Genomic DNA, 124,289 nt, shown 5'->3' with positions numbered 1-124,289 from the left:
AGTAACGTCCACTCGCCACAGCGAAAATTCGCCTGGTGAAAGAGTACAAATGACCGCTAGCGTCTGTCTCTTTCACTAGCCAGGGGCGTTCTGCCAATGAGGAGAGCTGAGACGCTCGCCTCAGACGGCAGCCCCAGAGAGGTTTCCAGGGGCGGCAAAAAGCCATTCCCGCACCTTTAAGAGCCGAATTTCCGGATTTAAACCGGAAATTTGGCTGTACTATTGCGAGAGAGCGCAATTGTGCTCTCCGCACTAGTGTTACTGCCTCCCCTCCCGACAGGTAAGCCAGAAAGGGGGGCGGCATTGCAATAGCCGCCTATGACAGAATCGGCGCTGTCGCTAGCGAAGTTGCCAGCATTAGTCACTTTGCCCTTTAGTAAATCTGCCCCTTACCCACCAACATAAAGAAGATTCACTGCTTCAAACGTCTCTATTTCAGCATATAAACAAGCAGGTTTTTTTCTTATTTACGTTTACTCTCCTCCCGTTGACCCACTAGATGGGGGCTGGAACAGTGGGGCTCAGCCTAAAGGCCAGTTACAGTGAGAAAAGTGGAGAATGGCCACCGGTTCTAGAGATACCAGAAAGCTCAGCTCAGTTAGTGTGAGCTTTGGCATGCATATGTATTTCCACCTGGGTGAAGTTTAATAATAGTCAAATGAAGCCCCTGTATCCAGGCTGCTAATAAAGACTGCCTTAACTATAATGTCTCTGAATAGGTTTGATCTCTTAGGGCGCGTGTTCCCTGCAAGATGCCTTTCGACCATTACATTCAAGCAATGTCAAATATTCCCTGTCCTAACAGTCTGCAGAGTATGTTTCAGTTTAAAGTCTTGGCAAATGTATGTACAATAAATGCTGGTATTTCCGATTCACTCTGCTAAGTCATAATATATTAAGGAAAAAATAAGACACATTTTTATCATTACAGAAGAAATATGAAGAACCAAAGGAACACAACAAAAATGAATAGAATCTGCTCTCCTCTTAGTTTCTCGCGAATGCAGCTATAATAACTGGCCGACCGTAACAAGGCCACAAATTCTTCTCAACTATGTATATTCTCAAAAATATTCTCAAAGTTAAAAGGGAAGTGCAATGTAAATTAACTATTTAGTGTTTTGTTGCTATGTAGTCAAAAAATACAACTGAGTTATTTTATTTAAGGTTTTGAATTACTACCACTTTCCAAACTGCCTTCTGGTTGCTATGAACGTGAGATCAAATCATTTTTATGTATCTAGGTATTTTTTGAGTCTCACTCCTAGTTCCTCTTTCCCCAGAATTTATATAAAGGTGGACACCTGAGGCGGAGTTGTAGGTCAGATATCTCCCCCCACCTGTAGAGCCTATTGGGGTAATGTAATAAAAGTCGCAAAGAGCAAAACAATTTGCACAAACAAGGATAAAAATTTGCATGTAATACTCTTCCTTAAAGGGGACCTGTCACCCAAAAAACAAATATTCCAAATCCTATTTTATCAAGCTAGTCAAGCAAAATGAACTTTAATTACACTAAATAAATTATAATAATCTTGTTTCCTTCGGTCTGGGAACTCATAATTATAGCAAGCAGGCAGGAGCCATTTTGTACACACGTTTATTAAGACAAGTCTTGTATCATCTCAGAATGTTGTTTGTGCACCAGAATGGGGGACCCGATGTTCATCCACATGCCCTGGCTACACAATTAAATGGTTAAGAGAACTGGTGGAATGTGTGGCGAGCAGTGACATCTAGGAAGTGCTGAATGGGAAGTGAAAGTCATTGCTTTCCCTGCCTCTATGCCTAAGGCATAGAGGAGGGGCAGGCAATATTTGATTGACAGCTGAGATTTTAAAATAAGCTTACAACAGCTATGAATGCTTTAATAAAAAAAAAAGAATTTGGATTTCATGTTTAATTTGAAAAGGACTTTCATTATACAGCTTTTTATGCCTGGGTGACAGGTCCACTTTAAACTGTTATTGAATCGCAAGTTTTCATTGCGCATTGCTCACTTTTAAGAAGTGCTTGAAGGTGTCGCAATCTTTCGGAGCAAACATAACTTTTTCAGTAAGAAGTTTTATTACATTCACTGCTCACTGGCGCAAACTATAAAATTTGCAAACCTTGTTCCCCTGTTGGACGTGTTTGCGAAACAATTTGCTGGTTCGCAATAGCTATATTAAATTCGGCAGATTTATTTGCAAAAAGACTATTTTTCCCGTTACGGACTTTTATTACATTCCCCCATATATGTACTAATCTACTGGATGCTAAATCAGGTGGGGGGGGCAAGCGACAGGTCCAGTAGATGCCCAAATTGGGTCACTGATTGGATGGGGGGAGGTCACATACACACAAGTGATTATAAATTTATGTGAGCAGAATAAATAAAATAAATGTATTGAAGATGAGCCAACAATAGCAAACTGTATAAATTGCCATACACATGATGAAACATTTCTTGCTACATAAAACTTCACTCTATACAATGAGAAGAAGAAGCTTACTGACCTCCTTCTGCAGCACTCATCAACTAACCTAAGCCTCTAGAGGAATAATGAAGAGTCATTGATTTCATTATTGCAAAAGCATTAGCCTGCACTACAAACTTTATTTTAGTGTCACTCTCACCATCCTCATGGCAGGAATTTCTGGAAATGAAAGGGGAGTTGGATTAAGGTTCAGAATATGAGTAGAAATATCCCTGCCAGTGTGTTTGGCTTGAAGTATGTAAAACGGCTGCTCTAAGCATTATCCAAAGCGAGAGCGCTGGCAGGGATAAAATGATGCCAATGCTGGTAAATACAATAGTACTTTTGGACATTTTGTTGCAATTAGAATCAGATAACAGCTGAAAGGCTGCTGGTTCCTGACCCTGCTACTATTATTTTGGTCACTCCCTACCCACTTCATCAATGTTAATAAATACATCCATAAAGGTCCGTGTACATTGGAGATAAATATCTCTGGAGATGTTGCCCACAGCAACTAATCAGATTTTTGCTTTTGTTTTCTAATTTGTAGATGACGGCTTAAATCTAATTACTGATTGATTGCCATGGGCAACATCTCCAGAGATATTTATCACCAATGTTAGAAAACATGCCCCAAATGTCCTTCCACTTCCATCCAATTGCACTATATTCACATGATAATGCTGCAACTTGCACCTGCACCTGGTCGGATACCTGCAGAATACCCGCAAAGCTGTAGGGTTCCTCAGTAGAAACTCCCTGATTCGCTGACCATGTGGGCAGTCTGAGGGTAACCCACCTGGGTACCCGGCAAATGTACAAGACTGATCCCTCCCACCCTCCTTAGAGTTGTTTTTGTTTCTTTTAAATTTTTCCTGATGATTCGCCAGAAGTGACATCACTTCCGGTATCGTTGGTCCTGGGACAGATGGTAAATTTAACTTTATAGGGTCTGGGTAGCGGGTGTGAGTCAGTCTGAAATTTAGTCAGAAAATGATCACACAAAGCAAAAGTGTCCCCCAGCCACACTTAATCAGGATTCTTATGAAGTGTCCCGGTAAATGTTAAGGGGAGGATGACAGTTTTTCTGATGTACATTAGTGCTATATATTGTACACACACACAGACAAAACATTTAAACTATGGTTTTAACAGAATATATAATAAAAAAACAAGGACAGATCCTCTCTATGGTACTCTGAGAGTAAAGGTAGGACACAGCAAGTAGGAGCTGAAAATCGACAAGGACCTGTTAAAGCTGACAAACTTTAGTGTCACATGCCTCCTACCTACAAGTTTAACCTTAACCCATTTATTTTGCCGTAAACACAATGTTGCATGATTTTGCATCTCCCAACATCTGACTTTTTATAAATATGGCAAATCAGGTCGCACACCTAATCTTCCCATATATACCCCCAATTTACCCACTATTCATTAAATTAAGTTCTGGTTATTTTTTCGGTCTGCGATTTGGGTCTGTCCCATGGAAGACAGGTATCAGTATGGTACGATTTTATTTAAAAAAAATATATGCATGTTGGCAGTCACATCAGAATTCAGTCACCTGCATAATAGAAGTTGCTTCCTCCAGACACTTTACAAACATCCTCATAACATAACAGGACCTGAAATCCCAACACTATGTTATAATGTTTAGTATCAAACCTAATCCAGTTCTGTAGAGCCTAGGAAAGGGATTCTGGCAGATGCTTCTGAATCACATCAATATCCTCAGTCACAGTGAGAACATCTAGTCCAAGACTACAGGGCTTGTTTATTATGAGCCGCTGCTGGTGTGTACGGTGCAAAGTGCAAAGAACAAGAGCAAAGTGTCATGCTATTCATCCATTATACACCTGCCATGACCAGAATGGAGGCTGGAGAATTGTGCCTGTCTTGCTTGCTCCTGCCTGTGCTGAATAAAGAGGAGGTGACACATGAGAAGCATATGCATATTCCCTGGCAAAAGTTGGGAGTGCCAGTGCATGCTGGGTGATTTGGGGCCCTGTATTTAGCACCTACTTAGTGCAGGCTTTAACTACAGAACCCCCGTGCACTTTCAAGTGAATGCTGTGTTCTGTTTGTTTGGGACAAGTCAATATTGCAGCCTGCAGTAATGCAAGTCCTTTGGGTATAGGGGGCTCCTGTGCCAGTGCCATAATAAATAAGCCTTTATATTTTTCCATTTGCAATTGGAATTCAAGCCTAAGAGGGGAGTTTAACCCCCTGTTGGGGGGAACAATTACAATTGCAGATAAACATTTCCTATTGGCTGGGATTTAGATTCTGCTTCCTACTGGCAATATTACAAAAGATAAGATATATTCAATAACAACACGACACAAGTAAATGTCAGGTAAGGCACAAATTTGCTGACATAAAACAACACACTTAGGGGGTTATTTATTAAAGTCCGACAAAAAGCAAGAAAAATTTGAGTCTTTTTTTAATAAAAGTAAAACTCAAATTTTTCGAGGTTTATTATACCCCGAGGATGGGAAAACGTATGAATCCGAAAATCTAGCTTCTCATACCTACTGATGTTGTATAAGTCAATGGTAGAGGTCCCTAACCTATTTGAAAGTTTCTGTCATCTGCACTGGAATTAGCCCGAAAATCCGACTATTTCTGACTTTACGTGGAAAGATTTGAAGAATTTGAATGATTCGACTTTTCGCTGGATTTTTTTCGTGTGTCGCCGATCTGATTAAGTCGTCCTTTTAAAATAATAAATACGGTCTAATTGTGGATTCTAGTTTGGTCGGACTTTTTTTCTTTATATAGACAGAAAAATTCGGATTTTGATAAATAAGGCCCCTAGTGTAACCCTAGCATATAAGAATGTAACATGGCACATTGAAATTGATTTTAGAAGTTCCATCCTTTTGAGACATTAAAAAATCCCAGCGCTGTTTATTTTTAGACAGTTCTCTTGGGACAAATCACCTTGCTGATTAATGTCTAAAAAGCTGCAGTTACCTTGTCATTCCCCCACCTTGCCACTAACAATCTGACACAAGCACAAAGCATAGGGAAGGAGCAATATAAAGCTTAAGTCCACTTTAATAACAATTGCTGTACTTTGCCAATTGACATCAGCATACGCTTATAAAGAAAGCTCCGAATTACAGGAAGGCTGTCTCCCCTAGACTCCATTTTAAGCATTTAATTTATAATTTTTAAAAGTGATTCCCTTTAAAATCAGTACCTTGTACTTGATGAAAACGAAGCTATATGAATCCATATTGATGGCAAAGCAATGTTATTGGGTTTACTTTAGGTTTAAATTATTTTTTTTTGCAGACCTAAGGTATGGAGATCCAAATTACTGAAGATCCCTTATCCAAAAAGCCACAGTTCTCGAGCATTCTGGATATACATGTATATACAATATTGTGTTTTTTTGGCTTAGTCTCAGTTCCAGATTTTCAATGTAACATTCTGAGTGCACAAATTCCTAGCTAAAGTGTAACCAGTGCTTTTTTTTGCTTTATCTTATTAAAAATATTGGAAACAGTCATAAAATATAGAAGACACAAATAAAATAAAGTGCTACATTTATCAGTGGTACCACACAGTAGTAATGCACATTGAATGGGCCTATGGCACACAGGGCAGTTTACAGATGTTTATTGCGATGTGAAAAATCACCTGCAAGGGAGCCATCTAAATGCCCCAAATCTGCCCTGGTGCCACAGGCCTTACAGCAGCTACATAATTAAAGATAACAGTTGGTTTTAGTTATATGCCAGCAACAATACTGACAGCCGACATACCAGAACCAAAGTAGTGAAACATTACTGGGTGAACACAGTTCTTCAGAAGTTACACTTGAATGTCTCAGCTGCTTCCATTTTACTGATGTCTATATTGATGTTGTCTGGTTTTTCACGCGTGTATGTCACTGTCCGAGTGTACACATTGTGCAGCACACATTTATCCTAGAGAGGACAAAAAAATTTGAGTTAATTCATGTGTTCAGAAGTCTAACATACTATGGAAAATGATTACCACTCATATATGCAAGTTATTCTACATGGAAGATTTAGATTTTTTTTTAGTGGGCCTATATGGGATCCCATATCTAGGATCCAGAAATCATGGGGACATATCCCTATCTATTTTAAGCGAATAACTCTAATTTTAAAAAAACAAAATGATTTATTTTTCTCTTTAATAAAAGAACAATGTAGCTAAAATCAGTTCTCCTCTGTATATGTTAATCAGATCAGCTTCTGCTACATTGTTTCTGGAGTCAGACTCAGTAGTGCAAAAAAAAAAAAAAAAAGCACCAGCTACACAGATACTGCTATTAATAGCAATTGCGTTTACAAATAACTTAAAAACCAATAAACGACTGTAAATCATGGAGCAGAGTTCTACTTTGCAAGATACATCTGGATGATTTGGAGTGTTCTATGTGAACAAAACATTTTATCAAGTGTTTGTTTTCTGAGTTTCTGTAACATTTAAACACGTTCATAATCTACATTATACAATATGCTACGTTTGCAGACAAGGCAGTTGTGCCATAAAGAATTATATATATTATTTATTTTGTTCTAACTAAGAACGTACCAAGCTTACTTGCTGTGCTCTAACACCCCACTCATGGATCCCGAGAAAGTAACAAACATTGCATTCTATTGCGTTAGATGCAAGTTTATGTAGGCAAATAAGCGAACAATCATTTTACTGCATTACTATGAATAGATAGCACAGGTACTATGTAAAATACTTTGTTATTCTTTTTAATAATACATAGTCATTGTTTCTACCCGTTTAACAAGGGTAATATGCCCCGCAGTTTCGTTTATGCATGAAAAGTGCTGCATTGTTGATGTCATGAGAACTGTAAGTAACAGAATAAGGATGTAGCGCAGCACATACCTTCTTGTTTGTAGGTGCCCTATAACTGGACGCAGACCTGTCTCTGGCTTTATGGTGGTGTAGGATAACATGCCTCGTTAGAAGCACAGTCAGAATTCCCAGCAGAAATGTAACAATAGAAATGATGAAAAAAATGGTGAGGATCCGAGGATCTGAAAAGCATTCTGTGCGAAAAGAGAATATATTTTTTTAGCAGGCAGGAATTGCTGTGTTAGTAAAGGAGCAATTAAACAGAATTGTAAAGTATTGTGTTAATATGCTGCATATCTTTTACAAAGCACACGCTAGTACAAATATAATTGTGCAGGTCTCCCTGAACTAACTTGCCTGATATTTTGTGCACTAGAACGATGAACGTTGGATAAGGGAGGATAATTAAGGAAGGAAGTCATTTTACCAGATTGCCCAAATTACAATGCTAGACATATGTTTGATCTGCCTGTGGCTAATAAAGATGTCCCCACTGCCCACACATTTGTATATTAACTCTGGCAGCAACAATGATTGGCAACAACTAGGAACAGGTTTATGACAGGAGGGCAAACCATGATTCTGTCTTGCAGACCCACTGCAGAGTTTCCCATGATCGTGGTTTCTGTTAAAAGAAATAATTTTATGCTGTTACGGTATCACTGCGGAAACCATAACCACTCATAGACTATCACTGCTGAGACTCATATTACTGATGACATCATTTTAAACCACACCAACCACATACACTAATTTATGGATGTTCATTGGACTCTGCGATGGAGTGGCAGGGCTGTCCCATGTATTTATCTATAAATCTTTATTATAATCTGTATTTGTCTTTCTATATTTGTATTGTCATCCATCGCTGCATCTATGTATACACTCACATATATAACTATATAATACACAAAAGCCATGAATATCTTGTAAATCAAATCCTTATAAACTGTGAGTTCTGATGTCATCACTTATAAACGGTGAGTTCTGATGTCATTTCTGTCACATGACTCACTGAAACTTGTGTATTATAATAAATAAAGTACCCCCAGTTGTAAAATATGAGGATATTAGAAGTTACCTCGGAGTTCCATGACCTGTATACAAAAAACACTCGGCCTCGTGCTTTTATATGGTCATTGAACTCATTGGGAACTTATAATATCCTTATAGTTTGCAAGAGGGGGTACTTTATGCACTATATAATACACAAGAGCCGTGAATATCCTGTAAATTATATTGTTATAAACTGTGCTTAGTTATTTCATTGGTTATAATCAGTGATGTAATTTCTGTCACATGACTCACTGAAACTTGTGTATTATAATAAATAAAGTACCCCCTGATGCAAAATATGAGGATATTAGAAGTCACCTCTGAGTTCCATGACCTGTATAAAAATGCTTGTCCATGAGCCTTTTGTTTTTATATGGTCATGGAACTCCTTGGTAACTTATAATATCATTAAATTTTACAGTAGAGGGGGTACTTTATTCACTATATACACCAACACCTTTTTTAAAAATATGATTAAAGGGGTTCCAAAACTTTTTTCAGTTAAGTTGTTTTGAGATTGTTCCATAGAAATAAATACTTTTTTCAATTACTTTCCATTATTTATTTTTTACTGTGTTTCCAAAATATAAGTTTAAAGGTGAATGTTCATGTCTCTGGGGTTTGAGTCTGGCAGCTCAGTAATTCAGGCGCACTCTAAACTGTTACAATTTTGCAATATTTAGTGGATAAATTTTTTAGCAGAATCATTGGAGTATTAGCAACTATTGTATCAATTCTAACAGCTGCCTTTAATGAAACTCCTGGATTCTGCTCAGCAGGGACAAAGATAAAAAATGTATCCTTTAAATGTATCAATTTAGAACAGTCACAGCTGAATCTGGCTCTCTAACAGGCCTGCACTGCCTGCTCTTTTCCCCAGGATTGAGAGACACACAATCCCTTCCCTACTTAAGGAGAGAAAACACCTGTTCCTCTCTCAGGTGTTGGGCAAACCCGGACTGTCCATCTGGAATCGGATCCCGCCCAACACTCAACACTCTCGTAAACCGGGTCCTTTTCCGGCTATTACAGCTAGCCACAGACCCGTGAAAAAATGTACATTTACCTGGTTGCTTAAACACAGTATGACAGAAATCTGGATGATACATACACCCCTTCAACCAATTTCCCAGCATTTCCGTTAAAATATGAAAAAACATGTAAGGGCCGCACACCCCGAAAAAATAGACGAGACCTGGGTGCACATGCATTGAAAGTTCATAAAAGGTATAAAGTGATGGCACTCACAGGATTTTGCAGGTCAACAAATGAAGATAAAAAAGAAAAAGTTTATTGATCCAACGTTTCGGTCCCACACAAGGACCTGTATATATATATATATATATATATACATTGGTACTGCATACTAAATATAATGGTTAATGGTCATAATTCATTTTATAAATGTATTGGTTAAAACCACACGTATGCTCAATATTCTAGATAAAATTCAATCTAAAACAGAATAAGCTTAGATATGGGGGTGGAAATGTGACGACTAACCAAAGATATTTCATATAATGTTTATTTGTCTGATCTTTCCACAGTTAGAGCCTTTCTGCCCCACAGCCAACTCCCACTAAAGGGCTGCAGGTTATCTGTCAACAAGTGAGACTATTCACTTTGTCCAAATTCCCTGATGTCTTCAGCACAATAAAATCCTGTTGATTATCCAGACAGGCTGTGGACAGTGCCTGATACCATGAGACCTTGTGATAACCTTGAAATAGTTGAAATAATGAAATATTATGTTTTGGCGTGACTGCAACCTACCCCAACTTCTATCTATCAGTCAACATGACCTTGCTATTGGAACTGACCTTCCTCATCACTGAGGTGTGTACGTTATGTCTGGAATTCATCTGGACACCATCATGGTCTGGGATGCCTATCTGTGTATGTGCTTGAGACAAGGGCACGACTATTTGCCTTATTTATAGCAGCAAACCATGTTATAGGGATTACTAACAATCCCCAGGTTTCTGCAGGATAAATATTTTGTACAACTGAACACATTTGCAAAACAAGTAAAAGGGAGTTGCTCATCATATAGTGTGTAAGTGAAAGGGTAAGTACTCCTTGGGGCTCATTTATAAAGACTGGGCAAATTTAAACCTGGGCAGTAACCCTTAGCAGCCAATCAGTAATTAGCTTTTTATCCAGCTGCAGGATGAACAGTGAAAACCATCATCTGATGGTCTATGTGCCTTTTACTTATAATGGACACATTTATTTGATCCAATCAAACTTCGGATAAATTTGAGAAAAGGTCAGAACTGGTGGAATTATAATTCTGTCAAAGGTAATGTGCATGCCAGTTCCCATTCAATATAATGTTTCAGGCTTCAATGGGTCCTCATTGGGTCAAACTTGCCACCTTGAGCCCTGAGCATTACTTGTCATTCATCTTCCTGGGAACCCTCCCTATTCGTGATGTAAGTATCAGGTCCCACCCCTTTAGCTAAAAGTAAAAGGGTCAGTGGGCTTGGGTAGGTGTGGTTTCCCTAGGGGCGGGGTAGAGACATGTCATCGTTTTTGTGACCTGCACATCACTAGCCATTATGACTAGTTATATCCATTCAGAACAAGATATTATGTAAATGAATAAATCCTAATAACCTTGTTAACTTTAGTGAATATTCTAAATCAATCATGAAACTTTAAAACATAATAAATACATGTAATGCTGTATACAGAGACAAGCCAAGTAAAACAACAAACCAACAAAGGAAGAGTGGAAGGATAAGGCTATTCATACCTGAAGTCTGATCAATGTAATAAACCAGCAAATCACATGCAGTTTTATACAGATTCCCTTCAGATTCAGAAACATTGATGGAGCCTTGGAAGTGTTCACAATTCCTATAAAAGACACAATAATTGCAATTGTTTACTTGCGATAAGCTAAAGGATTTATATACAGTACCACTAACATGCATTGTAAGCAATCATATACCCTTAAATTATGGGCAGAAGGATCGAAAAGAGAATCCCAAATCAAAAACATTTGTTTAAGGCATATACATATAATATATGTGTGTGTGTGTGTGTATAAATATCCATAGATGATGGGAAGCTGAGGTGACTTGCTCTGATCGTATTTATGCAACTTTTTATGCATATCTAAGGATATGAGAGAGAAAAATGCAACGTGTTTCATTACCAACATCCTCTAACAACAATGAATATTGGTAAATCCCCATATATCCCTCAAATGAAAGCACAAGATTGTAAGATGACAGGTTCACTAACTTCAAAGACCCATATCATTATCAAATTACTGTGTTTACTTTGTCCAAAATTAGAACACATTTACTGTATTTTGTATCAACCAAGCACTGACCTCCCTACCTTATTATTAGCACATATTAAAGTCAGTGCTGACCCGAGTTTACTCACTCACGTGGATGAGACCCTAGTAGAGCCAGAAGCAATTAGGCCACCAAATATTTAACAAAACATGAAGGATATAAACCATTTATCCTGGTATAAATAGCATTGCAAAACAACATAATCAAAAGATAAAGAATAGTTAGACCTAAAACCCATGGGAGCAGCAAGTTAGATGGGTTTGGGCTATAAGTTAAAGATAACTGTGTAGGTCAAGGTCCCCATTAGTGATGTGCGGGCCAACCCGAGGCCAGCGAGACCCACGGGTTTACCTGCGGGTCGGGCGGGTTCGGGCCGATCCCTGGATGAAATGTGCGGGTCGCGGGTGGGTCGAGCTCTTCTCCTGCTCTCCCCGCCCGCGACCTAGTACTGCCGGCTTCCGGTGCCGGAATTTATACACTTCCGCCTGCCCCCATCTTTTCTGACGTCACTGCGGGGCGAGTCGGCGTGGGTCTATAAATAAAGGAGAGCAGCTGGCCGGGTGCGGGCGGGTTAGGGTCGGGTCGAGAAATTCTCAACCGCACATCACTAGTCCCCATCCTTTCTTATCCATGAGCCACATTCAAGTGTAAAAAGAGTTGGGAAGCATCACAAAAAGTCCATGGGGATAACAAATAAGGGCTGTAATGGGCAGCAGCGCGGCAAACATTTTTTTGAACACACCCATTTTATGGCCACATCCCCTAACTAACATGTCCATTTTACAAAATTTGTCAAGTTATGAAAGCTTAAACCCATTTCTGGGAGTTTTAGGGCCATGTTTTGTGTGTTATAACCAGGCCCGGATTTGTGGAAAGGCCACCAAGGGCGGCAGGATTTTAGGGGGTGGCATGCTGCCCAACCTCACCCACATTGGTTCAGAAACACTGGGGATGTGCAGGAGTTTTTTAGTTCTCCATTAAATTGTTATAAATGTATCTAAGTGCAGGTGCTGAGTGTTCTGGGCTCTCTGCCAAAAGGCCTCTAATTTAATTAAGTTTCAGCGACATTGTATATTGTAGGCTGAGGCTGAGTCAAAATCAAGACTGTTCTGCAGAAAACGGGACAGTTGGGAGGTATGGACACAGCATATGATACGAACTATGAGAATGACCTTTTCCAATTAGCTGCTAACCTCTGTAATTATTAATGGTGGGGTTAGGTTGGGTTTAAGTCAGAAACAGCTCCACACTGAGGATCAATATACATGGGGGCAGTAAATGTGTAGGTAGGGTTGGGTTCTATCATTTAACCCATGGTCTTCATTCTTATATTAATCATACAACTGTAGGAATCATATCAGGAGAGTGGGGAGAAGCACACAGAAATTACTCCTCCTGCCCCAGATTTTTATCTTATGCCCTGTTGAAAGAGCAGCTAGCCGGGGGGGGGGGCACAAGTACTTAGCAAATAAGCACTTAGGTGTGAGCTCTTGTGCTCTTGCACCCCCAGAGGTTATGAAAGACTCCCCTAATGTAAATCATTAAAGTATGTTCATTGCCTTGTAAACTCACTACAAGTAAATGATTGCTCCTGATTGGCTGGGAGCTTATGTATATCTACCAATAAATGAAGTGGCTTGTGGCCATCATTCTAATTTAGAATGTACCCTCCCTAGTGACAAAATAAAGAGGTTCTGCTACGTGCTAGGCACACAAACCATGAAAAGGTTGGCCTGGCACTACAAAGACATTTTTTACATGCTAGACTGAAGGGAGTAGTAATATAAACAGACTAAAGACTGTGACTTGCAGCACAGGCGGCCTTTTGTTTCAGCTGAGCCCTGGGTTTTTTTTGAGAAAACAGGATACACTATCTAAATGTTTTATGTTAAGGTTAATAGTTTTGGACAGTAAAAGGTAATAAGAGAAAAAACGGGCACTTTATGAAACATGTCTTAGGCCCATTTGAGAAATACACTTTTATGGAAAACTTACACAGTAAAGCAAAACAATATTTCTGGTCCTTCTTTTATATGTATTCCTCTAAAGCCTCTGGAGAACTAAAGCTTATTTAGCAAAAGGAACATTGTGTCAAAAATTCATATTAACATATTTTATAACAGAACACTTTTTTTTGTTCCCTGGGAAAACCACATAAATGATCATGTGCCATAAAACTTTGTGGCTGCTACATGTTTAGGCTCTACTATCTGGAATGCTTGTGTCATGGGGGTTAACGGATAACGGGTTTACATAAATGGGATCTCCATACCTTAATTTTATTAAAAAACACAGAAACATTACATAAACCCAAAAGGCTGATTTTGCCCTCAATATAGATTTATGCAGCTTAGCTACCTACAAGTACATGTATGGGACCTGTTATCAGAATGCTCGGGATCTAGGGTTTTCCGGTCTTTCTGTAATTTGGAACATTAAGGGGCACATTTACTTAGCTCGAGTGAAGGATTAGAATGAAAAATACTTCGACCATCGAATTGGCTACTTCGACCAGCGACTACGACTTCGAATCGAACGATTCGAACTAAAAATAGTTTGACTATTCGACCATTCGGTAGTCGAAGTACTGTCTCTTTAAAAAAAACTTCAACCACCTACTTCGCCACCTAAAACCTACCGAGCACCAATATTACCCCATAGGCTTTCTAAGTAATTTCTGATCGAAGGAAAATCGTTCGATTGATGGATTAAAATCCTTTGAATCTTTTGATCGAACAATTAATCGCTCGATCGAATGAAATGCGGTAAATCCTTCGGCTACGATATTCAAAGGATTTTACTTCGACCAATAGTAAATGTGCCCCTAAATATTAATTTAAACATTAAATAAACCCAATAGGATTGTTTTGCCTCCAGTAAGTATTAATTATATCTTAAATAGGATCAAGTGCAAGGTACTGTTTTATTATTACAGAAAAAAGAAAATGTAATTTTTAAATGTGACTAAAATGGAGTTTAAAGGAGATGGCCTTCCCATAATTTGGAGCTTGCTGGATAATGGGTTGCCGGATAATTAACGAGAAAAGGAAATCATAAAAAAAAACATGAGAACAGATTGCTTAAGGTGAAGATTTCTGAATAATGGGTTTTTGGATAACACAGCCCATTGAAATATCTACAGTCTGATCTTGGATAATTTTTAGTAGGCCTGAGAGCAGACGACAGGGGCCCCTTTAATTCTTCAAAACACTTATACTATATATTCCTGGAAGTGTGTAATTACTTCCTTTAAGATTAATATCATGCATATTGTTGCCTCTCATTCATGTTACCATAAGTCTGCTTCTTGTGATAGATTAGAATAAGAACTATAGGAGCATTGTAATTTCTATAAAGCTCTGCCAAGCTGTAGTGGGAGACTATTACTGTTATTATAATAGACCTTACTCTAACTTTTGTATTCACTCGTGCAAACAACTGACTTGATGTCACATTCTAGATGCTCACTAATGGGAAACCATCACATTTGCTTTGGTCTTATCCTTCTTTTTTTCCGTGGGGCAACCAAAAGTACCATGCTCTAATTGTGAGGCTGAAAGTGTGAATCAGTAGGTTGCACTAAAATGTGAAGCAGTTCTTGTTTGACTGTAACAAACAAACATCTAATTGTAATATGCCATACATTACTGTTAAAGGGGAAAATAATTTGTGCCTTTTAACTTTTAGTATGTTATAGAATGTCCTATTCCTAGCAACTTTGCTATTGATCTTTTAGCATTTTTGAGCTGTGTCTGCGAGGCTACAATTTTATTATTATTGTTACTTTTTCTTCCTTATCTTTCTATCCAGTCCTTTTTCTATACGTATTCCAGTCTCTCTTTCAAACCATTTCCTGGTTGCTAATGTAAACAAGACCCTAGTAACCAAACTGGAGGGATGCTGAACTAAATGCAAAATAACTGAAAAGTCATAAAAAAAATAAATAAAAGTAAAAAAAAGTAAAATCAATTGCAAATTGCCTTAGGCAGATACCAAGTTTATAAGTTAGTTTAAAGGTGAACCACCCCTTTAAAGGGTTGGCTCACCTTTAAGCTAACTTTTAGTATGTTATAGAATGGACAAATCTAAGCAACTAAGCAATTGGTCTTCATCATTTATTTTGTATAATTTTTAAATTATTTGCTTTCTTCTTCTGATTCTTTCCAGCTTTCACTGACCCCCATCTAAAAAACAAATGCTCTGTAAGGCTACACATTTATTGTTATTGCTACTTTGTATTACTCATTCTTTTCAGGCCCTTTCCTCTTCATATTCCATCAAATCAATGCATGGTTACTAGGGTAATTTGGACCCTAGCAACCAGATTGCTGAAATTCCAAACTGGTAAGCGGTTGAATACAAATCTCAATAACTCAACAACCACAAATAATATAAAAAGGAAAGCCAATTCCTCACTCTCTACATTATACTAGTTAATTTAAAAAAAGAACATCCCCTTTAAGAACGGCACCAAATAAGATGTGTTGCCCTGAGTAACTGGGTGTGACCATAAAAATGACAAGACAGATGGCAGTTCCATTAAAGGGAAGCCATAAGGGCTCTTACACACGGCCGTTTTTACCTGAGTTGTGCTTTCTTCCGTTCAGCCGCAGGGGAACGCAGGAGTAGACGCAGTCAATTATTTTGAAGGGGGCTATACCCACACAGATGCATGTATGTGCCGAACACAGGTGAAATGCAACATGCTGCATTTGGCGCTTACATGCATCTGTGTGAGTACAGACCCCTTCAAAATAATTGACTACTAATTAATCTTCCCCTGTGGCTGAATGGAAGAAAGTGCAAAGCAGGGGAGCGCAGGAGAAAACGCCCTTAGAGAAATTATTTGCAGTGAGTGTCTCTTGCATTAAGTCTTATCCTTCAGCCGTTTGTGTCACTTTCTCCAACACAAGATTTTTACTTATTTCTTTTCGGAAAGAATGCATGTCTCCAATCCCTCTACCAGTATCCCCTGGGTAAGATCACACATTGGGAGCAGGGGCAGATACCAAATGTATACGATGAATATAATGCAAGCCTCCTACCAGTTATCAGTGCAGTACTGACACAAAGGGCCAAAGCTTTTGGCATCAGTGCACTGGCATTTGCCACACTGGCACACCCCTCTGCCGCTGCACACATGGCCGTTTGGGTTCATACAGTGTTTTTTAAGTGAGGAAGCACAATGGCAGCGATCACTTTCCCAGCCGTTAAAGCATCTGCATTTCCCATCCTCACAATCTCCATTACCTGCAATAGAAAGAAATAGTAGGATTATAAAGAAACCCAGCAGCTCTGCAATGCAAATGTAAAAAAACACGGAACAAAAATATAGGGCATAAAAGGAAACACACTCAGAGCAGACCCATTGTATGTACCGCCGCAAACATTACTCATTTTTTCCTGGATTTATCTATCAGGGAAATAACTTTCATGTACATTTTCATCACTGCTTCATTCTACCAAAATAATCCACAACCACAAACAATGAAATTAGATTTATCTTAACTGACCGTGCAGTTGTTTTATTCCAATTTCATTTAGGCTTTCTACATTGAACAAAGGCCCTCACAAGCCTCTTGTTTTTCTAAATATAAATGCATTTGTATTGTCGACCTACAGCAACATTTTACAGAAGAGCACAGTTTCCAACATGGCAGCGTGTCTAATATGGCTTTTACTGAGCTATGAAAGCCAACAAGTTAATGGCATGCTTTCCCTGGATTTCATCAACAGATGGAGGGGCTGTAGCATGGGCATACTTGTTTAAGGATTCCGTCACCAGAATACTTATGTTTGAAAACAATGCATAATATACAGTATTTTAAAGGAGTGTGGTTTTGGGAGAAAATATTGTTTACTTAATTTATGAAAACGTGAATAACTGTATTTATTTACACTGGAAAATATATTCCACTCAAGGGACCATTACTACTTCCCTTCTGACCAATAACCGCAGCCATCAGCATGCTGTGACACCATGTGGAAACAGCTAGGGAATTTTAAAGGAGAACTAAACCCTAAAAATGAATATGGCTAAAAATGCCATATATTACAAATTGAACTTATAGCCTAAAGTTTCAGCTTCTCGAAAGCAGCAATGATCCAGGACTTCAAACTTTCACAGGGGTTATTCATCTTAGAAAGTGTCTAATCAGCCTTATATTGTGACATTTATATTCTATGTGTACTGTATATTTTAAGTCAGTCGCTAAGCTCAGTAATTGACAGCAGCACAGAGCATGTGCAGTGAATCAGCAGAAAAGAAGATGGGGATCTACCGGGGCATCTTTGGAGACACAGATCTTTACTGCTAAATGGCCGTGGTTGCCTTGGACTGGTACAGAAACCCAAAACATAATGTACAACATTTCTAGCCTACTTCTTTAGTTAAGCTTTAGTTCTCCTTTAAAGTATACCTATAGGATGAATGAATGCCCCATTGTGGTTCGGATCCCAAACAGTGGAAATGATCAGGAAGAATAATCTAATAAACCTGATTCCCTATCCAACTGCAGTCCCTTCACTTTTGGCAGACTCAGAGACTAGCGGAGAGCTATACCCTACTACAATTCCTTGTTGGAGCACAGGCTGCTCTTTTTATTTAACCTCTCTGTCTTACTCTCCTAGAGAGTACTATTAAATTATATAACCTGTCAATGGCTGGCCTCATTCACGGGGTCCTTGCTCCCCGACTTTCACTAGAGGTACAGATCCATGTGGGCAAAACAGCTTTACTGTGCTGTGTTGATCCCAGGCTCAATGGAACAGATGCAAATGGGACAGCAACCGATAGCCAAAGAGAAAGATCCACCCTAACCAGTCACTGTGTTAAAGTGGGCAAAAAAGTGGTCATAAGGCTATGGCCCAGTAATACAAATATGTCAATTAAGTAACTAGATACATGGGCATCTGCCTAGCAACTAGAGACATACTAAAAGTATGGGCCTCTACAGAAACATAAACAGTATAATACATTTTTGTTACTATAATAAATGTTGCCCTTAGAATGCAGATGAAGGTGTCTAAAATGTCCACTTATAAACTGACTTACATTCACATACTTCTGCATGGGGCAGTGATCACTGAACCTGTGGGCTGATTAACTCCATTTGAATATATCTTTTTTATAGTAATAAAGACTGTCCCTACCGTGAGAGGGTGCGGTTTTCACAGTTTTACAGTTTATCGTTAACTTTTGTCAGTTGTAATATTTGGTAATTTTTCCAAAGAAATAATGATGATCTGTCTGGTTTGTACAAGAACTACAAATCTTCAGTATTTCAGTCATTCTATTGCTTTTATTTATTCTATTGACTAAATTGATATTTACTTGTCCAAGAATATATATTTGCTCTTTATACACAGAGAACCAACCTGGTTATTGTGAGAATGGGCAAAGAAGCAATGGAAGACATGCAGCCTAAAGCCTTCTGAAAACAAAGGTATTCACATGCCTGATGTAAAGCAGAAAAACAAACGTGATTAGGGTTTCAAGAGCTAAAAAGAGCAGTATCTGTCCTTTCTCTTACTCTACTAGAGAGTACTATTAAATGATATAACCTTTAACTGGCTGGCCTCATTCACAGGGTGCTCCCTGACTTTCACTAGAGGTACAGATCCCTGTGGTATTTACCCAGCAGTTTTAGATGCATAGTTGGCCACAGGGACATTAAGGTGCCATTTGCATGTCTCTATAATCCCTATCATTTTTTATGTGAGTTAAAACATCTCATTTTTGGTTTAAGGACAGTGCTATATGTATAGCATGAGGCATGTGAATAATTGCTGTTTTCAAAAAGCAGCTCTTTGTACACATAATGGTGTCAAATTATGCAATGCAATAATAATAAACAATTGTTTACATTAACCGTTATATTCAGGGCAATCCTCTGTAATTCCCAAGCAAAGGACAATATATAAATATATAACATTTTTCCGGTTCTAGGGGTTCCCAGGGAAAGCATTCCATGAACGAGTTCAGGTCATTTCTGTTTTTAATGGCTCTCCTGCAGAGGAATGTCTGCTTAAAACAATAAACAGCAGAGATCCTCTGAACTCCAGCCCCTAGCTTTCATGGCTTATGCACCGTTGCATGCTGTGCATTATGTGCTGGCCACTGTGAAATAGGGGTTACAAGTAAAAAAAAAATGAGCACACAGTTAAATAATAGATTAACCTTTAGCTAGTGTTTATACTTCCCCAAGCTTGTCCTTCTAACTGTATAATCAGGCTAATAAAAAAATATATAGTTTACAAAGTGTATTTTGAAGGCAGTTAAAGCGATACTGACCTCTAACATGAGATATTTTTAAGTAGTTATAGCTGACAGGTTAGTATCAAATTTAGGTAAAGTGAGAAGAATTCTCATTACAAGTATAATGACTGGCAATTTGCTCGGCACAACCTATCACTTTCCTTAGCCCTGAGTATTTTCAGCTGAACAGCCCATCACCATCTTCCCATACCTACCCAGATATCCCCCATTCTCTTTAGAATTTATGAATGAGAATACATAACTGGGTGACAGGGACAGAACTAGGGTTTGTTCCTGGGATGGAACTGTGGGGGCACAACTGGTATGGGACTTAAAAAAAGGGTAACAGACGCACTGTAACAGTTGAATTGTTGCAAAAACTTTATACAACCCAAACCATACAAAGAAAGACCTTCACAGCCCTTTATCAAACCTCTATGGGCTAACTGGCATGGGATTGGCAGGGCCATGTAAAATATACATATAGATACTATATGTATGTAACATGCATGGAACCTTATTTTAAGTGGTTTTATACACAAGACTCAACTGAGAAACTGATTGGTCTATGAATCATTAGTAGTAGCCTGTACTGTTCTAATAACATGGAGAATGCCTTCACAGAATAAGCAGTATCATTAATATGTACAAATGTCTGCTTGAGAAAAAAAAGGCTATGTCCATACACACACTGTGTGGCATTAATTATGCTGAAGGCCAATTTTAGTATTTTATGTCTTTCTGCATTCTAGAGTTTGGTGATGCACTTGGACTGTAATACCTTGGATTGTTGAGGTGTGTGTGTGTGGGGGGGGGGGGGGGTTGGAGTGTAGCGTTCCCTGCAGTCCCAAATGATTGCATACTTACACCAAATGATTTGCTTGTAGTACAGAAGAATGTAATTATATTCAGGGCAGATTTTAATCTTATCCTCTCAAAGTTTCACCTTGAGACCAAAAGAGCAGTATTATGCTTAAGGATGATAGCTTCAAGCTACACTGCATGTTTAAGGGGTTGTTCACCATTACATTAACTTTTAGTATGATATAGAGAGTGATACTCTGAGACAATCTGCAATTGTTTTTAATTTTTTATTATTTGTGGTTTTTGAGTTATTGGGCATTTTATTTAGCAGTTCTCCATTTTGCAATTTCAGCAAAGAAGATGGCAAATAATTCAGACACGTTCTACAACCTGCTAAAATGAACTCAAAGGTGAACTACCCCTTCAAGACAGAGTTTGAAATTTGGCTTAATTCACTCTTATGGGGGAATTGTACTGCAAAATATAACGAGCCATGTCCTTTTATGTAGGCATGAGGATTTTGTTTGTAATAGTATTATTAATCTGTGTGCAACCAACTTCAAAGTAGACCTGGCCAGAATGAATGAATATTCACAATTTACAGGCCAATAGCAACAAGAACAGCCCAAAAGAAGTGAAAACAGCACACACAGCTTCACACATACATTGACATTGTAGATGACTGTTAAAGGGCATGTAAAGGCAAAAAAATAAAATCCCATTTTTACTTTCTTTAATGAAAAACAAACCTATCTCCAATGTACTTTCATTAAAAAATGTGTACTGTTTTTATAAGAAACCTGACTGTATGCAGTGAAATTCTCCCTTCATTTACTGCTGTGGATAGGAATTGTCAAACAGTCCCTAACTGCTGAGCAGGGAAACAATCATACTTATGAACAGCAGGGGGAGCCCCCGCCTTACTTCCCAGCCATGCAGAACTCAAGCAGCTTTGTTTATGACAATCCTTACGCAGCCCAGACCACACTGAGCATGTGCACAGTCTTTGTCTTGCAAAGACATGCCCTTTAACTAAGAGTTTATAAATCCATTTCCTGTGTTCATATTGAATATGGGCCACATAGAGTATGCAGGGCCAGATTCCCATAGCGGACACCCCTAGGCCCGCTGATTCACTGCCCCGTCCCCTCCCTTTGATTCACGCAGATTTTCATTGTCTGGATTGGAGCAATGGGGGATTGGCAAATGGTAAATTTAAAAAACTATTTTATCTCCTGCACATCCCCAGTGTTTCTGAACCAATGTGGATGTGGTTGGGCAGCATGCCGCCCCCTAAAATCCTGCCGCCCTAGGCCCAGGCCTTGGTGGCCTCTCCACAAATCCAGGCCTGACAGTATGCATGCAATTGAAAAGACATTTATACAGTTGGCAATAGCATTTTTATTTACATTTACATCCACTTCAGGCTGTGTTGCTAGTAATAAAAATACTATGCTTGAACTCACCAGAACACAGTTTCCCGTGATGGTATGGGCAAGAAAAGTTGTCCATTTCACAGTATTTCCCATATATTGCTCCCAGTTTGGTTTTTTGACAAAAGCATTTTCCGCATGAGCACACGCCTCGGCCGCTGCAGACTTGCTGAGATGGGGAAGCCCTGCAGCTTTCAGACGCAAAGTCTAACTCATCCGAGCTGCAGGTTTCTTCTTTACATGGAATGGTTTGACAGTCTGCAGAATCATCCGTCACACACTTTCCTTTGGCCTGTGATACGCTGTTACACGGACAGGTACAGTCTCTGTGCACCTTTATTATAGCAGTTTCATTGAAACCAAGGGGTCTAAGTACAATGTAGTCACGTCCATTACCTACATCACAAGTGTCCATTGTAAGGGTTACATTGAAAAACACCTAAATAAATCAGAAAAGGTTCATATGTTAATTTTACTCAGCGGCACACAGAATGCATTAAACTGTTTTTTGAAAAGAGATATTTAAGGAAACAAGTGTTAAGGGGCAAGTAAAGTCCCTACAAAAATGAAAGCAACATTAGAAAAATGCTAATATCTTGATGTTCAATGGCAGTGCTTGACTGCTGTCATTGTCAGTCACCAGAGAGATTTTCTCTCCTCTTCAGCTAGTTTAGACTTTAAATTAGACAGCCAAACTAGAGTACAGAAAAGTGTTTGGAGATCAGAGAACTTGATCTTCGGGAGGCCAGGTGAAGCACTGCTGTTGAAAATTGTGGTATTAGCACTGTAAAACTGCTGATATGAAAGAGAAAATAATAAAAAATCATGGCAATTGCAGAAGTATTCAGAAGAAATGCATTTTACATTCTTTGGTTTTACTTCACCTTTAAAATGACTTTAAATCAGACTTAGTAGATAAAATTTAATAGCTGGTTTGATACATGAACTGTACAGCAAACCAAGGACAGTACACATATCTCTTCCAAGAAGCATGTGCTGCACACAAAAGTAAGTCTTTCTTGGATATAGACAAAATACTTTATTTACAAAGATCTGGATGGGGTGAAAAGTGTACTAAATGCAGGTATTAAAGGGGTGGTTCACCTTTAACTTTTACTATGGTATAGAACGGCTGGAGGATTGGGGGACACTGACCCCATCTAAAAAACAAATGCTCTGTAAGGCTACAATTTTATTGTTATTGCTGCATTTTATTGTTTGTTGTCCTATACAGGCCTCTCCTATTCATATTCCAATCTCTCGTTAAAATCAATGAATGGTTGATAGGGTAATTTGGACCCTCGCAACCAGACTGCTTAAATTGCAAACTGGAGAGATGCTGAATAAAAATAAATAAATTATAATAAATGATAAATTTAAAGTTATTTAAATGTGAACAATCCCTTTAAAGGGGTGGTTTACCTTTTGCACTTTGCACCCTAGCACAACACTTTGTATGGATATTAAGTACAAGGCTGTTCTATAAATATAAATAACATAATTTTGCACCTTTTGCTGGATTCAGTGCAAGGTGCAAAGTACGGGCTACAAAAGCCCCACGAGTGCAACTAATCGCTAACAATATCAATATTATGGGCGAATTGGCTTCCCTTAGGACTCCAGCATTTGCGAGCCAGGGATTAATAAATGAGGCCTAATGTTTGGAGCAAGACGTGCCTGTGAAAAAAAAACCACCTAGAAAGTGACATATATTATAACATAAAAGCAGGCTGTTTTAACTTATTTTTGCCAAAATATAATAAATATCTTAAGATCAAAATAAAGAGTTGTTTGAGAAGGAGGGAGTTATGTTTTTATTACCATACAATATATAACTTGCCTTTTACAAACATTGGCTATTTTTCCCATGACCCTGTATATAAACATTTTCAGAAAGCATCTGCCCTTTTGAATTTCTAACTAGGAATTGATGCCTGAGGCCCAGAGCAATGACGTGACCTACCCGAGGTCACAAGGTGCTGACATAGGAACTGGGCCCTTGACTTAATCAATCAGAGCCCCAGATAAACGACCCAACCATCCTTGCTCATTCTTTAACTCTTTTGTTTCCCTGTTGAAAAAGAGGGTCCTATCACACAAATGCTTCACTTGATTTTTTAATGATTCCAGCAATTCATAACCTTAATCTAAACCTTGTTTATAACACCAAGAATCCTACCCCTGAGTTATTAGATTTTTTTGTGAGAACAGATTGTCACAGCCAAAGAAATGACCTCAGCTGTTCCTGTAAGCGTTCTGGCACCCATACATATAATTCAGCAATTGGTCGATACCCTACAGTTAGTGCCATGTAAACTCAAGGTGCCATGCCTGGTCTAGGATAGAGACTACAATGTCTCAAGCACTGAACAGCAAGAATTTTGGGCAGAAATATATTTGCCTCACCGATAACCCTTTTGCAATTTTTGTTCTACAACTCACTGCTATCCTTAGCTGCTGAGAGCTGTAGTTCACAACACGGCTGGGACATTGCTGGGTTCTGCTTTTCACGGCAGGAGCTTTTCCACCGTGCAAAGATTAATGACGTGACCTTTACAACTTTCCTAAGCGTTGGAACTGGGACACGGTTAAAAATCTGGCAAGAGCGCATAATGATGAAAAATTTAACTCAAAGTGGAAAATGCAGATGGAATAGTTTGACACGTTTAATCTACAGTTTGTGCAATCATTTCCCATAACAGATGTGCGGGTCAAGCAAAGGCTAAATGCACTGTGTTAAATTTTATAGGTGAGGCTAATTTTTAGAAGTTCATGCACTTAACTGTCAGCTATGATTTTTTTAAAAATATATATATATTTCCACTAAAATTATTAAAACCCAGGGAGCAATTTAAAACAATTTTGGTTGCTAAGGCTATCAAGTGCTTTGACTCGCAACAGCTATTGAGCCTCATCCTTCCCTTTATCACCTTTGCCTTCTGGCTGCATTGACACTTACGGATTAGCTGTGACTCCCTACAGAACAGTTCTACTTTTTCAGCCAAGCAGTTTAAAACTGTGTTCACACCTTGACGGAACTTAAAGGAAAACTATACCCCAAGAACAATGTAGGTCTCTATAAAAAGATATTGCATAAAACAGCTCATGTGTAAAACCCTGCTTCATGCAAAAAAACAATTTTCATTATATCATTTTTTAGTAGTATGTGCCATTGGGTAATCCTAAATAGAAAATTGTCATTTTAAAAAATAAGGGCCGTCCCCTGGGATCGTAGAATTCACGGTGCACACAAACAAACCATACTTGTTAGGTCACATGAGCCAATTAAAAGACAGAATTCTGTCTTTTGCTTCCACACTTCTTCCTGTTACAGTTAGAGTTCCATTAATTCTGGTCAGATGAGGCAGCATAGAGACCATCAGAAATGGTGGTTCAAGGCAAGAGATATAAATGGGCAATATTTAATTAAATATATATATATACCAGTTTGGTAAGTTCCTTTACTATGCCACTTAATAGGATATAAATTTTATGTTGCTTAAATATTCATTTTGGGAGTTTTCCTTTGAACCAGAATAAAAAGGACCATGGTCATCGGGATTGTATACATACCTAAGTTCAGCAGCCCTACAAAAATTAAGGTACAGTACAAGTATGGGACCTGTTACACAGAATGACCTGAGGTTTTCCAAAAAATTGTAATTTGGATCGCCATACCTTATGTCTGCTAAAAAATTATTTTGAAGTGAATTAAATCCAATAGGATTGTTTTGCCTGCAATACGTATTAGTTATATCTTAGTAGGGATCAAGTACAAGATAATGTTTTATTATTGCAAAGAAAAAAAAATATTCTTAGACTTATTTGATTAAAATTGCGTCTATGGGGGATGGTCTTCCCTTAATTTGAAGCTTTATGGATAACGGATCCTATGCCTGTATCAGCCTTTTTAAAACTGTCCCAGTCTGGTCTTTGTGCTGGTCAGTAGTCATCTACAACAATGCCCTTTCTTGATTTGTGTAGGCAACCCTGCTCATGGTAGGCATGTCTTGGGCTGGCACTGATGGTCAGGTGGCATGTGCAAACACCAACCAATGAATTCTGCATATGTTCAGTGATGTCATCAGTCCAGTCTTGAACATTTGGGGACATAATTATTATGCTGTGTAAAACGGTGTAGAAAGCTGTGTCAAGGTCTGTCATTTCACGCCATGCGAACACCAGATTTGCCGCTGTAACACAGCGGAGCCTGGCGATGTGTAGTGTATTATATATAATAGATATGCCCCTTGATGTTTATGATTTCCTGCATTGCCTCTTTTTTTGAGAGGTAAAGGTTAAAATACTTGGCCTGCCAATACCCATTAAGGCAAAATGCTGGTCCAGGTCATCGGCACGGCGGGTCAGTGAGGGTCTATAACAGGAACCAGGAAGTCGGGCTCGCGCAGGCGCGGATGGTGTGAGGTCGGATATCTGGCAGGTGCGGGTCATGAAAAACCCGACCTGCACATCACTAGTGGGGAAATGAGCCAGGAATAAAGCTGACTTCTACCCTGCAGTCTGGTGTGTCTGTGTGGATTATTCTAGTTCTCCAACACCCTTCACTGGGTTATCACACTGTACAGAGACACAGGCATTGTCAGGGGTACCTTCATCAGGAGTAAAATATTATGCAATAACAGGGGGTAGGGGGCAAAAGATTATATCAAAGTAGCAGTTATATTTGGCATCTGATCCTGATCCAAACGAAACACACAGCATTTTACAGTGGTTACAATGAATTTCTATTGTATCTTTAGTAAATAAACAGAAAGTAAGAACATGCGTCACGAAACGGATGTAGGTTGCTCATGTTTTTTCAGGCTCTGAATGCACTACTGTACACACATATCTGGTGGAAACTCAGTGCATGGATGGTAACAGCAGTTTAGCCCCAAGTGCAGGAATGTAGGTTGGAGATCCCCATGCTAAGATCAATGAGCACTATAAATCACCCACTGTAATGCTAGATTTCTAAAGCTTTGCCAGGGTGAGGCTGCTTATTATTGAAGGCCTTTGTGGTGATATAGTGGGACTTTTATATGCCCTATATTCAGCATGAAAACAAAACAAAAAAACTTGGCAGGAATACAAAGTATAAAAAAAGGCCCACTATCTGAATTTTCTATGCAGTTCTATGCGGAATGCCATTTGCTTTATGTTGGTTAATAATGGGCAGCCAGCCAAAGGGACTGCTGAAACAAAGGATTCCCTAGAGATGAAATATGACACACACATCGACATGAACCAGAAGGATTTTGTAACAAACACTGATATTCCCCTACTGGATATCATTTTAATGCCTATACTGGGTAAAAAAACCTCATCTTACATTTTAATGCTAAACCAGCAGTCCCTGTCTAGCCTTCCAGTTCCTCAAAGCCTAAAGCATGGCGGCTACTTTATTAATGAAATAAAACAGGGAATACACATTATCATGGGGTTGTAGGTATAACAGGAGCAATGTTTGCTATATCTTTAGAAGCTTATCACAACAAATCAATAGGTGTCAAGCAGACATCTGATGCTGTGGATTACTACATCTGGCCTAGTAGCTATAACTACATTGCCCCAAAGATTGCTTAGTCTTATTACTTCTTTTAAGAGTCTACACTGATAAAAATAATAGGGTACACATTTGTTTTCAGTAATCTCCAGTGAAAAGGTTAGTTTCATCTTTGAAATAATTGTAAGTATAACGTAGAGAGTGATATTCAGAGGCAATCTACATCATTTCTTCATAATTTATTATTTTCTAATTAATTCAATTTCATAGCAAACCTTAGGTGCCAGGATAAGACTGCACAAATGGAAACAGTACATCATAAAAACTCGGCTTGTAAGAGTAAAGATATGATGAACAGGACACATATTAAGGGGAGGTGGGTATGAACAAGAAATGGGTATCATTCTACACTTACCTTTTCATTGGCTTTAACATTTTGACATCCTTCTTTCCCCGAACGTCTAGTCCCATCGGGACATATAGCAGTTACATGAACATGAATCCCTTTAATAGGATTATCCACTTCAATTTTTACTTCTGATAGAAGCATCTGAAAGACCACAAACAAACTGAATTGTGCATTTTCCAAAACTTCATTTTTTTTTTGTTTGCCACAGAAATGACCCTCTAATTTGTATGAGTAAACTCGTTCCCTGATTCTCATATAAAGAACTCTCTGTACTATTTACCAGTTAGCTGGAAACAAATGACAGAATTCTAGTACATGCCATTCTCTTTCATTCTTTTCCAGAAAACAAAGGACTTCGATACAGAGTGTTACAAAGATTTTATTAGCCGAGATAATTATACTGCGTTACTGGTCGTGTGCCAAAAGCAATGCTAAATACAACCTTAATATTTAAATGATTTTACCAAAATGGTTTCAATACAAGGAATAAACAGGACAGGGTTCCTGCGAGTAAGTACTGTAGAAGAGTAAATGACACCCATAGGAGCACACTGGTATCACATTAAAATGTATATTTTTCTAACAAAAATACAGCAAGTAAAAATCACCCGTAAAGGCTTTTTACATTAACCTTTTTGGGTGCTGGTTGTAGTGACTGTGACTGACGCCACATATTCCCCTATTGGGGTTTTTCTACAGGGCTAGAACTCTGTCCTGTTGAATTTATGGTACTTATTGGGTTAAAGGAAACAGCATAGTCTGGTGATAGATCTCTCTGTACCAGCTATGATGAAACTTGCAGGAATATTACTTCTATGGCCACATTTATAAAAAAAATGAGCCATTGCTATGTTCCCTGCTGGTTTAAAAGTAGCTCATGACAGTACAGATGGGCCGTGTCTAGGATCATTTGAGAATGGAAAAAGGGTGAGCACTTAGCCTGAAAAAAAAGCTAAAATGTCACTTCAATCCACTACTTTATCAGCATGACAATGTAAAGAAACACAGGAACTGGTCCCAAAAAGAATATAAACTGAAACCTGACAAATATCTGCACCTGTGCAAGGTGGAGTTTACACATAGAGAGCAATATACTGTCCAAACCTCTCTAACAAACACACTATATCACAATCGGTTAGACAAGCACTCCAGCCTCTATGGCCGAAGTTAAGGCATATATACCTTTGTAAATAACTGACATAGTTGCCTCAATGCTACAATACACCACCAGCACCAGCACCAACCCTTTCATTATTTGACAACTCACATGGAATGGCAGAATATTGGCCTCATGCTTGGTTATTAAAAACAATGTGCCTCGTTTTAGGCATTCAAGAGGTGAATTCAGCAGCAATGCTGCCCTACTCAATTTGTCCTGCCAAACTTAGGGTTTGCAACCATTCCGACTTCTTACCAGTTAATACATACTAAAAAAAAGCCCAAATCCCACCCACTAAGCTGGAATGGTAAAAATTCCTGGCAAATAATAAAGGTCATCATAGCCATTGTTCATTAGACAAAAAAACGGCTTTATGCCCGATAAAATATCCATAAATCTGAGCTGTGTGTATACCAAACCATATTGAGAGATATTACCAAACCGTTTGGTTCAGTGAAGTGCCAGTAGATGTGATGGGTCCAAGATTACAACTTGTATTAAATTCCTATATAAGAAGCCAGTGTAATATTAAAATGGGCCACTTAAATATTACACAATTTGACACATTTCGGTTAGAGAAGGGTACCAGACATGGTTGCCTTTTATCCATCTCTTCTCTGTGCAGATAGAGCTGATTAGTGTAGACCTCCAAAGACAAATCTTTGCTTAAGAGGTAAATAAATCACCAGCCAAAAATGATAAATTAAAATAATAATAATAATAATGAAAATAATTGCAGTTTTCCTTAAAATAGCAATATCTAAAGCACATTGAACTTCCCCTCTCCTTAATGATACCTCCTCAGTGACAATACTAAGATAAAAATAACAGCATGATATTATTCTAGGTTACTCATTTGATGTTTATTTAAAGTCGAGCTGTCATCTAACACAAATCCTGGGATTCATCAAGCGGTAATCCCTGTATCACACGGCTGAAGCGAAATAATCTCAATAGCAATGTAAGACTTTTGTTTTAAAAATGCTTGGAGGAAGCTATTACATAAAAGGGTCGGATTCCATTGGTAAATAAACTATAGTAAACTTGCATAAGTAAGCTAGTATTTTTTTTCCTAGTATGATCACTGAAAGCAAAAATGTTTAGAGAATCTGGACAAGCGCCAGATATCAACGCAGTACAATGAAAATAGGAATCAGCGGTGCAAGTGCCAAATTCATCCACAAAAGAGTGTACAAAAATGTATAGGTGTAGAAGAGCCAGACCACATTTGTGGCCAGGCATATTAAACTTTTGCTTGTCCTAATTGTTATAATTCTGCTTATATCAGTGATGTCCAACCTGGGGGGTTCTCCAGGCTTATAAAACATTATACAGATGCTCAGTGCAACAGCTGGTTGGAAGGGTAGGATATCTCTGGCCTATTAAAATAGTATTACAATGTTTCCTTGTGTTGTCAGTACCGTAAAAAAGATGTGTTATTACACATGAAGTCATAATAGATGGGTAGCACTGACCTGATATGCATCAAACACCAAGTCTTTCATGTTTGATGCAAAGGGGTCCAACTGTCTTGCAGCTGTTCCAGGTAATAATGGTAACAGATCCTGTAAAATGAAGCCGTTGCAGTTTAGTAAAAAAACAGTAATATTCCCTACCCAGTGATCCATTATAAATGATGTAAACGTTACCTTATACCAATTAAACTGTGGTCCTTGCACAGCAAAAACTCCACTTATGTGGTTTTCTGTTAGCTTTTCTCCAAGAAGACCCAAGGATGGATACTCCTGCAGCAAGAGAAAAACACAAGTAAATGCATGAAAATGTCAGTCTTCGTAAGTGTAAGGGTTAACATGGATAATATACCATATTTCTTACAAACTGTTGTCTTCTTTTGTTATTATCCCAAAGATATAGTTAATATAACATTATTTCTACCTCTATAATACTTGGTAATAATATCATGGTGTAACTGTTGTGAGAGTGGGCCCTGGATATCAGGTTCTTTACTAGGACCTAGGAGCCACAGCATTTTGATTGGTCACCCAGCGCTACATATGGACAGAGCATCATACATAAGCTTGGCACTGCTGATAAATTCTGGCTAGCTTTAAAGTAACGATACCTGCGCATATGTGGTTGGGCAGTTTGGTACTACTGCCTACAGTTGTTGGTTGGGCAGTTTTGGTACTAATACTTCGGTACCTACTGTTTGAACAGACAATCCAACTCTATTAGATTGCACTTAGTCTGCAGAAGTTGAAAATGTAATCTCTCACTGCCCATTCTAGGAGCACGGATAGGCCTTTGGCAGATGTAGAAGTGAAATAACCTGCTTCTTATCCCTGTTCTAATTCAGCATATAACACAAGAAACATGAGCATTTGCACTCTATGAAAGATTTGTAGCAACAGAGCAACTCTTAATCTAATCAGGCAACACATAGCAACAAATAAACAGTTCACTTGTTATTGGTTTAGAGGTGTTAGAATTATCAAAACAAACACCCCATTAAATAGTTTGGGTTACTGGAGCTGGACAAAGATTGCCCAATTACTAAAAATACCCAAATGTGTCAAAATTGCTTTACTCCACCCAGTGGAGCCATCCATTTATTAAAATGAGTGATCCTATTCCTTACCATATCCGACGACCTGATGTAAACATTGTCTTTAAGGTGGCAACTGCCATCATTAGGAGTGACTATCCCTGCTAATTTGCTATCAAGTGCTAAGTGAGAGGTTTGGTCTGTCATCAAAATGAGCAAATGCATTGCTTCTTTGCGCCAGCCAATATCTGTCTGGAACAGGAAAAACAAGTCAATTAGAAAGCGGCATTTATTCCATTATGTCAGTTCCATGATAAAAATAAGCCATTTACTTAATCAACATAAAACCTAAACACCATACATTACATGGGGGGGGGGATTCCTATGTCAAATTCTGGGAAAATAAATTAACTTAGTTAATGCCTCATTAGTATACCAAGTTACCAGGCAAGAGGTGTTTATCGTGCAGTGATTTCTGTTTATTAGGGTGCTGTGTTTATTGGGGAACTGATATTGCTGGGGACTATAGCAAGTCCTTACATCCACCATTTGTGAAAGAGTGTCTTTCACAAAACAAGATGTGAGGAGAGTAGGATGATTTCATAAGAGGCGGAAGTCATAAGTGACTCCAATCAGAAGCCTATTTATTAAAGGTTGAATTGTAGTGATTTTTGAGGTTTTTGAAACCATGACTAAATTGACTTTCTTTAAAACCCCCAATCTCATAACATTTATTAAAAGTTACGAATTAGAAAAGTATTCATGTAAAATAATGCTGAACGATCCGTAAAAAATATGAATACCTCTAAAAATTTGAGTTTTTCTGACAATTTCTCGTGAATATCCAAAAACATCTAAATGTCCGAATTGATTAAAAAACTATCCAATAGGATCAGCGCAGTTCCCATTGACTTCTATAGGGCCTCGACAACTTTTACCTGTCAACGTTTTGTATTCGAGGTTTTTACACTTGGGGGTCTATTTATCAACAGTTTCATTTTCGTGGTTCACCGTCACTGCTTGACCAAAACCAATAAATAACACTGCTTACCTATTGGGGTATGATGCCCTCTATCTCCTATTGACCCACAAAAAGAGGGGCATTAATATCAATAATAAAATTGCTCACTGCCATTAAGACAAACAGCTCCAGTGAGATCCTCTTAATAAGGACAACTGTAAAGGAGAATTGACTTTGCAGGCAATTGGATGCCTTTCTTTTGCTTGGTAGTATGTTCATTTGCTAATCACAGATCAAAACCTGCCTTGTGATTGGCTGCAATATTAAAAGGCAACTATAAGGGAAATGTAATAGAATGTAAAGGTACAAAGCACGACAAAGTCTTCCTAGACCAGTATCAAACATTGCCCCTTTTATTACATTTCCCCATTATGAATTTAGCAGGCAAAATATACTAATAATAATGACTATTTTAGCCATTGAATAAAGAGGGGGTGATTTATCTTCTTCATAAACATTTTGTGAAAAGGAGAGACATTATATAAACTTCTCAAAAGAAACAAATTAATACAGTGTATATGGGGTGGGGATACATGTGGATGAGATAATTTATAGTAACTATTAGCAATCCCCCTTTCTATGATAACCATTCTTCAATCCCAACACACAGTTCATTTCGGTAGCATGTAATGGTGGGAGACAACTTATGGTTTAGTCACCATAAACTTACATTGCAAACAGCTGCCTGCAGCATTGCGTCAAATGCACCTTCAGGAGTATCAATATTCCCGGCAATTCTCTGCTTACCAACAATATTTTTGAATTTTGTTGTATTGTATGTTAAGGGCAGCACATTAATGTATCCATGGGGTGGCATGCAAACCAGATCAAGAGCGCTGCAATGGCAGAAAAAAAAGCAGAAAATTCATAAAGTTCAGTACGTCCATACTTAATATAGTTAAGAGATAGTAATATCACTTGCATGTGCAAACCTTCAGAAAGAAAAACAAATCTTGTCTAAAGTAGTGCTTTCAATATATTAGATATAATAGTTAGCCTTTGGTATCAATTCATGGTTTGCCTACATGGGATAGTTGGTTTAAAAGGAACAATTATATATATGGTTATCAAGAAACATATTTCTTCTATGGCTGTTGATATGCAGTATGGAACTTCACTTCTCTAGCATCTACAAAGAAAATCAGCATTTGCAGGTAATATGTGAAGGTTATTGAGGCTCAGACTCAAATGGGTCTGTCTGTGGTTGAATGTTTTATGAAGCAACCTTGTCCCTTCTCATAGGCACTCCCATTTGGCTGGAGCCACAATCCATTCCTCATATGAACAATTGAGACCTGTGGAACTGCAGCATGAGATTGTACCAGACAGGACTGCAAACAATGTGTGCATGAGCTATTAGCAAGCCTCAAATTTACATTTATGCTAGCTACCTTTAGTTTAGTAAAGCTTTGTAATACTGTATTTTATTTACTGAACATACTACACCGATCTAAAGCTTCTGCATCTCTATAACTGTAATGATCGAGGCCTTGAATCCTCGATTCTTACGTTTTTCGGAACGCGTGTGGAGAGTTCCCGATATTTTTCGTCCCACGGAGATCGTCGTTTGGTTGATCGGCCAGTTTAAAAGATTTCTGTTGGCTGCTGATAATTTCTCTGCATGTATTGCCGATCAGACAATTTTCAGTGGGTGATTGTCACCAGACATAACTTTCGTACGATTGCTGTCAGGGGCAGAACATCAGCTGATCTGTTCTTTTACTACTTTATTTGATCTGAATGGTTAGTGGCAGGTCGGGAGACGGGAAATCTGATCGTTCGATGATTCGAACGATCGGATCTTTGCATCTATGGCCAGCTTTAAGTGCACCAACAAAACAACTAATGTTGTTAGTAGCGTCACGTGACGTGTGCCGTGCGACGTGACGCCACAATGCACACTCTCGGGAGACTCACTGGTGCGCCTGCATCCAAGCCAGCCCAGGCCCCAGGGGGCAGATTTGTAAAACCGCTACTGCCTCCCCAGCCTCCCACATGAACCGGGCCCGATCTAGGGGGTCACACGGAACAGGGGGTTGTGACCCGAAAACCGAAAACTCATTAAGGTGAGGTAATGATTTTCCACCCAAACTCCTGCCCGATGTCGGGTATTCCGCGGGTACCCAACCCGATGCAGGACTCTAACATAGACTCCCCCCCTGCCAAGCTGCTACCCCGGGCAAATGCCCCTAACTCTTTACTTACCCCTCCGTGCAGATTCTGTCCAGTGGAGTTCACAAGCCCCATCTTCTTCTCTTCGGTATGAGACCGGCGTAGTGGCGTATGAGCAGTTGGAGCAACTGTGCATGCGCCAAATCTAATGAAAAATGCAGAAGCGCTGATCTCATTCCGAAGAATACTCAAGCGGCTGAAGATTAGTAAAGAGTTAGGGGCATTTGCCTGGGGTAGCAGCTAGGCTGGGAAGGAAGAAGGAGGGGGGGGGTCTATGTAGGGTAGGGTTTTTTTTATTAAGGGTTTATTTCTCCTTTAAGGAGAGTTCATATACTTGGGGAAAGGGGGGCTTTGTTGTCCACCCCTTTTATTGCACCATAGATGGGTGTTTGGTGGGGCTACTGTTTCAAAATATGTAAAACTGGCAAATGTACACTTTTTGAATTGCAAATAGAAAAAAATATATATAAGCATAAGCATGAAGTCTTCCTGCTTTATTGAAATCTATGCACCACGTGCTACAGAAAGCAGAAGGACCAGAATGTGGATGAGGGAGGTGTTGAATGACTCTGCCAACCTAAGGGAATGAGTTGGGGCAGACTATCATGGTTTCCCCTAACTTGAGTAATGAAGCTATATATATATATATATTTAGAAATTCAGATAATCCCTTATTCACAGAGCAGTGGGGCACTAGCTCAGAGTAAGTTAACGTTCCTGTCATTGGGCACTGATATAGCACAACTAACATGAGGTCTGTTATATGAGAGTCTTTTCCATTTAGCACATGAATGTAGAAAGCGGCAGTTATTTACGAAGGAATTACCAAGGATCCATTTTTAGAGTTCTTGATAATAACCCATTCCAGCCTAATCCCAAAATGTTATTGCAGGTTGTTTATCGCCTGCGTTAATCATTACATTTTTATTGTTCTGTGAGAAAAGAAAACTTGTGGTATTTTTAGGCTCCATTGCCAGGGCTGACAGATAAGGGGGAAATAAAGCAATAGTCCTGCATGTTATTTGTTTAACTGACCTCTTAAATGTCAGACTACCATTATGCACATGTGGCTTGGGATAATTGTGTTTTTTCCACTAAAGCATAATGACATAATTATTAATCCTGACAGGAAAATAAATCCAGTTTATGAGTGATAATCTGTTATTTATATTTCCCCAAACAGATGGTAAAAAAGAACATAAAACATCCCTTCTCTGTAAGTCTCCATTTGTTAAAGGGGAAATTCAACATTACATTAATGTTTAATATGGTATAAATGGACTAATTCTCCATTAAGTATTCTTTTTATATGTATGGGTTTGAATGATTAGTCTTTTAGATCTGCTTTTCTGATTATTTCCAGCAAATGAACATTCTGTCTGTGCCACTAACTTAAATAACCAAAAACAGATTTAAAGTAAGGCTTCTGATTTATTATCACTCATTTTTATTGCATGTTTCTCTTTTTTCAGGAATGCTACTATTCATCCTCATTTTTACTTCAATACTGCTCTCTGGTTACTAAGGTAGCATACCCCTAGTAACAAGAAAACAGATCGATTTCCAGGCTTGAGAGCTGTAGAACAGCAAATTTAAATAATTCAGCCCCCCCAAAAAAACTGAATTAAAACCATTTGAAAATTGTCTTAGAATTCTGCTATTTACATCATATTGAAAATTAATTTTAAAACAGACCTGTCACCCAGACATAAAAAGCTGTATAATAAAAGTCCTTTTCAAATTAAACATTAAATGCAAATAATTTTTTTTATAAAACCATTCATAGCAGTTGTAAACTCATTTAAAAATCGAATCAGGCAATTACTTTCACTTTCCATTCAGCACTTACTAGATGTCACTGCACTCCCCACATTCCCCCCGCTCTCTTCACCATTTAATTATGTAGCCAGTGCATGGGGATGGACATGAGGTCCCCCATTCTGATGTACAAAGAAGAATTTGAGATGATGCAAGGCTTGCCTTAATAACAGTGTCCACAAAATGGCCCCTGCCTGCTTGCTATCATTATGAATGCCAAAGCCTCAGGAAACAATATTCAAATTGTTTATATGGTGTAATTAAAGTTTATTTTGCTTGACTAACTTGATAAAATAGGATTTAGAATATTTTTTTTTGGTGACAAGTTCCCTTTAAGGTGAACAACCCCTGTGCAAATATGATTTGACATCTTACTTGCATTAGAAATGCTTTTTATGTAGGCAGGCAACATGGTAAGTAGCAATAATAATGAGAACTGAAAATATGTATACAAGTAGTGACAATCCCGATTTAAAGGGATTCAGTATATCTTGCCCCCCCCACCCCACGGTCCACTCCCAGCAATGCCTCTATTCCATCAAGGCCCCAGTCACACTTCCAGCTCTGGCTGCTTCTGAGAATTTTGGGTCCAAGTTTTATGCATTTTAATGGAGCTGGAAAAGAAAAATTGGGGTGCAAATGACTGACAACTAATGTTGTCCTCTTAATAAGAAAAAAATTCCAACCAGTCTAAAAGAAGCAGGGGTGGGACAGTGAGAAGCGGGTGATGACACAAAAGGGGTGGAGCAATGACATGTATGGTAATCGCCCATCTATTCAAAAGAAATTTGGCAACTGGGAGAGGGAGAGAAGTGGGTCCGCTTCTGATGATTGGGCTGTTACTGCAAGTAACCGGCTAAGTGGGGGGGGGGAGAATAAATCGGAATGACTTCCAAATAATGAGTGTAAAATTCAAATGCTTTAGCACATTATTTAAAAGAACAGACAATCTCTTATAAGTCAAGGACTATTTTCTGTTCAAGGGGAAATATGCCTAACTATAAATTATCTACCATGCAGAAGCAAGAGGCATTGCTTTCAGCTGAGCAAGTTGCCATTATGCTGTTGAAACATATTATTTTAAAGAACTATAGCAGCAGCAGTCTCTGTCTTCACAATAATGTTATAATTATGCAAGTAACTAACATGACTCTAGTGTTTGCTGAAGATTTACTGACTAAACCAGATTGGAGACATCTTATTCCTGATGCTTAGATTTCAGATTAAGAAGGTCCATTTATAGGTAGGCATAGTTCTCCTTGAAATATGGCTCAACAACTATATAATATATAAAATAACTATTTCTATTACAAGGGCAACAGCACAGTTATAAAACATATTTATACATACCTGCACTGATTTTTAATTTTCTGTGGATGAATACTTATATAGGGTGAGACTGGCTTATCCACAAATGATCCAAAACCGTATTTTATATCCTCCGAAAAATTTGCCATTTCCTGGGAAAGATCAAATCCTACGGAATTGAGCCTTGCTATACTTTTGTGCATTGACGCAGATATATCGACCAGATAATAAATATCCAATGGATACTTCTCTAGACGGTGCACTTTTAGCAGGAAGTTAACCTTTGCTCCTAATTTAGGGTAAAGAAAATGAAATAAAAGGTCAGTAGGTCTGCCAGGTAACATCATTCGAGCATTACAATTATGAACAAGTATTTTGATGGCACAGACTGGCAGTATTTAAGCAAGGATAGAACAACAAGTGACTGGACCCTCAGGTAAATATTTAGTCAGCACTAAAAATTAGGGGAACGTGATCAAAATTTCACCTACAAGTGACCTCAAGTCCTTTTTTTTGACTATTCATTATACCCCTGAGCATGGCTCTCCATCCATTGCTGAAATATACCATTCGATATCCTCAAATAGCCATTGGCAAAGCACACAATTCTGGTAGTTATTGTTATTTATATATAATACACAAGAGCCATAATTATCCTCCAAAATATATCTTTATAAACAGTACTTACAATGCAATGTATGTCTATGCAATTGTGGATAATCACTAGGCTAAGTTGCCACAAGCAGTTGCATGCAAAATAGCCTTGTAATTTCCATAAATATAATCATTTTGCACATTATAAGTAGCTATAATAAAATTAAAGCTTGCTGACACCCATAGGAATACCAAGGCAATGCAAAGAGGAAAATGGCACATTCATTTCACCCCTTGTGTTCCAGTACCACTCAGCTAAACACCTGAAAATTCAGCACCAAAAAGTCTTAACTTTTCATCACCTAAAGAGCCCAAGGTTTGTTTCACTTTAAAACCTAACATCAATAATCCTGAAAAAAAAATTCCATTATTTCATAGACTTGTTATTGTAGGATTTTTCAGTGGTTGCTTTTATGAGCTCATATTCTTAGGGCAATTTGTAGATTGATCTATAAAAGGGTAATTGGACAATGCATTTGAGACATAAAAGAATGAATGAGGGAATTTACAAGAGATTGGTCATGCTAAATAACCCACAGCCTGGATATATTTTACTTTAAAACAGAACTTTAGGGCTTAAGCACACGGGCAGATTTGGGGAGATTTAGTCGTCTGGCGACTAATCGTCTCTTCTTCGGGGCCACAAGCTCCCTGAACTGCCTTCCCCCTGCTAAAATCAAAAATCGCCGGCGGGAATGCACTCGCGGCGTTTCGATTTCCGAAGTCGCCCAAAGTTTCCTTGTGAGGCAACTTCAGGAAGTCTAGGCTTTTTTTGAGCCTAGCCAATGAGCAGCATGGCAGACTTAAAAACTCATAAAAAGAGTTTTCTTTTATTTTCTATTTACCAAATTCTTTCATAGCTGTAAGACAAAGTAGAAAAGAAAAGATAAGAAAACTGTTGAAAAATATAGCATTATAACATAAATATTTTTTAAATCGTTATATTTTCCTATTAAATTGTGTTCAGTGGTGTCATTGGTTATAATCAGTGCTTAGAGATGTATTTTGTGTTATATCACTGCATTAAAGGGGTTGTTCACCTTTGAGTTAACTTTTAGTATGATTTAGAGAGTGGTATTCTGAGACAATTTGCAATTGGTTTTCATTTTTTCATATGGTTTTTGAGTTATCTAGCTTTTTATTCAGCAGCTCTTCAGTTTTCAGTTTCAGCAGTCTGGTTGCTAGGGTCCAAATGACACTAGCAACTATGCAATGATTTGAATAAGAGACTGTAATATGAATAGGAGAGGGCCTGAATAATAAAAAATAGCAAACATACATTTGTAGCCTTACAGAGTATTTGTTTTTAGATGGGTTAGTGACCCCCATTTGAAAACTGTAAACAGAAGACCAAGGCAAATAATTAAAAAACTAAAAAAAATAAAATAATGAAGTTGCTTAGAAAGGTTGCTTAGAATTGGCTATTCTATAACATACTAAATGTTAACTTAAAAGTGAACCACCCCTTTAAACCTGTGTATAATTAAAAAAGAAGTAGCCTCTGCCTACATAATGACTCTTTATAAAAAATAATGAAAATATATAAAAATCTAGAAAAAATAACATAGGAAGTATGGCCAGCAGTTCATGTAAATAGCTGTTTAATGAGTCTTAAACCTAGTCAGAAATAAAAACATTACATTCATCACGCAACAGAAATCTAGTTAAAATGAGTTCATGTATAATTGCAAACTATCTGGGCTTTTTTTCTTGCTGTGAACAAAATAGTGCTGAATTCGCCATGAGTCATCTCAAAAATAATGTTCTATTCAAGTTTAACTTTTTCAATGGAAACAATTTCTGTGCTGAGCGGGGGCTGCAGGTAACGGCATGTTACTCTTGAATTATCTACACAGTAAATAAGAATGTAAAGAGCAAAAAGTGAGTTCCATTTTAATTAAAGATAACATATTGTAAAGTCTCTTTTGTAATATGTAAAAATACAATTTAGTCCAAAAACAAAGTGGAAAAACTGAACCAGAAAAAAAAGTGAAGTGAAGTTGGATGTAGAAGGGTGGGGATGTTATTCCTTAAATTTATTCCAAAATAATGCTTATTATCTAATAATAATAATTATCTAATTCTGCATCAAATTCATGATTCAGTTTGGATGAATCCTAGTGCTCTTTGCCGGATTTGGCCAAATCCATAGTGTTCAGCTGAACACAAACCCAGGTCACAAATTTAAAGGACTAAACATCTCAAGACAATTTCTGTTCACAGAGGATCACGTTTGAACACGCAATTCACCCAAAGGTGGTTCACCTTTAAGTTAACTTTTAGTCTGTTATAGATTGTTAATTCTAAGCAACTTTTCAATTGGCCTTTATCTTTTATTTGTTATAGTTTTTCAATTATTTGCCTTCTTCTTCTTCTGACAGCTATTGTTATTGCTACTTTTTATAACTCATCTTTCTATGCAGGCCCTCTCCTATTCTTATTCCAGTCTTTTATTCAAATCAGGGCCTGGTTGGTAGGGTATTTTCAACCCTAGCAACCAGATTGGTGGAACTGCAAACTGGACAGTTGCTGAATAAAAAGCTAAATAACTCAAAAACCACAAATTATAAAAAATGAAAAGGAAGTGCAAATTGTCTACATCATGCCAAAAGTTAATTTAAAGGTTACCAACCCCCTTACATTCAAAAATGATGGATTTGAAGCATTTCTGCTTTTTACATATATTTACCGAGGTTTCATTAATTCCATTAAGTATATGCTAGCATGATGCCAAGACCTTTACTAAATAACAGCAGAACTTTGGACTGGAAATTTGACAATTGACAATTTTAGAAATCTAAAAAAAAAAAAGCTGTTCATAAAATTTTATCCTGCAACTTACCTGGTCTAATGTGTACTGAAACTTCAGCTGGTGTGACTTGACTATTGCTGTCCCTGCTACTCAGAGGCTGAGCATGGGCTGTAGGATATTCTATTGAATCTTGTCTGCACCCTTTAGACTTTAAATTAGGAGCTGTGTCACATCTTTCATTTTCTGTGGAATCCGCCAGGAAATCCTGTTTAAAATAATTAATTATTTAATATGCTTATAAAAAGAACATAACAACTGTAGTGAGATGTATGTAATATACCAGTGCTGGTCTTGAATATTCCTAAATAACCAAATTCATCATAGTCTCCTTAGTACTCTCCTCTTATCACCATATGGCTTGCCTCATTTACACAAACAATCCAATAATTGCCATTGTTTAGGGAAAATTTCAAAGGAGACTTCTTTGGAGGAGTTGTGTCCTGTGCAGTGTGAACATTTGGGCAGACCTGGTAAAGAGGCTACACACGACACAACTCCATTGTGGAATTTCATCCACTATCTGGTTGCTAGGGTCCAATTTACCCTAGAAATTAGGCAGTGGTTTGAATGAGAGACTCACTCTTTGTACTCACTCTCTGGCAGGGATGCTCCGAGCCACAATTGAAATGCAACAAAAATGGCTTTTTTTGCCACTAATTTGTACACTATATTTTACGTTGGAAATTATTTTCCACTTCAATGTGTCCCATAGGCTTCAGTGTTATGCCGGGTCTACAGTGGTGTACAATAAAGGTTTTAAAGGTTTTGTCTTTAGCTTTTTTGTTTTGCTGGTTACTTTTACACACATTTATAAACATTTCCCTACAAGTTATAAAGAGTTCTGGTAATTGTGAATCAATTAAATTCATAAAGGAATATTCAATACCCTGAAGAAAAACACACACAAAGAAATTAAAAAAAAAAAAACACCAATATGGGGAGAGGTGCAGCTAGGAGCCCACTAAAGTGCTTGCAAATTCTACACCTGCTCAGTATTTGACCATCTACTGTTATGTGATCAAATAAACAGCTGTGGAAGTACAATAAGGGGCCTATGTGGATCAGACGCTTGCTTTTTTATGTTCTGTTTATGCAGTGTTCTGCTATAAATCCCTATTCAACAACAGGAGACACCTCAGGAACCACCTAAAAACTGTAGTGCCACTAGGGAATACAAACAGCTGCTGTAAAAAATACCTCTATCAGTTTGATGCAATTTCCCATTAATAGAATGATTATGCAGCATTTTTTTCTCCGTTGTATTACTTTATTCACCACATCTGGTGCAAAAGAGTCTTTATTACTTTTAATGAACTTAACTGGCTAGAATGTATAAAGTCTCCATGTATCCAGTCTGTTGAAAATACATTTCCTTAAATGGAAGGCCTGACAGCAACTGGTTGTGAAAGCCTTAGAGTCAAAAAAGGAAAACTATACTCCACAAACAATGTAGGTCTCTATAAAAAGATAAAACAGTTGATACAGTATGTAAAACCCTGCTTCATGTAAATAAAGCATTTTCATAATATACTTTTTTAGTAGTATGTGCCATTGGGTAATCCAAAATAGAAAATTCCCATTTTAAAAAATAAGGGCAGCCCCCTGGGATCCTACGATTCACCGTGCACACAAACAAACCATACATGTTAGGTCACATGAGCCAATAAACAGACAGAGTTCTGTATTTTGCTTCCACACTTCTTCCTGTTACAGTTAGAGTTGCAGTACTTCTGGTCAGGTGATCTCTGAGGCAGCACACAGACCATCACAAAATGGTGGGTGAAGTGAAAAGATGTGAAAGGACAATATTTACTTAAATATATATACCCATTTGGAAAGATTCTTTAATACGCCACTTAGTTTGATATAAACTATCTGTTCAAGTGTTCATTTTGGGGAGTATAGATTTCCTTTAAAGGTCAAGGAAAGCCAAATTTACCAGTGGCTCCAAATTTGTTAGGCATTCCCCCATGTAAACACCCACAGAGACTCTAACTGCTGACCCTGCACCAGCATTCCTCTTCTAGTTATTTTTCAGATTTTATTATTCTGTGCCTACACTGACCATGTGCTGTGCAGATAGAAGAAAATGGAAGAACAGCACCCTAATGAAAATTTCCCTGGGTCAAGGAAGAGGAGCAGCAAGGTCACATGTTAGCAAGCAGAGTCAATGGGGGTGTCTAGCAAATTGGTACCTTGTCTTTTATAGTAAAACTCTACTGTCACAATGTTAGAGAAATATAAAAAGGTTAGAGAAATACAGAATGCTTCATTTATTTAGGGCTATATTTCTAAAAGTGTGAATGTAAAATGAGGGAAATTTTAAAATTAAGGGATGCAAAATTGAGGTTTCACTGTAATGGGTAACATTTGTAGATTTTCGTGACTTCTTCCACTGCCTACGTACGAAACTATACTTTCGATGGAAATCATTTATTCAAACACTGCTTCGGTGCAAAGCGTGAGAAGAAGTCAAAGATATTTTACTGTTGAACGTTAGTCTGCTGAAGTCCACTGAAATAATGGGGTTTTGATGAAAGTGTAATATTTGTATTACTGATTGAATAACTATTTCCTTTCCTCTCCAAATCTGCAGAAAAAGTTAAATACTAGTTTTACCAGATCACTTGGAAATTCAGGGACACATCTAGAGAACACAGCTAGAATAGCTGCACTAATTGCAATTTAATTTAAACAGAATCAGTAAATCCCTGCAAACAGGTCCGGACTGAGAATTAAAATAGGCCCTGGCATTTCAGGTACACAGAGGCCCAAACAGCCCTCATCAGCCCACTAAATACTGACTTTCTATGGCACCTTATAGCAGTCCCTCTGGCATTTGCCATAACCCACAGATTGCCAGTCAGGGCCTGCCTGCAACATGCATTTATTAGAAGTGTCCCTGAATTTTTAAGTGATATGGCAAGCTTACAATAAACCCCCTTTTCAACATAAGCTCAATGGATTTCTTTCACTAAATGGGGAAAAAAAAGTCCCATTCCACCTTCCTGGTTTATATGAGCTGCTGAAAGGGTTTCACCTTTACGTTAACTTATAGTATGTTATAGAACGGCCAAAATTAAGCAAGTTCCCTGTTTTTTTAATTATTTGCCTTGTTCTTTTGACTCATTCCAGCTTTCAAATGGGGGTCACTGACCCCATCTAAAAAACAAATGCTACACATTTATTGTTATTGCTCCTTTTTATTATTCATCTTTCAGACCCTCTTCTATTCATATTCCAGTCTATCATTCAAATCAATGCCTGGTTGGTAGGGTATTTTGGACCCTAGCAACCAGGTTGGTGAAACTGCAAATTGGAGAGCTGCCGAATAAAAAGCTAAATAACTCAAAAAGCACAAATAATAAAAAATGAAAACCAATTGCAAATTGTCTCAGAATATCATTCTCTATGTCATGCTAAAAGTTAACTTAAAGGTGGAAAACCCCTTTAAAACAAATCACCAGTCCACTAAGGAGCCTCTGTATTAACAAACCCCCTCCCTGGTGAGCAGGCCCAGGATGAAAAGGTGTGTGTTTATAGCTAAAAAAAAAAAGCTTGACACTTTATTTATTTTTTTCCATTGCATCTGACCAGCACACTGGATTCATAAAAATTTCCAAAATCCCTTTTGTGACTTAAAATAAACTCTACTTATGTGAAAGTGAACATATACCCAGGCCGAAGCTAAAATAATCCAGGCAGGAAGTGATTACCCAGTGTACTATATTTAGCTCACATAGCCACTGTTAATTACATAACCTGGTAACTAAAATTAAAACTCTGCTAAGGCAGAGTGTCTGAAAAAAAGAGAACTGTTCCAAAACATTAGCTCACTGCTAGTGAATGGCAAGAGATTATAAAGGAATATTAAAATGAGAAGATAGCAGACAAAAAACACCCTTGAGGTTTCATATGACACAAAAAGAACATCACTTTTTCCACAAGACTCAGGAAATGACATGGAAATGAACTCAAGATAAAACGTAACAGTGTCATACTCACTTGCTAAAATAATCTCCTAGTAAGAGAATGCTGAGCAGGATATTCAGTCTGTCCTGTTCCTCGGAGAGTAAACATATTCATTTTGGTACACGCTAAATCTAGGCATGTACAGTCTATTGCCCTGTAACTGCTGTTGAACTCCATCTCTACCAGCATACCCAGCACTCTGCCAAGGATGTAATCCAGCAAAAACTAACCACTTGCCTGGTGTACAATTCCAGTTTGCTCTATGCTAGACAGGCAAGTGAAAGGTTAAATTTCATTGCTGGACTCTGGTCATGCCTCTGATCTACCCATACTATACACCCTCTCCAATTCCAATCTGTTTCTCCAATTTGATTTCCAAGTGATAAGTAATATGTATACTTTATTCGCGAAAAATTTGTCCAAATACCGAACCAAATCCGAATTTGAATATGCAAATTAGGGGTGGGAAGGGGAAAAATGTTTTGCTTCCTTGTTTTGTGACAAAAAGTCACCTGATTTCCCTCCCACCCCTAATTTGCATACGCATATGCAAATTAGGATTCGGTTCGACCGAATCTGAATCCTGCTGAAAAAGGACGAATCCTGGATTCGGTGCATCCCTACTTTATGTTTATTAAACTTTAAAGGGGTGGTTTACCTTTAGAACGTTATAGAATGGCTAATTCTAAGCAACTTTTCAAATGGCCTGAATTTTATTTGTGTAGCTTTTGAATTATTTGCCTTCTCGTCTTCTGACTCTTTCAAATGGGGGTGACTGATCCTATCTAAAAACAAATCAAACCAGATTGCTGAAGTTTGCAGTTTCAGCAATCTGGTTGCCAGGGTCCAAATTACCCTAGCAACCATGCATTGATTTGAATAAGAGACTGGAATATGAATAGGAGAGGGCCTGAATAGAAAGATGAGTAATACAAAGTAGCAATAAAATACACTTGTAGCATTTGTTTATAGATGGGGTCAGTGAACCCCATTTGAAGGCTGGAAAGAGTCAGAAGTAGAAGGCAAATGATGCAAGAACTATAAAAAAGAAAAAATGAAGGCTAATTGAAACATTGCTTAGTTATTCTATAACATACTATAAGTTAACTTAAAAGTGAACCACCCCTTTAAAATAAAATATTGGCCAAGAAGACGGCTGTCCTAAAAATGGAGTTGATTGGCTGGAAATATGTGCAAGTTGTCTCACCACAAACTAAACAGTGCATAGTAGAAACCCATCACAGTACAGGCACAGGATTTAGAATGTAAAGTGGGGGACATGCCATTTACAAGGGTATACATATATTATGTTTTAACATTAAGGGAAGGGTCCCATAGATGCAGTGGGGTGTTCTTAATTATATATGACCTGTGTGCACCCCACATCATATTAATCTTTAAAAACTACACAAATGTGAAGAAACAGGTTAGTGTAACCACCCTTGTGTCTGCTCCTCTAGTATTGCTATTAATACACACCTATTTAATCTGGATCAGAATAAAATCGGTCAGCCTGCTTACACTTCCCCATTCCCCTCCAGTGGACTCTTAGCTAATTGCTACTCCAGTATTACAATACAGGGTATCAGGTCCGGACTGAGAAATAAAATGGCATTTCAGGTACACAGAGGCCAAAACAGCCCCCACCAGCCCACTAAATACTGACTTTCTATGGCAACTTATAGCAGCCCCTCTGGCATTTGCCAGAAGCCACAGATTGTCAGTCCAGGCCTGGAGGACATACATGTCAGTACACCAGATTTAAGCAGGTGTTGGTAAAGAACAACTCCTTTCAAGGTTTTTAAGGCATGCTTAGAGTATGGTTCAGCAACTTATACAGGGCCACAAGACTGAAAATCTGCTCAAAGGGTTCTAAAGAAAATCATCAGACAAAGGGTAACAACATGTCAGAATTACAGCAAACAGCACATGGGAAAATCAAACAAGACGCTCACCTCTTGAGTACACCATCCGCATTCTGGCCCCTGGGCAAGGCATTTCACACATGTCGTTGCACTGGAAGAAGAACACCTGTTTTCCACTGTAAAAAAAGATATAAATATAATTTGTGCTGTTTACTCTCACTAGACTGAACACAGCTTTCTTATAGTGTGAGACAAATACAGCATTTACAGGCTCATACAGTAACAAAGGAAAATGTTTGTCCAGTCTGGTATAAGGCCTTTAGTACACAGGATGACTCTCAGCATCAAATTCTCCCCCAAACCACCCACCATCACCACTAACACTATTGTTAAGGGGGCTCATGTGCAAAAACCAGCCCATGTGATTTCACCTGACAACTGAGGGCAAAATGTGTGATGTTGTGTGGGTTTTTACTAGTTGTTATCTGCAATGAGACCTAAAGCTGTAGTGCCCCTATTAATAATTTAGCTCCGTACTTATACATTATTATATACACACCTTTATGGTCTTTACAAGGCTCACAGGGTTTTTCTGCATTACACTGAAGAGGTAACAAATAATAAAGGTGTCTGTAGTGTATATTCCCTAGAATATCATCTTTATATAGTCTCCTTTTTTAAAAAGCTTGTTTACCTTTAAATTAACTTTTCGTATGGTGTAGAGAGCAATAGTTTGAGACTATTTGCAATTGGTTTTTATATTTGGTTTTTGAGTTATTTAACTTTTTACTTAGCAACTCTCCAGTCTGCAATTTCAACAATCTGATCGCTAGGGTCCAATTTACCCTAGAAACCACTGATTTAAATAAGAGACTACAAAATGAATAGTTGAGGGCCTGAATAGAAAGATGAGTAATGAAAAGTATCAATAACAATACATATGTAGCCTTACAGATCATTTGATTTTTTGATGAAAGCAAAAAAGAATCAAAAGATGGTAAATAGTTCAAAAACTATAAAAAAAAGAGGAAAAAACAAAGGCCATTTGCTTAGAATTAGCCATTCAATTACATACTAAAGGCTGACTTAAAGGTGGACCACTAATGATGTGCGGGTCAGGGTTTTCCTGACCCGCACCCGACCCTAACCTGCTGCAGCCCGCGCCCGCCCGCTCTTCCAGGGTCCTTTTATAGACCCGCGCCGACCCGCCCACCGTTGACGTCACAATGATGTCACAAAAGGGGAGGGGCGAGCAAACGCAAGACTATAAAACCGGAACCCGGAAGTCGGATGCCGGCATTTGAAGGTGGCGGGCGGGGAGAGCAGGAGAAGAGATCAACCTGCAAGGAGCAGTGCGAGGTTGACCCAAACTCGCCCAAAACGCGGGTATCGGGTCGGCCTGCACATCACTATGGACCACCCCTTTAGCACAGGGCTAATGTCTGTTGTAATGAGCGTTTGAATACTCATAACACCAAGGGCAGGGCCATATTTATATTAAGGCAACCGAGGTGTACCGAGCCTGTGCCTAGGGCGGCAGGGTTTGGGGGGGGGGGGGCTGTAAATATTTTTTTTGAAATTAAAAAAAAAAAACAGCTCAGCCTCTTCCACGGATTTCCATTGGAACTACCTTCCCCATCAAACTATCTTCCACAATTTGAACTCATTTATCAATAAATTTTTTTTGAAAAATTCAGAGCGGAAATACGCTGCGGCAAATTTTATTGGACGAAAACTCAGATTTTATCAGATTATCCAGCGCAGATCACAATGTCAAGAAACAATGTCAAGGATATCTACCATTGACTTCTACATAATCTCAACAGGTTTGAGATGTATTGCAAAGTATTTTTAGCAGCTTTGGGGTATAATAAATCTCTAATAATTTTTTTACCTAAAAAACTCGACCAGAAAAAAATCGAGGTTTAATAATTGGGCCCCAAAAAATACATACAAAAATTTAAGGGGTAAAATGAACCCTATTTTTAATTATCGTTTATCTTCCATGTACTTTCCCTTATCCGGCGTGCATACTGTATCTTGCTGTATGTTTGTTAGCAACACTGCAAAACAATGAAACTGTGGTGGAAGGTTTAGTGTGTTTTAGCACACGTTTGACGTGGAAAAACAAATGGAAACCAGTCACCATATAATTTTTGGAATGTAGGAATTCACACCTTCTTTACAATTTGAAATATTGTTTCACTGAACAGATTTTCCACTTGAACCAGGCTCAGAAATATGACCTTTTTTGTTTATTTTCAAGCATGTCACAAATAGACAGCCAGACATTCCAGTTAACTCTTACACTGCTAAATTGGCAAAAACTAACACAGACTTTTAGCAAAACGGTCAGCTATACTTACCTGAAACATTTTAAAGGTTTAGTTCATCTTAAATGTTAGTATGATGTAGACTGTCGATATACTGAGGCAATTTGTAGTTAGTTTTCATTTTTGAATAGTTATTGAATAACTGAGCTTTTTTTTCAGAAACAGTTTGGAATTTCTGGTAGTTTGAGACCAATTTACCCTAGCATTCAGGTGATTGTTTTGAATGAGAGACTGGGAGGTGAATAAAGCCATACCGACACTTTCCTATAAAAATCATAGGAACGTGTCAGTATCAAGCATGTGCTGCACCCATAATAGTTCCCCTCAAAGCCGCCCCCAGCCCCGGGAACCTGCATTAACCCGACCCTCCAACACCGCTAAACGATTTTCTGTGCAGTTTCAGTGACGCTGGGCTGGGGGCGGTGCAATCATTCCATAGGCTAATTAAAAATGAAAACAGAACTTCAGTCTATGAAAGGATCGTTCCGCCCCCAGCCCAGTGTCACTGAAGCAACACAGAAGTTCTGAAGTGTCAGCGGGTTGAAAAGAAATCTAAAACTTTGTGACTTTCAGGCGCATGCGCAGTAGATCCTTACCGGTAAATCCCTCTACTGTGCATGCGACACCAAATGCTGGCGAATACAGGAAGAAGAGCGCACGGGTGAACATGGCTGCCGTGAATTCAACAGGAGAGGAACTGCACTGAGGGGTCAGTAACAAGTTAGGGGCATTTGCCCGGGGGGGGTAGGTCGGGGGGAGGAGGGAAAATACAGGGGGAGGGATTTTAGCGCCGAAGGGGTTGAACTCTCCTTTAAATATATTATTGGGTCTGAACTACATGTGATCAAATGAGCACATGTGAATGTAGCATCATGTAACTCCCAGAAGACCCACTTCTTCACCGAATGCATCACTTTCTTGGGTACCAGCTGATGTAACAAACTATGGCCTCATATTTCTGTGACCTGGCAAACTTTTACTGCTTTAGATGACCAACCAATTTGCTCAGAATAAGTGCATCACTGAGAGATATTTCCACATAAGTGAGTGAACCAAACTTTAATGTTTTTGTAGAACCACAGGCACTGAACATTTGGCAGCTTTTAAGCAAAAGGAAGTTCACATCTCCTGAAATCCATCATCATCTTGGGCATCAATGCCTTCTATATGCCCACAATTAAGACTGTGATCCATGTAAATCAACAAAGCCACTAAAGATTTATACATGGTTTTAATGAAAATTAGTCATTAGCATAAGTTATGTAAAATGTGTAGAAATTGAAACATGAATTGATAGAAAGGAACTTTACCAAACAACTTTTATGAGATCTAAGTAGCGTTTTATCAACATACAATATTTATATAATTTGAGCAGGTGTCATTCTTTACTTCTTGCACCTACATTCAACTGACTGTCACCTACTGGTACAGGCATGAGATTCCATTATCCAAAAAGCTCAGAATTACGGTAAGGCCAACTCCCATAGACTCTATTTGAACTAAATAATTCACATTATTAAAAAATAATATTTTTCACCTCTGTCCTTTGATGATCCTGCCATGCTCTGTGTTGCAGACAGCATGGCTCATAGAGTCAGACCATTGCCAGGTAATGAGATAGTATAATGGTGCCGCCTGGTTTTAATTTAAACATACTGCATTATCTCTTCTGTTATAGGCAGGTCATTATAAAAGAGCCCCAGCTGTAACTACGCTGCATAGAAATAGGCTGAATAAATACATATAGTTGAATGGCACATAATAGATATCTGTAGCAGTTTGTTCGGGCAGCTGGTAACAGAGACAAAGAATTACTTATGATTCTGAAACATTCCAGCAATAGAAAACTGCTTTGACGCCTAAATGAGGGGAAACTCACTGAGAGCTCCTGAACCTACTGTTCTTGATTATAAGGGATAGGAATACAAACCTAAATTGGAAAATGACTAGTCAGGTATTTGGATAGGAAATATGATGCCAGTGAACAGAAGAAACCTCTGTTTTTAACGGGGCAGAGTCCAAACACAATTAGTGCATAATGGTGAACTTTAGGTTAATGTTTGGGTGTGGAGGAGAGAAATGTGCACCTGAGGAAAGGGTGTTCCCTTTAATTCTTGTGCCTCTTTTTATTTTATTTTAAATAGAAGTATGGATTGGAAGCACTTAAAACTGTGCGCTGGTATGTAAATAGAGCCTTGCCAGCTGCAACTGTACTGAGTAAATCAGTGGGAATATGCAATAATTTAAAAACACATAAACCCAATGAGTGAACAAATGAAAATTATTTTTTATTTGGTAAAAGACTAACCTCAATGCAAGTAGCCCAGCACCCATGATGATCTCCCCAAAATGTATATAGTAGCTTACTAGATTTTCAAGGGAGCGTAAGAGAAATATCAAGCCACATGCAATAATTCGAAGTAATAAGGATAATAACAAGGTATAAATACAAAACATTTTGGAGGATGCAGCAAGCCTTTGGGTGCATAAGAAAGTACTCTAACTAAAAAGGCCTGGCCGATAGGCTTCTCTGAACTTTACTAGACTATTCAGGAAAAATTATAGTGATTTTGTCCTGTGACTCCCCACATAGACAATGGACATTTCTTATATTATGTGAGCACAGGGTTCACCATGCTGACACTTTAAAGGTGAGGCTTTGTACAGTGCAAAATGTAAAAAAATAACTACAAAAAAATTCCACCCCCCCCATACAACCACAGACATGATGCCACGTCAGGTTTAACCTATAGTCGGTGACATTTACCAGTTACAGCACCAGGCCCTTTCTGCTGACAGCTCAGAAACCACCCTTTCTGAAGTGGGAACTAAATCAATGGAAATATATAAATACTTTTTTTTCTTTAATGTGGCTAAACCAAAGTTTCACCTTTTGATAATATTTCACTCATTCACCCCAAATGTGACTTATCAAAGTGCAGTCAGCTCCTTCCAATTTGAACGCACAACTCTTGGTACTCGTAACATCAGAAAATAATTTATTGTAGTGGAAACTAAAGACGTTAGGCTACCCTTGCCCTTTATATAATAAGTATATTCTGTATATATTTTAGTGTTAATAGAATAGTAGTGATTTTGCAACAAGCTCCTTTTAGACCACTCCAGTCCAGTGTCTCCCTTCTTTACCATTCCTCAGAGTTGCCACTGTTTTTGGAAAAAAATACCGCCCTTCTAATACGACTATTTTTCTTCCCCATTGAAGGGGTATTTTACCTTTAAAGGAACAGTAACTTCAAAAAATTAAAGGAAAACTATACCCCCAAAATGAACACTTAAGCAACAGATAGTTCATATCATATTAAGTGGCATATTAAAGAATCTTACCAAACTGGAACATATATTTAAGTAAATATTTCCCTTTTACATCTCTTGCCTTGAGCCACCATTTCGTGATGGTCTCTGTGCTGTCTCAGAGATCACCTGACCAGAAATACTTCAACTCTAACTGTAACAGGAAGAAGTGTGGAGGCAAAAGACACAACTCTGTCTGTTAATTGGCTCATGTGACCTAACATGTATAGTTTGTTGGTATGTTTGTGAGTACAGTGAATACTACCAGGGGGCGGCCCTTATTTTTTAAAATGGCAATTTTCTATTTATGATTACCCAATGGCACATACTACTAGAAAAGTATATTACCGGTATTATGAAAATGGTTTATTTACATGAAGCAGGATTTTACATATGAGCTGTTTTATGCAATATCTTTCTATAGAGACCTACATTGTTTAGGGGGTATAGTTTTCCTTTAAAGGGATTTAAAGTAATGAAAATATCATGTACTGTTGCACTCACTGGTAAAACGGATCTGTTTGCTTAAGAAACACTACTATAGTTCATATAAACTAGCTTCTTTATAGCAATGGCAGAAATTGAAAAAAGGTCATATGGCACAGGTTAAATAGTGGATAACGGATAACACCATTATGTTCTACATAGCTTATCTGTTATCTGGTGTGGGACCTGAGCCTTTTCTCCTTTGAATGGCTGCCCCCATTGCTACACAGCAGCTTATTTATATAAACAATAGTAGTGTTTCTAAAGTAAATACAGCAGTTTTACCAGTACAGGGCAACATTGCATTATATTTTGTATTACTTAAAAACACCATTTGTTGTTGTTACTGTTCCTTTAAGATATACCTTTAGTATTTTATAGAATGGCTTATTATAAGCCACTTTTCAATTGGCTATGAAGATTTTCATTCATCCAGGTCATGGTACAGTATATCTAGTATAAGTAATTCTAAAACAACTGGACTTGCTGAGTAATCATTGAAGACGTTTCACTATTCGTCCGAGCAGCTTCTTCAGTTCAACTGAAGTTGAACTGAAGAAGCTGCTCGGATGAGTAGTGAAACATCTCTAATGATTACTCAGCAAGTCCAGTTATTTTAGAGTTACTCATACCTGTACTAGATTTTTTTCAATTGGAATTAATTTTTTCTTTTCCTTTTTTTTTAAATTAATTATTTGACTTCTTCTTCTGACTCTTCCCAGCTTTACTGACCCCATCTAAAAGCAAATGATCTGTAAGGCTAAAATTTATTGTTATTGCTGCTTTTTATTACTTAATTTTCTGTTCAAGCCATCTTCTATTCATATTCCATTTTGTTCAAATCAATGCATGGTTAGTAGGGTAATTTTAACCCTAGCAACCAGCTAAAATTGCAAACTGGTGAGCTGTTGCATATCATAAATAAAATATAAGCCATACTGTTTCTGGGCTGTACTTTCCTTTGACACTCTTATCAGAACAACCAGGCCCATTGTTTGAACGCTCAAGACCGCCTCTTCTGGTCTTGCTTGTCTACTCATTTGCAAAACACCAGTGTACAGTGATACCGGGGACATAATTCCTAATATACATGAAAGAATAAAGAAGGTATGTGGGAACTTTAAAGGCCCAAAGTCTAAGTTGCATAGGGCTGCTGCATTGGTGATGATGTCCTCTATTAATGCACACAAAGCAAGTATTGTAGTGTTTCTTTTTAATGTAATTTACTGAGCCTTTACCCCTTTTTCTTGTGCTATACAAATAAACATATACTTCACACCTCCTAACATTCCGCTTAAAAAAAAAAAGGGCCACACCTTGAAAAAACATAATGCTAAAAACCCAGAAGGAGACTGATGCTACTTGTGACCCCACAAGTTTTGGCATAGCTCTACACAAACACATTTTCCATACACTTATCTGATGGGCAGCATTCAGAGAAATTACACACAATTTACAAAAAGAAATGATCACCTAAAGCCACAATAATTAGTTACTATGGCACTTGGTCCGCACTTGTAGCCAAAGCTAAAAACCAGACAAGCTACAGGCACACTGAATTCTACTACATAATTTCTTATAGGGCTGGGTCTGTTTATGAACCTGGAAGTAATTACTGTTACCTTATAAGTCAATTAGGCTCAAAGAGCAATGTTTAATATGTATAGAGTTTTAAAATGTATGTAAAAAAAAAAATATAGATGAGTGTGGTACATGCGTTTAACAGATTTGAAACGGTCACATACAAAACAGTAAAAAACGCTGTAGACAGAGAGGGATACTACTGGGAGATGGTGGGTGGCTGATTAGTATCTGTAATAACTTATGTAAAAGAAATGATTATATTGCTACAAGCAGCATTAAACTTGTTACATAGGATCCATCCTTAAACATTGCTTTCAATTCAAGGCCTCTGCCATTCAGGAAGGCCAAATTGCAGATTTCACATGTACCCTCAGCGTACAGATTGCACTCTCAACAAATATTCACTGCTGTGCTATGGGCTCTGGGACTACAAAGAATCTGTGCTGACATTTAGGGGGTTATTTACTAAAATCTGAATTTATCTCATAATATAAATAAAAATAGCTTAACCAAAATTCCATGCCCGATTGTAGTCTATTTATTAAAAAAAAACATGGATTTAATTGGATCTTGGAAAAACTCAATAAAATCAAGCGAAAACCCAAACCCAAATCATACAACATTTTCCGGCTTTTTTCCCGAATTGCTAATTTTTTTTTTTTAGTTTTTGCCCGAAAACAATCGAAAGGTCGGATTTTTGGGCTAAACCCAGCTCAAGGATTTTTTTCCAAAAAAAGTTTTTGCTACAAAAAGCCTGGCCAGATAAATTCAAGGTTTAGTAAATAACCGGCTTAAACTTCTGAGGTCTGTCCAATTTCTCGCAAGCTGGTCCACATGGAGTAAACAGGAACCTGATCATTTAGAATCTATGGACAGGTCGCAGTTCCATGTAGTCGAAAGGTAATCAGAGTGTAAGAAACTCACCTGGTGGTCCTGTGGGGGGACGGCAGGGACGCCTGCCGCCCCCTTGGCGGGGACGCCCGCCGCGTCGTGCAGTTCCTGCTAGGCCACAGGCGCCGGATTCCGTGGGCGTGCGTTAGGCTGCAGGCGCCTAATCTCTAGGGCGCGCGCGGTGCGCCACTGTGGAATTTAAAGGCGCAGGCAATGGGGCGTATCCAGCACAGTATAAATAGCCCATTATGTCCTCAGCACCTTGCCCGTGATAAAACTTGTTTCTAGTGGTTCCTGAGCCTTGTGCATCCAATCTGTTCTGTATCTAGTCTGTTTGATTACCCGTGTTTGACCCAGCCTGTTCCTGACTATTCTGCATTCTGTATCTTGACCCTTGCCTGCCTACGACAACTCTTCCTGCTTAACCCCTTGATTGACAACCCGGTTTGACCCTAGCCTGCCAGACGATTCTTGATATTTGCCTGCCTCGACCCAGTCTGTCTGACGATTCTCTTGCCTGCTCCATTTGTACCGTGACCTTCGGCCCAAAAGACTCTGCTAACAGCCGTGCCCCCTTGCCAGCCAGAACATCTCGCCTTGCACCTCTCGTTAAGTCCAGGTGGCACCCAAGTAAGCTGAGGGCTCCTCCCGAAGCCCAACGGTGGTCACACTACTGGTGAAGCTGAGCCGAGACCAGGGTGCTTGCCACTTGTTCTGGTGTTGGGTGCCGGTCGTGACACAGAGTTAGAAAAGAACACAAATCATTACAGGCTGTATTTTATCTGAGACAACCTTTGCAGATACAGGTATGGGACCTGTTATCCAGACTGCTTGGAGCCTGGGGTTTTCAGGATGACGGATCTATCTGAAATTTGAATCTTCATACCTTAAGTCTACTAGAAAATCATGTAAACATTAAATAAACCCAATAGGCTGGTTGGGATCAAGTACAAGAAGGACATATTCCAACAGACTCCATTATAAGCAAATAATTCTAACTTTTAAAAATAATTTCCTTTTTCTCTGATCCTAACAAAGCTGCATTACTCCATACTGGAGGCAAAAAAATCCTATTTGGTTTATCTGATGTTTAAATGATTTCTAGCAAATCTAAGGTGATCCAAATTATGAAAGGATCCCTTATCCGGATTACCCCAAGTCTCATGCATTCTGGATAACAGATCCTATACCTGTACAAAGGTACTTAAGGTATTAAATGTATTTATTTCTAGACTACATCTGTCAGCAGGGAACACAGAAAAAAACATTGTTTGGCCTTCGGCTGAGGTCAGATTAGGCTGTTTGACCGCATGTGTAGAAATGTAAACGCCTTAAAGGGGACCCTTCACCCAAAAAAATTGTTCCAAATTCTATTTTATCACGTTAGTCAAGCAAAATAAACTTTAATTACGATATATAAATTATTTGAATCTTGTTTCCTTCGGGCTGGGAATTCATAATTATAGCAAGCAGGAAGGAGACATTTTGTGGACACTGTAATTAAGACAAGCCGTGCATCATCCCAAAATCATGTTTGTGCACCAGAATGGGGGACCAGATGTCCATCCCCATATACTAAATGGTGAAGAGAACGGGGGACCAGTGACATCTAGGAAGTGCTGAATGGAAAGTGAATGTAATTGCCAAGGCATAGAGGAGGGGCAGACAATATTTGATTAACAGCTGAGATTTGTAAATTAGATTACAACAGCTATGAAGGGATGCTTTGCAAACATAAGTTGTTTTTAAACAGTACAGGTATGGGCCCTGTTATCCAGAATACTCGGGACATGGGGTTTTCCAGATAAGGGATATTTCTGCAGTTTGGATCTTAATACCTAAAGTCTACTATAAACTCATGTAAACATTAAATAATCCCAATAGGCTGGTTTTACTTCCAATAAGGATTAATTATATCTTAGTTTGGGTCAAGTACAAGATACTGTTTTATTATTACAGAGAAAAAGGAAATCATTTTTAAACATCTGGATTATTTGGATAAAATTTAGTCCATGGAAGATGGGCTTTCTGTAATTCTGAGCTTTCTAGATAACAGGTTTCCAGATAACGGATCCCATACCCGTAAAACAATAAATTCCACCTGCTAAATGCTCCCTATAAGTTACTGGAGGGTTGCAATTTCTGTGGCATTCTTTGCTGTCTGTAACAGCTATTCAGTGTTACAAAATCTACTATTAAATTCCAAAGGGAGTTAAATTCTCTGCCATATAGCATATATTTCTCTTCCATTGAGTTTCAATGCAACTTGCATAAGAAGTGCATCTTCTGTGATTTGTTTTTGCAAATGAAATCCATCTTAGCTGACTTCAAGTTACATTACTCTACGTAATATGCAAATGTTTAACTGGTAGAGGGACTTAATGATGCAGAAAGCTATTAGCTCTGAAACATACATCTGCTGTGGTGAGAAATAAAAAAAAACCCAGTGAGTAAAAGTAAATTAGCATAAGGGGAATATTATCAAGAAAAACAAGTCATACAGACACAGTGCCCGGTTGCCTTATTATACCATATCTAGGCCTGCTGGGGCTATGGATATGCCCTGAGTGTAAGCCAGCAAAGTTGGAAGCAGAAGATAATTTGGGCCAATGCTTAAAGGGGTGGTTCACCTTTAAATTAGCTTTCAGTATGTTAGTAATGGCTAATACTAAGCAACTGTTCAACTGGCCTTCATTATTTTCTTTTTAATAGTTTAATAGTTTTTGAATTATTTGCCTTCTTCGTCTGACTCTTTCCAGCTTTCTGATGTTCATTGTTACTACTGGCCTAGGACATGCATTCTAGTCCTAAACATTACATATTGATAATGTGTTGATAATATATTGATAATGTCCTAAATATATTGATAATGGGTTGAGTTCAACTTTCCCTTGTTTGTTATAGTTTCTACAGGAGCAGTGGCCAGCTCCATATTGTAGCTTCCACCCTTTCCAACTATAGTCAGGTGATCCCAGTGGTGGCTAATAAAAGGGCAACCATATTTTGGAGTTTTAACCTTGAAAGAAGTAAGTAAGATGCATGTAAAACTTAGTCCCTTTGTAAAATGTAAAATTAAGCAATTTAATTCTTAATGAATCAGATGAAAGTTAAGTGTAGGACTGGCCACACAGGGGATGACTTTGACGTAGTTGGCCAGCTTAAATATATTGCAATATATGGACAAACAATCCCTGTTTTGTTTAAAGGGTAAGGGATTTTTTTAGTATCTTAAGGCCCAAAATGTCTCAATGTCCTAAATATATTGATAATGGGTTGAGTGCAGAGGACTCTTGTGTTTGTCTATATGTATTTTCTGGTCACAGCCTCATTGCACCCCCACTTAATTGTTTTAAAAAATAGTGGTGAGCACAACATTCCCTATATATATATATATATATATATATATATATATATATATATATATATATATATATATATATATATATATATATATATATATATATATATATATATATATATATATATATATATTATATATATATATATATATATATATATATATATATATATATATATATATCCCTCTGTAACCTCTATTAAAGTCAATTAATAATGCTTTAATAAAGATATCACATTATTAGTACTGTACTGAACTTGAACCATCAAACAAGCAGTTGCTACTGTACATATATTTTTGGGAATGAGGTGGGTGTCTATATTCTGGGAGTGCTACACCCTGTATAGTGATATCTGGCAGGGGCCCTTTTGCTGTGGTTAGAACATAATCTGTTCTCTGTATACTGATGATGGGTGTGTACATCTTTTTAAGTCAGAGTAATGTTTAAAGTATGCTTCTTCTATATGACAGGGGATGTTGTAACATTCGGCTATTTCAGGAAAACTTTCCATAAATTAATAAAATGTTAAAACCTTGAATAGAGCATATGTTCTTCCAGCTGGATTGGACAAGGTGTCTACAGCCTTGGCATCATTATAACAAATATTTTACAACCTGTGAGTGATTGATACATATTGCTCTCTGAAATATAAGATGGCAACTTCTTTTACTAGACAACTTTGCACAGAATAGAACTCAAATACTGTAACCTGAATAAAATTCAAATGAAACTTTTTTACTCCAATGTTTTGGAACTTCTTATAGTCCCATTGGAAAGGGCAAGTATGCCAGGCTCGGTTACGTGGATATCTGTGAAAAATATTTCCAAAACTGACTACATGCTATTGCACAATTCATACAATTTAACCAATCAGGCAGCAGAGACAAGAATTGAGCACAATTTAGCCACATTATCACAGGCATCCAAAATCCATCGATCCAATTATTGCAAAATAGGCCTTGGCATTTCAAGTACAGGTATGTGACCTGGGGTTTTCCAAATAATGGATCTTTCCATAATACTAAAAAATCATTTAGACATTAAATAAACTCAATAGGCTGATTTCGCTTCCAGTAAGGATTAATTATATCTTAGCTTGGATCAAGTACAAGGTATTGTGCTATTATTAGAGAGAAAAAGAAAATAATTTTAAAAAATTTGGATTATTTGTATTAAATGGAGTCTATGGGAGATGGCCTTCCTGTAACTCCGAGCTTTCTGGATAACGTGTTACCAGATAATGGAGTCCATAACTGTACACTAAAGCCTACCACATGCCCAATAGTGACTGTCTATAGCATCTTAGAGCAATAGAGCAATTGAAGGATTGTCAGGTCAGCTCTGGTTGCATCTGGCAGAAAACATGCTTTAAACTCCATTCTGCCAATTCATTAGCGTAAAGGTGGCCATAGGCGCACGGATAATATTGCACAAAACAAATTTTCATACAATATTTGGTACGTGTATGGCAGGAGATGAACCAACTGATATCAGCAGAAGACTTCGATATCGGTCGGCTCGTCGATAGGCCCAGGCGGAAAATTTTGATCGGGGGCGTCAGAAGGCACCTAAACATCGGCCACTTTTAGTGCTGAATCGCCAGATACAGGTTGAATTCTATTCTTTCTACCTCTATATCTGACGATTCAGCTCGTATGTATTGAAACAAAAAATTTTCTTGGAAAAATCTTTTCCAGGAAAGATCGTAATTGTTAAGTCTATGGCCACCTTAAGGTACACTCCTTACATTCACAAGCAACCTGTAAGATGCAGACTTGGCCAACAACAGTGAAGTAGGGTAGTCCCTAAATGACAAACAGTCATAGTTGCTGCAAACTAATAAACTCTGTAGGGAGTTAGGATGTTTACCAATGCTAATTTAGGGTAACCAAACAAAATTTCCCTTCTTTTTAAAATATATTTTTACTAATTGTTTACCTGAGAGTAGGGGACTGGCAAAACTTTCCCCATGTAGCACTTACATCACACCTGTTATCTTACATCCAATGTTCTACTTTCACTTCTACCTGAGATATATTGTACAAGGGATATTCTGCTCTAAAAGGGGATTTCACAAAATAAACTGGCAACATTATACACTGTACACTACAGAATAGTTTTTATCTCTAGTTCCCTTTTGAAGTTCAAAATGTTGTCTTGTTCTCCTCAAGCTCACAATGAAGTTACACACACAATAAAACACTGCAGCCAAAGTTCCAAGAACATTTAGGGCAGCAAACAAGTGTTCACCATACCATTTCACTTTAATCATGCTTTGAAGGGGAAGTCCTCCTAATTTGTTCCATAATAAAGGAAAATGTAATTCTAAGTAACTTTCAATACACATTAAATATTTTCAACAGTTTTACTGCAAACATAGTTCATAGTTGTTACTGAAAGCAGCATTTGTCTGTCCCCTTCTGTTCTCTGCACGACCAGTTGTGACTTTTGAAACAATGTAGCATTAAGGAATTCAGCCTTAGCTGGTTTTTGCAAGATTGTTTCAAGAAATTGTTTTGTTTCAGCAAAACAGAAATGGACAAACAATCACATTGACTAATAATCTTGAAAACAATTTTGAATTTATGTAAAGGTAAGGGGGTCTATTATCCAGAATGCTTAGGACATTGGGTCATCCTGAAGATTTTTTTCTGTAATTATCTGGCCAAATGAACAGAACAATTGAAAGGGGGTAGATGGCCTAACACACCTTGTCAGCCTGTGCACAGCGGCCTAAGTACTGTCTATTTTTAAGACAAATAAAATCAATAAAATAATAATTGTTTGTTTAAATTGAAGTTATATGGAAAACAGCAATACTATATTTCAGAGGCTTAACAAGTGCATCTGTATTGAATATGGCATTTAGTCACAACAGAGAGCTATACCATGTACCAGAAACAGAACTTTAACGCTGTTTTCTGTACATACAGTATATTTATATATTTTATATTTGATTGAGGCATTCTGCTTATCATGCCAGAAGCACTCTTTTGAACAACAAATATGAATGCATGGGATTTGGGTGCACATCGGGTTACGCTAATGTGAGATGTCTTTTTAAATAGGCAAAATGCCATTCTGCAAGAACCAACAGGGCAAGGACCTAGGCACGTATATACAGTAACTTAGCTGGGAATTATAGGTGCTCCTTAATATACAGAAATGCCAGACATTCCTGTTGACCCTTTAAAATAGAGAAAAAATTCTTCATTATTTTGGCTAACAATCCCTTCAGAATCTCTACATAAAAAATAAATTCTGTTCATTCTTAGAAAGAAGAGGCTGATATTTTAGAACATGACTGCCTTTTCACTGTGTAAGAATGGCTGGCTCTGAGCTTAGCCACAAAGCTATCCGACATAAATACAGTATATGATCTCAGCCTCACTGTACTCAGAATAAGTAACACATGTGTAGAGCTTCATGAGTGTTCCCGTGGAACAGAAATGCAGAAGGAGAGGTTGGAAAATCTGGAACTGGTAAACTGAGACAGAACAGGGGAAAAACACTCACATTTTAGGAGTTTACCAAATTAGATTTAAATCACTTTTACTATGCACATTGAGATGACAGATCAAGACCAATCCATCTGCATGCATGCAGTGCCATGTACAAATGACAATTATCCTGTGGCCAGGTGCATGAGCTGCTTGGACAGTACACGTGGAACTCTGTGCACCAGAACTGATGTCTTCCAGAAGCAGCACATTTTCCAACCCCTGCAGGTGTCCAGGACAGAGATATGGAGTACATTCCAATGCAGTCTTAAAGTGGCCATACACGGGCCGATAAAAGCTGCCGACAGACTGATCGAGATCTGGCGGAAAGTTATCAGTTATCTTCTCACTATCATAATGAACATAGCATATCACAAACAATTAACTCCCACTCATATAGACAATTGCCAAGGTGCAGATCAGGTAGTCCATTTCAGGTATCTGAGGCTGAAACCAACCTGTAGTCCCCAACCTTTTATATCTATGAGCAGCATTTAAATGTAAAAGAATCTGGAGAGCAACATAAGCATGCAAAAAGTTCCTGGGGGTGCCAAATATGGGCTGTGATTAACTAGTAGTAGCCCTATGCGGACTGGCAGCCTACAGGAGGCTCTGTTTGGCAGTACACATGGTTTTTATGCAAATAAAGTTTGCCTTCAAGCCTGGAATTCAAAAACAAACACCTGCTTTGAGGCCACTGGGAACAACAGCCAAGGGGTTAGTGAGCAACATGAGCCACTGGTTGGGGATCACTGCTGTAGTTCAACACACTACTAACATTTTTGAAGGGGAACTGTTGCTATTATAAAACAATTAGTTAAACTGTAGCACAGGGATCCCCAAACTATTTTTTTAACTGGTGAGCTACATTTATATGTAAAAAGAGTTGGGCTGCAATACAGGCATGAGAAAAACTCATAAGGAGTGCCAAATAAGGGCTATTTGACAGCACCATGTGGACTGGCAGCCTGCAGGGGATTATGTTTAGTAGTGCCTATGGTCTTTAAGACTCAAAAATATGCCTCCAAACCTGGAATTAGAAAGTGAGTACATTTTTGCTTTCGGCCCCTGGGAGCAGCATTAAATGGGTCAGCAAGCAACCAGGGCCGGATTTACATGGCAGGTGACCCTAGGCCCACTGGTATTCGTCGCCCCTGTCCCCTCCCCTTTATTCATGCAAATTTTCATCATCTGGACTGGAGCAATGGGGATTGGCACACGGGAAATGTAAAAAATGATTGTATATCCAGCGCATCCCCTGTGTTTTCGAACCAATGTGGTTGGGCAGCATGCCGTCCCCTTAAAGTCCTGCCGCCCTAGGCCCGGGCCTAGGTGGCCTATCCACAAATCCGGGCCTGCAAGCAACATGTTGCTCGCTAGCCACTGGTTGGGGATCACTGCTGTATTGGATGTTTAAGAAATCTATTTCCCAAGCAGCTCATATTCAGTCCCCTCAGACCGAGTCAGCAGTTAATTGTCCCGTGTATGGGGCCCACTGATGGGCCTGCCACAAGCCCAGACTGGTAATCTGTGGGTTCTGTAAGGTCACTATGTAGTGGGCTGGTGGAGGACTATTTGGGCCTCTGTGTACTTGGAATGCCAGGGCCTATTTTGACACCCAGTCCAGACCTGGCATGCCAGACCAATATCTGGCTGAAAACCTGGCAGATATCAATTACACATGTTTGAAAATCCCATACAACAAGAAGTGCATTGTCACATTGAGGTGATGCTTGCCCATAGGGTCTCCATAGGTCCTATTCTATGATCTGACCCTAGAGTCCATGTAATTGGATCACCTCGATTGGGTCCAGCATGTGGGTGGTCGATTTGGTCCCAAATCCACTTGTTTGCCAACCTCACCAAACGAGCAGATCTAGTTGTGTATGGACACAGCTTTACTAGATGATTCCTATAATGATTTCACTTGCAACTCAAGTAAACTCATTTGCAATTAACAAACAGCATGACTGAGCTGTTTGCAGAGACAAAAATCTTAGGCAGAGGATACACACTAATATTAATTTCTCAAAAACTGTTTGAAAAATTGGGATAATCAATTAAGCATCTATTAAAGATCTGCATGTCTGCACCCATAATTCCTTATGTGAGAGTTAAAAACTCTCATTGTAGGTTTTATGTGCTATGTTTGTAGCATGAGGCATGTAAATACATACAAATACCAATCGATACACAAGGTAAAGAGGGCCCTGTTCATTTCAGCTCAATAGCCCTTGAAATGTTCATATACTTCCACATAACCGCTGCAAATAAATTGTGACTTTAAACTAAAGTACTTACAGAGAAATGCCTTATGCATGTTTCAGATTCTGAACATATTTGAAATACTGAGTTCATCTTGGGTTTATTATACGCGAACATTCTGCAGAACTCTTATGGACCTACTAATGGGAGCAATGCTGATTACTGGCTTCCAAGTTAATGAAGTCATACAAGAATGATTCAGTCCAGTGATATCTAACCAGCAGGCACTTCCCTGGTTGATGAATACTTCAACTATTTTTTCTTTTCTTTCCAGTTACTGTCCTTTTTTAAATTATTACAAAGATGGAGTGCTCTACCTCAGGCAATGTATCCTTTCGGATCAGGTGCTTCTAGCAGTATTTGATCCAACATGCCACGGGTCAGAAAATCAATTGTAGAAATCCAATATACTGCAGCACACTGCAATTTGTATAAAATTCAAGAGTGTACTTTATTGGCTCAAATATGAGCAGACATGTGACAACGTTTTGGGCCTCGCAGGACCCTTTCTCTGGCTTGGAAGCGATTATAATCATTGGAGCTGCCTAACAATTTGGCACCCCCTGTGATTGCAACTCTAGTTTTGCTATAAATGAAATGACTCCAGCTTGGTGAGGGAAGGCAGTATAGTTTTTGGCTTAAACATACCTCCCAACATTTTGTAAATAGAAAGAGGGAAAAAAAGATTTGGAATGCGGCGAAACATGTTTTGACCACACCCATTTATGTGGCCATACCCCCTAATAACATGTTTATTTTACCAAATTTGTCAGGTTATGAAAGTTTGAACACATTTCTGTGGTTTTTATGTGTTATTACAGTTTTGCTAATGAAGGTGAATTGCCCTTTAAGCTGCAAGTCAAAGTTTCCCCAATTTGGGACTGCGGGTTGAGCTGTCAAAATCGAGATTGTCCCATGAAAAAAGGAACATTTGGGAGGTATACTTACAAGGCTAAATACCCCAATTAAACACTGGTTCAATGAATAGGGCTTTCTTGCTAGTTGTTTTGACTATGACATTTTATTTCTGAAATCAAAGTCAATGTCTACTTCCTGTTCATACAAGCACAGTCAAAACAAATCAGCTGTCCACTAAGAAACTTTCTGTATAATGAGTTTAAGCTTAGAAGTTTGATTAAAAAAAGAGGCCTTCTACGTGGACTGGTGATTTGTTTTGAGCCCACTGGGGCTGTAACCACACCCCTCATTGTGATATCAAGCCCCCCCCAGCCGCATCTCGTTTTACCACGTTCCTCAACTTACTCGTACCTTGGATCAGCAGTGCCATGGGGAGCGGACCTGGGTCCGTGGGGCCTGCAGCCGGATTTGTACTTGTGCTGCCTGAAGGCCGATGTCCTCTGTCATCCCCTCCTCTAGGATTGTGTGCACATCCTTTTTCCTACCGCTGGAGCACCCTAGTGATCCAGATGAGAGCAGACTTCACATGCAGCTGGGTGGCATATCGCCCCCAGGTTCTTTCCTGGTAGGGTTGCCACCTTTTCTGGGAAAAAATACCAGCCTTCCTATATATTTTTCTTTTTTCCCTATTAATAACATTGGGATCAGCCATCATTTTTACAGGCCAGGCCAGTAAAATACCGGCCAGGAGGCAACCCTATTTCCTGGTGTCCTAGTTAAGCCAGTCCAACCCTGAGCGTAACCCATGCATTAACAAAACCCCCTACCTGTATAATTAGATCACAGCCAGCATACTCATTAAAGCTACAGCACTGATTACAAATTCAGCCCCTAACCCAGTGGTGCCCAAACTTTTTGCAACAAAGGCCAGATTTGGTGAGGTAAAAATGTGTGAGGGCCTGACCATTCAGCCCGACATTTGAACCATTAACACTAAATTACAGGAATTGAGTAACCGTAGCAGTAATATTTGGGCACATTAGTGAAATGATCTGCCACTTGGTCTATACTGCTGCCTGTGTGCTGAAGGTGTTAGTAATAGACATGTACTGGAACGTAGTGATGCCATACTTCTTTCGTTTACTGTACTGGCACGTCAGTACGTCTATTGACACCTTCAGCCTTAAAGAAGTATGTAAAAACAGTGCGTCTTGTGTGCCAGTACGTGTCTATTGCTAACATCTTCAGCACACAGGCAGCAGTATGGACCAAGTGGCAGATCATTTCACTAATGTGCCTTAATATTAATTCTATGGGATTCCTGATCGCACTGTGCTGGGGGGGCTCATTATTATTAATTTCATGATGGAGGCTGAGGGCTGGTGTAAATTTGAAAACGGGGTGCAATTGGTCCCCGGGCCGCACTTTGGACATGCCTGCCCTAACCCATGACTTGTCGTAGTTCAGCCACACATGTTGCGGAACACTGATTCAGGATAGTGTTGCTGAACCTGGGACCTTCAGAAGCTGTAACATCTGGGAACTCCAATCTAGTTTATTTTTGGCATCACATAAACTGTAGAAATTCTATTCAAATACATTGACATTTAGCCAGTTTTACTATCTAGTTGATCTTTACCATAATCACATTCCATGAATAAGTGCACATATACAACAATTAATATAATTAATGCAGCAGGCATATTTTAGAGAGAATATATACTTTGAACTAGGGGTCCAGGACAGATGGCCTCTCTGGTTACATTCTAAAGTTTTAGGATTATAGTCTCACTGGACAACAATAACACCATCAATTGCCCCAGCAGACTCTGCAGAGGCAGTGATTCTGAAATTAGGGACAAAATCTGCATTTTGCATTTATCCTTTACCCTTTTATGCAGGGTATTATAATGACTGCAGTATTCTCTAAGCAGTCTATTCAGTACGATGAGATTAGATCTAACTAGATAAACAGAGCTAAAGATGTTGGGTAATGTAACAGCCACATTGTGACTTCACCTTCCCGCAGCAGGAAGTCATAGAGTAAATACTGAGGGATTATCGTTTTTTTGAACTGCAAAGATTCATGGAGAGAAAAGAGGAAGCGCAGGCTCATATCTACAGCACTCCAGTTGTTAATAGGGTAGTTGATCTTGACGTTAGCTTAAACTATATCCTAGACAGACATAATCTGAATAACTTTACTTTAAGAAGAATTAGTTGGATTCTGTTCGCAAACTCCGGTACAATATAGAAACAAATATTAAAAAATCTATGAAATACATGAAAATAAAATGTGAAAATAGATGAAAAACCCCAACATACTGCAAGTTATGCTATTCAACTACTTTCTGCATAAATATAAGAGTTAATGTAAACTTGAACTTTCACTGCATAAACTTGCAGCACCAGGGGCTATGCTGGCACCCCCACCACCGCCATATTCACTGAACTACCATTCCTGTAGTCAGGGAAAGCATCCCTAGGCTAAACCAAAGCTTTCTTTTGTTGCAGTTTCTAATGTGCAGCTTACACCTGGTCACACTGATGGGTCTACGGCACCCAAGGAGTGTAAATGTTCCACTGCCTGCAGAAATGTGCTCCTGATATCCTTTGTTCAAAAGTTGCATTGAGCAGCAGAGAAAGCTCTGTATACTACAGGACAGACAAACAGACAGTTTTAGGGATGTATGTATAGATTGAATTCCCCTGAATAACCCCGTGCGGTCTGTACAACCAGGCACCTACCCTGGATTTCTCTTTAATGAATTTTATTTTGAAACTGTGGATTCTTCCCCATGAATCACTGAGTGCATGGTTAGCTTGATTGTTTTTATTGCATCATATCCCCACTTGGATAAAACAATACAGCGGGAATGGGATGTGCTATTTAAACACAGTGCTTTAGGTTTATACATAGTAAGTGCTGCGCTGATTCCAGCAAGCTTGACACATGTATTATTTTGGCCAATTTTACATCAAATCAAAAGCTAATACTAGCAGACGCTCTCTCTCTCTATATATGTATAAAGGGTAGCGGTGGTATTACAGGAACCTTATGTTAGGGCACCCTGGGAAAGGGAGTACATAAATAAGGGGTAACAACAGCCGTAGGCTCTCTATGAGATACCTGTAGATGCAGTACACTGTACAACAACAGCTGCAGGCTGGGATCCTTGATCATAAGAGTGCAAATATCAGACAACTACAACTGTTAGTGTCTAATAAGTGTATGTTGTAGTTTGGGATGCACCGAATCCAGGATTCGGCCTTTTTCAGCAGGATTCGGATTCGGCCGAATCCTAGTGCCTGGCCGAACCGAATCCTAATTTGCACATGTAAATTAGGGGCGGGTAGGGAAATCGCTTGACTTTTCGTCACAAAAGGAGACATTTTTTCCACTTTTTCCTTTCCTGACCCTAATTTGCATATGCAAATTAGGATTCGGTTCGGTATTCGGCCGAATCTTTCAACAAGGCTTCGGCCAAATCCCAAATAGTGAATTCGGTGCATCCCTAGTTGTGGTCTGACCTATTTTAACCCAAAACAGAGCAATCTGAAAAAGTAACAAGCATGCCACAGTACAACGGACAGAGAAAAGTTGCCATTGATTCTAACCCACTAGACTTGATTTGATTTTTAGAGTGTGATGAAACGATCCATGCGAGACATTCATGCAGCTGATCACAGACTCCATCCACATACATATGGCTGAAGGTCTGCAGTGTGAATAATGCCTTACTGGAATATGATTGGAATAGTGCATTTTCCTACTGCCCACTAGCATTTTACCCATGATGACTAGTGGCATATGCATACAGATACAGATGTACCTGGCCAATGGAGGTAAGTGCAGGGGACTGGCTGGCAGTTGGCACCTGTTAGAGATGACAGTCACTCACCTGACTGGCAGAATCCCAGTAGGAGGAAGAGGAGCCAGAGGGCCCGCAGAATGCTGGCAGGATATCGAGGGGAAGCAGCAGAATGGGGAGCCGCTGCTGGGCTCATTATAGTCCGGGTTAAGCAGGGTTTTGGGGTGCAAAGCAGAATGTGTCCAATGGGAATGGGATCCCTGGCAGTTGCTGTCTCCAGAGTGAAGGTTTTCTCGGGACGATCCCACTTGCATAGCGACACCGATTGTAGAACGGGGAACCCGACCCGAGCCCCTACCCACATCTGCCTCTCACCAAGCGCTCCATGTGCAGTAGGTACCGAAGTGCTGCCAATGGAACGTGCCCAAGCCTGCGTCCATTCCCCGCCGACGATGCACGGATTCCCTAGTGCCGAGGTGGTCGGTGAGGCCGGAGCAGAATAATAATAATAAAGTCCTGTCCCGCGGATGTGACTCCCGACTGCAACTGGCGGAGCACACAGGTGGGCTTATAAGCGAGCGAGTGAGCTGAATGGCAAAGCCTCTGCGCATGCTCAGTGCAATCAAAGCACACTTAAAAAGAAAGCGCAGCGCTCAGTTGCCACATTTTGCCGGTGAGGTGACGAGTGGTACCGGCCTGGGAGCCCGACTGATAACAAAGAAACCTTTCTCCCGCACTGGCCGCTTCCCTCTATATCCCGGCAGCAGGAGGAGGAGGGGGAGGTGATGCACTGACTCGGTCCTGTGGCGGCTGCACACAAGTTCAAGCTCACGGTCCCGCTCAGTGCACAATGGCTGGTGCTCGTGACCCGCTCCGGGTTCGGGCGTTGCTAGGAGACCCGGACCCCACACTCTATAAATCCGTACGGATTTCTGTGTGAGCGTAGGCGGGACATTAGTGGAGCATGATGTCACTGGAGCAGTCTCCCACTCTTCTTTGTTTCCCTCTGGCTCGCTCTCACAGGCTCCCTTGTTCTGAGGAAACCCCTTCATTGCCACAGGGGGACTCGGGGCCAAACCAGCCGGGAACAAACATAATACTCCTTTCCCCGAAGCCCTCCAGTCCTTTCACTTTCCCTGGCCCAAATGATACAGTGAGGAATAAGGGAAAGGTGCAGGAGGGATGATGGGTTTGCCCAATAAATATGCAGGGCCCGTGGCCTCCTTTACTAACATAGGTACAGCAAGTTGCCAAAAACAAGTTCAAGCCACCTGCTCTGGTGAAGCCAAATGCTCACTGCTTGTATTGGATCCAGCCAACACAGGCTGAGGCAATGTATATATATAATGAATAAAGTACCCCCTCTTGTAAAATATAAGGATATTATAAGTTACTGAGGAGTTTCATGACAAGATATTCATGGTTTTTGTGTATTATATAAATATCACTGTGGCACAAACACACACACATCATCATTATGATCATAAAAACACTTCTAATAATAATTATAGAATATGCCAGGGTTGCCGGGTCTAATTTTCCAAACCAGCCAAAGGCAACTACAAAACCAGTGTGGCCCTCCTGCTTCAAAACATTTGGCATATTTCATGGCCGTTACCTATTTCTATGAGAACAAAGAATAGATGGAATAATAGATTATAGCATGTAAAGAAAAGAGACTAGCAGAATAGAGAGAGGAATTATAATAGCACTGAGAGTGGGCCCCTGGTCTAAGGTTTTTGGGTGGGCCCCTGGTGTCCCAGTCCGACACTGAAACCAGGCCAAAACTAGCCAAGAGGCACTTCAAAAGTAGCCCAAAAAATAGCACAAAAAAAAAAGTCTAAAAAAATAAATGGTTATATGTGTGAAAATACTGTATGCCTTTTTCAAATTTTCACCGTTATACAAATTTTTACATGAAGTAAAATGGGACAGATTCACCCGTCACCAGGGCCGTAACTACAGAGGGGGGCCCAGGAGCTATAGGCCTAATACATATACAATTTCAATAAATATTGGTAAACCAGCTCCACCTCTAGACATTTTGATGGCCAGCAGATTTTTGCCCCAAAATTGTCTGAAATTAAGGAAAGTCACCGAAAATGTGAGAATGGGACAGGAGAATGGGGTACAGAGCCCAAAATCTGGTAACTCCTGACTTCAGTCCCATTGCATGCTGGGTATTGTAGCTGTACATTAAAATTGGCAGTTGGCAAATTGTTAAAAAAAACTACATTACCCAACATGCATTGGGATACGCAGGCTTGGCACATTAGGGCAAGAAAAAACTTTGGCCAAAGTACAAACCAGCCAAAGGCCCAAAAAAGTAGCCCAGCTTTCAAAAATTCCTGGGCTTTAAATTAGTAGCCCAATTTAGCTGAAAAACCACCATCCTGGCAACTGTGAAATATACCAGTGTGCTAGCTCTATTTAGATTGACAGTCCTTTTTGAAAAGCAGCGATCATACTAAGGAGCAGCTGGTATTTAGATTTATTATTTAGCATTTTATTCAGTAGCTCTCCAGTTTGTATTTTTAACATCTGATGGCTAGGGTGCAAATTACCTTAGCAACTGTGCATTGATTTGAATAAGAGATTGGAATATGAATAGGAGAGGCCTGAACAGAAAGATGAGTAGTGATTTGCAGCCGTACAGAGCATTTGTTTTTTGATGGGGTCAGTGACCCCCATTTAAAAGCTGGATACTGTCAGAAGAAGGCAAATCATTAAAAAAAAAGATAAAAAATAAATAATGAAGGCCAATTGAAAAGTTGCTTAGAATTGGTCATTCTATAACACACTAAAAGTTAACTTAACGATGAACCATCCCTTTAAATTGCTTGCTACAGATCAAATACCTTAGCTTTCATGGATTTTATGCCTTCCTCTTTGATCTACACTGTGCAATATCTTCCTTTTCTGGCAGCACAAAGTAAAATCATAGAGGACTTAATTTTTATTTATATAATTATAGGTATAGGATCTATTATTAAGAATGCTTGGGGCCTGGGGTTTTCCAAATAAGGTTGCCCCCGTCCTGTATTTTGCCAAGCTGGGAAAATGCCAGCATATGCAGGCCCGGATTTGTGGTGAGGTTACAAAGACGCAAGTCTAGGGTGGCAAGATTTCAGGGGCGACATGCTGCCCAGCCGCATCCTAAGGAGCACTGGGGACGTGCAGCTCGTGGTGGGGGCGGGTCCACATGAAGTGGGCGGGCTTTAGGACCATGCTGACTAGGGGCGCCGCAAAGGGAAATCCTGTATTACCAATTTAACGGCAATGTACTTTCTAGTAAGTCTATAACAACTAGTCCCCCAGCCTGCTGCTGCTCACCTCCAATCTGACTGCGATACACCCACATCCCCTCTCCCAGCTGCACCCACTCCCCCTCTAGCCTGCCCAACCTATTAAGTTTTCTTCAGCGTAGCCACTGGGATAGGTGTTGCTGGGGGTGGGGACCTGAATTTGAAGCTGTGGTGGGCTCTGGACCCCCAGACTTAAAGTTATGAAATTATATCACCACCTTGATTAATATCTGTATTGTGCAAAGCACAGTCAATTCTATATATATATGATTGATAATAATGATCCTGTGTTTGTCATACCTTTCACCTATGACTAGGATATGTTGGCACATCCAGTATATTGATTGCAAAGCTGCTTCACCATTAAAAACACATGCTTCAATTTATGCTGAATTGACAACACAGAAATTACAGTTTGTTCATATTCTTGCACACTCTTGCATGCTCAAGTTACCCCTGTCTGCCATAGGCAATGCATTTACCATTCAAATAAATGTGAAGCAGCTGCAGACGAGTAAGGACATTTTGACAGCCTTTTTCTCCCTGAGAGGACTGGGACAGACAAAACACATCTTGGATAATTTACTCACACTTCAACACACCATTCACATCAGCTGCTGCTGGTGCAACCTTGTTCACAGCTGTTAAAAACCCGCAGAGTACAATTCTTCAAAAACGCAAATGGCACGTGGGCATAATTTATTCAGCAAAAGGAGGTAACAAATTTAATAGCATACCTACAGTATTCACATATTATGGTAGGTTAATACTCTAGCCAATTAAAAGTGCCAGCTGCCATGCTGTGTATCCATATTTATAATATTAAAAAGTCTTAAGTGTGCTTCATTTAGCAATAAATGGTCTAAACCTACAGACTATGTAAGTCCAGAAGGATCCATCACCTGTAAAATAGGATAAAACCACTCCTACATCTGAATACATTTTTCTTTTGTGACTGCTTTACATTGCAAAATACCTAGTCCTGTATCTTAATGCATTGTTAAAAAATTAATACCAGTCCAGGCTGCTTTCTCTAGAATTAGGTCTAGAATCTGTCCCTTGGCAATGTGGGTTCCAGCTCACCTTGTCTTAGAACTGTCCCCCCAAGTAATAGTACTAATATCTCCAGCAGATATCTTCTGCCCATTGGTAGGGCTGGCTTTGACCTGACTAGTCATGGGTCAGACTTACAGGTGGGGATTACACTGAATGCACGTGAAAGCATTGTTAACCTTGTATTGTCATGTGGTCTAAAGAAACTTTCTTAAGGGTTTGAATTTGGATAAGGAAGGAACATGGAGTTGGCAGAACTGTATCTTGCCAGTTCAGCTCAAATTCAGCCAAATCCAAGATTCAGTGAATCTTAATTGTAAGCCAGCACTAGGCAGGCAGGAAAGGAGGTAACTGTAGGTGCTGGGCTATGCCATCTATAACTAAAAAAACTCCTAACCCAGGCCTGTAGCTATTAAGTGGTTGTTCACCTTTGAGTTAACTCTTAGTATGTAGAGAGTGATATTCTGAGACAATTTGATTTTCATTTATTAGTATTTGTGGGTTTTTGTTATTTAGCTTTTTATTCTGCAGCTCTACAGTTTGGTTGGTTGCTATGGTCCAAATCACCCTAGCAACCATGCACTGATTTGAATGAGAGACTGGAATATGAATAGAAGAGGGCCTGATAAAAAGATGAGAAATAAAAAGTAGCAAAAACAAATTTGTAGCCTTACGAGCATTTGTTTTTTATATGGTGTTAGTGGCCCCCATTTGAAAGCTGTAATGTACATATACATACATATATGTGTCCAGTGTGTAGTAGTAGTAGTGATGACATTCCTTGAAATATAGTATTATTTCTATGGGTTATATGGAAAATATCTTTGCCAGCTGATGTGGTAGCAAACAGCACAATTGTTTGTGGTTATTTGACTTTTACAGTTGCACCCTAGTAAGGAAGTAAAGAGTGATGGTCCTAATTAGGAACCCAAGGAAATATAAGCATTTCCTAAAAATATCTTCAATAGGCAGTTAGTACTTTGAGGTTTGCAAGGGCACAAGACTTTAGTATCAGTTGAAGTGTAATAGGGTTAGTTGAAGCAAAGTCATACAGTCTAATTGTTCAGTTAAAGGTATTAAAATATCTAAAAGCTTTTAAAGGGAATATGTTGTAGTCTTAGATATGGTGGGAAATTATCAAACATGAATAAAATATGATAACCAGGTGGTATGGTTTTAAATATGAGAGCACAGTGGTATAATCAGTAGAGATGAAAGTTTAGATATCATGACTAGGTCAGGGAGAAAATGTAAGACTTTTTTTTAACATGTTAGGTTTAAGACAATGAAGGTTCATCCATAAGGCAACAGTAGACATTCTTCTACCTTTTATGAACTGCAAAAGAAAGGCCAGAGAAATCCTGTAGATCTGAGTAATGTCTCTGTTGAGGTGGTATTCTATTCATTTTCCTAAAGTAATATATATCTACTGTGTTGGAAAATTGCTCCATAAATCCAGTAACCTTTTTTAAAAAAATAATAACGCATGATATTGCTCTTGAGACTGTCACCCTCCATGACCTGTGCAAATGTTCTAACATGCAACCTTTTGACTGACATTTCATTTATTATAACTTAAATCCTCAATAATTTAAAAATTTTTCTATAGATGAGCCCATAGTTATTTTTTCTGCCCGTGGCACTGTATTTATTATGTAAGATATGCAATTAGATCAGGAATTCTTATATTATCTTTCTCTGTTATAAATACAAAGCAGATTCAAGATAACATATGAAAAATAGAGTTGCTCTTTATTGGCTGAAATCTATTGTATTTTCTGATTCTCTTAAGTAAACTGTTGCACTATGAGATGAAATGTTTCACTTTCAAGATATGCTGTATATAGATATTTTTATAACATATTGGTTTCTAAATTAGTAAATTTATTTTAAAGCGAAGAGTCAGTTAATGTTCAAGTATTCCATACCCATAAAAATTTCATTTTTTTCTAGTAACCCAGGAGGCAGGGCCAAATTATCATTTCCCTCTATGATAATCCCTTACAAATACTTATCCAAGTGTCCACAGTTCTCTCAGGGCGCTTTGGTGTTCTGGCCCTACCTCCTGAACCTGGATTAATATTAAATGTTATGAACAGTAATGCTACATTTGTCCTAAAGTTCCCTGAGCATCTAGGACTGCAAATTAGAATGAATCCCAAATTTCTAAGCAACTATTAGCCTGGGCCATGTCCAACTATGGGGACTTTCCCAAAGTTTGGAGACTTTTATCACATTTTGGAACATCTAGCTATCAGCTATCTAGCTATCTATTATCTATCTATCTATCTATCTATCTATCTATCTAAACTTATTTACTAAAGTATGAATTAATTGTTGGACACATGGAAATAAGACAGATAAAAATACAGCCGATGTGAACATAACATTTTATAACCTTGATCATTGAATAGTCAGAAATTCGACAAGATGTACTCTTCAACTTCCTGTATATTTTTATTGCATTGTAAATACTGTTTAAACTGTATGTTACACAAGAATGCACATATTCCCCTGTCATTTCAGATGTGGGAGGTCTAAGGGTTCTGGAAATAAGGAGAGAAGTTGTTATGTTTTGGGTACCGAGGATGAGGAGAGTATAACAGTGCTTTATTAGCAGATTCTCATGCAGCCATTACACAACAGTAAGCTTTCACTTTTAAGCTGACAGGAAGTATGCACAGATAAGTCTGAGAACAGTGACATCTACAGGCCATTTGTATAAACACCACAGAAGTATTGGTATCTTTTGTAAGTAAGTCGTTTTCAATTAGGCAGAAAGGACATTTTCGTTATTTTAAAGAATATATAGTGAATAAAGTGCCCCCTATTGTAATAAATAAGGATATCATAAGTTACAGAGGAGTTCCATGACCATATGAAAGCACAAGACCAAAGCTCTGAGGTGACTTCTAATATCATCATATTTTGCAAAAGGGGGTACTTTATTTATTATCATACACAAGTTTCAGTTCAGTGAGTCATGTGACAAAAAATACATCGCTTAGCTCCGATTATAGCTGATGACATCACTAAGCACTGTTTATATAGTGTAGGCCGAAGGCCGAGTGTTTTTATACAGGTCATGGAACTCCGAGGTAACTTCTAATATCCTCATATTTTGCAACTGGGGGTACAATATTTATTATAATACACACGTTTCGGTGAGTCATGTGACAAAAATGACATCAGAACTCACTGTTTATAACTGATGACATCAGAACTCACCATTTATAAGGATATAATTTACAAGATATTCATGGCTTTTGTGTATTATATAGTGAATAAAGTACCCCCTCTTGTAAAATATAAGGATATTATTAGTTACCGAGGAGTTTCATGACCATATAAAAGTACGAGGCCGAAGGCCGAGTATTTTTATACAGGTCATGGAACTCCGAGGTAACTTCTAATATCCTCATATTTTACAACTGGGGGTACTTTATTTATTATAATACACAAATTTTAGTAAGTCATGTGACAGAAATGACATCACTACTCACCGTTTATAACTGATGACATCACTACTCACCGTTTATAAGGATATAATTTACAGGATATTCATGGCTTTTGTGTATTATATATATATATATATATATATCTTGTGTGTGTATATACACACACAAGAGACATGAATATCCTGTAAATTATATCCTTATAATACACAAAAGCCATGAATATCCTGTAAATTATATCATTATAAACGGTGAGTTCTGATGTCATCAGTTATAAACGGTGAGTTCTGATGTCATTTCTGTCACATGACTCATTGAAATTTGTGTATTATAATAAATAAAGTACCCCCCAGTTGTAAAATATGAGGATATTAGAAGTTACCTCGGAGTTCCATGACCTGTATAAAAACACTCGGCCTTCGGCCTCGTGTTTTTATATGGTCATGAAACTCCTTGGTAACTTATAATATCCCTATATTTTACAAAAGGGGGTACTTTATTCACTATATCATCATCATAAATCTATGTGTGAAACTATGACACTGAATTTTCCTTTTTACTTTCCCTCTGTATTTGCCATGTACACAATTATTATTGCATTATTTGTTTTTATCAACAACTACTCTCAACTTCCCACAAGTATACTTCATTCATCTACTGAGCTCAATTAAACAAAGAAAATTAATGTTTCATCACTCCTTTATATTTCTGTTTAAATCATATTAACTAGTTTATGCTTGCAGTTTTTGTTTGTGATATTTTCATCACATCAAATCAAAAAACGTACTTTACCCAATTAAAAAAAAAGTAAGGAGAAAATTGGGTGTATTTTCCCCTCTGTATAATAAGAATTATTACAGCTCCCACATACTATAAATAACATTATTATTATCTTGGAAATGCTCTTGTTCTCTTGATTTAGGTTTTTCTTTTTTTTATTGTAACAAAGCACATTATAATATGTTATTTGGCTTACATTATTTAAGTAAACTTAAATAGCATTCATAAGAATAGAATATGGTCATGAGTTTTATAAAATTGCTATAGAAAAAATCCAACCCCTTGTACTTTTTGTAGGATCTGGCACACCACTACTCCAAAAACAGCTTAAGTTTTCTGGCAGGTCCTTTGCCGTTATATGGGTATTTTTACAGACCTGTTCTACAAACATCTCTGTGCTTGAGAAATTTTGTGGTCTTGTCTTGACTTCAGCAGTTTTTCTTCATTTCAATTTCTTGATAGTTCTGCTTGCCTTCTGCCTGCCTTCATCTTCTTTGTAAAAGTAAGTTATCTTAACTTTCAGATAATCAGTCAGCTTTTATTTTGTCCCAAATAATTTCAGTAAAAAAAATAACTGCACATTCAAATCTGCAGAAATGTGTCAGGGTAGACTTTATTATACTTTTAAAAGCAACAAAATATGTACAGTACTTTGACTAGGGATACACAAAGATTTTATCATGCCTGTGCAGAGAGGATCACAGCTGTGCACCCGAAGCTTCAACAAGCGGATTAGTGTAAGTGTGGCACTGTTATTGACTTTATTAATCCTTTTTAGAAAGGATACACTTACAGTAATTCTGGCTGAAGGGGCCTGTAATCAGGTAAAGAAGACGAGTGGGAAAGAAATGAAACGTTCCTGAATCAGATCAGATCTGAATCAGAGAGGACAAAACTACTAAACTATTTAAATGTATTTACTGATCTACAGTGAGACTTCCAGCTCCCCTCCAGGATGCGTTTTAGCTATTTACAATTGCAACATGCATTTCAATCCCAATTTCCCAGAAGAACAGTTGAACTGGTTGAAACAACCATGCTCTAAGACATGCCTACTTGACTGATAACTGGCTGAAAATCATAAAACAATATTTGGTTGAAAGTCATTTCATCCTGAGGTCATTGACCTAATATTGCCCATCCCAAGGTAGACATACTGTGAGAAAGTTCAGCTCATTTGGTGACCTCGACAAATGAGCAGATCTTTCAATGTATGACCATCTTTAGATAGGGCATACACTAGTCGAGAGACATTGCCAACCTGACAGATGACATGTGGAAGGATACTCTAAACCAGTGATCCCCAACCAGTAGCTCGCGAGCAACAAGTTGCTCACCAACCCCTTGGATGTTGCTCCCAGTGGCCTCAAAGCAGGTGCTAATTTTCATTTCCCAACTTGGAGGCAAGTTTTAATTGCATAAAAGGTGTACTGCCAAACAGACACACCTGTAGGCTACAAGTCCACATGAGGCTACCAAATAGCCAATCACAGACCTTATTTGGCACCAACAAGAACCTTTTTCATGCTTGTGTTGCTCCTCAACTCTTTTTACATTTGAATGTGGCTCACGGGTAAAAAAGGTTGGGGACCCCTGCTCTAAACCTTGTTCCTGAACTTAGCATTTCAGTTAGAAATATGTATATACAAATTAAATTCTTAAACAGAGCCTACCTCACTTGTCTAAGTTATATCCTGATGCCTCAGATCTTTGTCCTAAATGCAGTAGGCAGGGGCCTTTTTTAAGTGTTTTGGGACTGTCCCATCATACAGAAGTTCCATTATGTTGTTATGTAAAAGTTAAAACAATAAAAATCATAAAAAAAAAAGAATTGGATCTTTCAGATCCCTTTGGACTATCACTTTACCTCTGGCCAAGTATGCCCCTTCAGTTGCCATTTTCTCATGTCATAGAGGTCTCTTTATTTATGCTTGGCAGCTGAAAGATTGGGCAATTGGGCCTTTCCAGTGTTTGTCTACATGACCTGAAGCATAATGGTAATTGCTTAGTTACCCAACTGCCACACCTGTGGGGAAATACCTACTTTTAAAATGCTTTTGTTTTTCTCTCTTTTATTGTTGTAGTCACCTGTCAGTTCCCTTTTGCTCTGCAAACTCAAAAAACTCCAATCTGAAAACTAATAAACTAGCATCTCCTGACAACTTAAAGGGATACTGTTATGGGAAAAAAAAATTTTCAAAATAAATCAGTTAATAGTGCTGCTCCAGCAGAATTCTGCACTGAAATCCATTTCTCAAAACAGCAAACTGACTTTTTTATATTTTTATATTCAATTTTGAAATCTGACATGGGGCTAGACATTATGTCAATTTCCCAGCTGCCCCTGGTCATGTCATTTTTTTTCCCATGACAGTATTCCTTTAATAAGGGCAATACCTCTGGATTTGTTGAATTCTAATGGGGTGGTTCACCTTTAAGTTAAATATTAGTATGTAATAGAATTCTAATCAGAATTTCAATTGGCCTTCATTTTTTCTTTTTCTTATAGTTTTTGTGTTATTTGCCTTCTTCTTCTGACTCTTTCCAGTTTTCAAATGGGGATCACTGACCCCATCTAAAAAACAAAGGCTACACATTTATTGTTATTGCTACTTTGTACTTACTCATCTTTTTATTCAGGTCCTCTTTTTTTCATATTCAAATGAATGCATGATTGCTATAGTAATTTGGATCCTAGCAACCAGATTGCTGAATTTGCAAACAGAAGAGCTGCTGAATAAAAAGCTAAATAACTCAAAAACCACAAATACAAAATAAAAACCAATTGAAAATTCTCTCAGAAGATCACTCTCTACATCATGATAAAAGTTAATTTACAGGTGATCAACCCCTTTAATCCAAATGTATACTATTATTTCAAGTATTTACAGACTCAATATAGACTCTATGGGGTATATTTACAAAAGAGTGCATTTAGAGATCACCACAGTCCGCTAGCAGGAAATACCGCCTCTCTCCATTAATTTCTATGGGATATTTGACGGCAAATTTCTCAAAGGGTGAAAGTGAAAGTTCACTATTTAATAAATAAGCCTTTCAAATCCCTTAAAAATGAATGGAGAGAGGCAGTATTTCACGCTAGCGGACTGTGGAGATCTCTAACTTCACTCTTTGATAAATATACCCACTGGCTGTGCAAAAATACACAATGCATGTAGAAGAAATGATCACCCTGGGGGTACAACTCCCAGCTTCCCCATTCTGCATATGGGGAGTATTAGAAATTTCAAGAACGGCTAGATGGTAATAACTAGCCAGTGTTGTAACTAGATATTACTGGGCCCCATAGCAAATTATTTTTCAGGCCCGAAAATGCCTAGAGGTTGACCCGTTTTACAAAATTTTATTGAAATGGTATATGAATTAGGGCCCCCTATAACTCCTGTGTCCCCTGCAGCTGCAAGGTCTGCTTCGTCTATAGTTATGCCCCTGGATTCAACCCAATTCGTTCATTTTTGGAATTGAGCTATTTTATTCATTATCACGATATCTTCATAACTTGCATTCAGCCATTCCATTTTTTGATAAAATGGATATCACAGCTCAAAATGTACATCACTGGCAATCTGGTGCTGTTGTTCCAGTATCAAAATATAAAAAGGAACAACCCAAGAAACAGAAGAAAGTAATAAAATAAGATTAAAGTACAAAAGAAGTCAAATACTGTAGAAGGAAGTACTTTTTTTACTTAAAATTACTTGTTCTCATGTTACATGCATAAAATTAAAAAATCACATGACTAATAACATTGCCCTTTGTGCCTAATATTTATCTAGGAACCTACCAGAATTCTCAGAACCCCCTGATGTGCAAGGGAAGGGAACCAAGACCAATTACAAGGTTGGGGGGACCTGGGATTCTTTCAGCCACAATGTATAAGTGGTGGACACTCATGAATTATGAGGAATTATTAGGGGGACCATGCTGAACTGGCATGGTGTTTCTATTGAAGTTTTCATTATAGTCCCACTCCCAAGCAGGGTTTCATAAGTAACTGGGAAATAAAAACTAAAAAAACACTTGTCTCTCAGGCTGTTGGAAAGTACGGAGCTTTTGAAAACCTGCTGCTGCAGCCTTGAAAGGATAATTATGTGCTGAAGGGAAACTCCCTTCTGCTCTGCCCATGACTGTGCTTTTAGGTCTCATTAAAAAGATAATAAATGCAGGGAAGCAGGAAAAGGATCAAATACACAAAATAATGAGAGGTCATTTAATTTAAAGTGAAAGTAAACAAGTGTACAATGTCTATCTCTGTTCCTGGTCATATGTATATTAGTTCCAGTTTCTTTTATAGAAAAAGTAATTCCCCCAAATAAGATAAAACTAAGGTAAACAGCATATTGCCAGCACCAGGGAAGTTCTTTGTCACAATGAGAACAACTCAGGCTTGAAATGCAACAAGCATATACATTGCCTGAATAGAAGTGTTTAAAATGTGATTAGAAACGAAACAACTTTACAGTTTTAAGGGTCGACCTTCTGCGTAGGTATAAGGAAAAACAGGAACACTTTATTTATGCTAACTGTTCAGCAGTTATTGAGGTATAACCACCGGCACTCTCCAACAGCCCAAGCCCACAACTTTATGTAAATAATTAGACCCCACAAAGTCTGTTTTTTTGACCATAGTGTCCACAAATATAAAAGTAATTCTGCACATCTGTTACAGTAACTTTCACAACTTGTTCTACACTGGAGGTTTTTATACAAAAAGATAGATCTCAACTACTCGGAGAAAAGCATGATAGGTTTCAGTTGTGCTTTGCAAACATTAAGTCATTATTAGGGTCCTAGATGTTCACTATAAGCAATAACTATTCATTATAATCAAAGAGTCTTTGGATGAGTTCAATTGGACATGCACACAGCAAGTATGGCAGATAATTCCTTTATTGATAGCTGTCCTACCACAATTAGCTAATAAATTGAAGTAGGACCTTTATGAATCCTTTCAGTTTTAACAAATTCCACCTCTCCCAGTGCTACTTGGAAAATTCATTTTCATTGTTTGAATAAAACACAATTGATATTAGTATCACTATAGGGCTTCTTTTTGAGTTATGTACAGTACGTGTCTCTTTTTTTAAAGCTACTTATAACCCTAACTTGAAGTGGACTCTTTTGTAACAAAGTATTACTGCAGTAATTCTAAGCACTGAGTTATAAGGGCTCATTTATTTCAAAAGGTGATCCATGAATAGGGTTGCCACCTTTTATGGAAAAAAATACCGGCCTTCCTATATATTTATCTTTTTTTCCCTATTAATAACATTGGGATCAACCATCATTTTTACCGGCCAGCCGGTAAAATACCGGCTAGGTGGCAACCCTATCCACGCACCTCTGTTCCAAATTAAGCACAATTGCACATATTGATGCAAGGGAACCCTGAACTTGTACCTCCATACGTGGTGGTAGGTCCAGGGTTTTCACAACAGTCTCACCATTGTGAAGGCCTTTATGTATTAAATGGCTAATCGAAAAACCTTCCCTTTATGTTCCTGTTATAGTAATGGTTTTATAAAGGGAGACTGTCCACTGAAGTGACAGTTTTCAGACTGGACATGGGCCAATATTGTGTAATACAGGTATGTTCAGTTGTGAATGGCACTGATCCAACCAATCATTCTGACTGACTCCAAACATTCTGCATGCCTGCATGCCTATTTTTCCATTTTGGTGGATCAAGTGTGGTATGATGGGGGGTCTGTACACAGTACGTTACACATTCAATTTGTTTGGAAACTTAGTGGAAACACCAGTAGTTAACATCACCATGTGTCAAAGACTCTTGTCAGCAAATATCCTCCCACCATTCATGTTGGCTTAAAATACGAGACATAAGCTATTTTAAAAAATCCAATAGATTTAAAATAAAATGTAAATCTGAGTGTGGGCAACTATGTGAAAAATGCAACTTGCACACTAAATGGCTTTACTACATTTCAGATTCAAATCTATAATGATCTTTGTGTACTGAAATAACTTCTGAATTAAGGAATATAATGTGTGTCGGGTGAATTGGCCTCAGCTATATCCATCCTGCAGCCTGTCTCAAATCAAACCATTTTTCTTCATGTCGGTTTATTTCTACAAAAAAAAGTAAAAAAAAAAAAAAAAAACAGAAGGTACTAGCAATCCATTCTGACACATTTCATAGAAACCGTCTACTAGGAAAAACAATCAAACACTAACTCCAGATGCTGGCAAATATACAAAAGAAAACCTTTAGGGCATATTACATATGGAACAGAGACTTGGGTCACAAAGGGAATTTTAACCCTATAATTTAGGAACCACTTTACATCCTACATTACAAGGGACACATTTCTTTCTACATGAATGAATTTCTTCTGTTTATCTGATTTCTTTTTTCCCACACCACTAATGGGGTTATTTATCAAATGTTGATTCTGTAAGGTTTGTGAGTTTTTTTCTACCTCGAATAAACTCACAACTCAAATGTTTCCTTATTTATGAAAAAAACCCTAATGTAAAACACTTGATTGAATGCAATTGTGGAAAAATCTCATATACCTTGAATTTATCAAGTTTTCAAGCACAATCCACCGTAAGAAAACATGAAGGCAAAAAACTGCTTCTAAAGGTTAAAGGAACCTTTGCCAAAACCCTAATGTAAACAACTTGATTGAATGCAATTGTGGGAAAATCTCAAATACCTTGAATTTATCAAGTTTTCGAGCACAAACCACCGTAAAAAAATCATGAAGGCAAAAAACTGCTTCTAAGGGTTAAAGGTACCTTTGCCATTGACTTCTATATGACCTTGACTGGTTTTAGCTGAAGTATTTTTGGATTCTGGGTATTTAGCAGCTTTGGGGCATAATAAATCTTGAAAAATTTAAGGTTTTTTTCACTGAAAAATTCAAGTTTTTTACCCCCAAAGTTTTGAGAAAACACAACTCGGCATTTGATAAATAACCCCCTAAGTAATTTTTGACTTTCCTTCTCCTTTAAGAAAAAGCTGAAATTGTAGAAAGAAATGGCTCAAGCTGCAATGCTGAGCAAAAAAATGACCCTGGGAAACCTGATTCATATAATCAGTTCTTCAAGAGAGTCTCTTCCTGTGCTCCAGGCACAGCTTTTATTCTTTAGCAGAACTGTGTATATATTGTACTTACAGAACAATAATGAAATGTAGAAATGCTATAGTAACAGCATGTTATTCCTAAATAAAATACTAGTGGCAGTTAAAATGATTTTAAAAATCAGTTTATCTAACCAGAAGAAGAGTATATACATGTAAAACTACTGAGTGCTTATTTACAACTGCAAGTGCTGTGTTCAAAGTGCATTTTCAGTTGCAAATTAATGTGTTTTTTATCCATAATGATCACAGAATTACAGTTATACTGTATTGTCACAAATGCAGCAAATCAATTGGAACTGCACATGCATTTGATAGCAAATCAGATGCAAGGTCTGGCTAAAATTTTCAGATTTGGAATTGCATCACTTCTGGCACTCGTCTGGCAATGATGTTTGTGTGTGATTGTTTTGGTGCTAATCTGCTGCACCTATTGATGCAATCCACTATGGAACCCTGAAGTTACCACAACATTCAGGGTGGAATAGCACATGTGGAAGGTACAACATCGCCAATCAGGGTTGGCTGGGGCGTCCAGGGCCCATTGGAACTGCAACCAAAGGGCCCTCATGTGTCCAATGCCACTTACCTTATCCTTAATTTGCCAATATGGGTCCAAGTGGGGGAGACTACTTTGCAGGCAGGGGAGTGGGCTGTGTTGCCGAGGCTCATCGGGTTTTGTCCCAATGGCCCAGTCCGACACTGTCTCCAATAAACTCACTTCAGTACAGACAGCAGAAGAGGCAGGATGGGCGTACTGAAATGCAAGGAACGTGTTTGGACTCAAGAACTTCGAATGAATAGTATTAGTAAGTGTAACTTTTACATCCATTTTAGTGATACCACTCTTGTGGCTGTGTTTGTTAACAAGGCCTTTGTTGTTCTGGTTGGCTGGTCAATAAGGAGGAAGTATGGTTACTTCTTGATAGTAAAAAAAAATGGGGTACCGATACTCTGTAATATCACAAAGTAGGCATGGACATGGGGTGTTACATGGCATAATTCATTTCAGACACTGTGTAGAGCATTGGCACTCTTCTGAATAAACCTGAACCTTATTTAAGAACTGCTAGTATCATTCGAGAGAATAAAAATAGTTTATTAAGGGAATATTTGCTATTCCTCTTCGCAGATGTAGAATGAGGAGCCAGTAAAAGATTGCATCATTTTATATTTTTAGATGTTTTTTTTCTCACACCGGTATGCAGTTCATTTTAGGAAGGCTGGCTTGACATTGCATAGCACAGCAAGAAATCCTTAACCACAGATGAATACAAGCTCCTTTTATATGACTCAGAAGCCTAGTACTCAAGCCAATCTGAAAAAAGGGCCATTAGTTCATTTATAATACATTCCAAATGCAGCAAATCACTCACTCGATGGAGTCCCTGCTGTTATATTTTAACATTCAATAAGAAAAAATTAATTAATCTAATTTTACCAAGACTTTCCCCTGGTCTCTCATTTATCTACTTTAGGTTTAAACTACATCCAAGCTAAAGTTTTTAATTCCATGGCTGTACTTGATACTAAAGCTGTTCTTCAATTATTATAAAAAAGATAATCTAGGAAACATATAAAGGTCAATAGGTATAGTGCTTACCTACATTATATAGTTATTTTAACAGTCTAGAAAAAAGATTCACAAGCTCTGAAATTCTGAAAAATATTGCATGACCAAGAAAGCTCAGTTTTGTTTGTATTTGGCACTAAGTAGAAGCTATTGAACTGCTCCAGCAACACTCATAGCAAACACTAAGGACTAAGAAAGCATCTTTATTGGAACATATGCACATATGTTTTTATTACTGGTTTAACAATTGCTATGGTCACATTTCCTATCAATTAGAAAGCAAAACATTTTTATATATTTATTTTACATCCCTTTTTTATATTACATCCCTAATTTATTCATAAGCACTAGAATTTATATTCTTTTCATAAGATGTTAACCTACTTCTCTTTAATCATGGGAACAGCTGGTCTTCCTTGTTGTCGGTGGAATGTTGTTTCACATTTAGTTCCCCAGTCAAGGAAGCTCATATAAGACTAATCTTCTTTGCTCCTCCCTTGAACTTTAGTCAGAAAACGTCCAACCTGCTTTACTTTGCCCCTTGTATCTGACAAAGCTTATGTGAAATTTGGGGAATGCATAAATAATACAGAATAATACAGTTTTCCATATTTATTATAGATTTCCTGAGGGCATTTTTAGAATAGCTGTGGGGCAGAAGCCAAAGCTTGCCTATAGTTTGCGGAAATTTGAGGAGGATATCTACTTGTATGGAATGTTTAACTCACCTGAATAAACCTTTTAACACAAGGCATAAAACTAAACAATGACCGAAATGTCAATGAGGGTTTTGTTTTTAGATAGTATCAGTCCTTCTTTACATGATGTAGGAATGGTGTCAGCTCTGAGTCATTGAACTATGCAGAATAACACTTACTTGTTAGACTGTAGTGGGAAACTAAGAAATGACCCTTGTAATAAAAACAAAAGTATTAGCCATACAACCAAGCATTTAGCATCCAAAAGAAGATGTCCCACAGAGCACATTATAAATACAAAGTAAATGATATCTCAAGTGTAACTTTTTAGGAGAGTTTTTATTTTTATAATATAAGCAATGTAGCATAAACTAGTACAGGTATGAGATCTGCTATCCAGAATGTTCAGGACCTGAGGTTTTTGGGATAAGGGGTCTTTCTGTAAACGGATCTCCATACCTTATGTCTACTAAAAAATTATTTAAACATTAAATTAACCCAAATGGATTATTTTGCCTCCAATAAGGATTGATTATATTTTAGTTGGGATCTTGTAAAAGCTACTGTTTCATTATTACACAGAAAAGGAAATGGTTTTTAAAATTTAAAATTATTTGATTAAAATGGAGCCTTCTGGATAACCGGTTGCTGGATTCTCATACCTGTATAATATAGTGATAAATATATTGATTGATGAAGGGAAGATTCAAGAAAAATACAAAAGAAACGTGTTTGTAGGCAAAACAGTAATTAGTCACTACATATTATAAATGAAATAATTGCATGGGGTTCCTGCTAATAATTCTAAGGCACCAGAATGATCAATACTTTTATTCAAGTCTATCGAATAAACCGACTAATATCTACAGTATGAATGGTGCCAGGTGCTTGCAGAAGGAATAAGGTACATTAGCAGGAGTCTGGACCTAGTGGTGTAAATAGATGAGAGCAAACCTTGTTGTTCCCTTCCACAGCCTTCCTTCCAGACCCCCTTTAACCCAACTCCCATGTCCCATGATAATCATTCCAGACCTTACCTTTTAGCGATGGTGCAGGGGGGTGTGGGGACCCTACAGATCCAAAGTTTTGCTACTGGGTGGACCAATATATAACTACCTCTATGCCCAAACTATCCTCACCCAGTCAGCTATTAGCAAATTGGATATGAAGATAAAAGTCTCAGTACCGAAGATTATGGTCACATTTGAATTAAAATGTATTTTATTTTGAACTTCAGGATGTGGAAACTATTACAGATATTTCTGTTATTGTGATCATCTGACCTTTTAGGACTTACACTTTATCAAACACTGGTGTCTTTTCAAAAATATAAAGCACAATGGAACTGTGACAAACATATTTGCATTGATATTTATATGACTGTTTGTGGCATGCACAACCACAACATCATCAGCAAGTCCATCCACAAATGTCACTCTGTAAGGTTACTCTATTGTTAATTGAGTCTGTGGAGTATCTTCATCAGAGAGCGAAACCACAGTTCACTAGCTCTCATTTTATTTGGATGGTAGGGTTAGGGGAATATGTAAATAGAGAACTGTGAAAGGTCTGTCTATTGAACTGTTTTTGTATTCTTTGATATATATGTCCCTGTGAATGTGGTTATCATTTGATGAATGCTTATTTGTTAAATAAAAGTAATTAAGGGATGAATGAAGCAATGTAACATAGACTTTTATCCCAATCTAAAGAAAAAAACTAGTACATTTTTGGATTATTATTTTTTCATTTTACATTTCTTATCTGTATCTGAACCTCTTTACACATATAGACTAAGGATTTTGAGTCCAAAAATGTGCATCACAAAACTGACAAAGCAACAGGTTCTGTTTAATGGAAATCACAATATATTCTGCAAACATATAGTGAGATGGAATCCAATAATTGGAATGCCAGGCTCAAACAGATGACAGTTGAGAAAAAGAAGACTGGGAAGCTCATGTGCTCATGGTCATTCCCATTGCAAGTCTCCTTTTCTATCATTTAATTTATCTTTATTTTAACCAAATATAATAAACCCATCACAAGAAGCAATGTCAATAATGAAATTCCATAAAATAAAGGTAGCTACAGTCCAGATCCACCTCCCAGGGCTCCTGGGATTGGGATATCACTGTATATAAAACATTTCATATATTTCATTAACATGGAAAGAAGACTTGAAATTCAATAAATAGAAATACAATACTATAATAATAAGAAACGGCTGTCATAACTGGACTTCTTACTAAAGGAACTTATAAGGTGTTTTGATAACTTTAAGAAAATATATTCTAGGTCATTATTAACAACACTGAGAATTTTAATAGCTCATGTTATAAAAACAATTATAAAAGAGCTTGTTCTGCAAGGTTTAGAATCAAAACATGTTTGGTATAAGATTTAATTGCGGAACAATGATTGAGGAAATTCACAGCTAAAATAAAAACAAGCTTTCCGATACACAGTAACAGTGAGACATACTAATAAAAAAAGCCACATTAAAGGCAAAGGATTTAACTTGTCTTCATTGCTTGTAGCAAGCAGGAGGAAAGGGGAACAGAATTAAATGAAAAAATAATGGCAATAAAAAAAGATTGCAGGAATTAGCAGATTCCAGTTGATCATGTCACTGAGACACATTTAAATTGGAATTTTTGCAGCAATTTTAGAAAATTTACAGATCTACATATTTTCAAATTTTAGTTTTTCCAAATTGAATTTTTGACATTTATCAATCGAGAAATTTGGAAAATGTGAATAAAGAATTCAGTTACCAAAATTTGGTAAACTGTATTTTGAACATTCAGGCTAAAGAGTTGAATTTTTACAAATGAATGTAATTTAAGCAAGGCGAGTTTTTCAATCTGAGTTTTTTAAAAAAAATATCCAAGCAGTCAAAAAAACCCTCAAATTCCTATTTTAAAGGGGTGGTTCACCTGTCAGTTAACTTTTAGTAGGTTGTAGAATGCCCCATTCTAAGCAACTCTTTGATTGGTCTTCATTATTTATTTTTGATAGATTTCTCATTAACTGCCTTTTTTCTTCTGACTCTTTCCAGCTTCAAATCAGAGTCACTGACCCCATCTAAAAACAAATGCTCTGTAAGGCTACAAATTTATTGTTATTGCTACTTTTTTTTACTTGTCTTTCTATTCAGGCCCTCTCCTATTCAATTTCCAGTCTCTTATTCAAACCAATGCATGGTTGTTAGGGTAATTTTGAACCTTAACTAAATAAAAAAACAAATGAGAACAAATTTAAACCAATTGCAAATTGTCTCAGAATATCACTCTCTATATCACAATAAGGGGCAAATTCACTAACCGTCTAAACCATCTAAATTCACTAAATTCGGCAGTGCTGGCTTCACGCACATCGCAACACTTCGCCAGGCGTAAATTCGCCTGGACAACGATAATTCACGAAGATCCGAAGTTGCGCACAGGGTACCGAACACTGTGGAAATTACGCCAGCGAAATTACCCTCAGCAGTTCAAAGTTACACTAGCGTTGGCTAATTAGCATACGGTGTGCAGTTAAAGTACAATGGACGTATATTCTGCAGCAAATACATTACACTACACAAGGCCAGGGAACCTTAATAAAATGATATAAAGTTGTTATAATGCCCTACACATATGCCCACAGTATAGTTTAGGTGCCATATGTTAGCAAATGTAGGGGGGAAGGAGGGTACTCCAAAAAAAAATTTACGATCTTTTTCACCCTTTAAATAGGAAAAAACGCCAGCGTTTTTTGGAAATTTTCAACTTTTTTTGAGAAACTCCTATCTCCTCTATTGCACTTCGCCTGGTCTGAGGTGGCAAAGGCAAGTCTGGCGATAGAGGTAACGGTCAGTAAAATAAAAAACTTAGTGAATTTGCGTAGTAAAGCTCTTTCGCCAGACCGAAAATTTGCCTGTCGATAGAGTGCGAAGTTGCTCCAGAGTCTATCTCCTTGGCGAAATTACACCACCGAATTTACGCCAGCCACCGTTAGTAAATCGGCGAAGTGCCAAAATGACGTCACACTGGCGAATTTTCGCCAGCGTTAGCCACTTAGTAAATTTCCCCCTAAAAGTTAATTTACAGGCAAACAACCCCTTTTACCAATCTGCCTCATCATATTTCCCAATTTGATGAAATAGTTCAGAAGGTAGCAGAAAAATGCAGTCTGCGCTTGTGTCCACCATGTACAGTACCAAATTGTCCAATAATCTGCTTGATTGGATTTGGAACTAACATTCAGTTCTACCCATATAAATTCAGTTTAACAGGACAACTCAAAGTTGCTTTCAGATCTTGGTGACTCAATCAGTTAAGGAAACCTTATTCTTTCCATAATATGGTAAAGGAGACACATAGCAGAATTAAAATTTAACAATGTTTTTATGGTTCTTATAATATTTCCTAAATTGGTGGAGATAATTTGTTTTTAATCACATAGTATTTTAGGTTTCTTGGTTTTAAAACCCAAGCAAATACCCAAAATCTAACAAGGAAGCTCAAATAAAACAGTAAATAAAACATTCTCAAATAAACAAAACAATCAATACAACATTCTTCATTCTGGGAGTGGGTCTGCTATCTAAACAACTTTACATTTTTTCGAGTAATAAACTCGTGTGTTGGGTCAGTCCCTTAGAGCAATTGGCTATTTGTGGAAAAGCTTCATTTCTTTTGCTGCATTCACAACTTTAGGATTGATACGTCATCATTTCTCTTTCCAATTTCCATATATAGTATGCAGAATGGCTATGAGAAAGCATGTCTCCCAAGATAGTTTGAATGAGTGGCTTATATGGTGAGTAAGGCTGTGTCTAATCTCTTAAATTCACAAATGCAGTGCCCGGTCCCTAAATGCTTGAAAAAACATATTACATCATTACAATGAAATGTCTGTTGGATACATTCTGCATACAACAGCAACACAAATCACATATATAATATATTTTAATATATATATATATATATATATATATATATATATATATATATATATATATATATATATATATATATATATATATATATATATAGTGATTTCTTTCAGATACCCTACTAATGGTGGTATGGGTCTGTTTGTAATCATAACTACCCCTATTAACCCCACTAGGATATGTTCATTGCATTGTTATTATGTTTTCATAAGAACAATGAGTACATACAGTATATATCATCTCATTTGGGTTGTGGGAGGAAATCAGAAATCAGAGTGCCTATAGGAGGTTACCAGAGCACTGACAGGAAAGCCACACAGACCCAGAGATAACATACAAACTACTTGAAGATTAAGCCCTGGTCAGTGATGAATCTAGAACTGCTGCATGGCTATTGTATCTACCCTGTTGTAGAGGGTACATTGTCATAAAAAGAACTTAGAAAGGATATAGGTTATGGAAAGATACCTTAACTAATGTTATACGTACTAAATGTGCAACAGTGTAGTTAGTCCAGAGGGCTCATTCATGACTGCTACTGTGGGTGTTCAAAACTGGATGCAGTCATTGGGCAAATTAATACAGTTATTAAAGGTACTTGTGTCCAATGCCATTCCATGCACTACCACATAATTAAACTTAATGCCAGTGTGTACATCCTACATCCTGTTCAGAAATGTGTGCAAGTGTGCATATTGATGCGGGGTAACCTTAAGATACCCCACCTTAAAGCTGGCGGTAGGGAGGGTTCTCATAGTCAATGCACGCTGCATACTGTGAGCATCTTAAAATTTTTAGGGTAAATGTAACTATCTCTCATGTCTGCAATTATGCTGGAATTATGTGTAAAATGTTGCATTCTTGGTAAAAAAAAGGCAAATTTTTAATAAAATTGCACTTTGCACACTGCACGTAAGTAAATGACCCATCAGATGTTCCAGGACAAAGGAATAAAAATAACTTACATCACAGGGTGGTGAATCACCCTGCCAAATATATCAATACATAGCTGTCAATAGAAATTAGTGAATCTTCCTAAAATCTGTTCACTTTGCTTTTGTGAAAGATTCGTTTTGACCTTTTTGGCATCTGCAAAAAAATATATATTAGACCTGAGTCTTTTACATCCTCAGTGGCAAATGGTTATAATCAAGCAAAATTAATCAACAGGGAACAAACAGCAGTCACATTCTCTTGGCATTGTTTCAATGATGCATTAAAAGTGGCGTGTGTTTGCTGCAGGTGCACTATATTAGTGAATTTCACACTTGCTCAGGGGCTTCATTCATCTACTGGATGCTTGCATACTAGTAGCTTGTTATATATGATAGTACAAAATTACAGAATCGTAATGTGATTAACAACAAATAAGGCAGACCCCAGCTGCTAGGTTGGCTATACTATTTATTCCATCCCGTACCTGCCTGAATAAACTCTCTTTGCAGTAATAGGTATGTTTACACAAGTGAATACACTTGTGGAATATTTTCAAAGGAAAAATATATTTATCACTGATAAATAAATAATCAATAATATCAATAATATATATGATAATATATAATATGTTTATTTACTAAAATTTCAATTTCTACTTCTATCACTAATCAAATTTCTCTAAATTTTTCTCTAAAACTATAAAAATTTAAGATTTATCAAGCATAAAAACCACGAAAAACTGTAGCCGGCAAATAAAAGCAGTCGAGATCCAATAGAAGTCAATAAGAGCTGCACTGATCCTATTGGACTTTTTTCTTTAAGCCATTCAGACTTTTAGAGGTTTTTGGATGTAGTTTGCTAGTAATTGTCAGAGAAACTTAAATTTTTAAAGGTTTCCAGATTTTTTAGTGCATCGTTCAAATTTTTTTTCATTAATGCTTTTTAAATTCGGATCTTTTAATAATTTACATGGCATTCTCGGTTTTAGCGAAAATGAGTTTATTTGTACTTTAAAAAAACCTCTACAACCATTAAAACTACATTGCTGATAAAAGGGCCTCCCCAGTTCTTTTGCACAACAAGTGTTTGTCTTTTAGGCAGGTTTACTCAAATGTACTAATGCGTCCACATGCAGTAGTGTTGGTGCAATAGTGTGTCAACGTATACTCTTAAAGTAACAGTTCAGTGAAGTGAAAAAATTAAAACTGGGTAAATAAGATAGTCTGAGCAAAATAAAAAAATGTTTCTAGTATAATTAGTTAGCCAAAGATGTAATCCACAAAGGCTGCAGTGAGCGAATGTCTAACATAACAGCCAGAACCCAACTTCCTGTTACACATCTCTCTAACTCTTAATTAGTCAGCGACTTTAAGTAGGCAACATGGGACATAAATGTTCAGTGAATTTGCTTTTAATTCTCAGCATGCAGGCCACATTCAAAAGAAAACAGTTATGACCCATATGGCCCCCTCTCAAGTCACTGATTGTACTGACCAGTACTGACTGGTATCAAATCAGTGGAAACCAAGGGAACTGAACAGCAGGAAGTTTGGTTCTGGCTATTCTATTAGACATCCGTTCACTCTAACCTTTATACATTACATGTTTGGCTAACTAATTATATTAGAAACTTTTTTTTTATTTTTCATAGTCTATCTTTTTGCTCGATTTCTATTTTATACTGAACAATCCCTTTAAGGGTCACCAATAGCCTGTATTCAATGCAAGGTGATGAACCTTGGTTGACAGCTTTATTTTATTATTTGATTGATTCCTGGTTCCTGACTATTGGCCTATTTAACTTCTCTTCTGGATTGCTGACTGCCCTGACCTTACTCGTACGTTAAGATTTGGCTTAAAATAAGATACTTTTTTTTTTTTGTTTCCTGTGACTCCAACTTCCATGGAAGAGGTATTTTATGAATTCTGATATTTCTGTTAGTTGGCAGCTGTGCTTGTCCTGTTCTACCTTTATGTCCTAACTATTCAGAGGGGGACGTAGCAGAGTACTCGCAAGGACACTGAATCAGTTACAGGATCAGTTTGTTCAGTTTCCAGAGGCCTTTTGGTGCTCCTGTTTAGCCTGGTGACAAGGCTAAACAACTTAAATTCAGTTTTGGGAGCATTCATTCTAAAAATTACCATAACGAAATTTGTTTCAACTTGTCTAGGGGCTTAGAGGGCCAAAAATGTGCAAAGTGGTAAAACCTGAAGGCCAAAAAGGGTGAGATATACCTGTGAATGTGAATTTGCTAGAAATTAGTTAATTAGTTTAGGGTGAGATTTGTGATTGTTTCTTATTTGCTCCCCTGGGTACTTATTGAACTGAAGCACAAGGGCTTGTGATAATGTTTTATATTGTTATGAGGGGAGCAAATATTGGAACTTCCAGCGGGGTTGGAACCTGATATATCTGAATACCACTTCTTTAAAGCCTTAAACATTTCTTTGTCCATCAGTGTTCTTCAGGAATATTGACTCCATTTTCTCTACACATGGCTATGAGTTTTAGGAGGGAGACTTTGCATTTCTACATAATCCCAACGTAAGTGTATAGGCACAGGAGCTAAAGCAAACTTTCTCGAGTTACGATTTAAACAAAATACCTTTACATCAAAACGACAAAGCAGATGACTCCAAAAATTCAGAGACTTCAAATAACTTTATAAGACATTCTGGCCACAAACTGACAGAATTGGATTGATCCAACTCATCAACTGAGGTCAGTCTGCTGTATCACTATGTGGAGATACTTTCCTGGTCAGCAGAAGACTATATACATGCACTGTGGAGGTCATTAGATACTTGTTTTTCTTTTCCCAATCAATGCTGGTACTCTAACCAGTCAAATCCTTGTTTAAGTATATGCTGATCATGCAGTTAAGTTAGAAATAAACACATTGGGGATAATTTATCAGCAACTTGCACACAAGCAGTAATCCATGTCAATGCTTGCTTTTATTGTTATACCTACAGCTGACTGAAAAAACACATCACTCATAGGTTGTTTTGGTTACTGTCCAGGTACATGAACCTGAAGATTTAAAGTAAACATGGTGAAATGTTCCAAGCTTCAGTAATACCTGAAAAAAAGAAATCTAATTTAAAAAAACATAAACTTTAGAACCCCACTCTACATATACACATAGAAATCAAAGATGAAACAAACTTAAAGTGGACCTGTCACCCAGACACAAAAATCTGTAAAATAAAAGTCCTTTTCAAATTAAACATGAAATCCAATTTCTATTTCTTATTAAAGCATTCATGGCCGTTGTAAGCTCATTTAAAAATCTCAGCTGTCAATCAAATATTGTCTGCCCCTCCTCTATGCCATGGGCATGCTTGCTATCATTTTGAATTCCCAGACTGAAGGAAACAAGATTCAAATAATTTATACAGTGTAATTAATGTTCATTTTGCTTGACTAATGTGATCAAATAGGATTTTGAATAATTTTTTTGGGTGACGGGTCCCCTTTAATTTCCAAACTCAGGAAACAACACAGGAGAACCTCATACTTGGGTAACATGCGCAGCATCATAAAACATTTTGATATTTTTAGCATGATCAAAGAAATCCATGCAACCACTATCCCTATATCACCACTATTTCTAACTAATTTAGAGTGGACTATCCACTTATCCAGCAGATCAGAACAACCCTCACTAATTATCAAAATAATAATTTCTATATTAAATAACACTTGGATCCATGAAATATTACTCAGTATCATTAAACCATAAGGAACATAATGTCCATAAAACTATGAAATAAAATAATGGCTGCCATTTCTGTTATCACAAGCCTGAATGAAATGAATATATTTTATGCAATGATAAACATTTTATGGCGGTACTGTCCAGATCTCTATCTTGGTGTCTGATATGTGTAAGTGTTAGAATGTATTAAACATACTGAAAGCAGCTCATGCTCATGGGTTGACGTGAAACCAAAATATTTTCATGTGTTTTAGTTTAGGTTTTAAGGACATAGTATTGATTATTTATGGTTCTATTGCACACTCTGCACATAAAAAGTTTCCCCTTATTATATATTTTCTAAGATTTTCTATTTTAGGTGCTTTACTGATGATTCAACGTGAGGCTTTGTTAGCCAGATTTACTTGTAATGTACCCGGTGCTAAAACATGAATAATAATTTACCTACACTTCTCTAAAGCACATAAGAAAAAATTGTAAAGGCAACAATCTATGAAAACAAAGAACAATGGGGACAATTTAACAATTGTGTAATGTTACCACTTATAATTGGTAACCTTGTTCCAGCAGAGTTATGAAGTCCAATATATAGTTTTAGTTGGTATTTTGATCTATCTCTTGGTCTTTTCCTTCATAGAGTTTGAAAGATTTAGTGCAGCTGGATGCACATTTGTAGAATTTCATGGCATAACAGGCACGCTTACTTTGGTCTTACAGCTGTAATACAAGCTGTCCAGTCTATAGTAGAAATGATTTATTTGGTTCCTTGTGTGAGTTGGTATGCACTTCTACAGTTCACAATGGTAGCGGCAAATAAGCGGGGATCTTCATTTATAAAGCCTGTCGTGTCTGGGCTGGCCAGGTGGAAAAGCTTCTCTGTTATCACTAAATAGTAGAAACCATGAACTAGTTTAGTAGTACTTCTTAAGAATAGAAAATATTGAGGCGTAACACATTAGCCCCTAAAATCTTTTAGGCTTTCTAACAATGATGCATCTGTGGTTAGGGTATGTCTTTGGACAATAAATTGCTCTGCAATGTTTTCATGTATCACATGTAGATAAGAGAAAAGAGTAGATAGCTGGCATTTGCATTTTGAATAGGATAATGCTGCTGGTTAGTTCTAGGTTGTTTCTTTAACATTTAAAGTCATTAACTGTATATACCTGGGTACGACAAATATTCATGTCTAGAATTAATGCTTCAATCTGAAACAAAATAGTGGTCATTTACAACTGCAAGTACAGTTGCATTTGCTTACATTTTCCACAGACACTTACGTGTAAAACCCCATTCATTGCTTCAAAATGTTCTCTTTGCACTTCTCTATAGTTGCTCTTCAGTGGCTCCTTCCTACCTGCTTCCTATTCCAAATCAAGCACAGTTGCACCTACTGACACAGAGGAACCCTGGAGCGACCACAACCTCCAGACCATGTGGTAGCTCCAGGGTTCCCTAAGCACCCTGGGTCAATTGAGTGTACATGTCACTCTCATGACAAACACCAGGAATGAACCAGAGCTGAAAATAAAACGGTGCCAGATTTGTAAAGTGAACATTAGTTTTGATGCATTGGACACAATTGTGCCAGGCACAACAATCCCTTGTGGCTGCAACACTGCTGGAATTTGGTGGGGGAACATGCACTATGACAAAAATATGGTGATTTTTGCCCTGGAAATTGCACTTTTCTCACTGCACTGGTTGTAAATGACCCCTAATGTGTTAACTGACCTTAGTCGAAACTGCTGTGTTAATCCTTTCTAACACATCAGTCTACAAATTCTAATAGACCCCTACAGCTAATGGGCAGGTGAAATGGAAGTTTTTTGCTGTCTTATTTTTTTACCAAGTAATAAATACAGTAACATAGTAACATAGGAAGTAACATAGTTTTAGTTGTATTGCCTTGTAGTGCTCACAGCTATGTCAGAGGGCAAAAGCAATTTCATTCCTACAAGGCCATAAAGCATCCCGATTATAGCAAACAAATAAAACCACATTGGCATCTATAAAGTGATTTCTCACTTGCTTTAATTATATGTTATCATTTTGTGTTCAACTGGTTATTTTTGTACTAGAGAGCATTATCCCTTCTCAGAATAATGTTTAAAATTCTACATTTTGTGACAAATTGAATTAACATGGTAAAAGCACAAACACACTTCTGTTAAACATGTTGAAGGTCAAGGTCATACATATCTCCCTGCAAAGAAAGAACCATGGATTCTAGACTGCATTCAAAAAAAATCATTTGTAAATGGATCCTGTAGAACAGAGCAATGAGAGCTGTAGTCTTAAAGGTGCAAATTCAGTGTTAAATGGTGCCACAAAACAGCAAAATTAATCATGTAAAGGAACCCCTTGTCATGTAATGTTTTTTTTTTCATGTGCAAAACTTAATCTTTCCCCCTGAGACTAACCTTTGACATTTGTAAGTCTATGCCCTTTGATATGTTCCTCAGTACAAGGTTTTCTGTATTCTCTTAAGATCACATTATGTTTTATTAGTGAATGGACCACATTCTGTGAATCTCCTCCTTACATGACCCTTTTACTGCCCCCAACGAAACTGCTGTTTTTTTAAGGAAGCCTGCTGTTATAATTGTACCATGTTAGAAGAAAATAGCTGAGCTATGTCAGATATTTAGCTACCATTAATAACTATTTCCCCCCCCCCCCAAAAAAAAAGCCTCTTGCTAGAGCTAAGTCACCACACAGCCATGTTGGGGCACACACATGTGATGTAAGCATGGGGAGGGCACACCCAATGATCTAATGTTACATGCATGCACATAATGAGCAGACCAAAAGGTTCTTGGTATGGGCGCATGTTTGCTGATGCAAGTCTGATAATGATGCAAGTCTCCTGGCTCTCTCATTATGCGCATGACATATAATCGGTGCACATGCCCTCCAAGCTTAAATCCCATGCATGCACCGATGGAGCCTAAAAAGTCCTCTCTTCCACCAACCCCCCACCTCCACCCCACGTGTACCTTTTTCCAGCACATCTGCGTCACCGTCGTCAGGGAAGGAGGTAAAGAGAGGAAGTGCAGTGAGCTGGTCTGGGCCGGTAGGGCCCAAAAGAGCCGGGGGTCCCAGTGTCCCAATGGCCCAGTCCGACCCCGCATGCATGCCGTGAGCTCAAGCACTCGCTCATTATACACGCGTGTGCCCCAACATTGCTTTTGCACTAGCAAGGAAAAAAATTTTGGGAAAAAAACATTATTTCCCTCCACATGGTAACGCACCTTTATTTCTCGGTTCCATCTAATTATAAGGACAAAAGATATTAGGTGGTCTTTAACAAACAAATCCAGTCACGCTAAAATGGATTCAAACGCTGCAGTTACTGACACTATTTTATTAACTAAAAAAACTATTAACATAGTTGTGGCAAGCGCCATTGCATCCATCCTGCCTCATCTGATGAACACCCTGACTATGGGGTGATTCCAAAACTTGTGGAAAAGGAATCATATGCTAAGGTCATGTTAACACTGAAAGTGACTAAATCTGAGCTACAGAAACGTTAACTGGGTAAAATCATGGTGATTTTTTATCAAAAATTTGTCTTCACAAACTGCACTTCCTTTCATAAATGACCCTTATAAACTAGACCGCATGCTACTGAAGCAAACAGTTGTCCAATTTCTCATCTTCCTGATGCAAATCTCTTGTTACTATATTCTTGACATACAAACCGGTCAGTCTCCAACACCACAGACCTAGACTGAAGCACAAGACCACTAAGGAGTGCAGCAAATTCTGTTTTTTTGCACTTTGTACCCTGCCCTGCACATAATAAATGACCACTCTTATGTCCTGATCATCCAGCATCCAACCTCTAACATAAAATATGTGTTAGACTATCAACTGTGAAAGCCAATGGAGAGGCAAGCACTTATTTTTATTAGCTTTAATGTTTGAATGTTCCACCCCAAGCCAAACTTTTCTTCTTAGGACCCTTGCACAGAGAATTTACGCTGACTTCTGCACTTTGCTACAGATGAAAAGGGCATTGCTTTGCAGAACAAGGGAGCCCTTACTTAACGCCTTAACAAGGCAGTAAATAGAGAGGTATCCTGTGCCTAATGGCTTCTAGATCTTGACCGCATGGATGAATGACATTCAAGATAGGGGGTATTCTATAGGAACTCCAACATGCAGCCTACTACCCCCCACCTCTGAATGCAACCTGCATTACTGAGAGCAAAGTACAGCTATTGGTGCTCATTGCTAGATGAGCATAGAGCTGCATCTGCAGGAACAACCTCTGGGGCAATGTGCTACGTGCTAATAACAGTTTCTTTCGCTTTGCAAGTTTCACCTTGTTTCTTAAACAGGAATAGGCCAAGTTTAGGCAGACTTTTCCAAAACATTGATTGTTTTTATAAATCTGTAGCAAGGTAGGAAAGAAAATCATCAATATACTGAAACAATATAATGTTTTACCACTGGAAAAATAGTAACATGGCTCAATGAAATAAATTATCTCTGTTTAGTAAAATGGAGTCATAGAAAGCCATAGAAAGCATTATCTTTTTCACCGTTTAACTGACTAATGTTCATGGCAAGATCTCTGGAGAGAGGAATACTGTTAGAGACACTCGTGCATTTTAATCGGCCAGCAGCGACGTCCAGATGGAAAGAATTTTCAGCCAGCAGTTACTCATCCATCAATGATTTCTTTTTCTCTGGCTTCATCAATCTTCAAGCCATCGCATAGCTGTCCCATAGCACCACTGTCTGTTGCCCTTTCCTTTATCTGCATCTAGCCAGAAAGCAGATACCAATGAGGTGCAAGTCACAGATGTACTACATTACACTCCCGCTTACTGACCAAATCCCATAGAGCATTATGTTCTCTGTGAGTTTCAGTGCCAATCTTTCTGAAGGATCTAATAAATATTAAAATCTCTTTGATAAACATTACTATGCTATAGCATACGATTTCTTTTCCCAAGAACAGTAGGTAAGCACACTGACTGCCAAACTTCCAACTTGATATATTTAATGTTATTGTTACTTAGCATTAAACCTCGAAGGACGGAAGAATCCCTTACATTGTTGGCAGCTTTTCCAAATAGCCTCTAGATTTGTTTTCCATTCCACAGAACAACTGGATCTCTGAATTTCATCAGTGCTACTGTTTCATACTGATAATTTGTTCAACCATTTATTGAAAATGTCACATTAAGTCTAGCAAATGTAGTTTTATTTTTGTTAAGAAGTAAGCATTATTTTGTGCACAGAAAATACACTTTACCTCTTTATATATGTTGGGGATGGACAAATATATCCCCATATACTATGCACAACCCAAAGATTGTGCTCAAAGGGGACTCTTAATCTAAGGGAATGAATAATGGGTCACAGTATGACCCCTAGCTATCCCAGGCTTGGTCGCTATGTGGTGCTGTGCTATAATTTAAATGCCTGAGTCATTTGGGCTCAGAAAGGTGTTTGCTGATGATTCTGCCAGAGGCTTTTGTCTGACCCTCTCCTAAGTGGATGTGAACCTCCTGTGGAGTCATCATTAGTCAGAGCTAGTAAGGAATAGTTAGATTTTGTAATAGTCTCTCTAGGAAAGAGACTATTACACCTACTGTATAACAGGCACAACTTGCACCTGCCATATGGGAAACCATTAGACAACCAAATGCATGCCGCATAAAGATCCTTATTTTACAGGACCAAGCAAGGCGTTTGCATCAGTATTTTCTGGATGTTCACTTAAATAATTGGGGTACAGCTCAAAGCACCATGTTATAGCCTACAGTGGTGCACTTTGTTTACCCACAATTGTACCTCATCTGACAATTAGCGGTACAAAAGTGGGTGCATGTTGGGCTTGCTGTGTAGGGGCTTGCTATGCATAGCATTGGTGTAGCATTGGATTTCATTGACCATTGGAGAGGTGTTCTGCATTTTGTGCTGGATACACTAGCAAATACACAACAAAAGGAAAGGAGCAGACTTAAGCTCCCCATAGATGCAACGATTCTTCTTGCCGAACAACCGATTTTAGCGAAGTCCGACCAATCCTTCGAAATTATCGTGCGGTTAGTGGGATTCGAATGATCGTACCTCTTACGATTTTTCAGCCAACATCTGTCAGGAAATTGATCGGCCAGGTAAAAAAATCTTTGTCGGCCCCAGTGCAATCTATCTATGTTTGCAGGGCCAAGCAGGCAGCTATCCTTTGTTTTCCTGGCAAATTGGTCTTTTTAGTTGATGGTCAATTCGTACGATCGTTCCGAGAAAATCGTGGTCTCACGATGAGGATCGGATCTTTTAAAAATCTCAACATCTATGGCCAGCTTTATTATACTTGATGCAGGAACTTTCAAATATGGTTGTTAATACATAGGGCATGCAGTGTGGAAAAAAACATGACAACATGCTTACATTTTTGTACTTTGCTCCTTGTCGTGAGAGCAATATTTTTAAGTGCATATCCGTATATAACTTTTCAATGTCATTTTTAAAAATGTTTCTTCTTCTTGAAGACCTTTACTACACAGTCTGCATACCATAAAAATAGTAGAATTGTGTTCCATTTTATGGTTATAAAATGCCATGTTGCTATATCTCAGTCTTAAAGCACAGGGTTGTTTAGATGACAACAGCATTGCTTTCTGCAGCTTACACTGAATTTTTAATATAGTGCAAGGGCACAATCTTTAGGGTACATTTGCACTTTTTTTTGCACTTTGGACCCAGCATTAATGAATTGCTACAGGTCTCTGTGTTTCAGAGCACAGGAACTTATGGCCACTTCTGTGAATACAGTGGCGTGCTGTCTATGTTCAACAACGGTGTATTCATGAGAAGCAGGTAGAGGGTTGCACCTACTATGACCCCAGGCAGAAATGCTCTTTGCATGAGCAATAATAGTAAATAATAGTAAATGACCCCTATTGTCCCTTTGTGCAGTTGCTTGCTTTAGGGGCAGTACACAGGGATGCACCTAACCCAAACCAACTGAATATGAACGCTTATAGGCAGCAGAAATTCCCATTGCCAGGGCAGAAATAGATAATGCTTACGTAAAGCACTACACATACACAGCAATTTTTTTTTTTGCTTTATATAGGGTTCCAATTCATGTTAAAAAAATGCTCAGATTCAGGAGAATGCTAATCCAAATCTGGGATTTGGTGCATCCCTAATAATAATACAAGACTTTCAGATTCTAGCCAGTTCACAGAGGCATCAAAGAGAATTTATAAGAAAATGACTCCAAGGTTATAGAGTAGGTTCAAAGCATTTTGTACTGGGATGCCAATGTCAAAGAATGTAGCACATTCAAGGCCAAATACTTTCTGTTTTCCTTCACACCACAATACAGTTTTAATATGACAAAATGCAAAGAATCAACATAAAGACATCAGGAACTGGATTCCCTGGAAAGCTACTTACACTACTTTACATACATGAATATAGGTAGCACAATATATGTATGTTTAATTTCACTATTGATTATTCTCGCTATTACATGTTGCTTAGTGTGCTGAATACATCAGTACAACAATATTATATATACAGTATATATTTCCCTGAAGAAAGTTCCTGTGTGGAACTGAAACGTCGGATTGAATAAACCTGCTCACTTTCTTGACATTATATCCTTGTCTTCAAATCCTTGGAGTGCTGTCCCACCCTGCACCTGTATATATATATATATATATATGTAAGGAACAAAATTCTTTCAAAAACACTGTCAAAAAACTGTTATATTTTCTGTTGCAAGACTCATCATAGTTGTAACACTTGCAAAGGTTTTGCATTTTCAACCTTGTTTTAAAGTGTCTTTTCTCTTCAATTCTCATACTCCTCAGTGAGGTCACTAATAGAGACAAAGTTAAAAAAAAACCACTGGGTTAGAGCATGATGCAGATTTGGCCATAGTTTACACATTTGGCAGAATATGACTTGGAAACGCAGCAACCAGCTCTCTAGTTTTTGCATACAGTATGTACAGAGACTAACCCTCATATGCAATAAAAGGCACTACGTTTCCCAGGAGCAGTAACCCATAGCAACCAATAAGATGTTTGCTTTTAAACAGGTGACCAGTAAATGCCACCTGCTGATTGGTTGCTATGGGTTTTTGCCCATGGGCAAACTTAGTGCCTTTTATTACATAAACCCCTTGGTTTTGCATACAGTATGTACAGAGACTAAAGGTGGCCACACATGGGCCGATAAAAGCTGCAGACAGACCAAGTCGGCATCTTATTGGCCCATGTATGGGGCCCTCTGACAGACTTCCCGATTGAAATGTGGCTGAAAGTCGGGCAGATGTCAATCGGGCAGGACTAAAAATCCAGTCGGATCGTGGCCGAATCTGTTCGTTGGTCCAGCCTGTTTACCCTTCGTTATGATCCAATTGTTGGGCCCACAATTGGATCAGCCCGATATCGGTGGGCATATCAGGGAGATCCTGCTAGTTTCAGCGACAAACAAGCAGATCTCTCAGTGTATGGCCACCTTTACACAATATGTTTTGTTTTTTTCAAGCTCTTTGAATCAGAGGTCCCTTTTAGCTCATAACAATTTTTACATTTATATGAAACATTAACATAACTGTATCAGTAGTTCAGCCCCAGTTCCAAGAATATCTAAGACAGCAAAAACGTGTTTTCCCTCAAATCTCATCCAACAAATCTTCAAGCTGTGCTTCCAAGCATATTGGTGTATCATTTTCCCCAGATCTCACATTAATTGGCCTTGAGGGTGGGCCTGTCCCAGCCCTAGTGTGGGAACCACTGTCATAAAATGATTCTTCCATAGACATTGCCATATACTAAACATATTAAAGTGAGAAATAAAGAGTTACCCTTCTGTTTAAGATCCCTTTACTTTGTACTGTACAATGTCATTGTAAAGGTAATTGTGAGATTATCAAGTAATTGTGAGATTATACACTTAAGAGATTTAAGATAAATGACTGTTGCTTCTAAACATGTATTCAGAAACAGGAGACTGACCTGAGGCCATGAGAAAGTAAATTGAAAGTATAGAATTACTCTACACAACCCATAACTCACGTGTAGAACAGCTTCCAGTTATGTAATTTAGTCTTTTTTTTTTTTTAAATATGTATATAGAAACTAAACACTGGCCAGTCTAGCTCTCTTTCTAGAAGAAGCGGTTGGTTTTAATGACACATGTAATAATATTTTGAAGGGTTTGGACCCGTGAAGCCAAAGTCTGAATATTTTGGAAGGAAAAGTTGCATTTAAATATGGACAGAAGTATATTCCATCCCACTTTATGAGGACCATCAGACAATGAACTGTATCTTTGTACAAGTCAATGTTTAAGAAAAGGAAAGTTAAATAGTAATAATTAAAACTGTAATTGTGAATAAGGAGATACATAGCAGGTGTATATAGAATCCAGATAAACAATCAGACCCAGTCTGTTAGAAGAACAGTAGCTGAGTGACTTTAAGTTGGACATGCTCATGTTAAATTAATTTTTAGAATTGTTGCTCTTTCTTACACAGTCTGTGACCTTGTCTGTTGATATGTAACAGAGGTTTGTTGCTACTAATATCCTTATTCTGTACAGTAGCCAAAAGATCTAAAATATTGATCAAATTATCAGAGTTGTTTGTCATTATAAATCAAGCATTGTCGTTAAAAATATAAATACAGTTAAAAATATAAGCAAAGTTACTGAGAGCTCATGATATGTTAATGGTACCATTATATATATGTCTTTAATATGAAACAAGCTATTATCTAATAAATGCCTTGGTAGACATACGGGTCATTTTGTTTATTTAGTGCAGTAACCTGTTCAAGTCCACAGAATTCCTACCGGTATAGGATCCGTTATCTGTAAACCCGATATCCAGAAAGCTCTGAATTATGAAAAGGCCATCTCCCATATAGCAAATATTACCTTGTACATGATCCCAACTAAGATTCCAACTATAATGAATCCATATTGGAAGCAAAACAATCCTGCTGTGTTTATTTAATGTATAAATAATTTTGAAGTAGACAAAGTATGGAGATCCCGATAATGGAAAGATCTCTTATCTGGAAAACCCCAGGTCCCCAGCATTCTGGAAAATATACATTGTGTAGGCACCATACATAAAGACCCTTTATGGAGGTATCTTATTGGGGACTAATAACCAGAATACCATTTGAACTTTTTTTAATTTGTAATGGAAGTATAAATTTAGCATCCCAATGACCTACTTTGATACTTTGTCAACTGTGCAAATAAATCAGTCTGCACCAATAAAAGCTATACAAGACATAAAAATAAAAGCAGCAGAAATATATAATTATTTTTCCTTGATACAGGCTTCTGCCAAGATTCCAAACCTCTAAAATATTTATCCTTAAATATTGTCCTTATTAAGTCATTTAGATGGTTCTCGAAACTACTAAATGAACCCGGTTTTGTGCTCATCTCTAAATATAGAAAACATTTTTCATGAGGTACGTAATGGATTCCATTAAAAAGAAACATGTAAGGTTCCTGACAAGGTTACGGGTCACGGTTTTGTCCTCTTATCTCTGCCTCTGTGTTTAGTTATGGTCTTTTTCACTGGCCTTTATGAATGATGCATTCTAAGTTTTTCCATTTTAAATGCATTGTGCTACATTTTTTTAATAAGCAATCTTATAGTCAGCAGTTCTACTAAAAGATAAACTTTCACAAGGAACATTTAATTGTTTGCAGTACCTACAGATATATTTTTATATTGTTATTGTTACTTTATTCCATCAAATTTCTGTGTGTGTGTGTGTGGGGAGGGGAGTTCCCGCTGATAGAACAACAGTGCTTTTATGAGGTTAGATTATTCACAAGAAAGATGTGCTAGGTCCCTGTGAGATTAGCTACATGACCACATCAGTTATAGGCTTGTATATTATTATAAGAAAATGTAGCCATGATATGTCTTGTAATAAGTTTCTTATAAATTTAAAAAAAACCAATAACATTTTATCAGTTTTTTAGATTTACCTCTTTCGGGTATCATTCAGATCATGATGTGTTTTAGGAAGACGTAGGTCTGGAGTCTAAGGAGGTTATTTATCAAAGGTCGAATTTTAGAGATATGTTTTAGACCTCACAACTCAAATGGTTTCTAATTTAAAGGAAAACGAAACCTCCAAAATTAAAACTTAAGCAACTAGAAAAGTACATTATTATGAAATTGCTTATTTACATGAATCAGGGTTTTATATATGAGCTGTTTTTTTTTTATAGAAACCTATATTGTTCGGGGGGGTATATGTAGTCTTCCTTTAAGAAAAAACTTGAATGGGAAAAACTTGAATCAACGAGTTTGAGAACCCGAAAACTGGAATTATTTGGGTTTTCCACAGGAAAAAACTCTGATCGATCAAACTGATTGAGTTTTTAAATCTGAAAATAGTTTTTTGACTCAAAAATAACCTTGAAAAAACACATGTGGAAAACACAACTCGAACCTTAATAAATCTGCCCCTAAATGGGGGGTTGTCATGGACTTATGGTGGCCATACACTATTATATCTGCTTGTTTGACGAGGTTCCCCAAACGAGTGGACCTAAAACCGTTTTGCACACTATTGGCAGGGCGATATCAGGTTTATCGGAACGTTCATCCATGGGGCCGCATGATCGGATTACAATGCTGCGAATGGGCACCGACGGGTCACAGGACCGCATCAACTAGATGATGCGGTCCTGGATTGTAGAAAAAAATCTTGCCCGATCGATATCTGGCCGATTTTTGGCCTGATATCGAAGCGAGGACCCATTGGGAGCCCCCACACGAGCAGATAAGCTGCTGAACCCATGTATGGCCACCGTTACTTTCTTATTGCATGCAATTCATATGCCCAGCATTTTAATCTATCATATGTAATCCTAATCTCTTCTGAACAATATAAAAGGTTGACTGGGGAACTGGCAGCTATGCTCTCAATCTCAGCAAGGCACCCCCGCTCCAGGTGTAGGATATATGCAAATCAACAAAAGGGCTGAGAGAAAGCAAACGAAGAGGCAAGTTCTGCCTCTTCGTTTGCTTTCTCTCAGCCCTTTTGTCAATAATCCTAATCTCTGTTAGGGAATGAAATTAGTATTAGTTGAAACCAAAACACTGTCCCACAAAAGAAGAAAGAGTAATTTATAAATGCAGGTGCTGTAAGAAAAATGCAACTGCATTCATTTTGATACATCAGCCACAATAGAGTCAAACACAACTCCCCCTGATGGCCACAAGGACAATTATTTTATTGATGCAGCTATGCATTACACTAAAGATACATTTATTCCGAATATGGAGTGCAATTCATATCTGCAAAACCTTGGGAACAGTTTCACATTTAATTTGAACCAGATAAATTATTTAGCAATTGGGGAAACTTCTGTGCATCACCAAGGCCAGCCATGCCTACAGTAATATATTTTGTCTATGGGGGTTTCTTCTCATTATCCTGAGATTTGGATTTCTGGTAGCATTGCTTTAGGATGAACAATTTCACAAACATCTCAGGGTTACTTGATAATAGTCATCTCCAGTAAACTGTATTTTTACTTGAATAAGCTATGTGAAATAATTGTTCCCAAAAAGTGTGCATTAATTGGCTATAAAACTAAGGATAACTGCACAGCCCACAGACACAATGGGATTTTAATGTGGGGTTATGAACTCGACAAGGTCAGCAACCAATAACCCCTTTACATAATGGTCATGTAGGTGTGACAGGTCCAAAAAGAGAAACATCAAATAGCTGCCTTCAGATGTAACACATTTCTGAGAATTATTTGGCACCCGGTTGTAAAGGTCCATTATTGATCAAGGTGATGACTTTGTTGCTTATTTCAAACATAATGGCAGATCAGTGCAAAACGGATTTTAGATATTTTTTGTGACACAGTATACAGTATGATGGATATAGAAGATATATTGGTGGCAATGTGAGTACTTTCTGCTGTAGTAGTAAAGGTATATATATTGAGATGTGCTGGATATAACCACAATTGTGTATTTTTCACCGGTATTAAAACTGGTAAACAGTGAACTCCAGGAAAATGTATAGTGTTGAAGCAAGTAATGCTGTGTTTGTGTACTGGCCCAGAAAAATCCAGATAAATGGTTCCCTGGAGTGAATGGAGGAGAGCAGGGTGGGCCCTCCATTCCATGGTCCATTGAGTATTTTGTAGCTTCCCAGATACAGGTAGCTAATTACACTGCAGGTGAGTAGAAAATAAAAGACGTCTCAAACTTCTCCATCTGCGGAAAAAATCTGCTGAGAAAAATTATGCCATGACTAAAAAGTCGCCAAGACAAAATTGCTACTGAGACAAAAAAGTTGCCAAGACAAAACGGCTACTGAGACAAAAAAGTTGCCGTAAGATAAAAAGCCCAATGCATTTGAAGTGAATTTTTGACTCCTATTGACTTCAACAGGTTTCGCAAATGTGTCGCTGTTTCGCACATTTAATTGCAATTTGTGGAACGGGACAGATTTGCTTATCACTACTTGGTGCCCCATGATGATCTCCTTGTGCTGGAGCTGGTGTGGTGCTGCCAGATGCTGGTAAATGAGTATCCCTGAGGGGAGAGTTAGAGAGGCTTAGAGTGCAGGAGCTGCTCAGTATGGTGAGAACCCCAGAGAGGGGAAAAGGTGAATGCAAGATGGAGAAAAGCTGTATGTCTATGAGTTTATGTTAGGAAATGGCTTTGTGAAAATAAACCTTTGTTTGCCTGAAGATCCTCTGCTAAACCTGCCTACCATTGCTAATTCCCCCAAATATTACGTGTACAGGCATCCGGCTTGTCACAATATACATAACAGTTTGTGAGAGCTTTCACTGTTCCTTCATGGTACGATGTGTATTGATTGAGCTCCAATAGCTATTATTTACAACACACCCTTAAAATACTGTACCAGCATCTGATGAGTCTAGGTCAGGGGTCCCCTTTTTTTACCCATGAGTCACATGCAAATGTAAAAAGAGTCGGGGAGTAAAACAAGCATGAAAAAATAAGGGCTGTGATTGGTTTTTGGACTATGTGGACTGGCAGCCTACAGGATGTTCTGTTTGGCAGTACACATGGTTTTTATGCAACCAAAACTTGCCTCCAAGCCAGGAATTCAAAAATGATCATCTGCTTTAAGGCCACTGGGAACAACATCCAAGTGGTTGATCAGCAACATGTTGCTCACGAGCCACTGGATGAGGATCACTGGTTTAAGTGCATCTTGAAATGTTCAAGTGCATTAGTTAAATGTACGGTATTTTATTTACAGTAATGAACAGATGTTGCTATGGGTGCATATAACAATAGTATGTACCTTTTGTATCAAAGCAGCTCAGCCATATAACATCTACTCACAAGTCTCAGACAGCTTAGTTCTGTTTAACACAATGATGAAGTGCTCAACCTTTGTAAAACCCCCTTATGGGATCAGGTGTTGAACATTGTATGACTCAACCTGCCATGGATCTGTATCATACAGAGTCCAGGGAATTGCAGTACAAAACATATTCAAAATTGCTTTAAAGTGACTTTATTAGCTCTGTTTAACTCAACCAACTAAGCAAAAGTTTTATACTAGGCGCAAATAAGCTCTGTAAATACCACTTATGGCAAACGTTAAAGGAATAGTTCACACTAAAATTAACTTTTAGTATTTCATATAATGTCCTAGTCTTTGCAACCTTTCAAACAATCTTAAGACATCATAAGTGTCAATTTAGGGGGTTATTTACTAAACTCCAAATGCAAAAATCACGAAAAATTTGTGGATTTTTTTTGTATAAAATCAGACTTTTAAAAAATCAAAAATTTTTCTGAATTTATTAAACCCTGCGGATGGAGTCTTAATCTGAAAATCCGGCATCTCAGACCTGTCGAGGTTGCATATAAGTCAATGGGAGAAGTCCCAATGACTTTTTGATGTGCGCTGGGTTTCGTTCAATACCCCACAGTTTTCTGAGTTTTCGGGTGAAAAATCTGAAAAAAATTGTGAAATTCATGAAAATCGGATGAAAAAATCGTGAAAATCTGATTTTTATCCGCAAAGCAGATTTTCTGGAAAATTTAATAATAAATAAGCATAAAAAACCCGAGTGGATTTGATCAGAGTTTGTAGCAGAAAATGTTGAGATAAATTCGGACTTTGATAAATAACCCCCTAAATATTTAACAATAATTTTGTAGAGAGGGGACTACCATGAAATTAAAATCATCTGTATAAATACCTGTAGCTGAATGATTTTCTATAGAATATTTTACATAAGATTAAAATTTTCAGTGAATTGGCCAATGGATTGTGTAAGGCATAAATGCTGGTATATGAGTTAAGGGTTAAACAGAAAGAACTCTCATTATAATATTTTCTGGAAATGACTACATGTGCGTGGTGTTGTCTATTTCAGCACAAAGGTGTTACATTCTAAGTTATGATGTATCCAGGATTTCACATCCCCAGACAAATTTTAGGAAGTGCTTTAGAAATTCTTGAAGTAGTGAGAACACTGAATCATGAACAAGTTTAGACTAGCAATAAAACACCTATAGTTACATTCAGATAACATTCAAATAACAATACAATAGTTTGGCCTTCTTCCCAAAATTGGTCTTTAGCCTGGGCCACCGCAATCATTTATCTGAGAGCCACCCCCCCAGGGGACACCTACTGGTATATACAACCTTGTCTATCTGCAAATTTGTTTTTAATGTGTGGCAGTAACAATAGTGCTAAGGGTACAATGCCAATGCAATTAAACTTTTGCCAAATAGTGGTAGAATGCTTGTTTGGCCTTACCAGAAAAATAGAAACTTTAGAGCCAAAAAAAGCTCCCTTTATTCTGAAGAACTGGCCACAGTTATGGATTCTGAGCAAATAAAATTGTTCTATAATCACAACCAAACCCAAAATGCATATGTGTCTTCTATGCAAAATGTCTACGAGCCAGAGTATGTACTTGAGATTTTAACTAGCTGGTCGTTTAGCTTATACTTTGTAAGCCACCAATGTCTAACTTGTGTATTACGGGACCAATAAACAGATTGACTATTCGGCAGTTACAGGAAAGCTGCTCAGATATAAATAATACCAAATGATTGGTGTGATACATGTCAGGAGACTGTTTTTATTAGTAAGAGAGATGTTAAATTAAATTACTCTTATTAGACTGTTGCTAATACAATAATTCCTTACTATCTACTGAGAAAATTACAGTTCTTTGATGTCAGGTGACTTAAAAGGTGGGAGGCAGAAAATACATCTCTTAAATGTCTCTTTAATACAAACAACATTTTTAATGTCAAGTTTGAACAAATACCAGCTTACAGTGAAGTCATTCTAAAAAAAAAAATATTGTGAGTAAAGTAAGGCAATGCACATAATTAGGCATTTCATTAGATTCCTGCATGATGGCAGAGATCAAGCACTTAATGGGTGCCCGTTTATCTTCTTTTTGAAAATCTACATTGTGTTTTGTGTATAGAATTGTCCATTGGGTGCTTCACCCTTTCCCTCTCTTTGTGTGCTTCCTTATGCTGGCCTGTATACATAGGGTTTGGGGTATTACAAGACGAAAAGAAATGCATGATTATTTATGGAATGTAATCATGGACAAGGATGAAAGTGCTGGATCTTCATACCTTACGTCTACAAAAAAAATTATTTAAATTTTAAATAAACCCAGTAGGCTTGCTTTGCCTTTAATATAGATTAATTATATCTTAGCTTGGACCAAGTAGAATGTACTGTATAATTACAGAGAAAAAGGTAGCAATTTTTAAAAAAGTGGACTATTTGGATAAAATGGAGTCTTTCTGGCAAATTTACTAACCTCCGAAAATTCGCCAGTGACGGCTTCGCCAGGCGTAGATTCGCCAGGACAACTAATTCACTAAAATCCAAAGTTGCGTCCAGGGTGCCGAACGCTGGTAAAGTTGTGCTAGCATTGCCTAATTTGCATACGGTGGGAAATCGAAATTCAATGGACGTATATGTTGCAGTAAATACATTACACTACACAAGCCCGGAAACCTTAATAAAATAAAATAGAGTTGTTATATTGCCCTACACATGAGCCCAGTGTATAGTTACATAGTTTTATAGTTACATAGTTACATAGTTAAATTGGGTTGAAAAAAGACAAAGTCCATCAAGTTCAACCCCTCCAAATGAAAACCCAGCATCCATACATACAACCCTCCCTACTTTTAATTAAATTCTATATACCCATACCTATATTAACTATAGAGTTTAGTATCACAATAGCCTTTGATATTATGTCTGTCCAAAAAATCATCCAAGCCATTCTTAAAGACATTAACTGAATCAGCCATCACAACATCACCCGGCAGTGCATTCCACAACCTCACTGTCCTGACTGTGAAGAACCCCCTACGTTGCTTCAAATGAAAGTTCTTTTCTTATAGTCTAAAGGGGTGGCCTCTGGTACGGTGATCCACTTTATGGGTAAAAAGGTCCCCTGCTATTTGTCTATAATGTCCTCTAATGTACTTGTATAGTTTATGTGTCATATGTTAGGAAATGTAGGCGGAAGCGGGTTACCCAAAAAATTTTTACACTCTTTTGCAGCCTATCACCCTGAAAAAAGAAAAAGACTCCAGTGCTTTTTGGGACTTTTCAGCTAAATTTTGAGGAAGTCCTATTTACTCTATTGCACTTCGCCTGGTCTGAGGTGGTGAAGGCAAGTCTGGCGCAAGCAGAAACGTTTAGTAAAATCCGCCTGTTAGTGAATTTGCATAGTTTCGTCCATTTGCAACAATGCAAATTCGTCAGGAGTTAGGGAGCGAAGTACCGGTAGAGTCTATCTCCTTCACTAGCAAAGTTACGCCAGCGATCGTTAGCAAATCAGTGAAGTACCGAAATGACGTCATGCTCGTGAATTTTTGCCATCGTTAGTCACTTTGCCCTTTAGTACATTTGCCCCAATATGAGATGGCCTTTCTGCAATTCAGAGCTTTCTACATAACGGGTATCCAGATAAAGAATCCCATACCTGTAGTTGTAATCCATTCCACTGCCTTCTGTTACATATTGTATTGATCCAGGGGAACCCTGGAGCTACCACCAACTCTGAAACAGGTGGTTGCCCAGGGTTCCCATAGTGGCTCAATCACCACAGCACAGTTGCGCAGAAAGAATAGGGCACACATTTCACTCTCACAATGAACAGAGGAAATTACACCAATTTATAGTGCAAATGCGTCTGATTTGCATTGAAGTCCAAGTGCATTAGGCACAACTGCTTCAGGTACATTATCCTTGGTGACAATGATAACACTGGAATTATAGGAAAAAAACTGCATTGTGTGAAAGACACACAGCAATACTGCACAATCTTGCATTTAGCCCATTGCGCTTGTAGCCGTAAATTAACCCTATCGTTTACCCCAAATCTTACTTGTAGCTGACCTTCAAGTATTGCACTGTGCACAAAGCAACCAAACAGACTGCCAGGATGCATTGGAGCTTGGCACCAAAATGTGTATGTACACAGTGGCTTTAGTGGCAAGAACTTTTAATGATAGTTATTTTATTTGTTACCAGCTTTAATATTACATTTTATTCTGTTTAAGACCTTAACAAGCTTCTTGGCTTTTGTAAATCTTAATTTGTAAAGACAATTACACCCAGAGCAGCATCCACAGCTTTTACAATATAGCCATTATTATTGTAATTACTGCTTACAAAAGTAATTAATACTGTGCCAAATGTCCCTTCACTTTGGATTCCTTGCTTGTAAGCTAAATTCCTTTCTCATGAAACGTGGGAATTTCACGATGCAGCATTTTCAGAAAAATCAGACTTTTTATTCAGTGTTTATTATCCTTTAGCATTCCATTGGCAGTTGCTGTTTGTAAATACATACTTTCACAATTATATTTTTTAAAAAAAAAAGTTAATCTCTTGACCGGTCGCTGTATATGTGAGAACATTCTTTTATATCAGATATTATATTAAATAAATAGTATTAGTTCTATAGGGATTTATTGTCCCATTGTGAGAAAAAGAGTTCATCTATTTTGTTTGGCAATGGGAAAATCAGTTGAGAACGGGACGGTTTAGGTCATACCAGTGCTATTTTTATAGGGATTAAAACATAATGCTCTCCTATCTGATCGTGTTTGATGTGTTTGTGTATAAGGAAATTCTAATTACAGCTGCTTGATATAGGGTGAGGTAAGTGAAGAAGAGTTTTAACCCTCTTGTACATTTTTTGGGTTGAATTTAGATCTTTTTTTTGTTACCAGCATATACAGCTATATCTAGTTATACTTAATTATATATATATATATATATATATATATATATATATATATATATATATATATATATATATATATATATATATATATATATATATAGACAAATACAAGAGGTCCTCTGCACTCAACCCATTATCAATATGTTAAGGACATTGAAACATTTTGTGCCTTGAGCTACTAAAAATGCCTTACCCTTTAAGCAAAACAAGGATTGTTTGTCCATATATTGCAATATATTTAAGCTGGCCAACTATGTCAAAGTCATCCCCGGTGTGGCCAGTTCCTACACTCAACTTGCATCTGATTCATTAACAATTCTATTGCTTCGTTATACATTTTACACAGGGACTAAGTTTTACCCGAAACCTACTTGCTGCTTTCAAAGTAAAACTCCCAAACTTTCTTGCCCTTTGTGGGATCACCTGACTATAGCTGGGAAGGTTGGGAGCTGGCCACTGCTCCTGTATAAATTATAACAAACAAGGGAAAATTGTGCTAACCACTAATTTTTAAAAACATTAAGTGTGGTTGCAATGAGGCTGTGACCACAAAATTCACATAGACAAATATATATATATATATATCCTAATGCTGGTGCACTCAGTAAATACAGCTCCAATGCCTGTGTGCTGGTTCAAGTAAACATATAGTAAGTAAATAGAAAAAAATGCACCACCCAGGGCTTTGTATGGTGAAAAAACAGCAAATTTATTCTCAACGTTTCGGCTCCAAACCTCAAGCAGTCTTCAGTACGTATATATACAGGTATCCAGAAAGTTCAGTACCTGGGGTTTTCCAGTTAGCAGATTTTTCCATAAAATGGACATACATAAAGGAAGGACATACTTTAAAGGGGGTATTTATTAAAACTCTAATTTATCTTATTTTTTCTGTTATTATTTGTTTTCAATCTAACTCCCAACCATGATTTGGCTTAATTTACTATAAAATCTGAAGGAAAATTGTACATACGTTCCCTATAACAATTTGGTTTTCTCTTTAAAAACGACCAGAAAATTCAAGGTTTAATAAATAGGCCCCTAAGTCTGCTAGTAAATCTTTTAAACATTAAATAAACCTAATAGGCTGTTTTTGCTTCCAATAAGGATTAATTAAATCTTAGTTTGCATCAAGTACAAGCTACAGTTTTATTATTATTAAGAAAAAGGAAATCATTTGTAAAAACGTAGATTATTTGGATAAAATGGAGTCTATGGGAGATGGCCATCCTGTAATTTGGAGCTTTCTGGATAACTGGTATATACGTACATGTGTATATACATATATTTACTTCTGTGCATACAATTTAAGAACTGTCTAGCTGCAAAACATTTTACGCTGATTTATTTTTACATGTCTCCAAAGAAAATGTTTAAGAGCAACCAATTCCCCAGTGTGTCCAGTCAGTAGAAGAATGCATACAAGCTTGCCCTGCCTAATGCACACTGTACTGGGACTGTGGGAAAGTGGCCAAGGCAGAAAATACTAAAAAAGAAGAGAACCCTAATCATTTATGTTGAAATTTCTTTTTATCTCCCTGGCATGTTTCCAGCATACAGCGTAAGGACACTTGCAGATATATTGTGTTAGTTGTTTTTTTTTTTATGTTATGTGAATATATTTAACTTGCTCTTTATCCCATGCTGAAATGCAGCTTACTATCAATTGAAAGAATATGCGGCACTGTTCACAAATATGGCAAGTTCAAATAGTAACAAGTCCCAGACTCATAATGGTGCCATGTGTTGATTTTACACAGGCTGTAACTCGTGCCAGAATAAGGTCCCTCTTTGTTCTGGAAGCTTGCAACATTTTATTTAGCTAGACATTAAAAGGTTTACCTTAGGTGCCTCCTACTATTTGATTTAATTGCTCATTTACTGTAGTGTTAGATGTTTTCTTTTTCTAACACAGACACTCCCTGTATTAGATGCAGGCTGCAAGAAACCATATACCTTTGCTCTCTTCCCCATCAACCTTTTTATGATAATTTTGGACAATTGCTAAGCTGAATATGCTGCTCATTTTTTGGAGATGGGGCAGACAATTAGGGGCCGATTCACAAAGGGTCGAATATCGAGGGTTAGTTAACCCTCGATATTCGACTGGGAATTAAAATCCTTCGACTTCGAATATCGAAGTCGAAGGATTTTAGCGCAAATAGTGCGATCGAACGATCGAAGGATTATTCCTTCGATCAAACGATAAAATCTTTCGAATCGAACGATTCGAAGGATTTAAATCCAACGATCGAAGGATTATCCTTCGATCAAAAAAACTTAGGAAAGCCTATGGGGACCTTCCCCATAGGCTAACATTGAGTTCGGTAGCTTTTAGATGGTGAACTAGGGGGTCGAAGTTTTTTCTTAAAGAGACAGTACTTCGACTATCGAATGGTCGAATAGTCGAACGACTAAGGTCCCCATAGGCTTTCCTAAGTTTTTTTGATCAAAGGATATTCCTTCGATCGTTGGATTTAAATCCTTCGAATCGTTCGATTCGAAGGATTTTATCGTTCAATCGAAGGAATAATCCTTTGATCGTTCGATCGCACTATTTGCGCTAAAATCCTTCGACTTCGATATTCGAAGTCGAAGGATTTTAATTCCCAGTCCAATATCGAGGGTTAATTAACCCTCAATATTCGACCCTTTGTGAATCGGCCCCTTAGTATGATGTAGAGAGACATTTTGCAATTGGTTTTCATGTGTTATTATTTGTGGTTTTTGAGTTATTTAGCTTTTTTTATTCAGCAGCTCCCCAGTTTGCAATTTCAGCAATCTATTTGCTAGGGTCCAAATAACCCTAGCAACTATGCATTCATTTGAATAAGAGAGGGCATGAATAGAACGATGAGTGATAAAAAAATAGCAATAACAATAATGTGTAGCCTTACAGAGCATTTGTTTTTTAGATTGGGTCAGTGACCCCCATTTGACAGCTGGAAAGAGTAAGAAGAAGAAGGCAAATAATTAAACCACTGAAAAATAAATAATGAAGACCAGTTGAAAAGTTGCTTAGAAGCATCCATTCTATAACATACTAAAAGTTAACTTTAACTAGCCACATCTGTTGCATTTAGGTCATGGCCAGGTGGGCTTCCAGACCTTTAACTAAGGACCTTGGATAAAGCTTGATACTGAGGAATTTCCAATAACAAGGTATCAAATCTGTTGTCAGATTCAGACTTAGGTGAGGTCAGACAGTGATTTTAACAGGCAGGAACAAAGCCAAGAGACAGAAACCAGTTATTCAAGAATTTTAGGAACTATACCCCAGAATGTATCAGCTAAGACATACAATCTGACATTGTACTTGGTCCTCTGATGCTCTTTTATTTTGATTTTAGCTTGAAGCTGCAGTTCAGTGACATAACATGATGACATCGCTGGAGATCTGGCTGAGAGGTTTACAATATAAAAAGATATTAGATTATGCAAGCACTGGCTGGAACTGCTATCAGAACTCTTCACAACAAAGGGAAGGCAAGACATCTGAATCTGTACCAAATTTATTTACTATTTATTTGTTAAGGTTTTGAAATGGAACCACAAAGATCTATTTATGTGAGATTTGGCATTTTCTTTTATACGTCGCTAGACTGCAGAGTACATATACACAGTATATTCTAGGCAAAAATTTGCTTACCAGTGTAGCCACTCAGAGGTCAGATTGTCTATCACAGAGGTGTCCTTGGCTAATTACTTCTAACATTCTACCAAACTTACATTTTTTCTCATGTTAAGAGAGAACCCATTCTGGAAAAAAGATGGACTGTTTTTTTCCAACCTGACAAACATTCCACCCCTTCTTATTTCACCTGTTATTCATATAACCTAAGGTAACCTCAGTGATAGATGATTAAAAATGAATAATATTAAGATAAATCTGTGTTTCTATCTGAGCATTTTGCCAAATGAAGGTACTGATTTCTGTAGAACCATGACATTGTGTAGAACATATTTAGAGAATGCATTGTGGATGGCGTCACTTCCAATATCAATAATTATGAGCGTCTGATTCACTTGGCGCAAGTCAGTTGGACTATCGACTTAAGCCACTAAGGAAATCCTGGAATTACTGGCAGGTCAAGGCTGGTGGTGATTCCAGGTTTCCCTTTTGTCCAAGCTTGCAATTGTGCATAAACTATCAGAGCAGCTGAGCAAGCACATTGTCCCTGGCCACAAGTTTGCATAGAGCGTGTACGGATGCAAATACCTTTGTAAATAAGATGACTGTATGCTATAAAAATAGCACTAGAAAGGCAAAATGTTTTTGAGCAAGTGATACTGAAAGCATTTGCTATCATATTAGCATGGTTCCTTTTCCTTCAGGCGGTTCATCTGACACTCGTGACTATAAAGAAACTATTTGAATTAAAGTTTGGCTTTAGAAGAGATTCTTTTTTAATAAGAACAAGAAACAGCAGGCAATAAATTCTACAACAGGTTTTCCTGTTCACGTTTTATTTAAACCATGTTTCATTTAACAAAAGATATATTGCATTTTATTGCACTTAGCGGGCTTTTATGAACCCGTGTTATTCCCTATACTGTAAAAAATGCTACATTTTCATTATTTGCTGGTATAATATTTTAGAACTTGCTGTGGTTAATTTAAAAATTCCAGCATATGGGCTGATTCCCAGCCTGCAATATTGTCAGCAAGCAGAGTTTCAGCCCGTATGACGTTGGCGTAAAGTTCAGGAAAGATGCTAGCATGTCCAAGCTGGTGCAAGGTCTAAGATTAGTTATTATAATTACTGGAGAGAAGGGTCTTATTGTCGGGGAAATTGTGTTACCAGAGACAATATGAGGTTAAAGCGTTTATTTGACATGAGCTCAGTGGATTCTTGAACTCACAAATAGTCAGAACCCTGAACAAAGGAATCACAGAGTTTTTATAGAATTGTAAAAAGGTTACTGGTGGTAGAAAATAAAGATATCAAACCACAGCACAGAAAAACAAAGAACTGCTCTTACAGACAAACAGGTGGCTCTGCCCTAAAGGCCAGGGTAGTAGTAACTATGGATGCTCGGAATCCAGGATTCGGTTTGTGACTTGGGCAGGATTCTGCCTTTTTCAGCAGGATTCGGTTTCAGCCAAATCCTTCTGCCCGGCTGACCCCAATCCTAATTTGCATATGCGAAGGGAAATTTTGTGACTTTTTGTCACAAAACAAGGAAGTAAAAAATGTTTACCTTTTCCCATCCTAGTTTGCATATGAAAATTAGGATTCAGTTCAGTATTCGGTGAATCTTTCACGAAGAATTCGGTGGTTTAAGCTGAATACAAAATAGTGGATTCATTGCTTCCCTAGTAGTAACCAAGGCTAGCTGGAGAACAGAATCCATCACAGTCAGGGGGGTTCACAGATGAATCTCCATACACATACTTTTATTCTCTATCACTGATAATGGCACCCACAGTGAATAACACTCTACATGCAATGTATGCTGTGCTCTACAGAGATTATACATCACATCAGAGTGTGTCAGCAGATGTAGCAGACTATTTTGAGGCATTTTGGGCATTGATCCTTAAAACTTCGTGCTAAATTGGTAAATATATTTTTTTGCATACTAAAACCATTTAGCCTCTAATTGCACTTCATTATTTTAGTTCCCACAGCCCTATATAATGTGATGCTGAATATGCAGAAACACTGTAAATAAGGACAATTAATAAGGACATGCGGCTTTGTAATCACTTCAGTGTTTTCTGGATAAATATTTAGCAAAACTTTACAGCACTGAGAAAAAAATACGATGCAAATGAATTTTCAGAACAAAAAAATATATGAAAGAGGATTAGGAAAATAGATATTATCACATGGGAGTATAGCAACAATTACTGTACGCATGGCAAATGTCTAGTTTGGAAGCTGTATTTTGGCTAAATACATAATTTGAAAGCAGGGAAGCCCTAGCAACATCAGACTGGAGGGTCTCAGGCCTACTGGAGCTTCTGTCATAGGGGCCCCCACCACCCCTCAGGCCTCCCCCACACTAGCTGCAACACCCCTCCAGGCCCCCCCGCAAATACCTGTCATCTAGTTGTGGTCGGTAGGGCAAGATCAGGGGGCAGTGTGGGCCTGTGCGGGCTGTAGACGGGTGTGGGTCTGGGGACATCGAGGGCCAGGGCCCACCAGGTTTTTACACGGTGTCCCGCTGGCCCAGTCCAACCCTGAGCCCCAGTGTCATCTAATTCTTATCTTTGTTGCTGTTTACAACGTGACTTGCTTCAATAGATGCAGCACACTTGCGCCTAAAGAACCAAACACAGGCGAGTTTGAAAGTAGAGGTCCGAGCAGCAAAACAGTCAAGAAATGTAGAAAAGGCACCATATCCTGCCTAAATAAGTGAGACATAAAGATGGAGGAGAAAATAACATAAAGGGGGTTATGTATCAAAGGCTGAGTTGTTTTTTTCCACCAAAAAATGTTTTCGAGGGTATTTTTCAGTCAAAAATTGATTTTTCTGGTTTAAAAAAAAAAAACTTGAAAATGCTAGTTTTTTTAAAAAACAAACAAATTTTTCAAAATGAATTATGCCCCGAAGCTGGAAATAGCTAGAATCTGAAAATACACCATCTAAAACCTGTCGCGGTCATGTAGAAGTCAATGGCGATGTCCCTTGAATCATTTGATGATGTTAATAGCCTTCATGATTTTCAAGCTTTTTTTCCTGTGGGTTTCGCTTGAAAACATGATCCAAGTTTTTTGGTTTTTTTGCCAAAAATGCAATCAATTCGAGTATTTGAGTTTTTTCACCACAAATACACTGAGGAGAAAAGGCACAGGATACACAGCAGATAACAGATAAGCTCTATAGTATACAATGGGATCCTTCAGAATGAATCTGTCATCTACTGTGCATCCTGTGCTTGAATGGCTGCCCCCGTGGCTACACAGCAGCCTTTTTATATAAACTATAGTAGTGTTTCTGAAGCAAACACACCATGTTTACCAGTGCAGAGTAACTGTACCTTATATTGTCATTCTTTAAAACACTATAATTTTTTGGTGATATTGTTCCTTTAATAATAACACAGTGTAGATGGATGCCATATGTGCATGTGACATGGCTATATAAGGCTACATGCCATTGCCCCAGGTCTCTCATATGCTCATCAACTCCCCTCTTTTATTTGAACATATAAAGCAAGTCATCCAGGCTTACTCACATCAATACATCCCAGTCATGATTTCATTATTTTGAAATTACCACAAAATCCACATTATGCATTGTCATGATATAATAAGGTCATGAAGTTTATGAAGTAAGCTCTGAGGCTTTGCATACCTCAAGCATGAGCTTCTGCCCTCACTGTTCTGGTTATACTCACACACTCATTATGTTCTGCAGTCAGAATAACTTTTTGTGTTAATTTGGAAATACTCACAAAGTCCTTCATGCAGGGGGTTTTGATCCAAATAGTGTTACTTTGAATGACTAATCCAAATACTTCCCAACATCAAGGATGTGCCATTGCCTGCCAATATGATGGTGAGTGTTGTAGGTCAAAGACAAAGAATGGAATATGAATAGGAGACGGCATGAATAGAAAGATGAGTAATAGAAAGTAGCAATAACAACACATTTGTAATCTTTTGGATCA

General features: G+C 37.9%; 1 protein-coding gene across 1 annotated transcript; it reads right to left on the bottom strand.

The window, feature by feature from the left end:
• Positions 1-3,965: 3,965 nt before the first annotated feature.
• itgb8.L (integrin subunit beta 8 L homeolog) lies at positions 3,966-70,775 on the bottom strand. Its single transcript, XM_018267372.2, has 14 exons — positions 69,879-70,775; positions 47,479-47,564; positions 41,582-41,756; positions 38,128-38,374; positions 33,458-33,623; positions 31,860-32,018; positions 30,910-31,005; positions 30,736-30,825; positions 28,108-28,242; positions 22,220-22,625; positions 16,738-16,942; positions 11,140-11,243; positions 7,356-7,519; positions 3,966-6,406 (listed from the first exon to the last, which is right to left on the bottom strand). The coding sequence occupies exons 1-14, from the start codon at positions 70,150-70,152 to the stop codon at positions 6,284-6,286; spliced, it is 2,430 nt and encodes an 809-aa protein (XP_018122861.1). The 5' UTR covers positions 70,153-70,775; the 3' UTR covers positions 3,966-6,283.
• Positions 70,776-124,289: the final 53,514 nt, after the last annotated feature.

The sequence above is a fragment of the Xenopus laevis genome, chromosome 6L (assembly GCF_017654675.1).
Source record: "Xenopus laevis strain J_2021 chromosome 6L, Xenopus_laevis_v10.1, whole genome shotgun sequence".
Lineage (NCBI taxonomy): Eukaryota > Metazoa > Chordata > Amphibia > Anura > Pipidae > Xenopus > Xenopus laevis.
This window is presented reverse-complemented; position numbering and strand designations above follow the sequence as displayed.

Excerpts from the sequence above, each read along its gene's own strand:
- itgb8.L (XM_018267372.2), bottom strand. The coding sequence starts at position 70,152 with ATGTGGGTAGGGGCTCGGGTCGGGTTCCCCGTTCTACAATCGGTGTCG. Across the intron at positions 16,943-22,219 it reads TCACGGGAAACTGTGTTCTG|GTAATGGAGATTGTGAGGAT; the intron begins GTGAGTTCAAGC and ends TTTCTATTGCAG. Across the intron at positions 6,407-7,355 it reads GGGCACCTACAAACAAGAAG|GATAAATGTGTGCTGCACAA; the intron begins GTATGTGCTGCG and ends TGTCCTCTCTAG.